The following is a 144,179-nucleotide window of genomic DNA, read 5'->3' as shown; positions in this document are numbered from 1 at the left end:
ATAACCCTGTTCCAGAAGCCTATTTGTTGGAGTTCTAGCGCGATACAAAAAGTCTGCGTAGTTTCGGCAAGCTCTTGCATAACGTATGAGTTGTGATATGAACACTCCATACGCAGGAACCGAAGGGATATTGCCACTGATGAAAGGAAAGTTGACAATTCTGAATGAAAAGTCATCACGTTTGTCGTAAAGTTTGGTCAATAGTTTTCCTTTATCATCGATTTATAAGTGTAGGTCAAGATATGAGGCTGACATCACAGTGTCTGTAGTATCCTTTATCTCAAGTTCTTTTGGGTAGATGCGATGTATCAAATCCACGAAATTAGGATTGTTTAAAGATAATACGTCATCTATATAGCGGAAACTGAGATTGAAGGATCTAGCCAAACGATATTCTTTCTTTCTGATCAGATCAGCTATAAGGTCAGCAAGTAAAGGAGCACAATTTGTTTCCATTGGAATGCCGACTGTATGTTGAAAAATACGTCCACCACACTGGACAAACATGTTGTCGATTAAAAATTCCAGCATTTTCCTCTGTATATTTGGAAGATGATTTGGAATTATTTCTTACAAAGTATGAGGAATCTCTACCAAGAACTATATATTTGTATCTGGGTGTACCATGTTTTTTGGAAAAAAACAACGATGTATAATATTTTTAAGTCGGGATTTTAACTGAGTATGGGGAACAGAAGTATACAGTGTTGAAAAATCCCTCAGGTTTTAATGCAATTATATTCAGATAATAGTCTTGAACTGATTGTCTCCAAAAGATCTTTCGAATATATGTCACTTACCAAATTGTTTTGTTGCTTTCCAGGCTTAACTTAGTAGGCAAAGTTGATGTAGAGCAAAACGCAAAATCCTATTTATGTTGATCTTTTTCACCTCTTAAAATCTGAAGTTCAAGGAATGGTAACTAATAATATTTTGATTTGAGACCCGAAGTGGTTAAACAATGACCTTAAAACAAAAACAAAAAATGATTATATTTTTTTCGACAAATTGATTCGTGATTGGTACATGAAAATTATGTTCGAGATAATCAAATGTTTTGCAAAGAATATATTAGCCCACTAAGTACACTAACGAGTTACTTTTCAACCAAAGTAAGCCAATGCAACATTTTGTTATTTGATATAATTGTGATATCAAAAACTTCTACATAAGTTAAAACAAAAAGAGCAATGAGTTATTCGACCTCACAAAAAGTCGGCCTCCATATCTTTAAATCAGTATTCCACCTGACTTTATAACAGGCTAATTAGAATCTTTATTTTGCAATTTGAATGAATTGAACTTGTCATTTCCCGGCATTACAATGCACGAATAGCTACAACATAAGCTGTCGCCACCTTTGCTAACTTTGAATGTTTCTACAGGTCCTCTTTTTTCAAATAATGGCGAGCCGAGTTTCTTTTTTAATGTTTTATAAAAATCTCTCTCGAAATTGTGGAACTCCAGTGCAAATCCTAGCCTAAAAAGAGCTTTCGTTTTCCGATCCAAAAGCCTTGCCGAATCCAAAATATCATAGTTTATAACGACCAACTTTCTGTTCCGATTAGGTATTGCTTCTGTCCACATTTGGCTCCATTTTAGCATGCACGTTTTTGAAATAATATAACCAATACTTGGAACGACGATAAATGATATTGTTTCTGAAATATTCCTTCTTATTTGTTCTTCATATACTCCTCCAACTCCAAAATCTCTACAAGGCAAACATACTCTGTATCCGGCTTCTTCAAGAAATAGAAGCAGAAAGTCTATTACCCATTTTCTCAAAGCCAAGTTTTCGTCGTCAAATGAAAGGTACACATCAAACTTCAATGAATTTCCGACAACAGATTGTACTGTTGTAAAGCCTATGCTTCTTTCAATTAGTATAATTTCAAATTTAAAATACCACATGGAAAACACAGTGAGTAACAGAATAAAAAGACCAATCAATACTACAATATACAATTTTATATTGCTTTTTTTACACAGTTCATTTTTTGGCTGTGTAGTTATGTTTTTCCCAGAGCATTGAATGATATTTTGATGACAATTCTGCAGTTTTAACCATTGACTTAACCACATCGATTCGCAAGAGCATTTAATATCAATGGTACCCAAACAAATATTACATGGGGATGTTCCTATAAGTGCTTTATCCAAATGTTTTAAGTTGTTATATCGCAGATCAATAATGACATCTTTTGATAGATATACTGAGGGATCAACATCTACTATCTTGTTATAGGATAAATCTATGAATCTCGTTCTTTCTAAATATGAATGATATGAAAAGTATTCTATGTCATTATGACTGAATTGTAGGTGAAGGTATTTTCCATTTGGTGTATACTTTGGTAGTTTTGTTAAAGACAGATTCGTGCAGTTAACAACAATTATCAATTTTGAAGGCTGGTCATAACACCAACAATTTCTTGGACATCTTTCACTTTCATTTATATTGCAAATCAACAAGTCATACATTTTACTGCTGTTAAAATCCGTTATGTAATATCTTGTAAATTTTGTGGTCCGAAACATTTCTTGCGATAAAGTCTGTCTTCAGTTTGAGGGAAACTTGCATACGCTTCCATAGCCTGTTTAAGAAAGGCATACCACAACAGACAATCACAAATCCATTGATTTCTTTTTAAATTGATTGCATAATAGTAAGTAATAGGTTGAATTAATTTAAAGTCTGACATACCGAGGGCTGACATATTCGGAAAATGTCTAAAACTATTATCCTGAAGATTTATATACCCTCCACCAACTTTGTACTTCGTTTCGAATCCTTTCCAGTTTCTGAGATTAGTTATTCTTTTATGTTTGTTGCCTTCATAGTCAGCTATCACGGTCCACGAAGAAGTTCTCTCAGAACGTCTATTATGTCGATCTCTTCAAGGAAGTTTTTCCTCAATAAAATGGTAAACAGCGCACCTCCTAAATCGCCAAACGTTCCAGATTCTATACGTACTATCTCATTATTTGAAAGATCTAACTTTGTTAGAAATTTTAAATTTTAAAACGTGGATGTCAAGATGAGACTAATTTTGTTGTATGACAAATAAAGTTCATTAAGAATGGGAAGGCATTTCTCATCGATATTTTGGATATTCGTTATACTATTTAACGACAGATCTATCACTACTATTTCCGGAAATAGACAAATGTTTGCAGGGAATTCCTGTAGGTATCCACTTCTATGCAAGATATGATAAAATTGCAGCTTTTGGGTAAAAGGCAACACGCTTGCAGTCCCGTCAGGTAAATTATATTCGAGAAATTATCGCCCATTTAAATGACTATTTTGATTAAAATCCCACAATGGTCTAAAACTATCTATGCAACAAACATCAGTTCTATTAGCTTTTGTTATCTGAATCGCTGGGATACAACACAATTTGCAGTACAACTGGTCATTAATGACATTATAATGGCGCCAGTAAAACCAAAGAACACCATTTACATGATACATGAAGAATATTGTAAATTGCTGGTTTCAATATGTAGGGTCCCGCTCATTGCAAATAATGACAGACGTTTATTCTGAAATGTAAGTAGGAATATATCAACTTACTTTGTAGTTCAAAAAATAAAAAAAAACACATCAAAACAAACTTCTATTTTTTTCTCCAGATATTACCTCAGCAGGCTGATAAAAGATGTCGTTACATGCTTCTTAATAAATATAGCATTATAACATAACATTTATTTCTACTAAAGTCATGTAAGTTTTAGAGAGCGAGTAAAAATATAACCCGAGACGTGCCTTAAGTATTCGGTTACTTTTATAATTTTTCCTTTGTTCCTATGCAAAACCACATGTTTTAAAGGAAATAAAATAAAAATAAATTATATCTGGAATTTTACTGCTTATTAAAAAAAATACAGATTTCAGACTGAAATAATTAATATTAGCAACCTAATTACTATGACAATTGATGCCATTACAATCTTACACGATTTTCAACTTAATTTATGACTGTTTAAAAATAAAAAAAATCTTCTGTACAGAATTCTCTGAAACTTCTGAAAATGATACTGTAAAACCTCATCAAGCCACAAAAAGTTAAATTCAACATATTTCTTTTTAATAGTAAACAATCAACACAATCATTTGAAGAATATTTCATTGTTAATGTTCTTAAAAAAAGTACGATTTTATAAGAAAGGAAAAGGAAATTTAGGACTGATCGATTACTTTTACCACTACCTTCGTGTGGCATCTGAATTTAAATAAAACTTCTAAGATGAAAATAATTACCAGCTGCATTATAATTTAGCCTATTATATCAATATCTTGTCTCTAATGGCTGTAATTCTTTTATTTCATTCTTCTTATGACGTACTTTATATAAATCGTAAACGTCATAAATGCACTTTGTGTCTGGCTGATTTATATGTTATTGTGAAATTTGACCAATCGATTTAAAAGTAACGGAAACCCCAATCAAAATCCCCTAACTCCTTTGACCTCTATTATTTCGGGACTTAAAAATTTTTATTACAGCGGTTGCTGTTGAATTTTTTCTGATAGTATTGACAACAACAACAATCTTTATTATCAAAAATATTTGGTATAGAGACACATACCATATATGCAATATAGTCTATATATAACTATTTACAAATATGCTATACATACTACAATATTGAAGAATTTAGTCAGGAGGACTCACTTTTATGTTTAAAATTTTAATTAATTTACAGAAGTTAAGCAGACTTCTTATTTTCTTTAGTGACATTATTTCTCTAAAACCTAAGATTCTGGTCGTTATAGAAACTGTAATAGACCGAGAACACTTTATTTATACACCTTACTCAATGTATAACATATCCAACCCTTTCAAGCAGTTTATATATACTTCATGCAACGGTAATCATGAAAACATATTCAAAATTCTATGAAGCCATAAATCTTGGTTACATTATACTTCAGAGAAGAGAAACATATGTAGATCTGTTTATTTCTTTGGCCTTTTCACCTGAATTCATGGAGTTAAAGCTTTATTTATTTAGAACGTCACCATGATATTCATGATTAAGAAGGTAATCAAACACTTGTATCGATATAAATCAGTTTTATGTCTTAAGTTGTCATATTCGTAACCGATTTAATCTTTCAGTTTGACTTTTCATTACCAGGTTTGGAAAAGTTGGGTAAGAAACGTTTTATTATGACTGACTTGAACGTCCGTTTCATTTTACAAATAGAAATTTGACAAACAACTTTTTTTCAATACATTTTTTAATAAAACTAAATAATTTAGTAGTCAGTAAAAATAAAAACGCTCTCTTCAGAGTGTCCTCGACGAAGTAGAAGAGTGACATTATTTTCCGTAACAATGTAGTTCTATACTACTAAAATACTACGGAAACACAATTTATCAGCCTTGGAATTATAAGAATAAAGTGAATTGGCAATAATGTAAATATAATTTTAAGTAAAGGTCCAGACTTTTATAAACAGCTAATTTGTATGTCATAGATGAAATAAAACTAGACAAACCCTAGCCTAACGAATAGGGACAAAGGTAATGAGCCCTGTACCTAACAAAACACGTTGAAATATCTGTTAAAAATAATATGGATATCTGATATTTTTTTTAAAGATAGGTGCAAATAATTTAACCAATTAGAAAATGAACTGAGTCTTTTTTTTTTTTAACTTTAATGCTATGTTGAACATGGTACAGTCAAGGAAGCGTCAACAATTGTACAATTCGATACATTAAAATCAAAGTACTAGGTCTGAACATGAAAACACATAACAACGACAATCTACACACATATTTGAAGTCAGGAACAGAATAAAACATATTTACATATAAAAAACTAAAGATAAGGAAAATGAGACATCACACAAAAAACCAAAGCACTAGCTACATAAACTGCCCTCTTAAAAAAAAACTAAACAAACAGAACAAACGGGAGAGATATCAGGTGCTCCGGAAGGTAAACATGTTCGGTTCTACCAGCGACATTCGTCTGACAAAAGTCTAGGTACAAAAAGTGTAGCTCTGTCAAGGCATAGAGATAAAGAGCTAACATACAATAAAAAACGGAGTTATTCACACTTGGGTGGAATTCATTTAATAAAATATCATGATGGAAAAATGTAAAAAATGTAGAAATCGATATCCATGAATAAAGGCTAGAAAAGAAAATGAACACACACAACTGAATATATGGAATTACCAAAATAACACGGAAATACATGAGCAACCCAGACTCCAATAAAAACTGGGGGCATGCACCTGATGCACATCTAGAGTAAGCGTCGTTTGCTTTTCTAGAACAAATGCAAAGTTGTTTATAAAATTTCACGTCCGGTGTAGATGTAAGGGGAAAGACAAACTATAATATATTGAACATTGAACATTCTCTCTTGGTAACGTCCATAAACAAAATTCTTTGTGTACTCAAGTGACGAATAAACAATATGATGAAAGTGAAACCTTTTAACGCTCCCGAAGAAACATTAATCCAAAAAGCCTTTGATAATTTTTGTCAGCTCTGATTTGATATATTATACTTATAACATTCAAATATGGTTAATTTTGTAATGATATATGGTTTCAATTGTCCTAAAGCATTATATTTGTCATGGTCTGATATGTCTATTGGCCGAAATGTCATGCATTCGTAAGGAATTATGGGTTGTCATGGTCCGAAATGTCCTTGGGTCGAATTGTCCGGCACCGGAAAACATTATGGTCTTATAAAGTGCGAAACGTCCTGTAAGATTTCTTTCATTTAAGTTTCGTGTCATTTTGTTTCGATTTGTATCGTTTAATTTAGTTTTTATTTTGTTTTAATTCATTTTTTTTCAATTGTTTTGTTTGGATTCTTTCTTTTATCGATTGTTTTTGTTTCGTTATCGTTTCGCAATTTTTCAAAGAACCCAAGAATTATGGGTAATTTTGATTTACGTAATTTTCGTAAAATATATAGACGTCATACAGCAGACTGTTATGCCCTATCATGGAAAAGCTATGATTCGATTTGTATTTAATCATCGAAACTAGCGAATATTTTCCGAGACTGGTTTGGTTCTCAATCGCATATCTACAAGTATACGAAAATGACGCTGACAAGATGCTGTTTTTTCAGCTACTGAAAATGAAGGTACACATCGGATATAGATGCTTTTTCTTGCCATTAGTATGCAGAACCAAGTAGATAATACAACCATTTACACTCCCTTTGGGAGCGTATGAAATGTTTCCTCTAATCATATGTCATCCTACACTATAATGAATCGCTACTAGTACATACGGTACAGTACATAAGGAGTATATATTTCAAAATCCTACATGTCTTCAGCATGTCATATCCTAGTATTTCATCAGTCCAGATTAACAAAGCATTTATAATCTTATTCCCGCAAATACTTATTCACCCTTGAAACAATAAATAATTTAAAAACAAACAAACCCCTAAAACAAAAACAAAGAACAGAAATTTAAAATAAAAACACATACTTTCAGGTAGAATAATTCAAAGTGAAAGTATTCTAGATTATTCTAAACTGAAAACTGATAAAACAGTGATGCAAAGGACCCTTCAATTCAGAACAAAACAAGAATTGATCGAGTTCATTGATTAAGAATTATACGAATAATGTACGATTAAAGACTTCTTGAAATACAAGAAAACGTTAGATTTATTGATATTTCTGTGATAGTGTACATGATAGGACACCCTTTGCATTTTGATGATGAAATCGTTGTATATTTAGAAGTTTTAGATAATAAAGAAAAGAAAGCAGTGAGTGAGAAAAGTCTAATAGAAAAGTTAAGCGACGAATAAAAACATAAACAATACATTTTAATGACAAACTGCAAATAAACAAAACGATCCCAAAATTACAACTAAAAAGAAAAAAAATCACTATTTTTTATGACATGAAATGTCTTAAGTAAAACAAAATGAGAAAACATTTTATCCATGCCATCTAAATGAGTTATGTCGAGCAAATGACAGCGGGCATATCCATGGAAACCGCTCTTGAACTTTGCATTGAGGGACGAGTTTTATCTTGACTTGACTAAAGAAATTTTTGTCCGCATTTTGCAATTCAACAATGTAACCATGACGATAAAGAGTCCTTATTCTAACTTCACTGAAGTTAGTGTTGTCAAAAATGTCAAAGTTGACTAAAACAATTTTCCCATTTCGATCAGACAAAATGGCATTACATATAACATCAAATTCAAGTCTGTCACTGTGGGATTTCAAATATCTTTCAGTAACAAAACTGTCGATTCCAACAAAACAAAACGTCACTGAAATGGTTGGAATGATTTTTAGAACAAATCTACAAAATATCACTTGTCAGTTTTTTTTTTTTTTTTGTTTTTTTTTGGTTAAAGAAGAAAGAAACCACTTTAATGCGAAGCTATTGGTGATTTGTTAAAATGGTCACTGTATTGGATGACGAATTTCAATGATTAGCATAATTATTATTCTCCGATCCCTGAAAAATTCTTAATGCCTTGGCAATGATATTCGCGTGCTGAGATCGGTTGAAATATTCATGTTTACAAATGTCATTCCTGAGACGTAAACTATGGACCGATTAGAATGAACAAATCCCCAAATTATTCCACAAATTTTAAACGCGACCGTCATAGTTAACTTAACCGACTTAAATGATGTCTATCACAGCTGCACAACATATGTGACGTCACTAGCACGTCGCCGAAAAAAAAGTCCCGAAAGAAAATTTTGCAGTGCTTGTAAAACTTACATATTTAGGTCAGGACTACTGAAAATAAATAACTAATACCTTACAATTCAGCAAAACAGCGATAAACAGATTATTAAATATTTTTTTACAACTCACGGGAGTTTCTCATGCTCATCTCCTTGTCTGGAATATTGTCTGGATGAAATGCGTGATAAGTAACCGATGGATGCATGACAAATGTTGTAAGAGTGCTGCCATTAAGCAGGCAGATATGTGTCAATGGTGTCATTCTATTCCTAGACCACAGAAACTAATTATGAAGCAGACAATAGAAACAGTACAAATGATCATTTATGTAGCAGAAAGTGATATAAAAAGGATCTGGCAAAACAATGTTCCTTCATTTGGAACAGATCAGCTATTAAATCTGCCTCAAAAGAGTAAAAGTATAGATTAACGAGTAGAGGAGCACAGTTTGTTCCATTGTAAATGTCGACTGTCTGTTGAACAACGTGTCCACCACATGTCGTCGACTAAAATTTTCAGCAATTGTAAACATCTTCTTTGGTTTATTTGGACGATGGTTTGGAATTATTTTACAAGATATGAGGAATCTTTACCAAGAACTACATATTTGTATCTAGCTGTACCGCCTTTTTTTTTAGTAACAAAGATGTATAGTGATTTCGAGTCGGGCTTTTTACTCAGTATTGGGAATATAAGTAGAAAGAGTTAAAACGTCATAGGTTTCACTGCTATTATATTCTGATAATAACCTGGAATTGAGGGTTTTCGAATTTTACAGGATCCACTTTGAATTTATACCACTACGGGAGAAACAAGTGTTGAATTAGGACAGGAGACCCTCTTTGAAAGCTGAGTATAGAAGTTTAAATTTATGAAAGAGGTTTGGTGGTACATTTTGCAGATCCAGCTTTGAGCATTGTTTGTATGGATTCTTGTGGAGTTTAGAAATCCAGTACATTAACAGGAAATCACAATTATCGTCTTTGGTAGAGAGACCAAAGCAAGATAGCACAGATTTATGGTTTTCCACTATCTCTTCTTTGGAGAGTGTAGTGGCAGTATAGGTCTTACTTTTTATTTTCTACGTCTATTTCTAACATTGGATGTTATACATTTTGTAGACAAAAACAATTCTATTTTGGGCTTTGTCTGCTGGTACGCCAACATATTTGTCATGTATGGTAAACAATGATTCTGCTACAATGGGGTCTTTGACAACTGATATAGCGTTGAAACTCATTGACTTAATTACAGCTTGCATACGTTTCAACTCTAAAGACCTCGCGGCCTTTACCCACTCTGACAGAGAATCAGTGTCTCCTTGTTCTCGTTCCATTTTTTGTGTAGGCCTCCACTGCATCCGTAAGAACAATAAAGTTATAATTCCAATTTATGGAGCGTGGTTCACGGTACCTGGGACCTTTAGAAAGGATCTTATGGATAGATTCGTTTACTATGGTGCTTAAATCTCCCGTAACGACGTGACCGGAAGGACCATATTTGAATGAAGAGTTTTGCAAAAACAGTCAGGTGGTTTAGCCTTGAAGCCCTTAATTTTGGGGTACTGTAATAGCCGTTTATAATTAATAATTTTGGATGCAACAGGTGAATTATATGAATATGAAATAATCGGTATTTATTTGTCCTTGAAATATGAAGGAATTTTAATGGTTACGTTTTTGTGATGGAAAATGATAGCCAAATTATTGCATTGATACATTTGTTGACAAACAGTAATGGAAGAAATGCTCGTTTTTTCTTCTTCTAGACCTTTTACACAAACTGGTTTAAAGAGTCTGTGGAAACCAATATCTAAAATGATGGCAACAATTCTGTATAATGATGAGGTAGGTTCAGAAACAGGAGTATGAAGACTTGTTTTGTAAAGGGAGTATAGTAGACTGAGAGGTATAGAATAAAGTATAGATCGAATGCGATGAAGACCAAAAGGTTTTTCCATGAAAGGAAGAAGATCATCTATGGGGACATCATGCATCTTAGGTGACGTATAATGACGATGGCCATGAATCCTTGGATTTTTGTCAAATAAATTCATCACATTTATATTATTGTTATATTGGCTTGAAAGGTTTCCTATACTTTTGATGTTGTCATTGCACCCGTAAGGTATTGCAGTACCTAGTCTGTGTATCCAGTATTCCTCACTTTCTCTACGATAGCTTTTTCGCAGGACAGGACTGTACGTTGGATAGTATTTTCTTTTTCGAGAACTTTTATAGAGAGGATTGAATCGTGTTGATTAAAATGTTGATAAACTGTCGGGAATTTAGTGGTATATTAATTCCCGAAGGATGACCGCATATTCGTTTGTAATCCGAATTTGTTTCTTATAAAAATGGAAACAAATGCTAAATATGGAGAGAGAGTTATTTAAACAGGCTTAACTTTTTGATAACGAACAGCTAACGGACATAACGAATAAAAAACGTGTATAAACTATCACCAAATGCTCTTTGAACGTTTTCGGCAATTCGTAGTCGTTCAAATATTTACCCTTTGACGTTCCCTTAACGTCAAACAAATTGCGTTTTGTCCCCAGTTCGTTTGTTGGCTTGTTATAATGTAAGAATCCCTCTAGTAAGAATTCTATCAAACAGATTATTTGGCTTATCTAAAGGTAGACGAGGTTGTAAAATATAAAATTATTAACCCAATCTAAAACTACAGACTGTTTTATAGATATTTAAAAGATAACAAGATAGTAATAAAATATCACCTGTAATGTTTCAAGATACCATAACGGCGATTTCTTAAATGTTCATTGTATAAATATAAAACGGATTGTACATACGTATCATTTTTAATGAACGATACATACGTTTGCTTTAAAAGGGAGGAAAAGCTTATTCGACATATTGTGAGTACTATAGTTGTGTATTAATGAAATAATCAAACACCAGTAAACAGATTCTTGAATGATTAGTTCCCACTGCGTTTTTTATGCATCGAAAACTTTGTGTGGAGCATTTCTCATAATCCACATAGATCTGATAATCTCCACATGGTTAGAGCTGTGTTAGTGAGATTTCTTTTCAATGTTTATTTACGGTGTTCAAAGGGTCTACCTCTCTAATTAACTAACAAATATTTTTCCTTTTTCTTTTCACCCTTGAAGAAACATATGTTATATTATCTTTTAAAACGTTTTAAATACTGACGAAATTGACACCCTTTACACAAGCGATGGATAATACAGTTGATTGTATGAAATTGTCAAGGCCTGCCTGAAAGTATTTGTTTGAGTCCTAAAAAGAAACGGAACTTCCGTCCGCAATCTAACACAATGTAAACTTAAAATTTACTTTGATCATGAAATTGGCAGTTGCTCTGGTGCGTCGTTCTTAAAACATTACCAACTGATTTCACAACAAAATAGCACTTTATACAATTATACAGATGCCCTATCATATGCACACCACAATATAGACATGGTTATACAAAATCTAGAACCTGACACTTTAGCACATATTGATTATCCAGAAAAGTTTCAGGTTTTGGTGTTATGGAAAAAATAAGCTTTCATTTGCTGGAAATACAATCAGTTGTGAAAATGAAGTAAAATTAATTAGGCATAATAACAACTTAATGTAATCAACAGAATAAAAACAATACTGAACAGATTGGGCAAGCGTACAATATACCATTCCTATATATTGTCAAACTTCAACTTTTGTCCACTCAGTTGGCACTTCTGTAACGAAACCAATACTAACATTTTGAGAAAAAAAATTGAAGAGCGGGCACTCAGATTTATTTTGAAGACTACCTAAGTAATTATAACAACTACTAGAAACATATAAAATGCCAACATTAAAATTCAGACGAATGGGATCTATGTCGGCCGAAGTATTCAAAATTATGCCTAAAAGAAGTCCATCGTACTTTGATGACTTAATAAACCTTAAAACACCATTTTGTTTCTTTCAGGTACCAGAATTAAACAGGGGTTTCATTAGTAACATTCGATTTTCCACCGGAAGTAACATTTAGCAATGATGCAGGTATCTGCAAACATGCTTTGGAACGAGCTGTCAAACTCAATCACTTTAGATCACAGACTATTTTCAATCACTTTAAAATTCTCATTATGCATGGAATGGCAGATCATTCAACTACACCGCATGCACATGCTCTCATTCTTTTATTAAAACTGTGTTTTGACGTTCCTGTTAGCTTTATATTACTTGCTTATAATGATATCTGATCAGCTATCATCAATACTAGTTGTTTAATATGCCAATAGCTAGATGCACCATTCTTTAGCCTTAGTTTATTTTTATTATTAGTTCATTTTTGAGTTTGCGTATATTTGTATTGAAGGGCAGATCATAGTGTGACATTGCAATATATGAACTGTCTTTTGAAGTGTTGATATTTTATCTGCATGCTTTGCTGTAGTTTGTATGTGTTTAATGTATGTCGTGTGTGTCTTATGTGTATTATTGTTATGTTATTTATGTCGAATTTAAAACCTCATTAGAGCTTGTATAGTAATGTTTTATATCTACCGACTTTAGATAATGCTTTTAAACTTTGATAACTAATTAGAGTTGCTGGTTCAATTTTTGCTAACTGCGTTCACCATTAGACTGAATATTTGTCTTTTTAGGTCTACTTAATAACTCTGAATAGCCAAGAACAAATGAAAAAAATAAATGGAAAAAATGAAGTAAAATAAAATGAAATAAAAAATAAAGAGAGGGACACAAAGGGTGTTAGTAAGCGCCATGTTGATAAAACCATACTTTAAACACCTGTGTCATGATACATGTCTACAAATTACCAATTAGATAAAAAGGTAATTGGGTAATATATATTTAGATTAACACATTCAAATCCATCATTACATTTTATAAAATGCACATTCCCAAAGATTATCAATTTGACCGGAAATATCTAAATATCATGCTTACATTTTACACCCGACTTTTTCTTTCTCTTGAGGATTTATTTCTGCTTGTCTATCATTTCCAAATTAGCCGAAAATAAACTGCAACTGACTCATATAAATTTGCTGCTTACCATTTTCCGTGTATCTATAATATTCTACAAACAAATGTTGACTACGTTATATCTATACCAATTTGTATCTGATTTATTTATTTGACACTTTCTACAGAAATGGTGCAGACCATCGAAATGTTTCTTTTTTTTCCTGATTACTTGCATGTTGTCCACACTTTTTGCAAATGGTAAATGGAGACCACTGAATCATTCGTATATATCAAGCAAAAATTTACTGTGCGATGAGTGCTGCTTTCGAAGCTTGTCGGAAGAGGAATCTTGCATTCACCCGAGATCTGCAGATTTTTTCAAGAAAGATGCAACGATCCATTGTTGTTTAACTTTCAAAAAGTTGAAAACCGTCTGGGAATATAATGAAACAGTAATCAAAGAGTCACTACACATAGAATATATATTGAACTCAGGACAGAATATTGTGATTTCATACGGTGCTTCGCATACGGACTTTTATTTCTTAAAACATACACATGGATACATGTCAGATTTCCCTGAAAATATATGCGAGTTTGAAACTCTTGTGGCAATGGATTTGTCATATAATGAAATAAAACTTTTAAGCAATATAAATTGTTTAAAAATGCTGGATATATTAAAATTAGAAAGAAACAAGATAAAACACTTAGCAAGAGAATTTTTAGAAGGGTTGCCTTCTTTACGAGTTTTAGATCTATCTTCGAATGAAATACGTCTTCTTGATCCAAATGCTTTTATACATACATTTCGGAGTCTTAATCAAGTTTACCTGAACAATAACAGGCTCACATCAATTGATATAAGAAATTTGATGGTTGGTTTCTATTTCTCTGAAATAACATTTTTTAATAACACGATATCTTCGATGACCAACAATTGTAATTGGAAAGGTTATGAAGAAGGTGATTTAATTGGTGGAGGATTTCTCAGTGTTGCCTCAAACAACTTCACACATTTTCCAAACATTTCAGATATAGGTCTGGTATCTGAGACTGGTTTACAAATAGGTTACTCATATGCGATTGATTTCCGTGATAATGCTTGGATTTGCGATTGTTATATATGGATAGATTACATGGAAAAAATAATAGCAGTTAAAGAATACTACCCAATTAATACTAATTTATATGAACTCCCATGTGCTAATCCACAGCAGTTAAGGAACTACACAATATTGAAAATTGTACAGAACAAATCTCTAGCAAAAGAGCTTATATGTAACATAAACAAATGCCCAAAGGAATGCGTCTGTATATACCAGCCCTCAGAAAACCAAACCATCGTTGATTGTTTTGATAAAGCCTTACACAAACTGCCTAAAATAATGCCTGATTTTCAGAACTTAAGGATTGATTTGAGTCACAACTTCCTTAAGGGGAATATAAAAAACTGTTCATATCTACGCCGAACACGATATCTGAACTTGTCAAACAACCACTTTATGTCTATAGATGCGGTCTTGTACAAGTCCACAGCATTGTGGATAGATTTACGTTCAAATAAAATTACAGATCTTTCTTCGGAAATCAGATCAGTTACCGCTTGTAAATTTATACTAGGAAAGATAGAGATCAAGTGTGAATGCCGGCACAACTGGTTACCGTCATGGTTAGCGAGAGAGAAACTTAATGACTGTTACTATAATGAAGTAATGTGTTCATTAGATAATAAGATTCTAAATGCATCTACAATATCACCGGATAACTTTTGTAAGATAACCGATGACCTTTTCCCACTGACTCTTACGGTTTGTTTGGGGATCGTATTTCTTATTTTTACCATGTATATCATTCATATCTACAGATACGAAATATATCTCTTGTGGCGCAAGGTGAAAGTTAGAAGTAGAAAAGTACGATTAATGACACACTATGATGCTTACATTTCATATGATGAAGAAAACTTTGAAGTTCGTCGTTGGATTATTTACATAATGTTGCCATATTTGGAAAGGCAAGGATACCATATTTTCCTTCCTTGTCGCGATCTTGAAATAGGAGGAATACAAAAAGAACAGATACTTTTAAACATCAGCAAAAGTAAAAACTTTATAGTTTTCGTAACAGAAAACTACGTCCAATCAGAAGAAGGAATGTTTGAGTGGAATTCAATATGGAATTCATTCAAGAAAAATGATGACCGAAACATTATCATTGTAAACTGCGATTTAATGACAACAGGATGTATTTCGTCGTCGCTATTTTCAGCTTTTGTACGGCTTGGTTGGTATATTGATTTCTGTAACTACGATCACTCTATTTTAGTTGATATTAAAAAAAGACTTGGTCAACAAAACACGGTAAGCTTGAAAACTGGTTTGAAAAATACCAAACAGCATTATTCACACATATTTACACATCAGGAATTATTTTTGGCGCCCAAAATTAAGACATAGTCGTAGAACCTTTATGCAGTTTTTATAGATTCACTGCTGAACGGGCAACGAAATAAAATGCATTGCATTGTCTTTTTCCTATTTACAATATTTATTAATATGCTACTTTAAAGGGCTACATTTCTCTTTAAAGTGTCCCTGGTTTAATCCGCCGCACACGTAAAGTACAAAATCTTACCTAATACATGTAGATATAAAATATAAAAGCACATTTTAGTTTACAATTTAACTTTATATTGTGAATATATTTTAATACATGTATACTGGTATACTTAACGTTTTCAAAGTAACAACCAAGAGAAATTTGCTGTATTTGTCAATAATAAAATCAAAGTACTGAAGCACTGTCAACTTTGAAACGAAGGCAAAGAAAGACAAAAAATCGTTTTCTATTCAGAGTTCTTTCTTACAACATAAATACGAAAACGTTTCCTTGAATATTTTCATGCATGAAATACGATATACTGCAAAACAAGATTATGTATTGAAATGGCGAGTACAGTAAAGACAAATGCAAAACCTGATTTACTGTAACATGCAAAACCTGTTTGGTCGAAAGTTTTACCTTCAAAGATTGTGGTGAATAAAATTTCATAAAATGACGATTATGCTCCTTCAACGCCTATTTTTAACTAGACTACTCGATTTTAACCATGTAGCCAAACTCACGATTAGATAATCTGATCAAATTTTTATATTTACTCCAGTGCTAAATTTGATTACATTATCGCCAACTCGAATCATCATATACCAAAGTTTTATGTTATTTTTATTAAGCAAAGTAATGAAACTGAATATCGGTTAACTTGCTGATTTTTTTTTCACCTCGAAATACTTGATCTTTTTTATTTATCATGACCTTGCTGATAAAGAAAAAAAAAGATTTTTCCTTGTGTGTATTTTATACACGTACTCGTTTATATTTTCAGAATAACATTTATAATACATTTTTGGCCCTGCATTGTTTATTATTGCAAGATTTATTGCCTTGTGATATCAAGATAAAAGTACAATTTTCAACAAATGATATATGAATAAAGCATTTTTTTCGGGTAGAGTTTTCGTTGCCTTAATCTAATGTCGTCGCTTTCGGATGTTTGTCTACTCTTTCCAAGTTGTATGCTGCGCTTGTAGCATGTTACTTAGTAGGAAATAATGGATTTTGCCCTAATTACAATGCTGGTCATTTTAATGAATTCGTGTGTTTATTTTACTTTTTAGTTTATTTTGAAGAAGTATGACTATTCTTTTAACGTGGATTTGATCACTTTTCTTGTCGGGACCTTTCAATGCTTATATAAAAGTTTGTTAACAATTATTGAAGACCTTTTGGTGATAACTGTATTGACTATGTTTATACATGTTATACGACGGTGCATTTGTTGAGTTTAATTCACCATGTATGTTCTTTTTTTCTCGTGTAGAGAATGTTTTGTGTATTATTAAAATATAGTGCATTGATATTTATTTGATTTGCTTTTTGTGTTTTTGTTATATATTGGTTTTTGTCAAAATTTATTAATCAGGAAAATGTTTTATCAACTACATGTATGCACATACTGTTGTGCGTGTTACATGTACATTCTTAGCGCAAAAATAAGAACAGGATCTATTTAAGCACATTCTTATTTCTTTGTTCCTTTTTTAAACTCTGGCATTTTACACATATTTTCCAGGAAAAATATATTTGATTCATTGAAATCTTACCAGAAATCATTAAATGTGTCATAATTTTACAGAGAAAAGCGCTATTTCTCTTTTGTGAACGTTAGTCGATCATACATATACTGAATAAACAAATTCTTTGTACCTGTTTGTCTGTCAGCATATAATATAATACAAATATAAATAGAATGGATATGCTAAGTATATCAAAGAAACAACTTCTCATCGGCATGAAAAGTGTCAGACCAAAGCCACCCATGGGGCTTAAATGAATGACAAGGAAATACTCATACCACAGGGCAGCTGGCTACAGCAAGCTCCAAAACATCAATATACACAGGTACAGCAAAATAGTTGGCCTTATATAATCCAGCAACATGCGTGTATACTAAAGTGAAATTGAAACAACAAATAAGGAAGCAATAAATTCTTGACTGGGGAAAGGCGCAAAAAATTGCGGCGAGGTAAAAGTTATTTTTTAGCGTGAGCTCAACCCTTCATATGCTATAAAATCGACTTACTAAGATAGTAGAAACAGTCAAGCAGATAAATGTAGTTTTCTAATAATGAATATAATGTCCTTACGTTGACTTTAAATTAAGCGATTATACATATTTGTTTTGCGTAGCTCAACTTCCAAAGGTTTTACAACTTCTTTGTCCATGATTCCTTAGGAATAGTTTGGCGGCATGACATTCGGTATCATGTCTATCATTGAGGAAATTCTAGGGATCGTCCATTAATGACGGACGTCATCAACAGTAGAAGAGTGTTTAAACGTCACAAAGTCGCGTTTGACCAATCAGGTTTTGTAGAAAACGATTCACTATCACACAACAGCCTACGTCAATTTTTCATATCAACAGTTTGTTTCTCTGATATTGCAAATTTCTACCCGTCTAAGTAGTAGATAAAACGACAAGATAATTGAATAAGGAAATATTTGGAAGACAAAAACTTTGATTAAAAAAACAAACAAACACTGACTTACTTATTTTGCAAAAGTAAATGTATATAATGAGACGAAAAGCAAAATATCAAATATGTTTATATAACTAATAATATCGGCAAAAATTCCAAAGCGTCAGTAGTGGGACAATTCAAATACTCAAAATAAAAAAAAAATATTGTATGAAAATAGGGAAAAAAACAGGAAGTAAGAACAATCTACATACAAACTATAATCCGAATAAGACTAAAACACTAGCAATATAAACTAACACAAAAAAAGTAGGAAGTGACATCAGGTACTCAGAAGAGTAAGCATGTCGGAACACTGATCCGATCTATAATCAAGTCAAGTCCAAAATTAATCTGGCTAAAAAGATATTACACCACCGGAAACGGAAACGGAAAGTTTAACAATAGAACTTTTGAGCTTTTACACGATACGTCCGTTCGATAAACGGACTAAAATATCGATCAGATCATAATAGAAATAATATACACATCATACTGATCTACCGACAAATGGTAATTGGCGAAAAATTCTTTTGCAATATGAACATATTTATTTCATTAACTTGAATGGTATATGAAATCTAAAATAAAACCTTCATACATAGTGTTAAAAACGTCAATATGTAAAGTCATCGGATGTTTGGATTTTTTTCTCATCGTTTGGTCTAACTTTTTTGACAATTTTTACGACAATGGTAGGAAACAAAAGATATGTATGCTTTGGTATTCTTACTTCAACGTTCATTTTAAGATATGCTATGTGAATAACTTTTGTCTACTACTGCAACTGCATTGACAGTTGCTTACGTGTTATTAATAACTTTTATTCAGCTATCCGGTAATTTAGTCGTTTCGATTCCAATTAACTTAGAATACATATTTGTTTTATACGATATTCTATTGAATCCATGGATAAAAGGAAATTTGATCTAGCCATAAGGATTTTCTACGTAGACGCATACATATTTATGCAATACTTTAAATATTCTATGTCAAAACGAAAATAATTATGGAAGTTGCAAGGCGGAGAAATTAATTGAAAATGTGCCTTAAACGTACTATAAAACTCGTGAGAACACCCTATGTCATAGATATCTTACTGAATTGATTCGTAGGTCATTCCGGGTCATCCCCTATACGTGTACACTATTCAATATATTTGAATTCAAGGCCTGTTTATAACAAATATAAGATATATAAATTACATGAGTGTGTGTTGCGGGAGATTCTAGCGGGAAAAAGAATGTAATCCAGGGACAAAGATCAGACGGGGAAAACAGACACCCAAAACAAACAACATAAAAAATATCTTCGAAATCAAATTTCTATTCTGGAGGCAAATATAAATACCAAACAGGAATTATAAATTCGCCAATGTTTCAATGCAGTCTGTTTAATTGTGCCATATTTTTCCATAATGGCCGGATTAAAAAAGGAGGAGGGTTTTCGTCTCGTCAAATACTTTTAACATCGCTGTATTTTTTTTTCGTTCGAGAGAAGTCAGAAATTTCTTGCTTTGTATGCCCTGTATTGTTTTTACTTTCAATTTTCCTTTATATTGCTTGAGTCTATAAGGGCAACTATTTCGCCGTACTTATGTATAATGTTGTTGTTGGGCCAGCTGCATAATACCTTGTGTGTGGTTTGTGGGTATTCAAGTCGTTCATTGAAGCCACATGGGTGACCTTAAGCTGACATTCATCCCGATATGATTGCTGTCTCTTTGACGTACTCATTATATCCATTTCGTTATATTTAATCCATAAAAGAGTGGAGAAGATTAAATTGGGAGCAATATTTTGCCAATGCTTCATATTATAGCTGTTATCGTAAATTGTTCTAAAGAAAGCATAATACTGACAAATGGTTGTCAACTCTGTCAATGCTGTCCTTCAAAATCATGGAACAAAACCATGAAATATAGATTGGTATTACAAAAAACGACATATATTTACCTTTATCACTGAACATCGTAAATTTGCCAATATGGAATTTCCAAAAGATCTTGAAAAGTTAAACAACTATTTACATTCACCGCAATTCAGACCAAATGTTTTCATATTTAATTAAAATGTAATGACAAAAAATATACAAAGTGAGAACATTTTAAAATCCCAATCTTTTAAACAGGTTCAAATAATGAATTCGAGACAAGCTTTCACCTTTAGTATTTAAGTCACAACGGAGTTCGAGTAACTTTACTCAAACTAGGTGTTTTGAGTTTGTTTTAAGAATACAGTAGATCAGAAGCACATTGATTATTCGTTTTTGATGTGTCATTATTTTCTTAAAGATATTTTTGAAATCCTAAAAAATTGAACCATTTTACGGACACTGCTGTTGATGTATATTTAAGTTTAAAAAACTATTTTGTGCACACTCATATTTCCGAAAAGATCATTTTCCATGTAACTACCCCCCCCCCCCGCCCAAACCGACGCTGTAGGATAACATCAACTACATACATTTATAATTAAACGGTTTTATGATAATTCTGTATGCTCTCAAGGTCCATGAATGTCCATTGAATTAAAAGAATAAAAAAAAACAATTTTTGTAAACTTGATCACATACTTCAAGTGTATATATAGATTATGTTTCATTGACACTTTTTTCACATTTTCCACATCGGCGATCCTCAATAACTAGCACATCTTTATTTTTTTAAGTACCATAATTAGACGTATTCGTTGTTTTAAACAATTTCCTAGAGGCTATTGTTATTTCACTTCCTAAATTGTGCAAGTGTAAGAATTTTCGTGTCTGGTTTTTGTCCCTGGATTGTGTTTTTTTTTCTATATTTCCGATAGTGTCTTGGTTCACTTGATTACTCTTGGACAAAACATCAACAGAAACACTTAAGACTTCATATGATTCACAAATCATTCAACACTAACGAAACAAAAAAGAAAAAAAAACACACAAAACGAACTCAATCAACCAATTAAAATTGAATGAACTGATATAATAGAGCAGTCCTTGCATTTTCGATTGACGACTTAAATTATTTGGAACATACTGAACGAATTGTAGACAATCAGAGTAATGATGGCTTTTCTACAAAAACACACGTGAGCAGACGTGACAAAAACACACGTGACAGAGCTTGCCGAAACTACGCAGACTTTGTGTATAGCGCTAGAACTCTAACAAATAGGCTTCTGGAACAGGGTTATGTTGCTACAAGATTGAAGTCATCACTACAGAAGTTTTATGGTCGTTATCATGAACTCGTGGATCGTTATGGTGTATCCATCTGCACCATGAAAACTGATTTATTCAACGGGTCATAGTTTTCCTTCCCTCGTTTGTCTACCCCGGACTTGACTTTTTATGAGCAACTCGGCGGGTGTTTCTAGAAAAGCAGAGGACGCTTACCCTATCGGCGCACCTGGTCCATGCTCCCAGTTTTTAGTGGAGTCCAAGTTGCTCATATACTTTTGTTACTTTGTATGTATGATTTTAGTTACTTTATGTTCTTTGTTGTGTATGTCTGATTTCCATGTCTGGTCTTTGTCCCTGGATTACATTCTTTTGATTACCGCTATAACCTTGGTTCCCTTGATTACTCTTTGGAGACAATCACTTAATGTGTTGAAGCATTGAAGGTTTGTCATTTTTACGGACATATGATCTTGGAATGAAATAACTGTCCTTGACACCGATGCTTTTACATATACACCTAGAAGTCTCTATAATGTTTCTCTTAACAACAACAAATTTACATCAATTGATGTAAGGAATTTGATGGTTGGCTATTATTTTTTTCAAATAATATTTTCTGATAACTGTGTATGTGCGATTACAAATAAATGCGATTGGGGTGGTTTTCAAGAAGTGGATTTAACAGGTGGAGGATTTCTTGATATTGCATCAAACAACTTTACTCATTTTCCAAACATATCTGAACTAGGATTCAAATCAGAGTCAAATTGAAAAATAAGTTACTCATTCGCGATTGATTTCAGAAACAACGATTGGGTTTGTGATTGATTTGTATGGCAGGATTATTTGAAAAAAAAGGTGTATGAGGAACGAGATGCCTTCCCTAAGCATGCTACATTGGCTAACATAAAATGTGCTAATCCACCGAAATTTAAAAACAATAATATAATGGATATGATATTTGACAAGACTAAAGCTAAAGAGCTTAAATATTCTCTCAATCAATGTGCCAAGCATTGTCGTTGCATTTACCAACCTTCTGAAAATCGAACATTTGTTCATTGTTCCAATAAAGAATTGAATAATATACCCCATATAATGCCTGATTTTCCGAACTTAGAAATAGATTTGAGTCATAACTTATTCAATGTAAAAATGGAAAACTTTTCATTTCTGTACCTGACAAAAAAACTAAACTTCTCCTGGAACAATTTTGAATTCATAGACACAGTCTTGTATAACTCTTTTGCACTGCAGATTGATTTAAGGAACAATGATATGTACGATCTTTCGTCAGAAATAAGATCAGTCAATCAGATGTGAATGTAGCTATAGCTGGATTACATATTGGTTAGAAAGAGAGAAACTTAATAACTGTTCCAATAATTCAGTAATTTGTGTTTTAGATAATAAAAATCAAAATGCATTCAATGTGTCAAATGATGACTTTTGTAAGATAATTAATGACCTTTAGCCGGTCACCAGTGCAGTTTGTTTGGGACTTATTTCTCTCATTGTCATCATGTATATAACGCACACATACAGATACAAAATATATCTGATGTGGCGACAGATGAAAACTGCAAGTAAAAATGTACGAATTATGACAGAATATGACGCTTACATCTCATTTGATGAAGAATATATAGAAGTTCTTCGTTGGATTGTTTACATTATTTTGCCATTTTTAGAAAGGCAAGGATACCAAATTACCGACAGACAGCATTTTCACATATATCAACAAATCATGAGATATTTTTGGCGCCTAAAATTAAGGCGTCGTTAATTTTTATGCAGAATTTGTTTAATAAATTAAGAATTGTTTTTTTTTTTTTCAATATAACAGTTATTTCATAAACATTGCTAAACGGGCAACGATCAAAAATAAAATGCGTCTCATTGAATCCAAGATGATTAAACATGTTATTTATACAAACTAACAATTGATACATCATACAAAATAAAGACATTTGTTTTAGTTCATAGTTTGTAAATAATTAATTTTTGTATGGATCTTTCGTGATATATATTTAAACAAAACAAAACAAAACAAGTAAACAAAACTTCCGGTGTTCAAGGTTACAATATACAGAATTTAATGTTATTTGTCAATCAAAATCAAAGTACTGAAGTACTGGTAATTGATAATTATTATCTTTCAATGACATTTGTTGGTCAAACTACTTGATTTCAACTATGAAGATTTGCGTGATAAATATAAATATTTATTTATGTAAATCCACTGTTAAATATGATTGTTGTATCCCCTATCTTAACCATAATATAAACTGAGAGATGTCTCGAATTTTGTCGTCGTTCAGCAAAGTAAAACTGAATGTAGATAAACTCTGACAACAAGTACACCTGTCTATCATTATGCATGTTATATCTATTGTGTATATGAACAAAATTTTATAGTTTACTTCCAAAAACCTTTCCACATACCTGAATCATATTCACAATATAATTGTGATATAATATAATAATTATAATACTTGTTGTATTGCATCTATGCTATTTTTATGAGAATAGAATATTAAAATATTACAAAAAAAAATACAGTGTGTTCCCACCTCCCTACAAAATATATATGTGATATCGAATGTTATTTTATTTTTAAATGACCGTCGAAATACCCTGTCATTTTTTTTTACCATGCCCTTGTTGCAAAACAAAAGTCGACATATTTTTGTATATATTTCATACATATACAAGTTCTTACTTTTAAAATACATTGATATCAACTTTATATTCCTTTTGCCTTTTTCGTTTTGTTTTTGTTTTGTTGTCGACATTATTAATCTGAAGAATGTTTTATCAACTTTGTACTCATTGCTGTGTGTGTAACATACCATTTTGAGAGCTAAAACAAGTACTATTTTGTACATATTCTCTATAGAACACTTCCACGTATTATAATGTATTTTTCAAACTCTGCTCTGTTACAAATGCAAAAGTCAATAAATTTTCAAAGGTATTTATATTTAATAAATTGTAACTTAAGGAGGCAATTATATTTTCCATATCTGGTCTTTGTCCCTGGATTATATTCTTTTGATTACCGTTTTAACCTTGGTTCCCTTGATTACTCTTTAAATTGAAAGCGTTGACTCAAATATACATGCAGTCTTAAGATTTTGTGCATTGAAAGCTTTGGTGACACAACTGATGACAGTGCAAACGATTTTGGGCTAGGTCGAGCTGAAAGGACGATTACTGGTAAAATTTTCGACACAGACAAAATTATGTAAAAACAAATATTTAAAATCAGCTTATACTACAAATAAAAAAAAATCAGTAAAAATACGTGATGAAGATGTTCCAAACAGAAAATGATATTTATTGCATGTTGAGGTATTGCTGTGTACACATTTTGAAGAAATCGGCATGCCAAATGTCCAACGCATTTGTCTGGTCATTCTATTTGGTGATATCTTTAACTCCGGTTTAGCCAAATAAACATTGAATTAACGATCTATAAAATAACTTAGATCTACAACTGAATATGAAATGTGTTGTAGTCAAAACTTTGTATCCATTCTTCAGTAAGGATTTACATAAAAATAGTATTGTAATCTGAATGAATATAATCAGACAGGCTTGTGTCAATACGAATCGTATGACAATAGTATGCACTAGTCCCCATATGGAGGATGAACTGTCTACAATCAATCAACCAATTTGCAGTGTAGTGTATTCATGATTAGGAAGTAATTATAGTTTTTGAATGGCCATTTTACTTTATTCATCAAAGAGTTCCATTATTGCCTGTTGTATTCAAAACGGTCATTGCTGCTGCAAAAAAGAAAAAAATAACTAAACAAAGAAAGAAAAGAATTAAAAAATAATGAAAATATAAAAAAAAAAAATCGAACAAAATAAAAATAAAAGGAAATAAGAATACCTAAATCGACTTATAACTATCACAAAGAACGCATTTTTGGAAAAAAAGAGAGAACAAAAAGAGGCATGGATTATCGAAATAAGGAAAGAGAAGGTTCAAAACGTCCGATTGCAACACAATTTCCGAGAATATAATCCGAGAAACAGATACTACTATAAATAACGTATTTCCGAACACAACGACAAAACGACGTACGGTTTTGCGTCTGCTCAAAGAGTAATCAAGGGAACCAAGGTTATAGCGGTAATCAAAAAAATGTAATCCAGGGACAAAGACCAGATATGGAAAACAGACATACACAACAAAGAACATTAAGTAACTAAAATCATACATACAAAGTAACAAATATATAACAATATAAGTCATCTATTGAAAATACACATCATAGGAAACATTTATAACATATAAAAGCTGTTTCTTATTCAACTTTGTTACGGATACATGTATTTAAATTGAGCAATGTTCGTATTTTTGGTAATTTGGTTAAAAAAAGTAAAAAACGGCACCGTTTATAAGGAAAGTTTAAACATATCCTAACTTACAATATATAGTGGGTTCTTGGAACAATGACATGTCCTCCAGAACCAAAGTAATGCCTTAAAAAGCACCGTACCAACCCCTAATGTAGGTTTTACGATTTCAACGCCAGAGTCACGGTTTTTCCAACCATGGTTTAAGTTAATGTACGGTCATGTCATGAGAAAAGATGTGGGTTATGTGAGTAAATTACTCTAAAAAGAATGATTTTGTCTCATAATACACATAACGATATTAGCATTTGGTGCTTAAATGATCACCAAAGGTACTAGTTCACCGATTTCTCAATCATTCGTGAAAACAAAATGTATACATAGCAAAATATGTATCCTTTGTTCTATTTCTCTTCAAGGCGGTCTGTCATAAACCTTACACACTCCTATAGTTACTAGAGTAGTGGAATTCTCAGATTTCCCTTAATTGCTCTCATGTTTTCACCATATGCAGTCAGAGTTAGGCACGGGAAAAGTTTCAATTCAACATCACGAAGTCGTTTGTTATTACCGTATGTCCATCGTGAGATCAGCAGAGAACGTTTTGCTTGTCTATACATCCTAGTATATTATCTAAGAAAATTAGAAATTCGCCTATGTCTTCGGATTATAATCATTTCAAAATATTGATGACATTGTACTGACGAATGTTAAAACCCTGACAACCATCTCGATGGAAAATTAAACTGCAAACATTGGTTGTTATAAGCAGCGTTGTGTACTTTCTTTGGCAGTTTATTCATCCAATAAAATTAATATTTATTGGCTAGTATCAAAAGGAAAGAATACACGATATTAAAGTTGTGAGTTAGAACTTTATGATGTATTTGTATGACTCTTCATAAGGTAAATTTACAGCTTTTTTTATGGGTTTTCAAACAAGCAACAATACGGATATAAAACAAATTTTCAAACATTTTATGTGCTTATTGACAGTACCACATGTTTTATGATTTTTTGTCACACTTGATAATAATATCTTCTTCTTTGGGTTTTTTGTCACACTTGAGAATAATATTATCCTGTATGGACAGATATCATGTCTAGAAAAGACAAAAAATCAAATAGAAAACATATTGAAAGATCAAAATAATATCATTGCTATAATAAATTACAAGAACAAAAAAAAAACGTATATCATTAGCAGGCTGTGGTTTATTGTTTAATCTGGTGTAAAAAGTCAGGGACTGAAGAATTGTTGCTTATTAGTTCAAAACCAACAAAACCGATTGTACAATCCGAAAAGTACAATCCATGAATAAAAACAAACAGGTGACCATGTGGTGACCAGTAGAAATTTAATTGTTCGTTTTTTGAAATTTAGACGATGTATCTCTTTGCAATAATACCACATATCTCATGTCTCAAAGACTTAATATATGAGTTTGTAGATTTAATATTATAAACAATGTTTCTTTTGTTTCTCATATTCTCAGGATACGGTTTGTATGCTTATTAATATATATGTACCTGCTACATTTGTACCTACAGAAGTTAACCCAATATTATTTATAATTACAAAGCTGACATTACAAGCATTTCCTGCAAAACATTAAAACGTGGAATGTGTCCAAAGAAAACACACTCAAACTATGACAACACGGCCTTCAGAGGAATATTAGTCCAAAGGGAAAGATGGAGGAAAAACGATCATTACTTCCACTACCGTTTGTCGACAAAGGTATAGATGCAATTAATTTGGCTAAAATCCTCATAACAAAAATGTAACCACCATATTACGAGGACAAATAAATACCGATTATTTCATATTCCTATACTTCACCTACTGCATCCAAAATTTTCAATTATAAAAGACTGTTGCAGAATCTCGACTTGAAAACTTTAAGACAAAACCACCTGACTATTCCTGTTCTCTCTATTCAAATAATGTCCTTGTGGTAGCGTCGTTAAGGGTTATTTAAGCATCATCGAAAACGAATCTCTGCGTAAGGTCCTTTCTTAAGGTCCCAAGTACCGTGAATGACGCTTCATAAATTGGAATTATTTCTATAAAGTTCTTATGGATACCGTGGAGGACTACGCAAGAAAATAGATAAAAGGAAAACATGAAGATATTGATTCTCTTCAAAGTGGGTAAAGGCTGTGACGACTTTAATTAAAAATGAATGAAAGTTTTAAGTAGGTCAATGAGTATCAATACTTCACCATTTTTATAAAGTCACCGATGTAGAAAAAAACATTGCTTACTATACATGACAAATATGTTGTCGCACCAGTAGACAAACCCCAAAATAACATAGCTTTAGAAAATATTAGCAGTGATAAGACCTATACTATCCTACCACTATATTCTCCAATGACGAAACAATGGAAAACTATAAATCTGTGCTATCCTACTTAGAAAGATCTGCAGGGGACCCTTAATACAAGACTATTATCATGATATAATAGCATTAAAACCTATGAATTTTCAACACTATAAACTTCTATTCCCGATATTCCATTCTTTTAAATATAAAGTAGAAAATGTTTTCAAACATCATATTTGTCAAGTGTGGTGGACGCGTTTTTTAACAAAAGGTCGCATTAATATGAGAAAATATTATGCTCCTCTACTTGCTGACCTATTCCTTCACTCTTATGACGCTGACTTCACTGCTGATCTAATTCCGAAAGAAAGAATAACGTTTAGCTAGATTCTTTAATCTCAGTTTCTGCTGTATAGATGACGTATCATCTTAAAACAATCCTTGTTTCGGGGATTTGATACATCTAACCCAAAGAACTTGAGATAAGGATACTAGGCACTGTGAAGTCAGCCTCAAGTATTGACCTACACTTAGATGTCGATGGTAAAAGAAAATTATTGACCAAACTTTATGACAAACGACTTTCATTCTGAACTGTCAAATATCTTTTCATCTGTAGCAACACCGCTTCAGCACCTGTGTATGAAGTATTTATATCACAGCTAATACGTTATGCCAGAGGTTGCCGGAACTAGGCAGACATTTTGTTTTGTATCCCGCTAGACTTCCTTCAAATAGGCATCTGGAACAGGGTTATGTTTCTACAAGACTGAAGTCATCACTACAAAAGTGTCATGGTAGTCATCATGAACTCGCGCGTGGATCGTTACGGTGTATCCATCTGCACCATAAAAAACTGAATTGTTCAACTTTTTTTTCCTTTCTTCTTTCGCTTTCGTCTACCCAGGACTTAACTTTTTATGAGCAACTCGGCGGATGTTTCGTCAACAGCAGAGGACGCTTACCCTACCAAAGCACCTTGTCCATGCTTCCAGTTTTTAGTGGAGTCCGAGTTGCTCATTTTCTTTTGTTACTTTGTATATATTATTTTAGTTACTTTATGTTCTTTGTTGTAGTTTTCTGTTTTCTATGTCTAGTCTTTGTCCCTGGATTACATTCTTTTGTTTTCCGCTAGAATCTTGGTTCCCTTGATTACTCTTCAAAAAATACAAACAAAACACAGAATACAGCGACTGCCATCGAAGCAAAGGGAAAATATACTTTTAAAACAAGATTTGAACTTTGTGGGAAGACACGTCAAGTTCAAGTTGATGATAATAAGATAAAAAAATGCAGGAACTAACATTTATTATGAAAATCCATCATCGATCATGTCAGAATATTTAAACATATCTGCTAAAACCTATAATACAGCATTTTATTAAGGTGATTCCAAATAAGCCCTGTATTTTTTTCTGGACTAAAATAAACTTTTTTCCATTTTAATGTCTCTATAAAGATATCCGCAATCTATTTATGGCTATCTAAAATTAAAAAATATATTAAAAGGTAAAAAACAGGAAACACATTTTTCATGATAAGCTAGGATTACACTATATAAGATAAGATAAGTTGAGTCAATATTTACATAACAGCGAAATCGTCGATCACAAGACTGAATCAGGTAATAAATGAGTGAATGATTCAATGAATTGATGAGTAGTTCTTCATACTTGCTTTGAAAAGGTTTTTTTATGCAAGTCAGTGTTTAAGAAGTCTTATTTGTCTTCATATATTCACCCAGTACCTAAGTGTTAACCACGGTAATGTTTACTTGTTTGTAGTTTTTTCTTTATGTTTCATTTCTATTGTTATTGTTTCATCTTTATCCTTGGCCCATTCTTGAACTTTTCCACTTGCAAAACAAGCAAACACAATTAATCCGCATGCGGAGAATGCAGCACAGACATAGAAAACTTTCCGCCATTCTTCTTGCGTATCCTGAGATGCAAATACAAAGAGAAATAAAAAACATTTTGACAATATTTAAGAATACTTATTGTTAAATCAAGATTACATAGTTTAAATACTGTATTGAAAATGTGTTTATATTATCATTTCGTACGGAAATCAGTCATTTCATTTGATTTGTATTGACACTTACGTTTGGAGTCAATGCCCCTGCTACGATAGGTGCTATCATTCCTGGTAGAGTTCCGCACGTGTTAGTAATCCCATACATTAATCCCGCGTATCTACAACCGAAGTAGAGTTTAAGGTATAGTTTTGATAACAAATTGCAACATTTTTTTTCATATGTTAAGCGCCATTACTGAAACACTTGCATTAAGATAAAAGTTTTAAAATGTTGAAATCATGGAAAGACATAACTATAGAATAAACGATCATGTGCAGCTACCTTATATCAGAAATGTCCGCGTTGGAATAAGACGTTATTCTGATGAGGTATATTCCTTGATTTCATAGCGGAAGGTACACTAGAAGCTAGAGAAATGTGACCAATGATCATTTATTTGATACACCATTTCCCATTTCATAACATGCTCCTTCTGACCTAAAAAGTTACTTGAATCAAATTCGTAAATAAGAAGTGCATAATAAGAATAAGTAAAACATTCTGTGAAATTTACACTAAAGTGCATTTAGTGGTTTAGGCAGAGTAACGGAAATGAGATGAATAACCCTTTGTGTAGAAGTAAAGAAGTACGAACTAAAATATGACCATAAAAATTAAATAAATTATAACACTGAAATAAAATAAAGAAACAGACACATGCTTACTTTGGTGCAAAATCAACGTGATTGACGGCTTGACCTGATCTAGTAAAACCCATTGACATTACTGTGATGGTTAAAAGAACTACAGCTATCGATCGGTTTTCACAAGTAACAAAACCAGCGGCAACGATAAACACTCCGGCCCCAATAAAACCTGGTGTAATACACAATGAATAACAAAATAAAATAGGTGCAAAAACAAAATACGGTAATGAAATTTTCTTATTTTTAGCATTTCATGACCAAGGTTAAATTTGACAAAGAAAATAAAATACTATATCAGTCGTATAATACTTTTTTCTCTTTTGCAGCATAGGTTTTCATAAATACAAAGATTTAAATACCACACTATATTAGCTGCATCAGTAGTAGCACTGTGTCAGTGATCAAGGCTGTGAATTGTATCGAGTGCATTGTGCTCACTTGTTGCAATAAAACAATCGATGTCACTTCTCCGAATAGTCCCTGGAGTTTAACTCTTTATGTTATCATTAAATGAAGCGTGCTGTCATTACATTTTTTCCTTTCAATTAAACATTAGCAAGTGTTCCTTCTTTATTGTAATGTGATGAATGTGACGAATGTGATCTTTAGATTTGTATTCATACAATTCTTATTATTATCTATCTTCTAATATACATCAAAACCGTTTTTTGCCTAATTACTCTTTTCTTTCGTGTTGTTTGATTTCGTGCGTTTTTTTTCTTGTTTTGTTTTGTTTTGTTTTTTGTTTTTTGTTTTTGTTTTACTTTGTTGTTTGTTAGATTGGTAATTAATATGATCAGTAGTTAGATATCAATTATAAATATTTACTGAATGACTGAAACATTTTTCTAGTCGCTGTTGTTGATAAATGTTTTCTGCTACGTAGGAAATCAGCAAGATGGGCAACTCCAAAAGACATTATGGCCTGGCATAAGTATGGAACGGATGTTAAGACGCCATTCTGTAAAAGTAAAGATATTTCTGTAAGACACTAAAAATACTATGTACTATAAACGCATATTTCTATAGCAATCTAATTGTACCTTCTTTATGTCATGTATGCATCCTTACAATATTCATGATGAATCAGTTATTTCTCTTTTATTATAATAAATCTGGTTTCACGATTGTCAGCGCTTATTCATAAGTATTATGTAGTAACATAGTGAACAGTTTTTTTTGTGATATGTGTGTTACACAAATGAGTTAAATAAAAGTGCTAACAAACGTTAATTTTTTCTCATACTAAAAAAATGAACAAATAAAGTGCTCGCAAAAAAAATGACATTTACTATAAATTCAAGATTTGTTCACATTTGTTTATTAATTTATTTTTATATGTTCTCATAGCGTTTCTTAATGATTCTTATATCTTTTCTTTAGTTTTCCACAATAAATACCAATTGATTAAAACGAAAGACACATATCTGATGGATATTCATTCACTTTTTAATTATTCATAAGACTTATACACAAATCTTTTACTTACACTTTTTATATCGAATTTTAAAACACCTTTCATAAATGCAGGTAAGCTGGTCAGTAATGTATAATTTGACCAGTTGTAACAAAAATGGGCTGTCGCACATGAAAGTAAGGCAGGCGATTTCGCAAATTCTAACCAAGGAACGTTGTCCACCTGTCAGCAAGGGAAAAGAAGGCTAAAGTGGTTCATATAAGAAAAAAAGAACGTTGATAATTGCGTATAGTATGTAAAATCTATACGTAAAACAGTTGTTCTAGATCTAAACTTAAAACTGCAAATTATACAAGGAAAAGTATATATAACAGATCAAAATAGGAGGAAAGGCTCCTTGTTGCACAAATACTCTTACGTTGTCAGTGGTTTTTGACATACATCAAATCAAGCTGTATATGAATTGATCGGTGATACTAGTCTGAAGAAATTGAGGTTATAAGAATTAAACTTGATTTACGCAGTTGTATATACTTTTTTGGATGTGTCGTATTCGATAACACTGTTAATATACTCTTTCTCAGCATCGGTAATCCAAGGATGTTCTGCAGGCGTATCTCGAGTAAGCAGAAACCAAAAAATAACCCAAACAGCTGCTAGTCCACCTAAAACATAATTAAGAGTATCTTGAATTTAATTCAAGATACTAAATTTCAATATAATTAACAAAAAAGTCTCTTTTTATTGACTTCTGTTCATCGACTTGAGCGTAAAATATTGCTACAAATTATCAAATGAACTTTCCGTTTATTATTTTAAAGTTTAAAAGTTTATGCATCATGTTTATTGATTAAAATGATGTAACAATCTGTACCAAACAAGACATTTATTATTATTATAATGTGATTCAAAGTCACGTACTATTTTAATAGATCTACAAATGCCTTTCTCCTTTGTATTTAACGAAATTTTATTCAATCGTGAGCATAACATCGATGATTGTTTCATCTGCTGTGTTGATATATGATTTTAAAGAAAATTCTCACTGTTTATCATTCTTGCTAAAATGAATACACTCGAACTATTCAAGTATACTTTTGTGGACTTCCAAACGTTTTGTCCAATATGTACTTCCCACTTTCATCTTAAACTTCGATGATGAGTAATGCACCTGTTATATAAAAAATTGAGCCCCAACCATTATCAAAACCATATTGACACAGAAAACCAGACGCCGTAAATGTCGAAACATTTCCAAATGTGGTGCCTGTAAAGAGAAGAAAATCTGCAGGAGAAGCATTTAAAAAAAGTTGTAAAATCAAAGGGGAATGTTTGGTTTATATCAGATTGGCCTCATAAAATAAATCCGTATGGATATTGCATAATATTTAGTAAAGTTTGTGCTCACTCTGCCTGTTTTGCAGTTCATGTACGCATAACACAGAAACCTTAGTGTAAAATATAGACCAAATTGTGTAAATTTCTAGAAAAGCAGAGGACACTTACCCTACCGGTGTACCTAGTCCTTGCTCCCAGTTTTTCGTGGAATCCGAGTTGCTCATTTGCTTTTATTACTTTGTATCTATTATTTCAGTTAATAAAATTTCTTTGTTGTATGTCTGCTTTCCATATCTGGTCATTACTTTCATCTTTATGCTTCACCGTTGCATCGTTGGTTAAGAAACTACTTTATGCCAAACTTTTTATATAGTGCCGTAAATACATTTTGAATGTTATAGTGCATTATGGTAGTAAACAAACAGAATGCTGGCCAATATGTGTCTTTTTTACATTGAAATAGATTTTAAAAAATTTAAAAGATTAAAAAAAAAAACTAATACCCATAAATGTTAATGTCACCAGTTTACTTCTTTCTAGAGGTGGTGCCCAACGCCCCCACATAGACTGTAGACATGGAAACGTCACTCCCTTAAAGAAGAAAATAAACATAGCAAATAACCTTTCGCAACTTTATCTGCCCGCCGAACTTACGCTGATCACCCACTGGCCTTTAATGATTCTTTATTTATCTTTAAATATTGGTAAATGATTTTGTTTGAAACTTTAGCCTAGCAACCCCCCTCCCAAAAAAAAAAATAATAATAATTATAGACGTATATGCCAGGCAATGCAGACAAGACATGTCATTGTGTAGTGTTTTAGGTGTCATGAGAAAGGAAAACCATTAAACATGCTGTTGCTCTTGACCTCAAATTATTTGATATTCGTTACTAATAAAATATCTAGTAAAAAGAGGCTTATAAGCCAGTAACATGAACTGGGGAAAACGAATTGCCATATATCTTTGAAAGATCAAAATACCAAAAACTTACAGTTTGGCTTTTTTTACCGAACATTTAATTTCAGGTCAAGTGCTATGCAATTTCAAAAAGTCGATTATTTATATCACTGTAAGGAAGGCAAAATAGACAAAGTTGTGTGCCCTTTAACATTCCACGCCGTGAAAAAGAACATGTTATTTAATGGTTATACAAAATATAAGTACTTCTACTCTTGTAGAACAATTCCTCGTATCTTTGAAAATATAGATAAAACTTTTTCCTGACGAATCACGTTAACAAAAATATTCGTTTTTGATTCGTATTTTCTATTAGATTTATTTATAAGATGACACGAGAACGTAGATTATCTCCGATATTTTTTGTTATGGACATCAATTATGTTAGGTGAAGAAAACACATAGCATCAATTGATTTAAAGTCGACATATATACTGTAGGATTGTTCTAATACATTTTGTTAGCAAAGTAAGGACAGACCGTGATGATATAGGATACGCAAAAGTATAGCTATGAGATCCATATATACTTACAGTTGCTAAGCCCAATAAAACACGCAGAACATATACTAATATGACATTAGTTCGAGCACATACAGGTAATAAAAGCGTGACGATTGATGATATCACAACGCAAACACCCCACACCCTTCTACCACCAAACTTATCAGCCAGCCATCCTCCTAGTATCTGGGTGATAATATACCCATAGAAAAACGATGCTAGAATTGATGATTGTGTGTTTTTGTCCCATTCAAATTCTGAATTCTGAAAAAAAAAAACGAAAATAGGTCGGCTGAAATATTCAAAGCATATTTTTTGTATACTAATTCATTTATCGTAAAGTAATTCCTACTCATTATTATTGATTATGATCTCACTAACCACTTCTAACGTGTCCATTACTTTACATGTGAAAAAGGTAATTTTCAAAGTTTTAGTGTGAATTATCAGGACAAATGAAATCTTAAACTCGTATACCATTGCGAAGCTTGGAAAGAATGGCTTTCAAAATCGTTTTGCTAATGGTACGATGATCGTAGATTTTTTCTACTCGAAAAAATAATATTTAAAATCCATACTTTGACCTTTTCTGATAACTGACAACAAGGAGGCAAATACTTACACATGTTAACAATATTCATTCACTTAAGTTGTAGATTACAAAACTATTTTAACGGTACATATTCTCACCTTTTTTTACTTCTACTGACCAGCATACACACAAAGTATGCGCCCCGTGCTGGTCCGGGTGTTAAAAGAATAGGACAATAGAACAGCCAAATATAATTGACTTTGATTTAAAGTGAATCCAATGTTGAATTCACAGTACCTTTTCAGGTTAATTAAACAAAAATCGGGTAGTTGACATTAAATTGACCTTAAAATTTTAACGTTGAATTAACGTTAAATGTTTTCAACAATAAACGCATGGTGGACGTGTTTTTCAACAAACAGTCGGCATTCCAATGGGAACAAATTGTGCTCCTTTACTTGCTGACCTATTCCTTCACTCTTATGAGCCTGACTTTATAGCTGATCTGATCAGAAAGAAAGACTATCGTTTGGCTAGATCCTTCAATCTCAGTTTCCGCTATATAGATGACGTATTATCTTTTAAAAAAATCCTAATTTCGGGGATTTGATACATCGCATCTACCCAAAAGAACTTAAGATAAAGGATACTACAGACACTGTGATGTCAGCCTCATATCTTGATGCGATAATCAAAAGAATGTAATCCAGGGACAAAGACCAGACGTGAAAAACAGATATACACAACAAAGAACATAAAGTAACTAAAATCATACATACAAAGTAACAAAAGCACATGAGCAACTCGGACTCCACTAAAAACTGGGAGCACGGACCAGGTGAACCGGTAGGGTAAGCGTTCTCTGCTTTTCTAGAAACACCCACCGAGTTGCTCATAAAAAGGCAAGTCCTGGGTAGACAAACGAGGAAAGCAAAACTATGACCCGTTGAATTTTCATGGTGCAGATGGATACACCATAACGATCCATGAGTTCATGATGACGACCATAAAACTTCTGTAGACATGACTTCAATCTTGTAGCAACATAACCCTGTTCCAGAAGCCTATTTGTTAGAGTTCAAGCACGATACAAAAAGTCTGCGTAGTTTCGGCAAGCTCTGGCATAAGGTATGAGTCGTGATATGGACACTCCATACGCAGGTGCTGAAGGGATGTTGCTACAGATGAAAGGAAAGTTGACATTTCTGAATGAAAAGTCATCACGTTTGTCGTAAAGTTTGGTCCTTTACCATCGATTTTTAATACTAGGTCATGATAAACGTTTCAACCAGTTGCAGTTTTCTGAGAAAAAATGTTATGTATGTCTTGTTTAATATAACTGTAATATACAAATAGTATATGCATACAAAGTCATTATTGCCTTCAGTTATCACTGTGTCCTATCACTTGACTTTTTAAAGTATTACAACTGACTTGCATAACTATAAGAAGGAACATCGACATCGTTTTAAGATAGGTTGAGCCTAATTATACATTAAGTAATTTATGCCATAAGCAGTGTGATATTGATACCATTAAATCTTAAATGGGCAAGAAGGATTTTAAAAGTGACTTACAAGTTGCTACAATGATATCCCTATAGTTACTATTTATGTTTGTCGCAACTTTTTAATATATGAAATGTACGATCTGAACAAGGAAATAGAAATTTAAAAACTTTTTATTTTAAAATGGAATCACAGAACACTACTTTGACGCAACCAATCATGATGCAACTATCTTTATAATTTACTGTAATCTTGGTACATTGAAAGTGATGTTACGTTTTGCCTTACTAAATCACAACCTTTTTACCTGGTGTACTCTTAAGTAGGTTTAAGTGCATCATTATCATAAATGTCGAAACGTATACATATTTATAAATTTTATATATCGTACTGATTTCCAATTGTTTAAGTATCCAACAAACCTAAGATTAAGGAAACCAAACGGTTATTAAGAACAGGCTTGAGTCAATTGAGCAAACTGAATGAAGTTGATTTGTCAAACGTTTGTTTTTTTTTGTTCTTCAGGGTATACATGTACTATCATATATCAAAAAAGAGTTCGGCTAACCGATGTTTTTTCTTGCTATGAAAAAAAATTTTAATTTAGGGTGGCTCAAAATACATATGTAATAACGACAAACGTGGAGTAAATTTAATAGTATTATTTTATGTACAATACACTTGTCTTAAAATAACTGTTTAGTTCTGTATAATATTATTACCTCGTTGAATGCCATAACATCTTCAGCTGATTCTTCACATGTACTATTGACTGTTGACCCACCAGTAAGTGACATGTTTGGCATTTTCACCATACAAACTATAGCTACACTCAAATTTACTCGCACTGCATACATAACGGCAACGCCTATGAACGCTATGTAACCAAGAATCCATCGCTGCGAGCAGCAGCATGGTACATCTGTAAATCGAAACTGTAATTAGGGTTTGTCTACTATTCTTTTTTCAAGTCTAATAGTATTACTCTTAATTTCTTTTTATTTACGTCATCGCATTCTATACAGAAAATATAGAGCAAATAGAGAAGAAAATGCTTGTATTGTCATAATAGAAAAAAGGCATGAAAATAATTTCAAGGAAATGCTAACAAAGTTTGAAAGATATGCAGAAGATTAATATATTTTTGAACACAATCACTTTGATTTTTTTCTTGTACTCATTAAGTCTACATTCGTTTAATAGTATAAAATAAAGTTTTCACACGTACATCCCGACTAATATACGACTCGTAACTGTGTTGTACATAATAACAAACATAGAACCGTTTGAATGATCTGAAATTGAATTACGTTGATTTAATTTTGGCTTTACAGACACAGATGTATAACAGTAATTCCAAGGAAACAATCGTTTTTGACTAATATAAATTGATAGACCAACATAATTTGTAAAACATTTGCCACAAGTATAGCAAAATATCAATGGTAACTGATACCATCCAACCAACCCTATGGAAAATATAAATTCAAACACGTACACATAAAATAAACGTCTTCAACTGTTATTACGTTAAGTATACAAATTTCATTCTGTGAAAAATACACATTAAACTGTTAATATTATAGATATTAGAATAAAAATGCCTAATTCATAATCTATATAGAGGTCTTACCTTTAGGTTGTTCCATAAATAATATTTCTTAAATTTCAAGGTATTAAATTCTTAGTATATATCAATCACAATTACAAACTTCCGCAGGCAAATTAGTACTATTAAAGTGTAGTTAATATGCTTAAAGGTTTTGATGTGCACCACATAGAAGTTTTACAACTTCATTTATCGCTATAATTAGAAAAAAGCAACAAGAAGTACAAGTTGTAATCGAATAAATGTTGCTACTTTGTATTTTGAATACCTATTGATAAGTAATTTTTTTTTTAAGTTCATCACGTAGTAGCCCATAGTAATAATGTTAAAGTGCTTGAAACTATATAAAAAAAATGTGTTTTTTTTTGTTAACATTGAAGATGAATATTGCGAACCAACATGAGAAGCCTCATCAATTGTGAGGAATCAATGATTTGGGTAAGCCAGATAATGTCTGCTATGATGAATTTTCTCATTTATGAAATGAGGTGAATACTCCAGTTACATTTAATGGCATATTGTCTCCTTTCAATTGCAGAAGAATTCGACCTACTCTACTCGATTTGACCTTTAACAGGCAGCCTAACTGATGCCTGGCGAAAAACTGAAATAAAAGTTCGCAGCGTCATTGTTAATCATTAGATATCCATTTCAGATTCTCCCAAAGTCAAATTCGGTGATGCATACATATACACATATAAACGACAACATATTTGTTACTTTAATACATAATAAACTGAACCGTTCCGGAAAGTTTTCATATGTTGCATACTTCATAATGCATTTTCCCCTACAAAATGTATGAGGATTAATTGTGATTTTTCTGATACATTTCGGACGAAAGGAATAATATATTGAGAAGTGTGTATTGTATACAAGCGTTTCAGTCCATAATCTGTTAAAATAGTGAAAATATTAAGACAATGTATGTATATTTGTGCATTCTAGATTTTGACTTGGGGAAATTCCTTAAGGTTTTAGAGTATCCATAAAAGATGCCGTAAATATTCAAATCTGGGGTTGTGTTTATATTATGACATGTTTCATTGTCATGCTAAACAAATTTCAAAGAGTAATCAAGGGAACCAAGGTTATAGCGGTAATCAAAAGAATGTAATCCAGGGACAAAGACCAGACATGTAAAACAGACATACACAACAAAGAACATAAAGTAACTAAAATCATACATACAGAGTAATAAAAGCAAATGAGCAACTCGGACTCCACTTAAAATTGGGAGCATGGACCAGGTGCACCGGTAGGGTAAGCGTCCTCTGCTTTTCTAGAAACACCCGCCGAGTTGCTCATAAAAAGTCAAGTCCGGAATAGACAAACGAGGAAAGGAAAACTATGACCCGTTGAATAAATCAGTTTTCATGGTGCAGATGGATACACCATAACGATCCAAATGCATCCTTTCTTTACTGAAATTTAACAACATTTCAAAAGGATAGCAAATAAAACTAACTGATATTCGACTTCCATATAATGTAATTTTCCTTTACGAAAAATTGCATATATTACTTTTTAATGCAGTTGTTCCGAATACAAAAAACTTGCTTATTGTGAACATAATTTTAAGATACGTATACTATCTCCATTATAAAGTGTTTTCATACATTGATGTAACGTAAATGGTTGAAAAATTCAGGCTTTTAATGAAATAAAGCTTTGTATATATATTTGCAATTGACATTAAGTGCAATATTTAAATAATTCTTGGCGTTGTGATTGCAGATCAGATCAGATTCAGTAGTTATACAGCATATACTTTAACAAGAAATTTATAGACAGCAGAAGCTAGCATCAGGTGTCATTTGTCATCATTCCATAATTACGTTTAATGTAACTTTATGTACCAGTATCGTATTGCATATCCCTGAGCGGATGTACGTCAAAACATAGAGAGTGCAATAAAAATAGTGCGTTTTCTTTTTTCCTCTTTACAAACTAATGTTTTGTCAAAATATATGAACAATGAATTATAAAATAGAGAAACTTCACAATATAAGATGACAAACTTTTTGTTTAGAAAATTTAACATTACAACATTAAAAAGTAGAGAAAATGGCCATTTATAGTTCAAGACTACTTTTCTGTCCGATCTTAGTGGACTCACCCTACTTTTTAGCGGGAAATATTTTTTTAAATGTCCTTAGAAATGCCACATAAGAGAATGTTTTTTCCTAATCAATGTACATTTTTTTAAATCCTAAAAGTATGCACTTCGCTATCGAAGTCTATAGGAATATCAATTTGATAATGAGACCTAGTAAACCAGTTTTTTTTCAAGTAAAGTTTGGTATTTAGCAAGTGGTTTTGACCACCTAAAAAAGTAGCACTCCACTGTAGGTAAGACTTTTAAGATGGATTTGCCAACTAATTAATTTAGTGTAGCTGTTTTTGTTTTTTTTTACATTTATGGTAAATTTTAACCAAATTTGGAAATGCATTTTGTTTTCACGATTATATAGGATATCAATCCAATAAAATTATGACTATATTATTTATGAAGAGCATATCAATGTTCAAGTAACCTGAAGAATGTAATAAACCTGCATAAAGGATAGTTTCAATACATTTTATTAGGTGATTAGGACTTGAAAGAGTAATCAAGGGAACCAGGATTCTAGCGGAAATCAAAAGAATGTAATCCAGGGACAAAAACAAAATCACAACAAAGAACATAAAAGTACTCAAATAATACATACAATGTAACAAAAGTAAATGAACAACTCGGACTCCACTAAAAACATGAAGCTGTACCAGGTGCACCCACTAAAAATTGGGAGCATGGACCAGGTGCACCGGTAGGGTAAGAGTCCTCTGCTTTTCTAGAAATACCCACCGAGTTGCTCATAAAAAGGTCAAGTCCGGGGTAGCCGAAAAAGGAAAGGATAACCTTAGTTTTCATGGTGCAGATGGATACACTTTAACGATCCACGTGTTCATGATGACGACCACAAAACTTCTGTAGTGATGACTTCAATTTTGTAGCTACATAACCCTGTTCCAGAAGCCTAATTTTAAGAAATCTAGCGAGATACAAAAAGTCTGCGTAGTTTCGGCAAGCTCTGGCATAACGTATGAGTTGTGATATGAAAACTCCATACGCAGGTGCTGAAGGGATGTTGCTACAGATTAAAGGAAAGTTGACAATTCTGAATGAAAAGTCATCACGTTTGTCATAAAGTATAGTCAATAGTATTCCTTACCATCGATTTCTATGTGTAGGCCAAGATATGAGGTTGACTTCACAGTGTCTGTATTATCCCTTATCTCAAGTTTTTTGGTGGTAAATAACACCATATTTGTCATGTTTAGTAGACAATGTTTTTGCTACATCGGGGTCTTTGAAAACTGATGTAGCCTTGACACTCATTGACTTACTTAAAATTTGCATTTGTTTCATAATTAAAGACCACACGGCCTTTACCCACTATGACAGAGATTCAATGTCTTCCTGTCTTCGTTTTATCAATTTTATTGCGTAGTCCTTCACGCCATCCATAAAAACTTTAAAGCTATAATTCCAAACAAAAAAAAAAAAAGATTCGTTTTCGATGATGCTTAAATCTCCCTTAACAACGTGGCCGGAAGGACCATATTTGAATGGATAGTTTTTGCAAGAACAGTTAGGTGGTTTAGCCTTGAAGTCCTCAATCTCGGGTCTTATAATTGAAAACTTTGGATGCAATAGGTGAAGTATAGAAATATTAAATAGTCGGTATTGATTTGTCCTTGAAACTTTGTTGGTTACGTTTTTGTGATGGAGGATGTTAGCCAAATTAATTGCATCTATACCTTTGTCGACAAACGGTAGTAGAAGAAATGATAGTTTTTCTTCATCTTGACCTTTTACACAAACTTGTTTAAAGAGTCTGTGAATACCAATATCCAAAATGATGGTAACAAGTATGTATAATGACATAGATTCAGAAACAGGAGTGTCAAGACTTGTTTTGTAAAGGGAGTGTAGAAGAGTGAGAGGTATATAATAGAGTTTAGTTCGAATGTGATGAAGTCCAAGAGGTTTTTGTATGAAAGGAAGAAGACCATCTATGGAGACATCATGTATTTTAGGTGACGTATAGTGGCGATGGCCATGACTCTTTTTCCGTGTTGGATTTTTGCCAAATAAATTCATCAAATTTATGCTATTGTTATATTGGCTTGAAAGGTTTCCTATACTTTTGTTGCTGTTATTGCACCCGTAAGGTATTGTAGTACCTAGTCTGCGTATCCAGTATTCCTCTCTTTCTCTACGATAGATTTTACTAAGGACGGGATTGTTTGTTGGATGGTATTTTTTTTTTCGACAGTACGAACTTTCATAGAGAAGGTTGAATGATCTTCTTGATAAGAATTATGATAAACTGCAGGGATTTGTTGGCATCAATTCCCGAACGATGACCGTAGATTCGTTTGTTTAATCGTTCTTGTGTTTCACAGACATATACTAGACCGCATAAGTTGTATTCCCAATCCATATGTTAAGTTAGTCGATTTGCAACTTAAGTCACCGTCACTTCTTGTGTGAAAGGTTTTGTTCGTTAGGGTACTAGTCAAGAAAGAGTCTGTTGTTACCATACATTGCACTTATATTAAAAAAAATGAATATTTTTCATTTATTGCTTTTCTTTCAAATAAATAGCTAAAATGAGCTTCCCTATAGCTGTGATTTATTTAAACACAGCAATGTCACAAAAGTCATTAGCCATTTTAGTGGACTATTTTAATGGTTCAAATGGGCATATTCTGATGGGACAAGAAAAATAATGGTGTTTTTTAATACAAAAAAACTTAACTTTCTCAAAAGTATCTAAAGCAGGAAAATCTGTTTATGATATTTATTCTTGCTTTATATCTATTCGATTTTGAGAATCATTGTCCTGTCAAACTGAAGCCAATTTTTATATGGCTGGGCTAGCAAAATGGCTTAAAATTTGTATTTTTTGCATATGAAAAGCTATATATATATATTTTTAAAATATGATAGAAGTATCTTTTTTCATGTTTTATCATAATTGAGATGACCGTATCTATAGTTTAGAACAGTTGGTTGAACCAGTTCATAAGCTTTACTTCAAACAAGAGGCTTCCTTGTGTATAGACAAAAAAAGGAGGCTCGCATAATAATAGTTGCATATAGAACTCAAAAGAAAGGATTAAATAATGATTTTGATAATGTCAACTTTCCTTTCATCTGTGGCAACATCCCTTCAGCACCTGCGTATGGAGTTTTCATACGTTATACAAGAGCTTGCCGAAACTACGCAGACTTTTTGTATCACGCTAGAACTCTAACAAATAGGCTTCTGGAGCAGGGTTATGTTACTACAAGAATTAAGTCGTCACTAAAGAAGTTTTATGATCGTCATCATGGACTCGTGGATCGTTATGGTGTATTCATCTGCACCATGAAAACTGATTTATTCAACGGGTCATAGTTTTCCTTCGTTTGTGTACCCCGGACTTGCCTTTTTATGAGCAACTCGGTGGGAGTTTCTAGAAAAGCAGGCAGAGGACGCTTACCCTTCCGGTGCACATGATCCCAGTTTTTAGTGGAGTCCGAGTTGCTCATTTGGTTTTCTTACTTTGTATGTATGATTTTAGTTACTTTATGTTCTATGTTGTGTATGTCTGTTTTCCATGTCTGGTCTATGTCCCTAGATTACATTCTTTTGATTACCGCTTTAACCTTGGTTCCCTGGATTACTCTTTGAACTTATAGCATAGCTAATGCATCTGCCATGTCAGAAGTGATCTTTTCTGGCAAACATTGAGATATTTGTCTTATGTTCTTATGTGTAGAATAGGGTACCTATATAAAAAATTGAATAGAAAAACACGTTTGTAACAGGGCAGTGATTTTCTGGATTTTCAGTATAAAAATGAATACTGTAGTAGAAAAGCAAATCCTTTTATGAATGTATTGAAATGTTGATTAGTAATAGATACCAGTATCGTATTGCATATCCCTGATCGAGTGTATGTCAAAACATGGAGGGTACAAAAGTATAGTGCGTTTTATTTTTTCCTCTTTACAAACTAATGTTTTGCCAACAGATATGAGCAATGACTTATAAGATAAAGAAAACATCACACTATAAGATGACAAAGATTTTGTCTAGAAAATTTAACATTGCAACATAAAAATGTTTCACTGAAAAGGTTGGTTTGATTACTGCAAAACGAAAGTGAAAGTAGAGAAAATGGCCATTTATAGTTCAAGACTACTTTTTTGTCCGATCATCGTGAACTCACGCTACTTCTTTGAGGGGGGGGGGGTTTAATTTTTCACTTGTCATTCCATTTGAAATGCTACATTAGTGAAAGTTTTATTGAATTAATTTAAATTTACATATTTTTTAATCCTAAAAATATGCACTGCACTATAGACTCAGTGGGAATAACATTGCGATACTGATTATTTTACTTTTTTTTTAAAATCTCTATCATTCAGTCGGTGAAAGTAAAATGTAATAGTCTTCAAACATTTAGTTTAACTGTGATATATTATACATACATACAAGTATATTGTGAGTAGGTCTAAAAAATATGCACACTAAACAAATGAGAAAAGAAATTGAAATTTTTGTCATAATGATTACCTCGCGGCCTTCCTATCCGAAGAAATGGTTTCTTATCCTTTTCATGTTCGTCTCGTATCATTTTGATAAATAAACTGTTGATCTATCTAAAAGGTGAACAGCTCGAATACTTAATATTCATGTCACAAACTGCAACTGCATCCATAGCTTTTAAAGAGGATGATGTCGTGTTCAAAACGATTATATATATGAACTTAATCTATGAAATTTTAGATTTTGAAAATATAATTTTATTCTGACTAAAATTGAAAAAAAAGCATCTCGTGTGGAAATACGAAAACTTTGTCATAAGTGTGACTCGACTAAGACCTTTTACGCATCCAGGACGAAAGAATAGCAAATCAGCTACATTTTTTCATTTTAGACAAAGCGTATATTTCCTCCGACTTATTATTTCGTCCCCTCTCAGTGAATCAACATCGAAAACAATTTTTCCCCTTTGAGTTGTATGCCCAAGTTTAAAAAACGGTATCAAATTTAAGTTCTCTGAATGTTTTTAACAAAAAAGAAGCGGGTCAATCTCGAAAAAAATCATTTCAAATAGCACGATGATATTGGTACCAGTATCGTATTGCATATCCCTGAGCAGGTGTACGTCAAAACATGGATGCTATAAAAATATAGTGCATTTTCTTTTTGCCTCTCTACAAACTAATATTTTGTCAAAAGATATGAACAATGACTTATAAAATAAACATCACACTGTAAGATGAAGAACTTTTTTAAAAGAAAATCTAACATAATATCATAAAAATGTTCCACTGAAAAGGTTGGTTTGGTAAGTGCAAAACGAAAGTGAAAGTAGGGAAAATGGCTATTTATAGTTCGAGACTACTTTTCTGTCCGATCTTCGTGGACTCACCCTATTTTCTTTGCGGGAAATTATTTTTTCACATGTCCTTAGAAATGCTACATAAGTGAAAGTTTTATTGAATCAATTTACATATTTTTTTAAAAATCCTAAAAATATGCACTTCACTATAGAAGTCTATGGGAAAATTAATACGATACTGAGACCTATTAACAGCTTCTCTCGAACACAAAATGCAATTATCTCCCTTTCTTCCGTGTTTTAAGTTTATTAAATGGGAAAATATGTAAATTTAAAATGATGGTGATCAAGCTTTCCATGATGACAAACGCATTGAAATAAAATATATGAAATACATAGCGTCTCTTTCTTTTAATATATGCAATATATGCATCTTCTGTGAAAAGTGAAATGCAGAGAATAGATATAAAATACCCACAATTCTTTCAACTCTTGGAAACGGTGTTTAGTAGTGTTAGATCAAGCTTAGTTAAGGATATCAACGGCTTCGGTGTAGACAACGGAGAACATACCGTTACAACAACTGAAAGGAAACTCTAGGAATTCATAGCGAAAGTCAGTAACATGTATTGACCTATCGCAGATTTCATTTTTATACACTTGCTGTGTTAGTTTTAGTTCATATTGAGTCTGATCCAGTTTTTTTTTTTAATTTACCAACGCGCTCCTTAGAGAAAAGAGAAGTAGGTCAGTATAGACATACAATACATTGGAAGAAATTATACTTAATACCCTCATACCATTCAATCGGTGGATTTCTTTAAGAACATATCGATTAAGAAAAAATTAGGAGGAATAAGGATAATCAAAGCAAATTATGTGCAATTAAGGAATTCCCCAGTCCTATTGTAAATAAAGGTGAAGACATGAATGAGGACAATTGTTTTCTTTTAAATGGCACGTTGACATTTACACGTGCACAGAAATAAAAAAGTCAGTATATTGTGTTGAATAAATACCTATATTCATGCGAACCGTGTCTAATCCCTAACGTAAGATTTACTGTTTCAATAACGTAGTCACGTTTTTCTAACGCCGGTTTTTGTTATTTTACGGTCATTTCCTAAGAAAAGAATTGTGAGGTAGGTAATTACTCTGAAATGAATGAACATTTTACTTAATCAAAATACGACATTATGAGCATTCGTTGCTAAAATGAACAGCTTTCCAGCGCTTGTCTGTCTCCAAATAAATAAACACACAGTCACATTTCTTCATCGCTCGTAAAAAACAAAAGTGAAAGCTTAGCAAACCTTGTCTTATTTTTGCTCTTTCGTCTGAAGACGATCAGCCGGGAATCTTAAATGCGTATACGTCACTCCTATACCTTTTGAAGAAATCCAAGATTCACAAAAAATGCGCTCATGTTTTCAAAATAACCGAGTTTGTATGTAACGCCAGGTTTCTCAGTACTGTTGATTAAGTTTAAAAAATGAGTTTTTTAAAATTTATTTGATCGAGAAAAAAATAGTACTTTTGATCATTTTAATTTCAAATAATTGATAAATCCATCACAGACATTGCATATAAGGCATGTATTGTCGTTATTTGTTTGATCATTACTGTAAACGGTTATATTATATTTTATATATCGAATGAATATGAACACCTTGAAAGTTGATATCACTGAAGTAGCGTTTAACCCTTTCAGTTACACGGAATGTTTGCGAAATATTTTGGTCAGTGCCAAGCCTGTTTTTTTTCAAAATGTATACAAGAAAGTTTTAACGGTGATCATTCTCGATCATAAAAAGATAATAATAACCTACTCCAAAATCCCACTTCTACCTTCTATTGGTAAGGGCAACAGGCCGTTCTGGCTCACGAACTAAACATAATAGTAAAGAGTTGCGTATTAAGATCTTATGTGCGCAATCACTACAGTAGCACAAGCACAAACGTGCTGCGCTCTACTCAGGACGGTACCAACAGGTGTCGATCGGCATCGGATTCATACATATTGAAATAAATAGATGTTAAGAAAAATGTATTCAATGTCTTTAGATGGTTTGGAATATCCGATGATGTATTTTTAGGTTTATCATGGCATTCCACTTTGCCTTCCCAAGCTATATTGCGGACCGGCAACTTACTGAAGAGCAATTATTTGCACTTCTTACCTGCAATACATATTAAAAAGCAACTGGATGCCAGTTTCGGTTACAAATTTATAGTCTATATGAAGTGCGTCTTAATAATCTAATCTGTGCTGTATGATTTGTCTGTGTGTATGTGTAGTGTACCGTTATTAAAACAAGTTTTATTAACAAATTGCAGCAAACTAAATTTACGCAACAAAAAACAAAGAAACAATTGCCGACTGCATGTAGGCTTTTTGCCAAGCTAATATCCGTTTTCGTCTTTCGTAAACTTAAGCTGAAAATGCTGATTTACTAATCAGGACTTTGTACTGTATAAACGCAATAGATGCGGGACTCTAAGTTAAAAATACAGTCACCGGTCAAAAAGTATCGATTATGGTATCGATGTTAGGACAGTAAAAAGTATATATTGGAATCACATGTATAATTGTTTCTATATTTAAACTATTCTACTTAATTCATACAATTCATACCGTAGTATGCAGACAACAACAAAAACAAAAACAAAATAAAACAAAACATACAAACACACGGAGAGAAATAGGTTATCAGATTGCAATTTGGAACGGATAAGTTTGTACACACCAAACTCGGTGAAATAATATATCATACGGGTATATGAAGATCAACGTTCGAAAAATTAGATAAACAATGATCACTGTTATGTTTAATTGAAACTCTATGTATACATTTCCCATTTTTGGTTCAATCGGTAACAAACCACTAAACTTTCTGTAATTTAAAACCCTTTCAGTAATCACTACATTAATGAAATTGTCTGAATTATGGAGAAATTTGTAGACTCTGATTGTTGTACCCATTCCCAGATAACAGACATTCCGTACTTAATCCATTCATATCACAAAACGGCTTCTCCGTAAAATGTGAATTGTTCAATTCCGATGACATTTCAAATCCGGATCACAATATTAACATTGTCAAATCGACCGTGATTGTGTTACCAAGACGATTGTTGATAGTTTTGACGAAAACACAGATCTACCGCCTTATTCTGTGTCAAAATTCTTTTGAAGGTTATCGTTCCACTAATAATTGTTTATTTTCAAATTCTTGAGAAATAACATTTTTGTCGACATAGAAAATAAAAAATACAATTATCAGTATTTAGTCAACAATCGGCAGCTAGCAACTAAACCCGCGGAACTTATTAGTAATAATAAAATTATTTTTAATTATGTATATCAACCTTAAGTTCTGATATCTGAAGGCAGTGATGCAGTTTACTTCTAAATTGATTTAATAGCTATCTAAAGTAAACACTCGAAATCGGGAGCGATTTGACACAGTTTAATTGCAAATTCAAGAAAACGTCATTTCCTTGAATATTCTTAAAAGATCGTGTCAATAGGGTTTCAAATTTTCTAAGAATAGCGGAAATCTTCATTAAGAATTCCATGAGGTTGGTAAAGTGGTTGTTTAAAAAACGATCAGACATGTCATTTGATAAGATATGTAATTTCTTTCCTGAGTTGTCAGACAAAAGGAACAATTTATATTATATTGGTTTAACAGGTAGGATATATGCCAAACTGAATTCTTTCGGTTTTGAAGGAAAGCAATCATTAAAGTTTGAAGATGATTAATATATTTGGAACAATATTAGTGGGATGAGAATAAAGATATTTTTATATCACAAAAAAATGTTACCAAAGAAGTTACATTGGTGTTATTTGCACTTGTTGTGTTGTTTTGTTTCTTGTGTTTCTTCTTACTAACATGTAGTTATGAGTTGTTAGTCTCTTTCTCAATATATATACTTGATATCATAAACGCAAAAAAGGGAACCAAGGTTATAGCGGTAATCAAAAGAATGTAATCCAGGGACAAAGACCAGACGTGGAAAACAGACATACACAACAAAGAACATAAAGTAACTAAAATCATACATACAAAGTAACAAAAGTAAATGAGCAACTCGGACTCCACTAAAAACTGGGAGCATGGACCAGGTGCACCGGTAGGGTAAGCGTCCTCTGCTTTTCTAGAAACACCCGCCGAGTTGCTCATAAAAAGTCAAGTCCAGGGTAGACAAACAAGGAAAGGAAAACTATGACCCGTTGAATAAATCAGTTTTCATGGTGTTGATGGATACACCATAACGATCAACGAGTTCATGATGACGACCATAAAACTTGTGTAGTGATGACTTCAATCTTGTAGCAACATAACCCTGTTCCAGGGGCCTATTTGTTAGAGTTCTAGCGCGATACAAAAAGTCTGCGTAGTTTCGGCAAGCTCTGGCATAACGTATGAGTTGTGATATGAACACTCCATACGCAGGAGCCGAAGGGATGTTGCCACAGATGAAAGGAAAGTTGACAATTCTGAATGAAAAGTCATCACGTTTGTCGTAAAGTTTGGTCAATAGTTTTCCTTAACTATCGATTTCTAAGTGTAGGTCAAGATATGAGGCTGACTTCACAGTGTCTGTAGTATCCTTTATCTCAAGTTCTTTTGGGTAGATGCGATGTATCAAATCCCCGAAATGCTTAAAGATAACACGTCATCTATATAGCGGAAACTGAGATTGAAGGATCTAGCTAAACAATATTCTTTCTTTCTGATCAGATCAGCTATAAAGTCAGCCTCATAAGAGTGAAGAAATAGGTCAGCTAGTAAAGGGGCACAATTTGTTCCCATTGGAATGCCGACCGTTTGTTGAAAAACACGTCCACCACACTGGACAAATATGTTGTCGATTAAAAATTCCAGCATTTTGTAAACATCTTCCTCTGTATATTTGGAAGATGATTTTGAATTATTTCTTACAAAGTATGAGGAATCTCTACCAAGAACTATATACTTGTATCTAGGTGTACCATCTTTTTTGGAAAAACAACGATGTATAATGTTTTAAGTCGAGATTTTAACTGAGTATGGGGAATAGAAGTATACAGTGTTGAAAAATCATAGGTTTTAATGCTATTATATTCAGATAATAGTCTTGAACTGATTGTCTCCAAAAGATCTTTCGAATTTTTCAGGATCCACATTGAAGTAATACCACTACGGGAGTAACAAGTGTTGTGGTAGGACTGTAGACCCTCTTTGACAGTTGTGAGTATAGAAGTTAAAAGTTTTGAAAGAGGTTTGTTGGTACATTTTGCAGATCCAGCTATGAAACGTTGTTTGTATGGATTCTTGTGAAGTTTAGGAATCCAATACATAGACGGTAAATCACAATCATCGTCCTTGGTAGAGAGATCAAAAGAGGATAGTACAGATTTATGGTTTTCCACAATTTCTTCTTTGGAAAGAGTGCTAGCAGTGTAGGTCTTATCACTGCTATTATTTTCTACGTCTACCTCTGATAATAAACATTGGATATAAAACGTTTTGCAGACAAAAACAATTTTGTTTTGGGCTTTGTCTGCTGGTACGACAACATACTTCTCATGTATAGTAGACAATGCTTTTGCTACATCGGGGTCTTTGAAAACTGATGTAGTCTTGGCACTCATTGACCTACTTAAAACTTTCATTCGTTTCAATATTAAAGACCTCACGGCCTTCAACCACTCTGACAGAGAATCAATGTCTTCTTGTTCTAGTTTTATCCATTTTCTTGCATAGTCCTCGAATAGAACTTTAAAGCTATAATTCCAATTTATGGAGCGTGGTTCACGGTACTTGGGACCTTTAGAAAGAATATTACGCAGATATTCGTTTTTGATAATGGTTAAATCTCTCGTAACGACGTGACCAGAAGGACCATATTTGAATGGAAAAACACATTTGCATGTCGGATATGGTCTTTCAGATAGTTGTGAGGGAGTAGGAGTAAACTGTGAAGATAAATGGAGAAATATACCTCTCGTTGTTGATGAGAAATCAAGGAAATAAATCTTACAGTGTTTCTTGAAAATTAAACAGTATAATTTGTTCCGGTTGTAGAAAATGGAATAATTAAAGGTAAGATATTTATTATTAGAAATTCTGATATGCATCATGAGGTCGGCCATAGCTGTAACGTTTATGTGTTGGACACTCTTCATAATGCACCTAAAAATGTGTTAAAATATGATTTTCAAGTCTACGCTCCAAAAAATGCATAGAAATATCAATTTATTTTCTATTTATGCAAAATTATTTATCAATTTAATTCAACACCAAACATTTTCATTAAAAAAATACGTAAAGGTTTTTAAACATTACGTCTTTCATAAAAATCCAGCTTTATACACATATATTGACTGCAATATGCATCGTGTGGGTTTTACAAACATGATTCAGTAGTAACATTAGCATGGTTACTAAGCATACACTAAGAAAATATTTATAAATAGCAATAGCTTGCTTCAGATGTCATTGCATATATATAATTACATTTTTTAACATTCGATAATAATGTTTATGTAGCTATACATTTCTAAATCTATCATTAAATCGATTTCGGCTGGCGATAGTAAAATATAATGTACGTGGCGTTTAGATCTATAGAACATACACAAAAAAAGAAAGTTAAAATTGTATTCATAATCATTACCTCGCGGTCTTCGTACCCGAAGAAATGGTTTCTTATCCTTTTCATGTTCTTCTCGTGTCATTTTGCTTAATATCTAATATATTTTAACCTATCTGATAATGTAACCTAAAACTTGATATTCATACTGTATTCATACATCTTTATAGAGCATGAAGTCATGCTCATAACAGTTATCTATATGAACTCAACTATGACATTTGACAGGCACTAAAAATCTTATCTTATTCTTACTGAAATTAGAATAAAAATCTTTAGTGTAAATGCGGTGATCAAGCTTCCTTCAATGATGACAAAAATCCCTTTTTTCAGTGTTTTCGAACCATCGAACGACACGCACCTATTGACTATAATACGTCTTTTAAACGATAAGCGGATAAATACATTGTAATACAAAATACGTCGAATACGAAGCTTAATAGAAGTAAAATTAAGGTTTCCGTACAAAAGAGTTACATCGTTTTTATTGTCGATCGTTGTTTTTTCCGTTTTGCAAGCGGTGCTTTATGAAAAACAAGAAAAGCAATTACATAGAAGTTTTATCAAATTGAGATTATTATATTCAAATCGTATGAATATTATACAATATGGCACACTGTTATACCTTGTGTCATTGCTCTCCATATACTGAAAATTGTTCTAGTTCCCAATTTCCTTTCCTGACTTTGGAAACAAGCTTCTTTACTGATTTTAGCACTAAAATGTCCTGTCTGCTTGCCTCGATATGTACTTTTTGTCATATTGAAATACTTAATTCGCAAAATGCATTGTCTGCGAAAAGTGAAAAAATGTCTAGCACTCTAGGTAGAGAGAACAAAAGGAAGAAGGTCAGCAAAGACATACAATATGGAATTATACACAATACGCTAATAGATATCTTTGATTTACCTTCCATTTAAAAAATATTGATTTTAAAACAAGTAATAAGGATGAACGAAGCAAATCGTGATTTTTTTTAGTCATTACAGAACAGAACTTACTACAGTCCTACAATCCAAATCGTGTAATACCATTTATTCCGATAGAGTTACATATACATGTATCCTGATTGAAACATTTGTCAAATCTATTTAAAATAAAACAAAACATCGATGAAGAAAAAGAGCATTTGAATCTAAAATAACATATAAATAAATATAAATAAATTTAAATATAGAAAGGTCTGAAAAATTCCCAACGATGTTAGAACTGTCAAATTTGCGATGCAAATTTTGGTCGTTCCCTCCGCGGAACTCGAACTCGTACCGCTGTGACATTTATAGCAACAGCGCCTGCACAAAGTCCAGCGCCCTAGACCACTCGGCCAGCTAGGTTATATAAAAATATAGGTTTTGCTAGCCCGGTCATTCCTCCTCGTAAGATTAATCTAGGGCTGTATATATTATTGGATTAAGGGTGCAACCATTTGATCTTTATAGGGTGCTAAGGTCAACTTTGAAATAAGACTGGACGATGATGAATGGTTAATATAATCAGGATGAACAAATTGATTAAGACCAATAAAAACAGGGTTCAGTTGGTAGAAAATAAATGAGTTTCTGGTTTGAAAAAAATCAATGACAAACTAGAGTATAATATAAGAAGTCGGGTAAAAAATTACACACAAAAATCCAGGACACAAAATTTGATCATTCGTTGCAGATAGTGCATGCACTATCGGTAAATGTTTGGCCATTACTGTACAAGTTAAACTTGGAAATGGAAATTTGATTGTTCATATCACCATGGTAGCGTATAAACATACCAAAAATGAAAGTAAAATTAGTAAACTGAAACAGTACATGAGCGAAATTAAAAATGGTAAAAACTCAATGTGTAAATATACGCCACTTAAGACACGGAGGCAGTGATTTGGAGTTAAAAAGCAGTTTACTTGATTTATTTAATAAGTGTCTAAAGATAGGTATATCGAGGAAACATATTTCATTACACACTCGAAACCAGGAACACTTTGCCACAGTTACATTACAGACACAAGATGAAGTCGTTTCCGTGCAACAACTCTTAAAAGATCGTTTTATCAGAAATGAACTGGGTTTTAAATTCCTAAGAATTGCAGAAATGTATGTTGAAATATGTGTGGACGCCGTTGAGCTCCCGGAGAAGTACTATGAGGTCGGTAAAGAAATCGTTAAAGAGAAGACCAGACAGGCGGGAATTATGCAAGGAGATGACGAATGGGAGGAGCATTTGATAAGATATGTAATATCCTTCCCGAATAGTCAGATAAAAGGAACGATTTACATTGGTGTAACAGGTAGGATAAATGCCAAAATGATTTTATTTTTAGTTTTTGAAAGATTTTTTTAAATTTAAATAGTTATTGTTTGACGAGTTAATATATTTTACATCACAAAAAATTGTTACCTAAATAATTGCATTGATGTCATGTACATAGTTTGTATTTTTTTTTGTATTTACAAGGGTTATGTGCTTTGCTTTTTTGTGTCTTTTTTATTTATTTAATCATGAATTGTCTGTATAATGCTAAGTCAATTGCTCTGCAAAAATGCAAATGTGGATATTCTTTCAGATGATTTTAAGGTGGTAGGGATAAACTGTGAAAATGAAAATAAAATTAGACGTCATGGTATCGATGAGGCAATCCAGAAAATCAATCCTACTGTGTTTTCTGAAAATTACACAGTAGACTTCTTTCCGGTGGTTGAAAATGGAATAGATAAAAATAATATATTCATTACTCTGTGAATACTATATCGTATTTGCTTGTATTTATTTAACATTCTTTTATTGATTTTTCATCTACAAAAAAATGCATCGAGTCTATGAAGTTTTCAACACAAATCATGTCATCAGTCAACAAATATTTCTTTAATTTAAAGTAAACAATAAAACAAATGATATTGTGATTGTTGCAGAGCAATGTACTGTGTAAAAAGTCGAAATGTTTGCGATGATCTTGTATTTTCTTGCAATGGTAAAAGTGTAGATATTATAGATGGATTACTTATCTTGGCGTAATCCTTTCATCAGTAAAAACAAAAAAAAAAAAAAAAAAAAAAGACTTGTGAGTCAGGCTAGAAAAGCTACATGTGTGTTTAGTATTTAAAATAAAGAGTAGAAAACTTGATTTGCATATTGATGTACAGATACAACTTTTTGACACAATGGTTTTACCACGTGGCTCTGACCATGTGGGTTTGTATGGTTGTGTACAATATGCACTGTGATTTTTTTCCTATTCTAAATGGATAGTTTGTATAGAGAAAATATTAGATGACGGTGGTTAATCAGAGCATTGGTTATCGCAGAATGCGCCAAAAAAATGTTAATTTATCTAATCTAGTCAAACAGCGCTATTGTGATTAATTTAAACAAACTTGGGTTACAATTAAGTCACAATTTTGAAAATTATATTTATGTCTGCCTATTAATGCCATGAAAAAATACACGACGGCTTCGATTTTTGTAGGCTAAAAAGAATAGTCCGAATCAAAATGTCATTTATTATATGTACAAAGGGAGTTAACTCACAAAACTTTTTTGGAAAATTTAGGTAACTCCCTAAAAACTGCCAGCCTGCAAAAAAGGTGGTGTACCAAAAAAGGCCAAACAGGCATACATGTAACATATAACAAAATAGGAACATATATAGTGATACTTTATACTAATAAAAGCACTAATTACATATAAAAACTGTATATGTGTGGCATGAAGGGGTTGGTGGTGGGTAAATCGGTTTTCACCAAAACGAATCTAGAATTGTTGATGGTAAAATTTTCCATGATGATGCTAAGTAACACGCGAACAAATAGTTGTATCTGATTGGCTGATACTAGTAGTGAGAGGACTAGTTTAATTTTAGCAATATTCACAATAAGCATAACTGTAACACCAAAATTCTTACACCCAGTTGAACCTCAACATGCAAACTAATTAATATTCATAGCCGACATAAATTAATTTAGGCCCCTAAATTTTGGTTTGGTGTACTACCATATGATTTACGAAAAGTATTTTGTAATTTTGGATTTTTAAGTCATATATTATCTTTAGAGCAGGGTCTGTTTTTTGGGGTGTTGATCATGATGGCATCTGTGATTTCTGCAATTTATGTGACATTGGTGATGAGTTTCATTACTTTTCAAATTGTAATTATTTTGTGAGGGGAAAAAAAAGGGTTTATATTAATCCAAATAATATAAAGTTTTCGAATCATTTTTGTTCAGATGATTATAACACAATAGTCAAAATTTTGTGAGATTATTATTGTCATTTATAAATTAGATTTGCCTTCCTCTGTATTATTGAAAAGTAACTTTACATTTCATTGTAATTATAATTATATCATTCATCCTTTAATTGTTGTATATATGACTGTATATATGTTGTTTTTAATATTCACATACCTCTGACAGAGTCTTGAGAAATAGAAGTTTCAAGTTTTGTACTATAAAGAATCGATTAAAAAATATATGAGAAGTACTGTAATTCTATTCAAGTTTATATAAGTACACTCATTATGATAAAACCAGTACATAATACAATACAATTGTGCGTTGAAATTGAAGATGTCTTCTTTCGAACGACAGACTGACGTGCTTTGCTGTTATTATTTTATCGATTCTTTTCAATTAACTGTCTTTATTTATTTTCCTTTGAAAACATAAAAAAGTAAAATAGAGATTAAGCATTATATCTCGACTATGAAAATCTTGGGTAAGTAGCTACGTCATACATCCTATTCCCGTGGCCTGGGCATCAATAGCATCCTGTAAATCATGCATGTATCACAACTCTACAACTAGGTTTCACATAACGACTTCCGAAAGACGGTCTATGTACTATTGACTCAAACGCACGTAAGTACTGACAATTATCACAATGGATTATGCGAATTCCGAATCTCATACGTATCAGGCAGAAACTGCAAAAAAATTGACAAGTTAATCAATTTAGTCGAAAAATGTATCATTTTGTTTTGTTCAGTAAATATGTCCAACTTGATTGTATTTTAGCGTATAATACTAAATGAGTGTGCTGTGTTTGTCTTGTTTTGCTGTATACTCCATTGATTTTCAAGCAACATTTATTGATTTTATTCTGTTCGATCTTTCACGAATAGGTTAAGAATTAAAACAAATATTGAAAGAGATTTAGTTTTTCGATCAATATCATATATGTATTAAACAATCATTCCTCTGGCAATGATACCAATAGTTCAGATTAGTAGTTGGTATTCAAACGGGTATAAAGTGTTCCCCATTTTTAAAAAAAAATATTTTAAAGTCAGTACCATCGATTATATTGCAGATTTTAGAAAAGAAAGAAAGGCATTGGGTTCAGGACTTTTCTATTACTACGCATACAATAGCTTTTTTTGTCATTGCAAATGTTTCGTAAATCATAAAAAAGTACCAAGCATATCGAGTATTAAAGCATCCACATTTTTACATTGTACCATGTTAGGTTTAATTTCGAACCATGCAATATACAATCGTCTAAAAGGCGCTTAAATTGTGTGCGGCTCTGTTCAAAATTATGTAAAAGAGCTTATTTTATCAGTTTTATTGTTTTGGTCTTGTTTCAGATAATTATAAAGTGATAGAGATACCAGTCAAGGGCAAAAAGAAATTAGAACGACACTACAGTGACCGACAAGGAAACATTTATATACAAATAGATGGGGGTGTTCCTACCCTATCTCCAAAGGCTGCTCAGGATTGGGTGTTACAGGTATCATAACAAATGTCCAATAACTTTTTGGTGTCTCTATAAGAGTTAATATGTGTATGAAGTTTGGGACTGTATCATATTATATGTACATTGATGCTGTTTTACTTTTCCCTTAAAGATGTACGTAAGAACTATATGGATCATGAATCTCCTCCAGTCTAAAGACATCAACGTTATGTATTCGTCTTTTAAATTAACAAGCCCCAGGTAACAAAATTTCTATCCCTAAAATATCGACATTCTAAGAAATGATTTTCAGAGATTAACTTTTAAAATAATAGAAACTTTAACAGTAATTTAATATTTACATTATTAAACAAGACAAACAGACTAGTACTGTACCATTTTCATATATTCACTCTTTAGTTTTAATGGCAGTCTGTAAATATCAAGTCATAATTAGTTTCACCGTTGTAAACAGTGCTTTCATTTCTATCTAATTCCAGAATTCGTCATGCTGTGTCATGTGATAGTGATGCGGGAGGAGGATTCTTAAGAACCTACTATTGAATTCATTCCCAGAACAAAATGCATGGTTTTTGAGCATATATAACAAGATATTAAATAAACCAACAAATTGCTATTACTAACTAATTTCGTTCTAACAAAAATATTTTGTAATCCGTATAATTAGTAACCTAATTCAAAATGGATGGTCACTTTGATAACTGTCTTCATTACAAATGTTTTCTAGGTATTTAATAAATATTTAAGTTGTTCATGGTTTGATTTTCAGTGGGTTTAACTCTTTTATGTAAATAAAAGACTTAAAATATTTTAAAAATACATGTTTAGCTTATTCACATTTGCGGTGTCTTTCCACGTGTCAGATGCTAGAGGTTAGAGTAGCACCCAAAGTCAGAAATTAGCTAGCACTACTGGAGATCCAAATATTAAAAAGGGAAAGTGATTCCGATCAAGAAGCTGTATATAACCATAGACAGCAAAACACAAAGTAAATGTTTCAAAGTAATTTTTAACAATGCAATTTACTCATGCATGGTGTCAGTCTCTGGTCTCTGGTTTGATATCATAGCTACATAATGTATTTGTACGACAGACTGGTAGTGGCATGACTACTTCCACATCTCTCGTTTCAAGTTGACATCTCACAGGTCCAACTTATTCACTGCAGAAATTAGAAATGTAAACTTGGATATAAGAAATGTAAAGTTGGAAGTATGAAAAGACAGCTTTGGAAGTCAGAAATGATGACTTGAAACTGAGAAATGTCAACTTAGAAATAAGAAATGGCAACTTGGAACTGAGAAATATCAACAGGATCTGAGAACTGTTGAGGTACAATTAACTGCGAAATGTCTCGCATCAATCGGGAAATGCAGTGAACAAAGTCATGACACTACTGGTCTTTCGTATATTTGTAATAGTCATCCTATTTGACTATTTGGCCCAAGAAATTTAAATATATTAATAACTCAACTTCGTAATTCTCCATCCTTTTATAAATTGTGATATGTATACCGTCAATATTATACAAAGCCCGTCGTGTCATTGTGGTCATACGTACGAGACTGCTCACCATTACTTTTTTTTGTATGCCCTCTTTATTACAGTGTAAGAACCAAACTAATGAGCGACCTACAGTGGGTTCATGAATTTTGCAATATAGACTTACATCTACTTGTTGATCTTGCAGAAAATCTATCAGAAAAACAATATCAAGTTGTGTTGGACTGTGTATATTCGTTCGTTAAATGCACTAAAAGATTCCTTATTGCTTGTGCTGAATTAGTACCCATCACATTTCACCACATCACCTAATGTTATAATTTTACTGTCTCGTCTTCACTTTGTAAAACGTAATTAACACTAGTAAATTTGTATGCCTATACTTAATTATTATAACTATTATTATTATTATTATTATTTCAGGAGAAGACTCCATAAGTATGTTATTTTTACTTGTTTCCATTTTGTTTATTACGAATAAAATATGTTTAAACTAAAAATGGATTACAGTGACCAGAATCCAGGGTTCCGGGTCCAGGGGGATCGGAACCCCCTTTAAAGATTTACAAATATTGAACAGATATGAGTAAATGAATGTCCCTTCATACAGTTTTAAAAGATAATATAGATTTGGTTTAGAGATTATATACGTAAGTTAGTAGGCCTAAGTGAATATCTGAACTATATCAGAAACTACGATACAGAGAAAAAGGGTAACATAACTTCAAAAGATCTTTTTTTCTTAAGATAGCAAAAATATTACTTTGATATAGTTACGTAAGGAGCGTGCGTACAGACCACATTTATATATTACATTATATGAATAGGCTTACTAAGTATACACACAAATAATAAAAGCACACCAGAACAAGCATATCACTTAGAAATCATACAAGCACATAAAGACATCGCACGTATACTTAAATTCCATGTATACTATTAAGCGAAAAAAAAAGCCGGCAAAACAAGGATATAAAATTAAAAAAAAGTAAAAAGGATAATATAAATAATAGCGAGCACCGCGAAGCGGGGTGAGCTCTACGGTTATTACGTGTACTTTCTAAATTTCCCTCAAAGTTCCTCAATATACTAACGGGAAAAAAAGCCATGTCCTGGAAGTAACAAAAAATGACTGTCCTTACGGAGAAAATTCATCATTTCTTTCAATCAAATAAATAAACAAATATAGGTTAAAATTATGTTTCAGTAAAAATAGATTAATCATTTCTGATAGTTTTAAGGTCTTTAACTTTTTTTTACTTATTTAAAGAAATGAATATGATGTAAACTTCGGGAAACAAGTGGATGTACGTACGTGTATCTCCGCTGTTCCACTGTTGCTATTGTCAACAACCTAACCCGCCTTGGAAAAACATATAACTACGATTGTATTATTCAAATCGAAGCATAGATTTTCTAAGATAGGAAAGGCAATCATTTTCTTGTTTGAAAGAGTAATCAAGGGAACCAAGCTGTCATTTGCGTCTGAATTTTGTTAACGTCACATGATATGTGTAAAATATTCCCACCATTCGTGGAGAACTGTAATATTTTGCGGTATCTGTACAAATTGATCTGACCGGCTAAAACTGGAAAGGATTTTACTAGAGAAGCGTTTAATAAAAATTGTGAAGTATGGCGAAGTGCTACATAGCTATCGACCATTTAAAAAACGAAGGGAAAATGGGGTAGAGTTTGAATTTTTTTTGGAAAAATTATTTCAGTCACTCGTTTCAAGCAGTTAAAAATTAGCTCCTCGCTCACTCATTGAAAAAAATTCCCGTTATTTACAAAGACAGATTTTCAAACAAAAATATTGATTACGCTTGCCTTATTTAAATAGAAATATTGCACTTGCACCCACACCCTTTTTCATTTTTAGGAATGTTTTTATTATTTTGACGAATCTCGCAAAGACAGTACACGTGTGGTAAAGCTCTCGGTGTTCGCTTATTTAGGCAATGCCTACTCAATATTAATTAAGCTCTTGTCAAGTTTTTCTTTTTTAAAAATCCCGTAGATTTTCCGTAAACGTATTGTGCTTTTGAGATGTTTAGGGGCGGATCCACTTTGAAAGGAGAGGGATGCTAAGATATTATTTACCATTTTGTTAGTTTTACACATGAAAATGGCAAATATTCCAATAAAAAGACGGGAGCTAACCCCTTGCACCCCATGAATATCAATGAAACTCGTAGTCAAGAAAAACGCGGGAACAATGTTAAGTTATGTCCCCTGAATCGCAACCGGAAGTGGTTGTACTTCCTATGTAAAAATGGCAGCGTTCTGTTGGTCCACATTTATTTTTGCGTTTTTAATGTTTTTGATGCAGGCTCTTGGTGAATGGAACACAGAAGACTACCTTAAACGTGAACACACACTAGTGAGGCCTTACCAAGGTTATGTAATTGTTCCAAATGTACTCCTATTTTAAAAATATTAAAAGAACTAACAAAGAGAAAAGTTTCGTCTGCAAACCGGTTTTTCTGATTCTTCAAGGCTCCATCACTTAAAACAATTATTTTTTAAAATACAACTGACTTTTCTTTTCTTGAATCTGTCTGTCTTTGTGATTTTCAAGTTTTCACATCCGATGAATCTGAGACTGAGAGGCCAAAAATGCATTTGAGTAGTGTCTGATGACTAATGGAACTTGGAAGGCAACATGTCAGATGCTTACAGTGCACTGTTGGGGCTCACGACCTCATTACATATATATGTGGTAGGGGTTCTGAACTGAGGACTAAGAAGCTGTAGGATTGTTGTAGCTGCATTGGTATACTTTGACAGAACTACATCATGTACATATACAAGTTTAGTACATGTATGACTTAATGTCGATATAAAGATTAGAAAGTAGCATTGTCAAGTTAAATTATTTGAATACTTGTGTATGCATTTCTGGTCTTGGACAAAGGGTTGAAATACATACAGGAAGTGAATTTATGGGGAAATTCTTGCTAAATGCAAGTTAAAATACAAATTGTCAGTAAAAATTATTACTGCTTGCTAATATTTGCTTGTGAAATTCTATACAGGTATGAATCATAAGTTCAGTTCAGAAATAATCCAAGAAACTTAGATTTAGGGAGTGTAAATCATTAGTACTTGCTAAATTTAGCTAGTGGAAAAATTTCTTAAATTCATTCCCAGACTTAAATGTTTAGTCAAAGAAACTAAACCCATCAGGTCTATAAAGATTTCATGTATCAAAGACCAAGGGAAATGCAAGTGGGTCTTGGGTGAATGGTGCAGAATCGTGCATTCTTGGCATTTCCTTGCACTATTTTCAATGCGAATGATTACTGATTTTTTTTCTTTGAACTTGAAAATTCAACCACTGGATGAATAAGTTTGAACTGTGATTTATTTACTTTAAAAGAAAATTCAATATTGCTGCATGTTACATTGTATGTCTTGTTGCATCGTTCATATTGTATATTAAAAAATTATGAAATTAAAACTTGTTGACTTAAAGTTCCTGTACAACTACTGAAAAACCGACAAGTGCTGTATTTTACATTGACAATTATTTTAATAAAAATTTACATTTCATACCTAGGATCTGAAACTAGAGTGGTAGGCAAAGAGCAATTTAGCATGCAGTTTGCTAGACACATCACCAACCCTCAAATTTGTCAAATTGTTTTAATACACATATAATATATAGCACTTGAAGGATATTCGTAACATTAAGAATTGAGTTACTTTAAAGGTTATGAATAGGTTTGAAAATATTGATTGTCTTTAGTCCCTTTAGAATATGTTGGTAGTGTGTGAATCACAACTTTGGCTGAATCATTGCTTCTAACATGTATAATGTGACAACTTTGTAACTTTGTTATAATATAACATGTACAATTTCCTGACTGCAAAATTAACTATTGACATGTACAAGTCATGATTTCATACTTAAATTTTTGAAATTAAAAAAAAATGAAGTTTTTACATTTTACAGGTTGGCTAGCTAATTTTATTTTTGTTTTCTTTGTAATGCTTAAGTCAAAAGAAAGTTGCTAGTAATAGAAAGGTTGACACTTAACAGAAGAGCCATAATTCACATCAGTGATGCAAGTGCTCCTTAAATATGTGTGCAGGAATTATTTGGATGCCTCAGGGGCTGCTCTGCCTTCCAAAATTCTGTTGCCAGAAAAATGCCAGCTGCCATTTTTTGTCATCAGTTTTCAGAAAGTAGAGCCAAAGGGTGCCAAAAAAATTACACTTTTTAAAAAAAAAGAGACGATATAAGTCCACTGATGAATTATCTTTGTCAATTCATCAAAATAACCTCTCCATTTATGTATGACATACATGTACCCAAGATTCACTGCATGTATAAAGTAGGTTTTTTGCTCTAGTCTGTCAATTTCATATTCATAAAATAAAGAGGTACTACTCCAGAAACAGGTATTTTACTTCTATCAAAGACTTTATATTACTATTCTCAAATAATCAATGATTTTAAAACATGTTCACCTTTGTCCTTTATGGGCTAATTTATCTAATACAATATAATTTATTTTTTTTAATTTTTAACGAACTTGATTCTTTTTCTCAAATGATAAAATTTCTATCGAACTACATTTTGTACCATGGACCATTAACTGTGTCATTGTTTAATTATCTTGATATGTGAATAGCATTTCTTTAATTAGATTTTGGGAATCCCCATTCTATTTGTTTACCAATTTTCCGCCCAAAAAGTCAAATGGCAGAAGTGTAAACAAATGTCATCCATTTTCTTTTACCAATTCTTTTATTTCGAAGTATTAGACACTTCCTAATGGGAAAATCATTGTTAATTTGATTTAATTTATTCTGTTATTAGGTAAGTCTGTTTCTGAATGTATACATGGTTAAACAGAGCTGTGAAACTAGTGTGTAGCCACGTGCTCATGGCCTTAATTATGTTTACCTTTGACCAGATGATGAGAGTTTTGATTGGCTCAATAATATATTTACATTTGATTGACACCTCCCATGAGGATATTGTCAGTCACGGTCACCTGGTCTAATTACCTTTAATTGCCTTCAGTCGTACATTGGTCATAGTCAATTAACTCTGACCAGGTGTCAACACAAAATTAGAGAGAATATCTGTTGCTGATAAACTTTCTGTCAATTTTAATATACAAAACCTAGGTGCCAAGAAAATCGCCAACTGGCAATTTTTGTCTCCAGATAAAATAAAAAATTGCAAATTGCGACATTGGTGAAGCCCAGCGCGACCCCTGTACCTACATTTTGTACATGTGCATATAGATATGGAAAAGGCATCTGCAAAACAAAAAGAAAAAAAATTTAAAAAGAATAACTACTTTGACTTTGTTGTTTAGGATGATTACTTATACCATATATATTTGTTTTTTAGGAGGTGGTTCAAATATTCCTTTGTGGGATTTTGTTGGAAGTACCTTGGTCACCAATAACTATGTTAGACTCACTTCAGACCATCAAAGTCGACAGGGAGGAATATGGAATACACAGGTACTGATACATCTTATCATGGATTTTATGGTGTTAAACTTGGTGTACAGTGTATAATGTGTAATTTTATGAAGATAATGATCTTGACTGCTATTTTTCAAGAATATTAAATGATAAAAATATATAGATGTGATAGATGGGATAGTCATTTGTGTAGCAGCTGTTAGTTCAAAACTAGTAGATTCATTTTGTATGAAGTTAAATTGTAACTTAGATTATATTGCAACAAGTAGTCATAGAATAAAATGAGAAATAATCTGGATACATGTAGCAGATAAACTACTCAATCTTAGTTTCTCTTTTTGGTAATGAAGTGAAAAAATGTTCATACTCAATGATTTTTCAACTCTAATTTTGGACTGAATTTTGATCCCATTCATGAAGAAAAATACATGTATGCCCCAAATTACCCAAAATATCAGCAGTGATTTTCCCTATTCTGGCTTGAAACCAATGTATTCAAAATTGGTTTCGAGATTACCAGACTGGATGTCATATTTTGAACTTTTCTTCTATTTAGGCAACTAAGAAAAACCAATATTTTTTACAGGACCAAAGGCATTTTTACCAGACATGTCTGTTGTTCCAGTGGTATTTTGTTTTTACTTGTTTGAAACATTGTCTCATGATTTATACATGTTTTAAAATAGGATTTATGCGATGCTCAACATCTTTTCTATCCACTCTTCTGGACCCCTGCAGGCCTGGGTGTCAAAAGAATAGGCCTGCAGCAGGGCTAAGCTTGTCGTAAAAGGCGACTAAATAGTTCTCAGAACCTTAGCAGGGGGCTAGGGCGCTCTGCCCACAGAGCAACTGGGTTGTATGCCCCAGGTGGTGAAATGGGGTACCCCTGGCGTGTTACATGCTGGGGTTGTCAGGCTATAATATGGAAAACCTGACCGCAAACCATAGTGGTGCACCGTGTATGGAACGATGCCACGTTCCTCACACGTTAAAAAACCCTACTGTGGTATTTTCCCGGAGTAGGAACTATAGGACTCCGCCACAGGAGGCTAAATTGCCCGACCCTACCGACCTCTCCCCATTTCCAGTGGCAATCAAAATTTGTTGACCCCATTATCCTTGTGTCCCATCCCATTTTTCTTTTCATCATCATTTTATGTTCATCTCATCATCCACTTCTTGTTCATCGCCTGAATATAGCTGAAATATTGCTGCTCAGGCATTAAACTCCAACAATCTGTCAATCCTCAGGGATTTGAAATTTTTCAATTGAATTTATATTCAAAATACTGTAAAAATGCTTGCCCTCATGTGCAGAATATTATTAGTTACATAGTGATTTAGTGGCTGTGTACGGAATTTACCCTGGTCATTTTATTTCATACCCAGTGAGGTGCAGCCAAGCCAGGTATGGAATCTACTGACCAAGGAAAATTCTCTACACGGCCACTAAATCACTATGTAACAAATTTACCCAATCAATGATTTTGTTTTTGTTTTTGTTTTGTTTTTGTTTTGTTTTGTTTTTTAAGAAAAAAATAGTTTATACCCGATATTTAACTTAACTGGGTCAAGCTCTTCAAAATTGTCTTCCTGGCCGGTTTCCCTCAAATAAGACTTAAGTAATCGTGTGGCCTTATGATTACTTTTAATAATTTCCTTTGAATTCACCGTCATTTTCTTTTTTTATATATCATCTGATGTAAGCGATGCAAAATGTTTAGTCACCATTTTGGTGGTAGTAAACTAGAAAACAATAACTGACTGGGTATTGCTAAAATAGTGACCGTGTATCGGAAATACACCATCTTCACGTGATCAAAATACAGAGCGCCAATTAGTTGATTTCAACTGATAATTATCAGAGGTGGGGTAAAAATTATTTCCCAAAACAAATTTACAGGCCTTTTCCTATTGCATGAGCCTTTGGCTCCTTCTTCAAAATGGAAGGAAAAATCACTGTCAGCTGAAAAAGTTGTGTGATATACACAGGTGAAAAAATAGAAATGAAGTGAGTTAAATTCAAACCAATGATCGGCATATAATTGTGCAACCATTGTGATGTCATTTCAATGTTCTTAAGCCAAAGAACATTCATCTTCATTATATTTATAAATATTACCATTATTTGAACAATTCTTATGTAATTACAACAGACTTGATATTTTCGGGCCATAATCATGGTCTAATCCCCTACATCATTGTCAAAGAGATTCATTGTAACATTTTGGAATGGGAAATGTAGGCATGCAAGCTTGTACAAAAAATGAAGAAACTTCAGTTTCAAAAGAAAATTATTATTATTTTCAAATTTGTCCAAGAGATTGATGGCAGTAACCCGTTGAACTAATGAACAGAGGCATTAGAGGGGTCTAAGGAGTCCACAATTCTGCATATATTGTATATTTACTGTCTTCTTGTAAATTTCAGCCTTGTCATGTGAAAAACTGGGAACTGCATGTCCACTTTAAGGTGCATGGATCAGGGAAAACATTATTCGGTGATGGGTTTGCTATTTGGTATACAAGAGATAGGAACCAACTTGGTAAATACTTAATTTTTTATGTGATAACATTATTAAACGTGTCCAAAGAAATAACTTCCTGGAGGTTACTTGACATTTTGTACTGTCACTATTTTTTCCAGGTTACGTTAAAGTATTGTATGGAAAATACAAAAAAAGTAGTGTTGCTAGTTAGACTCCAAATCTAAAATGTAGACATTCTGTGTATCCCTCCTTATAACTTTTTTATGATCAATACCTCTGTCATTTTGAATTGGAATCATTTTGCAATGAAATATGTTGTCCTGCTTTTGTTTCGCCTACACTTTATAAAGTCTAATTTTAAAATGAACAAAGCTGTCCCTAAAAACAGTTGAAACTAATGAAAGGGGGAATTGGCACAAAATCAGATTTGTTTAAGTTTCTATAAAGGCTTAATTGGATTGTTTAATTCATCAAATATCTTAAGCAACAAAATTTTGTCCTGTAACAACCATAATTAATTTAAGCACATGGCCTTATTGACCTATTATTACTGCCAACAAAATACAATTAGCCAACATTACACTTTCCAAGTCTTAATATTTAATGTAACATATGTCTGTATTGAATAGTTTCATAATTTGAATTTTCCTTTTGGTAATTTTTACTGATATGATCTTCTTAGGTCCAGTGTTTGGAAACAGAGATTTCTTTGTTGGGTTAGCTGTGTTTTTAGATACCTACAGTAACCATAATGGTCCACACAATGTAAGTATGCTCAAAAGAGATAAAGTTGTTTTAATTAGCAGTTTTTAGAAATAATGGTCTAAGAAGGTACAAGGCCATGATAAAAAAATTCTTAAATTCTCATCCAACTTTTCCAAAAAAATAGTAAAGGGGGTGTGCACATTTTATTTTATTATTAAATTTTCCTACTGTGTAACTCATGGTGATTAACTAGCATTGTTGTTATCATCTTCTATGTGTTCTTGGTGATCGATTTTACCAGCACAAAGGTATCGAAAAAGCTCTTTCAAAGTATATGTGTATCTACTGCTACACCCTTACCAGTTTTTAAATGTGTTAATTCTGCCACACTTTTCATTACAGGAGATATTGGCTACATAGGTCAAAACTTTTATTATTCAAACCATGAAAACCTATTTTATCAAGACAACTTATAATTAAGTACACATATTTGGTTTGTTAAAGCATGTGGCCAATACATGTATGTCCAGACTGAAAAAAAATAACAAACCTTCAAATTTTGAGAGAAATTATTCCTAGTTGTATACAGGGATTTTGGCATGTTAATGATGTAACAGCCTATAAATTTACATTTTTGTCCAGGTTTAGTCATCTTTCTTACACATGATTGTTTAGAGATCAAAGAAGCTTATCTCATTTCAATGTTTGCCATATATTTCAATGGTTTAATAATTCAAGGAATTGTGTCCAACTTACAAGTGATTTGGTTGAGCAGTTCTTTTGTTATTTATCCTGAAACTGATGATTTCCGGTACAAAAAATAACGTTGTTTTAAGATTGATTGTGTGTCATCTAGTTTGCAATTTCAGCTATTTCTTTCATAGCATGAACATCCCTATGTGTCAGCAATGGTGAACAATGGGTCATTACATTATGACCATGACAGAGATGGTACCCATACTATGTTATCAGGGTGTGAAGCTAAATTTAGAAACAAAGACCATGACACTTTTGTTGCAATTAGATATCAAGATAATGTTCTTAAGGTAAGGCTATATGTTATAGCTATCAAACTAAGCAATTTCATCTTCCATAAATAAATTTTGAATCATGAAATGTGTGCATTTTGACATACATAATTTGATTTTAGGCTATGCCTATGATGGATGGAGTTCATTCTTTTGTTTATGATGCGGAATCTTATTCTGTGAGGAGAATGTGTGAAACTTTCTACAGGGAAAGTTTAATACATTTCTACACAGCCAATTATTTCCAAATTATTATTAAATAAATAAATAAATATAAAATCCTATCTGTCGACATATTGCCACTTCAGTCTAAAAATTTTGGCCTTCATAGTTCTGATCTTGCATTCTACATAAATAGGATGTTGCTGGAGCTCCGTCCATATTACTGTATATCACTGTTCTTTATCAGCATATTATTCATTAAATCAAAACTGAAGGTGATTTGAAAATTATTTTGATTTTTAAAAATTAGGATGTAAAAAATTGAAAATGTTCTTTATACGACCATAAAACGTCATGGCAGTGTTGACAGTGGCAATAGGGGGCAAAAACAAAATACTTTTATGGTTTCCAAAGAATAACTTCAGAAAAAGCGTTTGGATCTTTATAAAAATGTATCACTAGGTTCCATACCACAGAAGTTAGGTGTGAAATGATTTGGGAGGAGAGGTATGACCGTGTGGGTTTGGGAATACTGTAAATGTATTAAATTTCACTATTTTTGTGGAGTACTTAAAAGTGTGGAAAATAGTACCCACGAAATTGAGTTTTAACACTTTATCATGCTAGTCATTTTTTGAAACTACAAATATATTAACTTGACAGAATCTGCAAAAAATTAATGCATTTACAGTGGAAGTTATTTTTTTTCTAGTCTCCACACAATAATTAAAGTAAAAACTGTATGTACATTGTATCTTAAAGTAACAAACTACAATATTCCGTACCAATATTTCAAAAAAAAAATATTCAAAGTTATATTGATCAAACTGATGAGCAAGACATATTGTTTCTTACCTGACCCAAGCTTTGTGTTTATACTGGAATTTGGCATCCCCTTGGAGCTTTTGTTGTCATTATGCGTTGTACTATATGTAACTCAGTTTAACGCATTACATGACATTCATTGCACATACAGGTCACCTCTGAGTCCACATTTCATTTCTGCCTTAACTTCTTTGTGACTTAGAATTATCTGGCCAAGCAAGCTCTTCCTACAAGATACTTGTCGAGAAGTGTGCTCCTTTCAATTAATCTTCTGCATGAGTGCCGGAAGGTACTGGTATTTACAAGCTTCTCAGAAGTTTGTCAATTCCTTGACAGCACGTCTCACAACCTGCTACTCCCAACATGCAAATGTGACCTATACCATAATTATGGTCAATTTTCTATGCTGTAAATGAAGATTCTACTGTCTGGTCCACTGACATTGCTGAAGGGCAAATTAGAAAATCTCCCACATCCATCCGGACAGACGACCGAGTCAGCCATGTTATTGTTGGTGTTATGAACTGCAGTGTTTTATTTCTGATACATAAAGTAACAGGCAATATTTTTAGAGAAGGGATGATACTTTATTTGTATTGAAATTATGCAATTTCAGAGTATTTCATTTAATTCTAAAATAATTAATAAAATATTAAGTATACTTTCACTTAATTGGCAAAAATTACTGACGTGTGTTAATACACCTTGGTAAACTGGAAGTTTGGAACTTTTGGAACTTCCACCTTGGAAGTTTTTATTATGGGTTGGATACCTTAAGGGGTGATTTTTCAGGTAGTTCCAATAGTTTGTAAATGCTTTAGTAATTATCTGATTTTTCGTAAACATTCAATTTATCACTGTCATCTTTCATATTCTACAGTTGTAGTAGGCCATAGAATAGCCATGAAAACTAAGAGTTGTTTAATCAATTTTGTAATTTTTCTATACTGTATACATTTCTTTAAATCTTTCTTCTTAAAAAGATGTATTTGAAAATGATGAATCATTTTGTGATTTTATTTCTTGACAGGTATCTCTTGATATGGATGGTAAGAATGCTTGGAAGGAATGTTTCAGTGTTGCTGGTGTCAAACTGCCTCTAGGTTACTTCTTTGGTGCTTCAGCAGCCACTGGCGAGTTAGCTGGTATGTAACCTGGTTTCATGGAAGTCTCTGTTGTTTTTTTTGTCCTATGATGAACAGTATTTTAAGCAGTGTAGGCTATTATAATTTAGCAAAACTATTTGAATGTTGATTCTTGATTTATCAATACAGGAAACTATTTTTTAAATTCAAAATATTTCCTTCAGCACTCAAACTATATTCCACTTGCTGCAATCATTCAACAGTTTTAAGGGACCTTATCATGGCTGTTCATGGCTGTTTGCATTCTATAGTTTTCATTTTGTTGTCTTCACATTTTCTGAGTGGAAAGTCAAGAAAAGATTTTCAAAATGCTGATATGAATTTTTTTTCACTTATTAGTTATTATTTGAAAATATGCAAGTTAATGATTTGCAAAACACGTTTCCTTAATGTGTGAGTGGAGTTCCTTAAAAGCTACTTGATATTGAACTAAATTTTTTGTAGTTACAGTGGATTTATGTTAATCACATAACCTATTTGTCAGAAAAAAAATATGCAATGAACAGAAATTATCATTGCAAGGAAAAATATCTAATATTTGCAATGTTTAACTAGGACATATTATTTTATCATGTCTACTTAGATTCTTGCATGGTGTCTAGTCAAAAATAAAAAGAAAAAATTGTTATAAAAGCAAAGTTCTGTAAAAAATTGAGGTATTCCACAAACAATATATTGTTGTTTTACCCATTAAGGTACATTTTTGAGTAAATTTTGAAAAATATTTATACAATCAAGAGGATTTTTTTTTAATTTTGGTCTTATGTTATGCAAACTAGAGGAATTTTTTACCTGGATAACATGAGATGGGAAATGTTTTTGTTCTTTGAGTTTCTTTGCAATTAACAGGTATGTGATTAAGTGGAATCCACTGTACGTTCATTAAGAAGGTGTGTATTTATCAACTTTGGTTTCAATGAGTAAATGACTTCCGTGACTTGAATATGCAAATACATAAATGTGATGAGGTAAATTATTCCATTTTAGATAACCATGACATTATATCAATGAAGCTGTACCAATTGGATACCAATGCTCCTGCAGTAAGTTGCTGTAAATTATTAAATAATGAAGAAGAAGAAGAGAAAAATTAGTGTTTCTTTAAAAACTCAGTGATACTCTGCTGTTACTGTTGGTACATGTTCTTCGTGCTTTGATAGACATCATCATAAATAAGGGCAACAAAAATATTACCAAACGCTAATGGGATCAGTTATCAAAGTCGTCCAAAATAGATATTACACCATTGAGGCAGATGATGCTATAATGGTCCTGACTTGGTACAGGCATTTCAAACCAAATGGTGAATGAAATCTAGGTTTTACAGTGCCCCAAACCTCTTTCTTCTGTTGCAGTGTAAATGTACTGGTGGTAATTAAATTGCATTTGCATGTTAAATATTGATTACTCTTGTATCATTGTGGTAGATAAGTTATGAAATGTACATTTGTATTTCATTAAAATACATTTTGAAATTTGTTATGCAAATGTTTTTTCTTTTTTTTTTAATGTCCAGGTTTTGGGTTTGGACTACAGTCTTGAAAATATTGCTTGTCATTTTCTGGTATAATAATCTTGCAAACTAAGTTTTTTTTTAATTGTTAGTGTCATTAGGACTATGTTCGAATTACATTGAGCCAAACATATAATTCTGATATAATGGATCAAAATTTTATTTCACTCTTACGTTTGTCATATGATTTGTTTTATTAACTATATTTGTATTTTTGTGAGTATTGAAATAAAAGGCAAGATATGGTAAATTGACCTTGATTTACTACTTACTGAAGCTATGACTGCATTAAGTTACTTGTCCAATTCAATGCAACAATTGATACTGTCATAATAATCTTTCAAATAAATATCTTCATATATGTACTTGAATCAGACACAAACATTTTACAATATATGGTTGGTTTGAAAATAATAATTTTAATGAATTTTTTAACAAATCTCAGAATTTTTTTTTTTTTTATTCTAAATTGAATATTAAAATGATTGTAAATTCTATAAGGGTGATAAAATGCTATTATTTTTTAACACAAACACAGCAATTAATTTTAATTAAGTTGTTTTGATATTTTGGATTTACTGTCTTGTTGCTCCCCCTTTTTTAATCACCAGCTTTTTAAATTGAACTTGTGAAGTTTTATAGAACATTTCCTTGAAATTCCATAGATACTGTTGGACAGAAGCACTTATTTTTGAAATTATTTTGAATTTTTAGAAGTATGAAGCAAGTGAATATACAGGATTACCTTCAGCTGAAGTAATGGAAGCACCAAGAGGTTAGTTGCTATGTTTCCATTCAAATAATCATCTGGATTTTTCAAGTCTTATTTTTGACAACATGATATGTCCTTAAAAGTAAAAAAAGAATGAAATACATTATTAATTGTCTATAAAAAGTTTAGTATAAGGTGTAAATGTATATTTTTACAACATGTAAGGTTTGCTGGAGGTGAAATATATGCGCAATTCATCACACCTTTAACATATATTTCTGAGAAGCAAGAAATTAACTTTGAATGGCCTTATGTTAATTACTATTCTAATTGTATTTTTTCTGTTTGATTAGAACATGTAGAAGATGATGAGAAGAGAGGTGGGGGACTGTCAGGATGGAAACTTTTAGCTGTTATCATATTAGCAATAATTGGATTAGGTGTCTGCGCTATTGTTGGATTTATCATTTTTAACAAAAATCAAGATTATTCTAGAAAACGATTTTATTGATGTGTTGTTATTATATGTACTGTTAGGTCTCTTGTTTTTCTGTTGGTTGATCTTCTCAGGCAAAATAAAGCTATTTGAGTCTTTTCCTTGAAATCAAATGTTACTCAGTGCTTACTCTCATTTAATGAAGTTAATATCTTTCTTAAATCTTGCTATTTTTAATACCCCTCTGCCAAATAGCTGGATGTTCTACAACCCAACTTCTTACTTGAAACCACTGAATGATATTTTATTAAAACTTCACAAATTCTTTTCATATAATGCCATTGTTCACCTTCAATTATATCAAGTCACAATTCATGGTCTTAGTGATAAACATCTTTCCATCTACAACTTCACTTAAACCTCTGAATACAATTCATCGAAACTTTCACTTAATCTTTATCACCACTTGTAATTTTTTTTTCATATGCAGGACTTCTGAGTTTTTTATATGGTGTCTAGGTAGGGGAGAGTGGATTTATACTTCATTATATAACGTGAAAAGTTTAAGTGGTTATTTCCTTAAGATTGGTTGCTGATATATCTGTTATGGGTTTGTTTTTTGCAAATGATTAAATATTCACTATTATTTGATTCACTGTTAAAACCAACTTTTCAAAGCATTTTTTCCACCCTTTTTTGGTACTCTGAGTCCAGATAAGGGTTTCCTTTGTTTCATCACAAGAGTAAAATAAGTTACATCGATAAAAAAAAAACAAGTAAGGTATTAAATACTTTCAATTAATAACTCTTTGTTTCTATTGACTTTGGTCATAAATATTCAGGTGATGACCAGCTTTGTTGTGTAACATATTTTTTAAAGGGAAATATATTTATAGACATCTTTGGTGTTCCATCTATCAGCTTTGTGAAGCATTTATAGTGTTGTGTATATTTTATGGAAGTATTGCTCTTTCCATCAGTGAGTTTATTAGTTATCAGTAATTGTTGTATCATGGTTAAGTGTGATAAAAGACCTAGTAGGGTATCTTTATGGGATGTGAAGTTTTACATGTATGTATTTTTGTTCATGGCAATCTTCAATTACTAAGTTTTGTTTTGTCGTCTCCATGTAGTCTGTTGTATACTTTGTATTATAAAATTTTATGTATGGATGATTTAATCCTGTACGCTAAACAGTTCAACAGTTCCTTTTTTAATTCAATTTCTGTTCTTTATTAACATAATGATAAAATTGATTTTTAATTTGTATTTTGTTTTTTTTACAATTAAAATATTTGATTTTTCAATAGTTCACACTGCATATTTTTTTTTTGCCTCAGTCCACTGCAGTGATACTAAAAGGTCATAACAGACAGCATTGTTAGGTTCAGGTTTGATACCTCCTATATTGATATTGAAATGGTCATTATATTGTGTATATTAGTTGTGACATGAAATTAAATTAACGTGATACATTTTTTTCTATCCTGCTATCATTAGAACCAACAGTTTATTGATTTAAGGGAGACAACTCCTGGTTGTTTTTTTAAGATGGGGTAATGTTATGTAGTATGAACACTTCAAAATTTTATTTAAACATCTTAACTAAGGAGCAGATCTAGTATATATGTTATTAAAACTGTAGTGTGTAATAGCTGAACTCATTAGACAGCTATAAAGCTTTTTCTCATCATTATCTATTAAATAAATTGCACATTGCAGTTGTTTAGTATTATTTAAATTTTACACCTTTCCAAGTTATTGTAGATGTACATTTTTGTTGAGTTATCATTATTGATCATAATTGCAATATGGAGTGGATGGGTAGTTTCATAATTTGTATAACAAATTATTGATATTGTATAGAGGTTAACTGCTTTGCAGTTTGAATGGCTTTTATTTTTGTGTATTATACTGTTTTGCATTGGGGAAAATGTGTTAATTTGTATTTGCATCCTCCATGTAGTTAGTTTATGTTTTTAGAATTTAGAAATTGAAAATCATGCTAGAACTGTTATTCAAGAAAGGTGACTATAGATATGTATATGTATATGCTTATGCTTAATTCAACTTTTTGGCATGTTCAGGAATAACAAGATATTTGAATGTTCAAACCTTTCCCAAAGTTACACACTTGTTCATCTAGGTTTTAGATAAAAGACTTGTTTTCATAGATGTTGTAATATTATTGTCAGCCAAAGTTCATTATGGACAAAATGAATGTTTTTCATGTTTACATTTTTACTACTACACAAATCAACTTTTTTTGCAATACTTAATGAAATAGGACTTAATAGAGTGGCTATTAAGCTGTTGAATAATTATACAGCTATTTTAATAAGACACTTTTACAGGTTCTTCATGGCAAGTCGATAATTTTTAATATTTTAGTTTATGACATTCAAATTAGATATATATGTGAAATATTGTCATAGACATCATAATAGAACACATTGAAGAAAAAAAGATTTTCATTGGTGCTGGTAATGTTGTGAAGTAATAAGTAGTGTCATATCTTAGCCTGGTACAACTGATTTTACTGATGTAAACTTTATAAAGAATGATTTGTTCCCATAATATGGTATATATGTGTGTGAATGGTCTCATATTTCAAGTTTTTATCAAGAGGTTACAGCAGTGTAAAAATATATATTTCAAAAGTCATGTTTAATTTGTGTAAAAGATTGTTTCTTTCTCAAAATCTTCATCAATAGGTAACAACTACTTATGAAAGGAAACATTAAACTGTGTAGTACTATTTCACTATTAAATCATGCAGAATAGCTTGCTTTGACAGAGAATGTTCTTTTTATTTTATGGTAACTATTTTCTAATAAATTAACATTTTCAATTTAAGGTTATAAGTTAAATATACCAGTACTTGTAATATTGTATATATATATTAAAAGGTAATAAAAAGGCACCTCCCCTTGTCAAGCTATTATTTTTTTCATCAATTTTATCTAAGTTTCAATACAAGGGTGTATTTAATAAAAGTATGAGTGAAAGATAAATGTTAATACCAATAACACCACATTTGAATAACAATAGAGATTGAAGTTTAATGTTGACCTAAGATATAGCTGTATGATTAATACTGGACCATACAATTGCTGTTTAACTGTATTGTTGCATAAATCAGACCTGTATGATTGTTTAAGTGATATTATGAATTCCATTTATTAAATGATTTGTACAAATAAAGGTTGTATTTATTTATGTCACTAGCCTTAGTAATTTTAAGTTAATACTTCTTTTTTAGGCTGGTCTAGTAGTTGTTGACTCGGTCTGTTCATCTGTTATGTCTGTCTGCTTGTCCGTCCATTCAAAAGTATTAACCAATATTATTCAAACTTTATACAGTGAATATACTTATTATATACATATTGAAGATGAGCACCTTTTATTATGGAAAAAAATGATTAATTTTGTATGGTAATTTTTAGTGTCTACTTTGTGTAATCTTGTACTAAAAAAGAATGAAAACAATATTATTCAAATTCTTTGCTGTGTTTACAAACATATTGAAGATGTGCACCTCCTATTAAGGGAAATTTTATTAAAATTTTTGCTTACATTTTTAGTATGTTGAACTTCAATAGTCATTTGTCAGTAGTAAATGCTATCATTTGAACATTACTTTTGGAAGTTTGTAACTTAACCTTGCTTAGTGTTTATATACATATTCAAGATATGTGTTGGCAAATATATATGGGGGTGAAAGAGTAATCAAGGGAACCAATGTTATAAAGAATGTAATCCAGGGACAAAGACCACACATGGAAAACAGACATACACAACAGAGAACATAAAGTAACTAAAATCATACATACAAAGTAACAAAAGTAAATGAGCAACTCGGACTCCAATAAAAACTTTGTGACACAGGTCCGGACATGTATTGGTCTTCTTTCTTTTATTCACATTAAAACAAAAATAGTTACGTTTGATATTTGCTGATAATAACATTCAGTTATTCAAGTTTTACTTCTCTTTGTGAAGGTTTCAAAGAACTATTTTATGTTGTTTACACACGATTGAACTAAAATGTTTATTATAAGCAGAAAGATAAAAACAAATAAAACATTATTACTGATACTACATAATGTAATATCTATGTGTTAAGAGAATACTTGACTGCATTTACTTTGCCCATTATCAGATTTTTTATTCTTTTTAGCTCACCTGCTTAAAAGACCATGTGAGCTTTTGCCATCACTTGGCGTCCGTTGTTTGTTGTCATTGTCGTCCGTCATTAACCTTTCTTAAAAATCTTCTCTAAAACAATTGAACAGAATTTAATAAAACTTGGTAGCAATCATCCTTGGCAATTCTACTCCCAAAATTGTATCTATTATCGTCCCTCGCCAAAAATATGGCCACTGTTACTAAAAATAGAACATAGGCGTATCACCTATTTTTTCATATCTCAAAAACCATAACAGATAGAAGAAATCTGAGACGTATTTTTTTCTTTGGCTCAAAGAGATCTATCTTCCCTGAAAATTTCAAGATAATCAATTTACCTATTTTGGAGTTGTTGCCCTTTTTTGCTAATTTTACATTTTTTATTTGACAGTTTTTATTCAGAAAACGAAAGCCAACTGATGATTAATGTGAATTGATAATATGTTCAATTTTTCAATATCTAGTATTGGTACATATTTCAGAAAAATCTATTGACCCTTCTCGGAGTTATGTCCCTTGAAAGTGTCATATTTGACGGTTCTTTTTATCAGTTTTTGTATACTTAGAAAACAAAAGCAGATTGATGATTTGTGTAATCTGGGGAAAAATCAGTATTATAAGATCTATTTTTGGTACAAATTTAAGAAAAATCTATTGACCCTTCTTGGAGTTATGGTTCTTGAAAGTGTCATTTTTGACGTTTTTATCAGACTTTACCTATTATTTAGAAAATGAAAGCAGATTGATTAATGTAAATTGATAACATGTACATTATTTCAATATCTATTTTTGGTGAAAATTATAGAAGAATCTGTTGATACCTCCTTGAATTATAGCCCCAAAAAGTGTAATTTTGACCATTTCCCGTTTTTACCTGTTGCTAACAAAACAATAGCAGGTTGATGATCATTGTACATTTAAAAATATTTTTATGTAAAAGTAAGTAAAGATCTATGATTGTTGCAAATTTGGGAAAAATCTATTGATTGCATTTTTTTTTCTTTTGCACTTTTAGCATGTTATTCAGTTAATTTAAGTAGAATGATGATATATGTTTATGAGAAATATCTGTGCAAATTTGGTAAAAAAATGTTTGATCCTTTTCTGGTTTGCATTTATTCAACCTTTTAAAGCTATTTAACAAGGTGAGCAATTCAAGCTCTTGGGAGCCACTTGTTAAAATAAATATGCTGCACAAAAATGTTGGTCGAAGTAATTCTGCCTCTACTGGGATTAAATTTGAGTTGACACAAAGTGCTATAAGCTGTCACCTTTAAAGGCTTATTTTCAAACGAAACAAAAGCATACTTTATTAATAAATTAAACTTCTATAAAATCATAACAAAAGTAGCAAAATTAATACATAAATATAATTAAAATCTGTTTCCCCATCCTGGGACTACAAGTCCCTGTCCCATCATTTATTGACTAAGTGTATAATTTTGTTGATAAAGATTTGTGATATTTCAAGATATACAACCAAAAAGGATGGTCAATAAATACACGACTTTACCCAGTTATATACTTCGTGCCAAGCAGTAAACATAGATAGCGGTAATCAACACTTAATTCTTCATAATTCTACATAATCGTGTCCTCTGAGTCTCCTTTCAAGATCTTCATCTGTCAGAGGAAGTCGTATCCCAGGTACACTCTTCCATTTCTTGCAGTAACTAGATTTCCCTTTGGTGTCGGTTATAGTGAAATTTTCTACTTTCAGTACAGGAAACTGGGCTTCCCTGTGTATTATGATATGACCCAGTCCGTTTCCACATTCACATTTGACCTTTCCTGCATTTACAGTAATAAATTGGTCAATACGCTTTGGATTGGACTTGACGACTTTTATATTGTCTTTAACATCATCATTCACAATTGCATGGTGGGCATCTTGGATTTTTCTGATATCACTTGTCATGCAAATGAATTTCCGACACTTTTCACATTTCATTTCAAGATCTTGGTACCCATCAGGCATCTGTCCCGCTAACTTTTCCTGTTCTCGCCTTCTTTTTTCTGCCATCTGAATTTGTTCAATTTCACGTAGGAATTTTTCTCTATTTTGTTTTATATCGGCTTTGAGTTGTTCAATTGCGTCGTTCATAATACTCTCTCTTATTTCATTTTTCTCTTCCTTATCAGCTGTACCTCTTTTCTCACCAGCTATTATTATAAATTTACTGTCATCTGCTCTGCCTCGTCCTATCAAAACAAAGAGAAATGAAGACAGATAAGCAAGGTACATACAATGCTACTTTAATATGCCTCCCCACAGTCAGGAGATATCATTAGTGCGTATTTGTGTCGTTATATTACGTTCTAGTTTGATTTTAAGGAATCGTCATCGTTCTGTTAGCGTGGATGAAATTACGTTTTTTTTTGTCGGGGCCGTTCAGAGCTTACTTAAGGGTGTGTTTACACTTGTTGAAGACATTTGGTGATTTTTTGTATTTTGTATTTATACACGGTAGTGAATTGTTTCACCACATCCGATTTTTTTTATATCAGCAGCATTAGAACTAAATACTTTGGAAATTATTTCTTTACAAACTTGCCTCTTGATTGAATCATAGCAGTTTCATTTGTCACGTGATCATATCTGATGACAAGATTACATGTTGGAATGTCTAAACCTTCTTCAGCGACTGACGTAGCCATGATAACTTTGTGCTCACCCTCTTTGAATAAAGTGATAAGCTCGTTCTGATCTTTTCTTGTCATACCTGAAGTTCATTACCAAAATAGAATGAATGAGAATTTCATAAAAATGAAAACCAAGGACCTTAACTTTTCCACAGTTATCTGATCTAACTGATTAATTATCACTCTCATTAGAAATACACTGATATATACAACTGAAGAATTTGAAATGACGAACAGACGGGCGCACAATTTCTCTAACAATAGTCCCCTTTTAACAGTTATGAACCACTTCTGATTTGAATATCTTAACTTTTTTGTAAGCAAAAGTATATAAAACGATGAATAGCAAGGTTCTCATATGAGTTCAAAATAGAACAAGGAAATCTTTAGAGTTTGTGTAAGTGCCAATTCTGCCACAAATTTAGACCCGACACATTAATGAATTTCATTATGTACAACCCAAAAGGTAAATTAGACACGTAACTAATTACATTTGTAGTTAGTCAGAAACTTAAACAAACTTAAGGATTTCCATTGGACGTTATGGTTAAGAAAGAGCAGACGAACATAATGGGCATCTCAACTCGAAAACGATATTTTACAGAAGAATACTTAAAAAGAGATCGTACTATACTGTTTACCTCCTTGTGTCCCAGCTGCCTTGGTACCCACAAATTTTGTTGGTTTTAAACTGTTAAGCCCGTTTGTCTCTTTCATGAAATTGACAAGAGCTTCAGCCAGTGCCCTTGTTTCGACAAATACAATAATTCTGGATTCGCTGTTTTCTCTGCATTGCTTGAAGATTACATCCTTCAATACTTTGAGTTTTGGGTTTGCACAATTTTCGTCATCAGTACAGTCCAGTAGAAGTGATTTTGCAACTGAAGAAAATAAGTGGTATTAAATATTTGAGAGTAAGGATTCTATCACTGAATTTTCCAAATACGAATAGAAAAAAAAATACATTGTCAATAGACTATAATAAAAAAAAATGAGTATAAAAAATAAGAAGCTAACTAGAAAACCGAATTGCTCACCACAATTTTCTTTATTCTATAATTACAGTCATGTATACATCTTTAAAATTGAACAAAGCAAGTACAAGCACTTTTATAAGGAATCATGAAAATTATATTTTGAAATAGTTAACATAGTCATTTTTTTATATGAACATAAACATTTTGATAGATCTAAGAGTTGATATAAATGATCTTATACATGCTATACTCTTATTTATTTTATCTCACAATCTAGAATTCAGGGATACTTTTATCTCCGAAAAGAATTTTTATTTTTAATTTAATCTTCGAGACTTTTTATCGAATACAAACGAACAAAATTTGCAAACACACAACATTTGAATAATCATTGCATTACCTTCAACTGAGAAACTATAAAAAAAAAACAACACATGGACAAACAATATTTAAATAAGGATGGCGGGAAAGCAGGAAAGGATTTTTAAAATCCCTGAAACTAAAAGTATTCGAATTCAGAAGTTAGTTGTCCAGGTTAAAAAGTACGGCATACATAACGATAAATCGACAGTAGGAAGTGTAAGTCCTGGAAATACTGACACCAAATACACTTATTGGTATGCAAATTGTGCTGTAAGTACTAGAAAATATACGACAAGAAAACAAATGTCTTATTTATAAACACTTTTTAAGAACTAGAACAACAGTAAGCCTCACTTAAGGACTATTCGTTTCCAACCCCAGTAAACAATACGGACAAATTATAAACACAGTCGTTAACAGGAAGTTAATGTTTCTCGACATCCAATGATGAACTATGACTAGACAAAATATTAAGTTGCTATGATAAGAAGTTGCAAAGAAAACTGTTACGATTTTTTTTTAAAATATCAAAACCAAATGGTTAAATATAAACAAAGTGAAAGTTGATATCACTCAAGCCCACGTTATGACATACCATGATACCTATAGTTAGCAACAAAAAGATCAAGAGGCTGCGATCAATAGTTGCAGAAAATATTTTATTGTACGCGTGACCAAATTATATGAACAAGTGATAGGTAGTTGCCGAGAAATAAACATTTTGTACTCAGGGAGCCACCATTTGATTTCTAGGGGGTGGGGCTAATATCAAATATTGAGTCCTGAATTTTATTCAGTACAAATTCTGACTTGACGTTTCATTTCTTAGTCCAGTCTGCCATGAATTTTTCAAACCAAATCCTGACTTTTTTCTACAACCTGCCCTTTTCCATGGAATTGTTCTTCCTGGAACTTTTTTTAACCATCGTCCTGCCAATTTTGATCCCAGAACCCCATAAAAGATAAAATTGTCCCTCGAGTCTGAAATCGAATCCCAATATATCGCATACTTATGAAAAGGTTTCTGCGAGAAATGAAACCAGCAGTAAAGAGCTAATTTAATGTGTTTTTCCATATGCAGATACTAACGTTCATAGAATTCGATCATCTTTCTGTCAGTAGCATCTTGGTTAACAACACTAAGGTCCAATGCCTTGTTCTCTAGGTAGTCCATTGCGTCTTTAACCCTAGCATCTTCATATATAATTAATGCTTGGTTATACACCTATATAAAATTAAATAAGACAGTTATGAACTCATAGTTTTAACATTTCATTAACTGTCACCACTAAACTATAGTTCGAATTCTCAACTCAATGAAGAAAGTATTGTAAATAATTATAATTTAAAAAAACACTAATGTAACTGTATGAACTTGCGAAAAAGTCAAAATACTTTTGGATCGGATACCATGCTTACTTCAAGGTAGTTCCTACATGTCGTAAAAAAACGTGTCGCTTCGTGGTTTCGAATTGCCGCTATATCTCGTCTAAGTTTGCTAATCCACTGTGTGTAAACAACAGATCCCTTTTCTGTCGGCGCTTTTAGAGATTTCTCTTCTAGGCAATCGGCAACTTGAAAAATAAAATACATTGTACATGAAAGCAATACTACATTTTTTCCTCACGCAATTGCTTCATTTTCATTAAATATATTACTTTTCTCAGGTAATAAATACATTTTTAAATCAGATATAATCAACTGTGCCTTTATTAATCTCCAAATGTATCATACGAAAATCCTCAGCAAAAATTATAGTATTTTGAAAGGCCAAACTTCTTGTATACTTTGAAAGAAACACATGTCAAAGTAGCTGTTTGATATTTGATAGTACCAAATTATAAGGAAACAAATTATCAATTAAAACCTAAAGAAACCACGATCCTCGCATTGTTTGCGTTATAAAAAAATATCCAATAAAAGGTAATATAACCTTAAGAATGAATCGTGTTTTGATACCTGGTAATGGTTTCAATTTCAATTCAATTTAATTATTTAATACCTACAAACTGAATCCTTCATTTCTTTTTCTGTGCATTCCATCACAAGAGATATTGTTTCACCAAAGAATTTTTCCTCTCTCGGTGGAGTACGTATAATATCTAAATTGAGAATGAATTATAAAAATGTTTTAAGAACAAATAATATTTACTTGTTAACAAAATGAGATTTGAAACTGTAGTCAAATGATTATAAACCAATGTTAACAACTACACAAGAGAAAAAAAGACACAAACAACAAAAAACCTGAGATAACCAAAATAACACAAACAAAGATATGCAAATGAGCAACCAGCTAGACTTCTAGAAACATTAACCGAGGATTTCATAAAATGTCACGTAGAGTGTAGACGAAAGAGGGAAGGAAAATTATGACACGGTGAACAATTCGGTTCTCATGGTGCATATGTATACACCATATCGATCCACAATTTCATAATGACCAAACGACCTTTTTAGTGATGACTGAAATCTTGTAGCAGCACAAGTTCAACTGTAAGGAGTCTAGATGATCTGAAAAGTTTCGGTAAGTATGAGTTGTGATAATGAAAACTCCATACGCAAGTGCTGAAGGTATGTTGTCACTAATGAAAGGAAATATGGCGATACTGAAACAGAATTCATCGAGTTGGTCATGAGTTTTACAAAGATTAATCAACACCCCGTGCAGGTCCGGGTGTTAAAAGAATAGGCCTGCAGCAGCGCTAAGCTTGTCGTATAAGGCGACTAAATAGTGCTCAGAACCCTAGCCGGGGGCTAGGCGCTCTGCCTACAGAGCAACTGGGATGTGTGCCCCAGGTGGTGGAATGGGGTACCCCTGGCGTGTTAAATGCTGGGGTTGTCAGGCTATAATACGGAAAACCTGACCGCAAACCATAGTGATGCACCGTGCTGGGAAAGATGCCACGTTCCTCGCACGTTAAAGAACCCTGCTGTGGTATTCGATAGGAGTAGGAACCTTTGCGCTCCGCCACAGGAGGCTAAATTGCCCGACCTTACCCATCCCCCCTTTTTCCAGTGGCAATCAAAGTTTGTCGACCCTATTATCCTTGTGACCCATCCTTTCTTCTTTTCATTTCATGTTCATTTTATCATCCATTTCATGTTCATTGTCTGAATATAGCTGAAATATTGCTGCTCGGACGTTAAACCCCAACAAACAAACAAACAAACAAAGATTAATCAACAATATCATTTTTAAACATAGCACTCGTGAAATATATTCTTTAGTGGGCACGTATGGCAAAGTTATGGTCAAACAGTGCATGCATCTAATTACAATGTAATGTAACTAATAATTTTTTGGAAGATGTTACCAAATAATACTAGTATCATAACGACACTGGTATAAGTTACAGCACCTTTATCAGGAATAACAACGTTTTCTGCCAGTTCAGCTTTGTTTTTCTCAACTGTAACAAGTTTTTCCGCATCAAGGTGTGCCATAGTAATCTTAATATGTTCTTTAGCCCCGGTCAACGAATTAGACTTTCGAACACCTAGTGATGCTGTAAGCCCGATAACCTTGAGAAAAAATACATGTCATAAATGTGTACATAGATGAAAAATAAAACGTAAGTTTTATCCTATTGAAACGTGCCCTTGCATAATACAGGAAAACTTATTTTGTAAACGTTCGATTTTATTTTTCGTGTAGTCAATCATACATGTAGTTGTTAATTAAAGGAATATGTTGTCATGTTGTTCTATTTACACAAAAGAATTTATTTTTTAGTGTAGCGGAAATGGCCGAGTTGTTCCGATTGGTAGTTAAGCAGACGGTACCATTAGTGCTCCAATTAAAAGAAGAGGATCAAAGGAGTAATAATCCTTACCTTGAAATATAAGACCTTATTTCATAGTGATTATACTGAAAACTACATTACTTTGCTCAAAATTTGCCAATCAATGACAAGACCTTTGTTTTACTTGTAACAAAACTTTAAACTATAGTAAAATTTGCAGGCATAGTTATTAAATGCACATTGTGGAGTAAAATTTCTTTCTATCTCGAAATGAAAAAAGAAACCGTTTTCGCTCAATTGTTGAAAGTGATTTTCAAAAAAAAAAAAAAAAAAAAAAACTCACTTTATTTACTTTTTTTTTTTTTTTTGGGGGGGGGGGGTTACCAATATTTTTTTTCAAACCGAGGTGGATATACTCGCTTGTTATTAATAGTGACTCGCCTCTAGAATTCATCTTGAAAAAAATAATTAGACAAAAACATTTTGATGACTCACTTCCATCTTATTTGCTCTTTCATAACATAGCCTTTTATAGCAGATACAAGTAGGATGGTGTTATTAAAGGATGGTTTATCGTAGTAAGGTTTATGAAGACCTTTAAAATCTTAACACTTTAAGTTTGCCCTTACAACTTCAACATGAATAATATTGAATATGTTTTTTTTTAATATACATGTAGCTTGTTGAACACAACTACAAAATAGCCCAATATCGAATAGTAATATTGCAAATTACTGATTTACAGGGGTTAATGAACGTACTTGTGGAAGCTGACTTTTATCAAAATTAACGTCAAACTTCCGTTCCATGTAGTATTGCATTATTCTGTTGTAAGAATGGTTAGAAATTGCATGGTGACATTCGTCAAAAATCAGAAGAGAAAAGTCCTCGATGGCAACGTCTTTTGTTCTCAAAGCAGTAACAAGAAGTTCAGCTGTTATAACAAAGATATTTCGCCTGTAACGAAAGTTGACAGCAATGTATGATTTTTACAAAAACAAAAACAAAACAAAACAAAACAAAACAAAACAAAACAAAAAAAAAATAAGTATCAAAAATCAATTTTATTTCCGAACCATATCTATTAACGCTAGATCTGCGTTCTTGTAATGGGGAATAATATTAATAATTTATTATATTTTTTTACATTCAAAGTAACAAGATGGGTAAAGGCATACAAAGTATATGTTAGCATGTTATACTAATAATAAAAGATGCTTTTAATAAGCAACTCGGCGAGTGTGTGTAGAATATATAAAACATAGCTTTATAGACAGTAGTTAAAAGGCTAAATGCATAATAAACTTAAGAAATATGTACAATCCCAAACAGTTTCGCTTAATATTCACTTTACCTTTTTAACCATGATGACAATGGTGTGCTGTCTTCTCGATTTATTTCTCCAGTCAATAGTTTAGCAGGAAAATGCAGATACTCTTTACATCGTTTATGCTGTTGCTCAGCCAAAGCTTGTTGTTCCACCAGTATAACAACTTTAGAAATCGAACATTTCGCCATATTTGTTGTAAAATGGCGCTTAAAAAAGAAAGAAAAGTCCTAAAAGTCCATATTATTCCCTTGACTTATATGTATCTTTAAGACAAGTACTAAAATCAAAGAAAATCAGGATTAGAACGTTGGTAAGAAAAGATGGGCACAACGACAAGAAAAACAGACACACGCAACAATGGACGTGCAATTACATAAAAACATGCACATTAAGGGAAAGTAATTCCAACCAAAACAAACAAAAATTCACTCTTACATATTTGTAACACCACAATAAAAATCTTATCTCGAAACTGAGAGAAAAACACATCTGGCAAACTGGTTCTAAGATATTGTACATATATACTATATGGATATACATTATTGCTTTTTAAAAATCAATCCAAAGCTTAACGTGTATTTCCGGATTTTAGCAATCAGACTACAACAGAAGGTATATCTACCGATTGCAGTTTTGATAGTCATGTGTACCTGTATGACATCAATGATAACATGGGTTTTACCAGAGCCAGTAGGAGCAACAATAACACATCTTTTTCCATCATTAGCATCAGCAGATAATTCCTTTTGATATTTTCTTAAATTCAATGGTTTCTTGTCCATTTGGTCATCTTCAGAATCTGAGCTAACATCATCGAAAGCTATGTGAACAATTAAAACTGCATGAATGATCTCGAATATGTAGTCATGAAAAATATATAAAGTATTTATCGTAAACTGTTGATGAGTTATGTTACTATTTATTTTCAAATGCAAGCACGCACGTTAGAACACCTCATTTCTACAAAACATCAAACAACTATAAAACACTCTTTTTGGCCTTACCAAATGTACCTGTGTACATATAAATGCAATGTAGAAAGTCTACTTATAAACCATGATAACAGATTTTCTTTTCGGTTTTTTATTATTTACTGGATGATTTATATAAATACATGATTTGCTTTTTATAATCCCATGTATACTTACGAGTCTCTACTATATTGTTTGTTATTTCCTCGGGCTTCTTGCTGGTCTTGATGGCAAGTTTTTTCTTTATATCCTCAAATTTTTCTGTTTTAGATAGCTTCTTTTCGTTTCCAGAATAAGAAGAGGCGATGTTGTTATCAATTGTTCCGGTATTGTCAAGTTTTGGGATTGTCTGGTTTTGTTTTTTCTCGTCACTACTTGAGAGTAACTGTTGCCTTATGAACTCGTGACGTTCTTCTTTGTTTTCTTGTTTCGAGTCGTTTGGAACACTCAGATTATTGTACGAGCGCCGTGGTTTCTCAGTAACTGCGAACATAAGTAAGCCTCCTTGTTATTGGATTGCTAATTGTTAATAATATGAATCTATTATTATTTTATTCACCCGTATATAGAAACATTTTATTTTCGAGATTTGAGAAATTGTATACCAGTAATTCAAATAATGAATTCTTGATATTGTTATTTTTTCAATATTTGTTTATAACATATCTAGTGAACAAACTCCTTTCAAAGAGTAATCAAGGAAACCAAGATTCTAGCGGAAATCCAAAAGAATGTAATCCAGAGACAAACACCAGACATGGAAAAAAATAAACAAAATGATACATACAAAGTAACAAAAGTAAATGAGCAACTCGGACTCCACTAGAACTGGGAGCATAGACCAGGTGCATCGGTAGGGTAAGCGTCCTCTGCTTTTCTAAAAACACCCACGGAGTTCCTCAGACAAATGTATTTAATATTCAAATAAGTATTATTCAGTACATTTATAATTTTTTTTAATTTAGCCTTAAATTAATGTACTTATATATTAAACAATATACCAATTCTAAAGTAACCTTCACCAAAAGATATCGTTCTTTATTGTTGTTGTTGTAAATGTATTTATTTAATGTATCAAGTTAGAAGAATATGCATATATTGGAAACTCGCCCCGTGCAGGTCAGGGTGTTAAAAGAATAGGCCTGCAGCAGCGCTAAGCTTGTGGTAAAAGGCGACTAAATAGTGCTCAGAACCCTAGCCGGGAGCTAGGGCGCTCTGCCTACAGAGCAACTGGGATATGTGGCCCAGGTGGTGGAATGGGGTACCCCTGGTGTGTTACATGCTGGGGTTGTCAGGCTATAATACGGAAAACCTGACCGCAAACCATAGTGGTGCACCGTGTTGGGAAAGATGCCACGTTCCTCGCACGTTGAACCCTACTGTGGTATTCTTCCGGAGTAGGAACCATAGGGCTCCGCCACAGGAGGCTAAATTGCCCTACCCTACCCACCTCTCCCTATTTTCAGTGGCAAGCAAAATTTCTTGACCCCATTATCCTTGTGTCCCATCCCTTTTTTATTTCATCATCATTTCATGTTCATTTTATCATCCATTTCATGTTCATCGTCTAAATATAGGTGAAATATTGCTGCTCGGACGTTAAACCCCAACAATCAATCAATCATATTGGAAATTCATAAGCAATCGCTTTGCAAAAAAAACTATTATTAATTCACTTTTTTAGATTTCCATACTTGTTTTACTTTTGAAACCCTTACACGACAGCATCCAAATAAAACTAAGATTCGGAATTTAATTGTCAGATTTTGCATTGATTCATAGAAAGTAATAAAGCAATTACATAAATGTGGCTAACGGCTGTCATACGTAAAACTTTTTCAGATCATTTGTGTTTTGTGGTTTGACAGCCTGTTTGCATAAAAAGATGTATTAATCTTAAATAACTTTTGTAACGATGAAAAATGAAGGAGAAAGAATAAAGGGCTATTGAGTTAATGTACATGAGTATGGAGTAAATGAACACGAGAATGGAATTTATGTACATGAGTATGGAGTAATTGTACATGAGATATATATGGTAACAACCACAACCAAAAGATGCTGTTATTGTTGTTTATAACCTTATCTTTTACTTCATCATGTAAAATTGAAAAAAATCAATTATATTCATATTTTTTTTTATTTTACATAATTCAATATGAAACATTTTTTTTATTTTGCTCAAAGGAAGACGAATACTCAGCTCTATACGATCCAGGGCCAAAGAAGATTGATTGATTGATTGTTATGTTTTAATGCCGTTTCGGCGACTAGGGCCATATCACGGCAAGAACATTGAATGAAGTGGAAATATTAAAAGCAAGATCAAAGTCTCTTCATAAAAAAATGAAATTTAAACAAACAGCTATTTACATATAAAAAGGTACATAAAAGGTGAATTTAAGACATAAAATACATATAGAAACATAACCGATAAAACATTTAAAATATTGAAAAATCAAGGAAGGTATCCAATTTAGATTTTATTAAATAAACCGATGTCTCGCAAGAATTTGATAATGTTTTTAGATGAAACGGTCTTGAACAAATCAAACATATTGGCGCAGTCAAAATAATTTTGCCCGGTGTTGGCAAAATCCACACAATCTAGAAGAATATGTTTGATAGAGAAAGGGCAATCACATGGGATACACTCAGGTCGAGAAACACCAACAAGCAAATAGCCATGTGTAAATCTAGAATGTCCAATGCGGCATCTAGTCATCACCACTTGGTCTTTGCGATTGCCCAACCCGGATTGATGAACGCCTAGATCGGGTTTTATGGAATTGAGTTTGTTGTGTTCAAGACCGTCCCATCGGTCCTGCCACATCTTTAAAATATATTTCCTTATTAAAGGTTTAAAATCGGTGTATGGCAAACTAACGTCCTTTATTATTTCATTTAATGCCTTCTTGGCAACCCTGTCTACAACTGAATTCCCCTGAATACCAACATGACTGGGTACCCAGAGAAAAACAATCTCTATATCAAATTCCCGAAGTCGATGAATAAAATATAAAATTTGTAAGATAAGAATGTATTTCAGTTTATGATTCTTAATTGCCAAAAGACAGCTCAAAGAGTCAGAACAAATAATAACCTGTGACAGATTAGATTGAGTAATCAATTTAAGTGCTAACAAGATGGCTCGAGCTTCAGCTGTGAATATGGAAGCGCTCGATGGCAACCCTTCAGTTACAGTTCTGTCACCATGGACAGCAGCACATGCAACGCTATCGCCATCTTGTGAGCCATCTGTATACACCGTCGAAAAATCTGGATAATTTGCTTTAACTTCAGAAAATTTTTGTTGTAAAAATAAAGGATTGGTATCGGACTTTCTATATTCACGCAGATCAAAAATGAAAGAAGGGTGTGGAAGCTCCCATGGAGGGCATTTCGAAGTAACAACAGGTGTCACTGCATTGGCCTCCAAAGGGAGGGGGGTTTTGCTTTCATGTTTTCGATAAATGGGATTAATGACACAGTCGTAGACAGGGCTATCTGGGTAGGCCATAAGTTTACTTACATATTGAAGACCTAATTTCAAACGTCTGTCTCCAAGGGATGGTTCATTTGCCTCGGCATAAAGGCTCTCAATAGGAGAGGTTCTGAAGGCACCAAGGCAAAGTCGCAACCCCTGGTGGTGAACAGCGTCTAAAATTTTAAGGTAAGATTTTTTGGCGGAACCATAAACAATAGATCCATAATCAAGTTTAGACCTAACCAAAGATCTATATAAATTTAATAAAATTGAGGTATCAGCACCCCAGTCGGTACTGGACACCATTTTTAAAATATCTAGTGCCTTAAGACACCTAGATTTAAGTAATTTGATATGGGGAAGAAAAGAAAGTTTACTATCAAAAAGTAATCCAAGGAATTTTGTTTCTTCTACTATTTTGATTTTATTACCATAAAGAAAGAGATCTGGGTCCGGATGCAGCTTTCGCTTTCGACAAAAGTGCATACCAACAGTTTTAGATGTAGAAAACTTAAACCCATTCTCCAAAGCCCATTTCTCAATTCTTTTGAGGCAAAGTTGTAACTGCCTTTCAATATTACTCATATTTTGTCCCCTGTAGCAGATCAAAAAGTCGTCTACATACAAGGAACCGTCAATATTGTCCTTCAAAACTTGGGCTAAACTATTAATTTTAATACTGAAGAGAGTGACAGAAAGAATACTTCCCTGAGGAACTCCCATTTCCTGTTCCTTCTCCTCAGAAAAAGTCGAATTTACCCTCACATTAAAATGACGATCTGACAAAAAATTAGACAAGAACAGAGGAAGTCTTCCTTTCAACCCCATATCAAATATATCTTTTAAAATACCATATTTCCACGTCGTGTCATAGGCTTTTTCTAAATCGAAAAAGACCGACACAATATGTTCATTTTTAGCAAATGCATTTCTGATGAGCGTTTCAAACCGGACTAAATGGTCAAGAGTACTTCTGCCTTGCCTAAAACCACACTGAATATTAGTGAGTAAGTTGTGTTTCTCAAGGAACCACACAAGGCGATCATTGACCATTCGTTCCATTGTCTTGCAGACGCAGCTTGTCAATGCAATCGGGCGATAATTTGAAGGATCCGTATGATCTTTTCCTGGTTTTGAAATAGGGACAACTGAAGCCGTTTTCCAGATGGACGGAACGTTACCAGAAGTCCATATCTCGTTCATTAAAGCAAAAAGTGTATGTAGAGATGGATCAGGAAGATGTTTCAAAAGTTGATAGTGAATATTATCTAGCCCACTAGCTGTATCATGGGCTTTAGCCAGTGACGATTTTAGTTCCTCTATAGAAAATTGAGAGTTGTAGAATTCAGCATTATTTGACTTGAAGTTTAATTTTGTCTTTTCTGCAGATGATTTAATTTTTTGAAAATCCGGTTTGTAGTTAGTTGAGGATGAATGTTTAGCGAACGTTTCGGCTAGCTTATTGGCGATATCTTTTTCGGTGGTTAGAGTGGTATTACCAACTTTAAGGTGTTTCACTGAAGAATTCGAATTTTTTCCTTTTACTTTTCTAATAAAATTCCATACTTTATTGAGGGGAGTGTGAGATTTAATACTAGAAACAAAATTTTTCCAAGAGGTTCGTCTGGCTTGTTTACATGTAAGTCGAGCTTTTGCTCGAAATATTCGGAAGTTTGACAGATTTGCTGGTGTAGGATTTTTGTCAAACCGGCGATGGGCCTTGTTGCGTTCTTCGATCGCTTTGTCGCACTCATCAGTAAACCATGGTTTACTAGACCTTTTTGGACTTGTCGAGGTTTTAGGTATTGTTTTATTAGCAATTGATGTCAGTCTTTCATTAAATAATAAAATGGGATCTTCAACATCCTTCATCGTTTCTAATCGTAATTCTTCAAGACAGTGGGCTTCAAATGAAGCCCAATCTGCTTTCTCAAGTTTAAAACGAGGTTGACGTTCTTCCGTTTTGGAGGATAAATGCTCCAAAAGAATTGGAAAATGATCACTCCCGCACAAGTCATCATGAACTCGCCATGTAAACTCTGAAAGTACGAGAGGATCACAAATGCTTAAATCAATAGAAGAATACGATCCATTGCCTGAATGAAGGAATGTTGAAGATCCGTCATTAAATATGCACAAATCTTCTTGCTGAAGGAGCTCCTCAACTTTTTTACCTTTATCATTCGTATGATTACTTCCCCATAAAGGATTATGAGCATTAAAGTCACCCAAAATAATAAATGGTTTTGGCAACTGTTCAACCAAATCAACTAATTTATTTCTGCACAAAATTGAATTTGGGGGAATGTAAATGGAACAAACAGTTATGGTTTTATCAAGGGATAACCGAACGGCCACTGCTTGTAGATCGGTAGTTAAAGGAACTGAACTATGTATTACTCTGTCCCTAATAAAAATGGTAGATCCACCAGCAGCTCGTTCATTTGCCTCAGCAAATGTACTATACATTGTATATCCTTTTACGGAAATTTGATCCGTTTCTTTTAAATGAGTCTCCTGGAGACATAATGCAACTGGTAAAATAGACTGAACAAGAAGAGTAAATTCCAAAATAGCCTTTAAACCTCGACAATTCCATTGCAGTAATTTGGCCATTTTTATGGGTGACGAATGGGGGATATTTTCTCTGACCTGGATCCGCGACCACGACTCGATGACCTTCTAGTACGAGTGCCACCATTAAGGTCAATTCGAATTGACTGAGCGCGCTGCTCCTTGTATTTTTTCATGGCAACAGGATCTGTTTGGTCAATCTGATCAAGGTCGGGACCCAGCCAGATTTCACCTGGACAAAGTCCATGATCTGTTGCTTCCATGTCAGACTCGGATTCCGAGTGCGACACCACAGGCGACACAATCTGTCGCCTAGACTTAGATTTCTCCAAGTCCTCCACACGGAAATTCCCCAACTTTTACGGGGGTTGGACATTCTTCTGTTGAGATTTGGAAGACGATGACTGTTGTGATGATGGAGATGATTTTGTAGATGATCCGGAATTTTGGGATGACTGAGTCTGGGAACATTGGTGAGATTTCTTAGCTCTGGCCTTTTTAATTTCCTCTAAACATTTTTTGGATGGTTTCATTATTTTGGTGGATACCTCAGTGGGCAGTTTGGCAAGACCATTGATATCCTCTTTCCAACTCATGATCGTCTGCACCTCAACAGTCGAAGACAGACAAGCACGCTTTGCAACACTAGCATAAGATGTTTTGCCAGATGCAAGAAAATTGTTGGAAAGGGACCACTTCTGGCGAGCTTCACTATATGAAATTTTGTTTTCAGTTTTTATCTTTAAAATATCTTTTTCTTTCTTATAAAGAGGGCAATCTTTAGATGATGACATGTGAGCTTCCTCACAGTTTCTGCATTTCAGATCTTTTTTGCAGTCGATTCCCTCGTGTCCTTCTTCAGAGCATCGGAAACAAAAGTTTTCCTCTACACAGGCCCTTTCCATGCCCAAACTTCTGGCATTTAAAACACCGAAGTGAGTTAGGAATATACAGACTGACAGCTGTCCTGTATGGACCAATGTAGACATGAGATAGCACTGAAGTGGAACTAAATGTTAACAGGATTGTTCTCATTGGTGTGGTTGCATCTGCACGTCGAGAAGTAAACCTTTTCACTGACTTAACGTCTTGTGATTTCAGTTCCTCACAGATCTCTTCATCAGTCAAGGCGTCGAGGTCTCGACCTCGGTATTTAAGGACACCCTATGACTGATTTAGTGAGCAGATGAAACCACATCAAGGTCACCAATCCTGGTTAATTTTAACAAATTTGATGATTGGCCAGGTCTGAGGCATTCAATTAAAAATCCTGATCTTATTTTCTTTGTATCTTTAACATCACCAGCTACACCCTTGATAGTTTTCTGTATTAAAAAAGGAGAAAGGTCATTAACATTTTTGTCTTTATCTTTTGCAGAAATTACAATAAATCTTGGCCAGTTTTTATCACTTTCGTCAGAAGAATTGCAGACATCACTTTTTCGTTTTTTTGAATAAGAAACATTGGACTCCCCGTTGTTTTTGTCGCCATGTTAAGTTTTTATAAGTTTCATCGTCTCTGTTCCCCACCCGCCACCGAGTGCCAACACAGGCGATGCTAGGACTCTACGGATTTCCAGCAGATAGCATCAGGGATTCCAGAGACGACATACTCGAACAGAGCGTATCTATCAATGGCGCATAGACAGCGTACTACTCGATTGACCCATGAGCCACCGCCTTCTTCATTTGCCATTTGTAAGCTTTTGAAAATCTTAGAAACATTGGATTAAACAAAATGCCATCAGTAAAGCAGGTGGACAAATGAAGGGCATGGCGTGACCAGCCGATTGATCGAACCGGGTCCATCCGATCTCCCGTTTAGATGACATAAGAGCCGAGTGGCATATACAGCCGTATCCTCGATCATCCAGCCATCGATGACACGGGGGTTACGTCACGACTGGAGTCTAGAGACGACCTTCATCCACTAGGACCTCCTCGCCCCCCAATAACTCACGGGTTGCAACTCACGGCAAACAAGTAGGTGAACCCACTTTTTATTTTAAACACCGGGCCCACGGTCGATGTTCCGATCGCTTTAGTCTGGCCTCTAACCTTTGACCTTTCCATCATGGGTAACCCTACCAGGAGAAAAAACTCCAGCTGGCATAGCTCTTAGGATCACTGAGGCACGCAAGCCCCCCTACCACGACAAGAATAGCGATCCACAGGGGGGGGAGCGAGGAACATGGCATCTTTCCCAACACGGTGCACCACTATGGTTTGCGGTCAAGTTTTCCGTATTATAGCCTGACAACCCCAGCATGTAACACGCCAGGGGTACACATCCCAGTTGCTCTGTGGGCAAAGCGTTCTAGCCCCCGGCTAGGGTTCTGAGCACTATTTAGTCGCCTTTTACGACAAGCTCAGCGCTGCTGCAGGCCTATTCTTTGAACACCCGGACCTGCACGGGGCGATAACGATAAAATGTTTGTTTGTTTGTTTGTTTGTTTGTTTGTTGGGGTTTAACGTCCGAGCAGCAATATTTCACTATATTCAGACAATGAACATGAAATGGATGGTAAAATGAACATGAAATGAAAAAAAAGGATGGGTCACAAGGATAATAGGGTAGACAAATTTTGATTGCCACTGGAAAAGGGGGGATGGGTAAGGTCGGGCAATTTAGTCTCCTGTGGCGGAGCGCAAAGGTTCCTACTCCTATCGAATACCACAGCAGGGTTCTTTAACGTGTGGGGAACGTGGCATCTTTCCCAACACGGTGCACCACTATGGTTTGCGGTCAGGTTTTCCGTATTATAGCCTGACAACCCCAGCATGTAACACGCCAGGGGTACACATCCCAGTTGCTCTGTGGGCAAAGCGTTCTAGCCCCCGGCTAGGGTTCTGAGCACTATTTAGTCGCCTTTTACGACAAGCTCAGCGCTGCTGCAGGCCTATTCTTTGAACACCCGGACCTGCACGGGGCGATAACGATAAAATGTTTGTTTGTTTGTTTGGGTTTAACGTCCGAGCAGCAATATTTCACTATATTCAGACAATGAACATGAAATGGATGGTAAAATGAACATGAAATGAAAAAAAGGATGGGTCACAAGGATAATAGGGTAGACAAATTTTGATTGCCACTGGAAAAGGGGGGATGGGTAAGGTCGGGCAATTTAGCCTCCTGTGGCGGAGCGCAAAGGTTCCTACTCCTATCGAATACCACAGCAGGGTTCTTTAACGTGTGGGGAACGTGGCATCTTTCCCAACACGGTGCACCACTATGGTTTGCGGTCAGGTTTTCCGTATTATAGTCTGACAACCCCAGCATGTAACACGCCAGGGGTACCCCATTCCACCACCTGGGGCACACATCTCAGTTGCTCTGTGAGCAGAGCGCCTAGCCCCTGGCTAGGGTTCTGAGCACTATTTAGTCGCCTTATACAAGCTTAGCGCTGCTGCAGGCCTATTCTTTTAACACCCGGACCTGCACGCGGCTAACGATAAAAAGAAATGAGAAAGTGATATGAGAATTAATATTTTTCTTGACATTAAATCTGTTGATAATTTTTAAAATTACGTTTCACATTCATTTATAACTATCACCGATACATGTGCGTTCTAGGTCACATTAAAGTTAATAGCGAAACAATTAAAATATAATAAAAAAAACAAATTACAAGTATACAAATTTACCAGAAGCATATGCTTCTTTCACATCATGATTCTGTCCTGTACATGCCATGACCTCTGCATACTCATCGACTGCAAAATTACCAGTCTTCTGAAGCTCTGATAAAAAATATTGATACTTTCCATATAATTTATGATTCAATAAGAGAAGGCTTTCTCTTCAAGGAAACTTCAGATAAAAAACTGTGAAATGTGAATACTTAAGAGGCACTCCAGATAAGAATCATGCAAAATGTGATTCAGGGGTAAAAGCCTACATATTTTTATTTTTGATATTTTGTTTGAAACAGAAATTAACATTCAGTTTTTCATATATTTTGTTTGTTTGTTGGGGTTTAACGTCCGAGCAGCAATATTTCAGCTATATTCAGACGATGAACATGAAATGGATGATAAAATGAACATGAAATGAAAAAAAGGATGGGACACAAGGATAATAGGGTCGACAAATTTTGATTGCCACTGGAAAAAGGGGGGATGGGTAAGGTCGGGCAATTTAGCCTCCTGTGGCGGAGCGCAAAGGTTCCTACTCCTATCGAATACCACAGCAGGGTTCTTTAACGTGCGAGGAACGTGGCATCTTTCCCAACACGGCGCACCACTATGGTTTGCGGTCAGGTTTTCCGTATTATAGCCTGACAACCCCAGCATGTAACACGCCAGGGGTACCCCATTCCACCACCTGGGGCACACATCCCAGTTGCTCTGTGGGCACAGCGCGTAGCCCCCGGCTAGGTTTCTGAGCAATATTTAGTCGCCTTATACGACAAGCTTAGCGCTGCTGCAGGCCTATTCTTTTAACACCCGGACCTGCACGGGGCCAGTTTTTCATATAACCCGTTTTTTTAGGATATAAAAATTATATTGTTTGTTTGTTTGTTGGGGTTTAACGTCCGAGCAGCAATATTTCAGCTATATGCAGACAATGAACATTAAATGGATGATAAAATGAACATGAAATGAAAAAAAAGGATAGGTCTCAAGGATAATAGGGTCGACAAATTTTGATTGCCACTGGAAAAAGGGGGATGGGTAAGGTCGGGCAATGTAGCCTCCTGTGGCGGAGCGCAAAGGTTCCTACTCCTATCGAATACCACAGCAGGGTTCTTTAACGTGCGAGGAACGTGGCATCTTTCCCAATACGGTGCACCGCTATGGTTTGCGGTCAGGTTTTCCGTATTGTAGCCTGACAATCCCAGCATGTAACACGCCAGGGGTACCCCATTCCACCACCTGGGGCACACATCCCAGTTGCTCTGTAGGCAGAGCGCCTAGCCCCTGGCTAGGTTTCTGAGCACTATTTAGTCGCCTTTTACGACAAGCTTAGCGCTGCTGCAGGCCTATTCTTTTAACACCCGGACCTGCACGGGGCTATAAAAATTATATAGAATGCACTGTAGATTTCAAAATTAAGGGAGATAACTCTGTAAATGACACTCAAATGCAATAGAATCTATTGGATGTTCAATGTTGATTATCTCCTAAGAGCATTCAGATTTAAATGAATAATTACACATTTCATAGTATAGACCCATAAAACAAATTAATTAAAAAAAATAAAAATATGTAGCTTTTTGGGGGGTGTACCACATTTTCCAGATTTTGCATGATTCTTACAAAGGAAGCTAATTAAGACAAATGAAAAGGAAAAAAAAAACATAGAACAAAACAGCAACAACAGAAGACGCAAACAAATTAAATACAGATATCGGAAAAGCAAATCACGGAAATTCTTGAAAATACCACTTCTAGGCTTATACTATAGATAAACAAAAACTGAAAAAAAAAACAAATAAAAAACCTCCTGGTTGTTTCACTTTATCGCTGGTCGAGCTTTTTTCCTGTAAAACTTTAATAAGCAAATATACAAAACGAATTTATAATTAATAAACTCCTTGAATAACATATCTACTAAGGTGAAGATAGCTTGCATTTGTATGCAAAGTGAAAACGTAAATGTTTCATTAGTAACCCACAAAACATTTTTGTTTTGACATTCGTTATCGTAAGGTTTTAGTCGGTTATCACATGGTCAGTACTACCAGACACTTTATAGTGTAACAGAGGAAACGTTTTACCTTTTCTTATTATAAAGGTTGTCCCTGTTATTTAAATTGAAGATATAAATAGTAAGGAATAAGAAAACAAGATTCTTTCTTGACATGAGATCAACAAACTGTTATGGATACCTTTTTTATAGGGTTTATTTAAACCAGATGTTGGCACAGTTGAAAAAAAAACACAACAGCCTTTAAATGCTTACCTTTGAATATGTCTGGATCAATTTCAGAAACCAATTGATGATAGTTATTTTTCATGAGAATGGTCATGAACTTTGGATACCAATGATTTGGTTGAAGTTTATGAAGGCATTGAAGAAGTTTGACAGCAGCACGCCTTTCTCCTTTATTTTGTTCTATTTGTTCAATTGTTTGACGATCTAAGGCGCTGATCAAAGATTCTTCGGATAACAAGCCCAAGAGTTCCCCTGGTTGGATCTTTTCTGACAGTCTCCCTTCATACAAATTAATCATACCCTCCCATCGTGCACTGTTGTCAGAAACTTCGTAGTTTCCTTCCAACACATCATTTAGCCAATCGAAATCTATGATATAAAAATGAATTGAACATGAAACATTTGCTTTGTTTAATGGTATCTCGAATTTCAGTTTTGATGAATTAATTATGAGAGGCAATTATAATCACCTGAATCAACCAAAGCTTGCTTAAAAGCCTGCCACTTTCCTGGGGTGCTGATTTGGTCCACTTTTTCAAGCAGTTTTTCCATTCCCATCTGCTCACCTTGATTTTCTGCAATATCTCTTATATGTCTTTTTTCTTCTACATGATAAAAATAATAGTATGGTATTACTTTTGATGTGGAAGGTTAAAATGACACCAGTAACATACACTATTTTTCTTACTATAAAAAAGTAGGGGAAAGTTGAAATCAAAAATGAATCATGTGGGTAAGGTCGAGAGAAAACATGCACGGTTTCTTCTAACGGATAATCATGTCTTCCATACTTACTCTTCTACATATGTACATTAATCAAAATGTTTATCTTACCATCAGATTATGCACTAGGGCATCACGCCTATGGTTTAATGGACAAAACTGTACAGGAAATGATTTAGTATAATCTTTAACATGACGCGTATTTTTTATTATTACATCCTAAATCCTCAGGTTAACAGTCTACTATATACAATAAAGGTCTACATAAAAACTATTTAGAACTTTAGAAAAGATACCAACCCATCGAAAGTAGTGTGCCTATATTACCGAGAATATCGTCTGCTGTAACATTTTGCAATATGAGATATTTAAATAAGTCCATAATGAGTTTCTGCCATTGGACATCAGGTGAAACTTCGGCGCGTTCTTCTGAAATAGATAGGTTAAAACGGTCCTTATAACTACAAAAAATAATAGACTTGTTTGTCACCTTTTAAACATTCGAACTTCAATTTGTTTTTGCCTACCATATAGATCTGTGAATGAAATGGTTCCTGGCTTGTTAAATCAAAGAAAATAAATGAGCCAGCTCACAATACCCCACGCTCCCATATATGCAATCAGACCAAGGAAATATCAACATCTCTGTGCAAAAAGGTGTCCCTCTGGACCAATCTCTGCAACATCACTAAGAATTTCCAGACGACAAGCCTAAATAATTTATTAACTAAGTCCACCTCCTAAAACTGTGGTCCCCTTTGCTCAATTTCTCTGGAAATCAAATTAATCATATCCACGTTTGATTTTATTGCTACTAACCATTCACCAAAGTTTGGAGGAAATTGGTCAAAGGTTGGATGAAGAAGTTGTGAAGAACACACGGACGAACGGACGGACTGACGGGTCGAGTACATAATACCCCGCAACTTTGTTGCGTGGAGTGTGAAAACGAAAATATCATATTTCTATCATCGATTAGAACATTAATTTGAATTCCCTCACTTCTATTAAAGTGGACAGATAAATGCAATAAATACATAACAGTAAATCAAATTCTAACAAGTGATGTATAAAACTTGTGTCACTAGCTGTTTAGATATAAGTAGAGACCTGCAAATTTATAAAGCATAGCAAAATATATGTTATTGTTTGTTTGTTTGTTGGGGTTTAATGTCCGAGCAGCAATATTTCAGCTATATTCAGACGATGAACATGAAATTGATGAGAAAATGAACATGAAATGATGATGAAATAAAAAAGGGATGGGACACAAGGATAATAGGGTCAAGAAATTTTGCTTGCCACTGGAAATAGGGAGAGGTGGGTAGGGTCGGGCAATTTAGCCTCCTGTGGCGGAGCCCTATGGTTCCTACTCCGGGAGAATACCACAGTAGGGTTCTTTAACGTGCGAGGAACGTGGCACCTTTCCCAACACGATGCACCACTGTGGTTTCCGGTCAGGTTTTCCGTATTATAGCCTGACAATCCCAGCATGTAACACGCCAGGGGTACTTCATTCCACCACCTGAGGCACACATCCCAGTTGCTCTGTTCATTAAATCCAATTCTAACTCAAAATGGCGGTGTTAAACGACCGGAATTTATGATGCCGTATTGGCTTTGGTTTGATCCATATTGACTCTCTTTTTTCATGTTGGTCCCGTATTGATGCCCGGTTTGAATTCATATCAATTGGCACATTTTAACGTATTTTGGGTAGTTTATTAATAAGAAATGTTATAGTAATAAAATTGCATGTCATGTGTAATATAATTTAATGTAAATGAGCAACTCCGACTCCACAAAAAACCTGGGAGGATGGACCAGATATTCAGTATATGTTCAGAGCATTTTGGCCGTATCAGTAAATTTTTAACTTACTAGTGATACTAGTGTTTTAAACTTAGTGTTGACATGTATGAGGAAAGTGATAATAACATGTACATTAACAGATGTGGAACTTACCTCAGTGGTCAATACAATTAACGTTTTTAAGAAGATTAATAATGATATAAACAAAAATGCTTCAATGGGTCTGGGATCCATATTTTCAGTTATTCTAAATGCTTCTATCGGAAATGTGACAATTTACAATTTATACTTCGGATAATTGACCATCAGTAACACTTCAGTCCGGTACTTTAAAGCCCCGTGCAGGTCCGGGTGTTAAAAGAATAGGCCTGCATCAGCGCTAAGCTTGTCGTAAAAGGCGACTACATAGTGCTCAGAAACCTAGCCGGGGGCTAGGCGCTCTGCCCACAGAGCAACTGGGATGTTTGCCCCTGGTGGTGGAATGGGGTATCCCTGGCGTGTTACATGCTGGGGTTGTCAGGCTATAATACGGAAAACCTGACCGCAAACCATAGTGGTGCGCCGTGTTGGGAAAGATGCCACGTTCCTCGCACGTTAAAGAACCCTGCTGTGGTATTCGATAGGAATAGGAACCTTTGCGCTCCGCCACAGGAGGCTAAATTGCCCGACCTTACCCATCCCCCTTTTTCCAGTGGCAATCAAAATTTGTCGACCCTATTATCCTTGTGACCCATCCTTTTTTTTCATTTCATGTTCATTTTATCATCCATTTCATGTTCATTGTCTGAATATAGCTGAAATATTGCTGCTCGGACGTTAAACCCCAACAAATTTCTATGCATTTCTATTTTTAAAAACCCATTATAAGTGATATGATAAATAAGTTTTTATATGTCATTTCCTTATCCTTCTGGTATCTGCCCTTGATCCATATCAGCCCTCGATTACATCTCCTCGGGTTAATTCAGGGGCGATATGGAAAATTCCTTATGTAATAAATATTTCTTTGTAAATGAATCGAGGCCTGTCTATAATTTATAGCAATGCAAGTCTCATGTACAAGTACAGCATAATTACCCGTTCAGCATATTTACCGTTATCTAATTCATCAGACATAAGACAGTCCTCCATTCGAGAAGCTACTGTTTCTAAGTTTTCATCTCTAAGACATTGAATTAGCGTTGTCTCCCATTCCGATTTTTCGCTGATTGCTAATCTTTCAACAAGAATGACTAAGGCAGCTTTCTCCTTTCTATTTAGACATTCTGTTTCAATATCCTGGACATCTAAATCAGTGATGATTTCTTTGTCCCTAAGTGATCTAGAGATTTTCAATGACTCAACATTGACGTCATTAAACGCTTGGACCAAATTGCGTATTCTATCAGTACAAAATGGTCCATACTCTTTCTTAAGAATTTTAGACAAATGGATGAAGTCTGTAAAATAAAAGTATAAAAGGTATAAAGGTTTTACTGTTTACAGTTGATATCTTTAGTGACGTTCAATTTTCATTTCGATTATTATTTGTAATCATTAAGCATGATCAATATTACAAAGTAAACTCGTTAACTCGAAATTATTTGTATAAGTATCGGTGTTTTAGATGTGTTTAGGCGTTAATCCTTTCTCCATTTTTTGTCCCCAAAACAGTTTTACCAGTAGCAAAAAGGAAAAATTCGTTTACCAATTATTGGACAGTCACGAGGAAGCAGTGTTCATCAAGTAAAACGCTGATATCCCATTTTATTTCTGTGTGATTATTTAAAATGTTTGATGTAGTAGTTTTTGAATGTCGAACCATTTTAACATAGGGCGAAATAATTATCGTACTTTTCACAATTTACACTGAGAGAAATTAAGTCCTTTCACAGAATAATAGGAAAGTCGGGCAATTTAGCCTCCTGTGGCGGAGCGCAAAGGTTCCTACTCCGGGAGAATACCACAGCAGGGTTCTTTAACGTGCGAGGAACGTGGCATCTAGAGTTCTGAGCACTATTCAGTCGCCTTATACGACAAGCTTAGCGCTGCTGCAGGCCTATTCTGTTAACACCCGGACCTGCACGGGGCTATATATATATATGTGTGTGTGTGTGGGTTTTGAACCGCACATGCGTTTGTTTATTTAACTTAAATTATGGCATTTTAATATTTTGACAATGTCTATCTTCGGAACTAAGTTTGGGGCGAAAGTAAAAAATATTTTATGCCAAAGGCACACGTTGTCGTCGGTTCCCTTAAAGTCGCGACAATTCATGTTATTATATTGAACGGTCGAAAAATCATCCTTGGTTTTTGAGATAAAATTGTCTTTTATGTCGACAAAATACCCAAATTATCACGACTTTTCGAGATAATTTTTCGCGACATTTATTTATCACGATGACAGAAATAGACTTCCATATTAATCAAAATGCTAGTTATAAGCTCTATACTCTAGCGGGTTTAAAAAAAATCGAAAGCGAAAGTGAACTTAAGTTTTTAATAATACTCAGAGTGTCACACATTGTATAAAAACCTCACTTGAGTCAACGCTTTCAATTAAAAGAGTAATCAAGGGAACCAAGGTTATAACGGTAATCAAAAGAATGTAATCCAGGGACAAAGACCCGACATGGAAAACAGACATACACAACAAAGAATAGCCCCGTGCAGGTCCGGGTGTTAAAAGAATAGGCCTGCAGCAGCGCTAAGCTTGTCGTAAAAGGCGACTAAATAGTGCTCAGAACTTTAGCTGGGGCTAGGGCGCTCTGCCCACAGAGCATCTGGGATGTGTGCCCCCGGTGGTGGAATGGGGTACCCCTGGTGTGTTACATGCTGGAGTTGTCAGGCTATAATACGGAAAACCTGACCGCCACAGGAGGCTAAATTGCCCACCGACCCTACCCACCTCTCCCTATTTCCAGTGGCAATCAAAATTTGTCGACCCCATTGTCCTTGTGTCCCATCCCTTTTTCATTTCATCATCATTTCGTGTTCATTTAATCATCAATTTCATATTCATTTAATCATCAATTTCATGTTCATCGTGTGAATATAGCTGAAATATTGCTGCTCGGACGTTAAACCCAAACAAACAAATAAACAACAAAGAACATACAGTAACTAAAATCATACATACAAAGTAACAAAAGCAAATGAGCAACTCGGACTCCACTAAAAACTGGGAGCATGGACCAGGTGCACCGGTGCCCCGTGCAGGTCCGGGTGTTAAAAGAATAGGCCTGCAGCAGCGCTAAGCCTGTCGTATAAGGCGACTAAATAGTGCTCAGAACCCTAGCCGGGGGCTAGGCGCTCTGCGCACAGAGCAAATGGGATGTGTGCCCCAGGTGGTAGAATGGGGTACCCCTGGTGTGTTACATGCTGGGGTTGTCAGGCTATAATACGAAAAACCTGACCGCAAACCATAGTGGTGCACCGTGTTGGGAAAGATGCCACGTTCCTTGCACGTTAAAGAACCCTGCTGTGGTATTCGATAGGAGTAGGAACCTTTGGGCTCCGCCACAGGAGGCTAAATTGCCCGACCTTACCCATCCCCCCTTTTTCCAGTGGCAATCAAAATTTGTCGACCCTATTATCCTTGTGACCTATCCTTTTTTTTTATCATTTCATGTTCATTGTCTGAATATAGCTGAAATATTGCTGCTCGGACGTTAAACCCCAACAAACAAACAAACAAACAGGTGCACCGGTAGTGTAAGCGTCCTCTGCTTTTCTAGAAACACCCGCCGAGTTGCTCATAAAAAGTCAAGTCCGGGGTAGACAAACCAGGAAAGGAAAACTATGACCCGTTGAATAAATCAGTTTTCATGGTGCAGATGGATACACCATAACGATCCACGAGTGAGTTCATGATGACGACCATAGAACTTCTGTAGTGATGACTTCAATCTTGTAGCAACCTAACCCTGTTCCAGAAGCCTATTTGTTAGAGTTCTAGTGCGATACAAAAAGTCTGCGTAGTTTCGGTAAGCTCTGGTATAACATATGAGTTGTGATATGAACACTCCATACGCAGGTGCTGAAGGGATGTTGCCACAGATGAAAGGAAAGTTGACCATTCTGAATGAAAAGTGATCACATTTGTCGTAAAGTTTGGTCAATAGTTTTCCTTTACCATCGATTTCTAAGTGTAGGTCAAGATAAGAGGCTGACTTCACAGTGTCTGTAGTATCCGTTATCTCAAGTTCTTTTGGGTAGGTGCGATGTATCAAATCCCCGAAATTAGGATTGTTTAAAGATAATACGTCATCTACATAGCGGAAACGAAGATTGAAGGATCTAGCCAAACGATATTCTTTATTTCTGATCAGATTAGCTACAAAGTCAGCCTCATAAGAGTGAAGGAATAGGTCAGCAAGTAAAGGGGCGCAATTTGTTCCCATTGGAATGCCGACTGTTTGTTGAAAAACACGTCCACCACACTGGACAAATATGTTGTCGATTAAAAATTCCAGCATTTTGTATACATCTTCCTCTGTATATTTGGAAGATGATTTTGAATTATTTCTTACAAAGTATGAGGAATCTCTACCAAGAACTATATATTTGTATCTAGGTGTACTATCTTTTTTGGAAAAAAAACAACGATGTATAATGTTTTCAAGTCGGGATTTTAACTGAGTATGGGGAATAGAAGTATACAGTGTTGAAAAATCATAGGTTTTAATGCTATTATATTCAGATAATAGTCTTGAACTAATTGTTTCCAAAAGATCTTTCGAATTTTTCAGGATCCACATTGAAGTAATACCACTACGGGAGTAACAAGTGTTGTGGTAGGACTGCATACCCTCTTTGACAGTTGTGAGTATAGAAGATAAAAGTTTTGAAAGAGGTTTGGTGGTACATTTTGCAGATCCAGCTAGGAAACGTTGTTTGTATGGATTCTTGGTGAGTTTAGAAATCCAGTACATAGATGGTAATCCCCGTGCAGGTCCGGGTGTTACGTAGCAGTGATAAGACCTTTTACTGCTACCACACTCTCCAAAGAAGAGATTGTGGAACACCATAAATCTGTGCTATCCTCTTTTGGTCTCTCTACCAAGGACGATGATTGTGATTTACCATCTGTTTGTTTGTTTGTTGGGGTTTAACGTCCGAGCAGCAATATTTCAGCTATATTCAGACGATGAACATGACAACCCCAGCATGTAACACGCCAGGGGTACCCCCATTCCACCACCTGGGGCACACATCCCAGTTGCTCTGTGGGCAAAGCGGCCTAGCCCCCGGCTAGGGTTCTGAGCACTATTTTGTCGCTTTTTACGACAAGCTTAGCGCTGCTGCAGGCCTATTCTTTTAACACCCGGACCTGCACTGTGCTTTTCTACGTTTACCTCTGTTCATCGTCTGAATATAGCTGAAATATTGCTGCTCGGACGTTAAACCCCAACAAACAAACAAACAAACTGATAATAAACATTGGATGTAAAACGTTTTGCAGACAAAAACTTGGGCTTTGTCTGCTGGTACGACAACATATTTGTCATGTATAGTAGACAACGTTTTTGCTACATCGGGGTCTTTAAAAACTGATGTAGCCTTTGCACTTATTGACCTCCTTAAAACTTTCATTCGTTTCAAAATTGAAGACCTCAAGGCCTTTAACCACTCTGACAGAGAATCAATGTTCTCGTTTTATCCATTTTCTTGCATAGTCCTCGACGGCATCCATAAGAACTTTTAAGTTATAATTCCAATTTATGGAGCGTGGTTCACGGTACTTGGATCTTTAGAAATGATATTACGCAGAGATTCGTTTTCGATGATGGTTAAATCTCCCGTAACGACGTGACCAGAAGGACCATATTTGAATGGAGAGGTTTTGCAGGAACAGTTAGGTGGTTTAGCCTTGAAGTTCTCTATCTCGAGGTTCTGCAATAGCCTTTTATAACTGGTTTAAAGAGTGTGTGGAAACCAATATCCAAAATGATGGCAACAAGTCTGTATAATAATGAGGTGGGGTCAGAAACAGGAGTGTCAAGACCTGTTTTGTAAATGGAGTGTAGTAGAGTGAGAGGTATAGAATGAAGTTTGGTTCTAATGTGATGAAGTCCAAGAGGTTTTTGTATGAAAGGAAGGAGACCATCTATTGAGACATCATGTAACTTAGGTGACATATAGTGGCGAGATGGCCATTACTCCTTTCCCGTCTTGGAGGTTTGTCAAATAAATTTTATGCATTTATGCTATTGTTATATGGGCTTGAAAGGTTTCCTATACTTTTGATGTTGTCATTGCATCCATAAGGTATTGCAGTACCTAATCTGCGTATCCAGTACTCCTCTCTTTCCCTACGACCCCGTGCAGGTCCGGGTGTTAAACGAATAGGCCTGCAGCAGCGCTAAGCTTGTCGTATAAGGCGACTAAATAGTGCTCAGAAACCTAGCCGGGGGCTAGGCGCTCTGCCCACAGAGCAACTGGGATGTGTGCCCCAGGTGGTGGAATGGGGTACCCCTGGTGTGTTACATGCTGGGGTTGTCAGGCTATAATACGGAAAACCTGACCGCAAACCATAGTGGTGCACCGTGTTGGGAAAGATGCCAAGTTCCTCGCACGTTAAAGAACCCTGCTGTGGTATTCGATAGGAGTAGGAACCTTTGCGCTCCGCCACAGGAGGATAAATTGCCCGACCTTACCCATCCCCCTTTTTCCAGTGGCAATCAAAATTTGTCGACCCTATTATCCTTGTGACCCATCCTTTTTTTTTTCATTTCATGTTCATTGTCTGAATATAGCTGAAATATTGCTGCTCGGACGTTAAACCCCAACAAACAAACAAACAAACTTTCCCTACGATAGTTTTTACTTAGAACGGGACTGTTCGTAGGATGGTAAATTTTTTTCTAAAATACGAACTTTCATGGAGAGGATTGAATGATCTTGTTGATTAAAGTGTTGATAAACTGTCGGAAATTTGGTGCTGTTAATTCCCGAACGATGACCGCACATTCTTTTGTTTAATCGTTCTTGCGTTTCTCCGACATGTACTAAACCACATAAGTTGCATTCTAATCCATAAATTAAGTTTGTTGATTTGCAACTTAAGTCATCATGACTTCTTGTATGGAAGGTTTTGTTTGTAAGGGAACTGAAGAAGTAAGGGTCGGTTATAAGAATGTTGCATGTTTTGCAATTTTTAATACCACATTTTGATATGGTACAATGTGGTTCGTCATCGTTGTAGTCAAATATATCCTTTAAAGTGATGGAACATGGTTTGATAATTTTGAAATAGTCAAAAGTTTTGTACTGGAATAGATGGTCTGCAGACTGAACGTGTGGTATTTTTCAAAATATTTATAACCGTAGGTAAATAAAGAAAGAGAAAGTAAAATAGAATTTCATAAAATGTTAATACGGGTTATATAATACATTAACTAATAAGGAAAATTAAAAAAAAAATTGTATTTCACGGCCATTGCGTAACCAAAACACAACGTGTAAACGCGAGGTTTTTTTTCAGAAGTCGCCATATGAAAGAACTAGGATGAAATATCGAAAAAAGGACCGAAAATGAATAAATTATTCTTAAAGAAGTATGGGTTTAAAATTGTATATTGAATCTATAGAATAAAGCCACATTAGATTTATTGTTTTACAGGAAAAGATGTTTCTTACATGTTTTGAAAAGTTGATTAACGACGACGGGTGCTGAGTGGTGGTATAAACTCACATGGACATTCGAATTTAGAAAATACAAGTAGCTTTCTTAAAATCGGCAACTGAATAATCGGACGACATTTAGGAAAAATGAACATACCTAAATCTTCTAATACTTGTGAGAGTATATCGATGCCATTATCTGGACTATTATTTCTTATGAGTTCTACAACTCTTCTGATCTGCGTGTCGTTGCTTTCAGTACTTTTCCTTATGTCCGCAACGGAATCTAGGGAAGAAAAAAAAGCTGGATCAATAATGAACATTTGTATTTTTTTTCAAAAGAAGTGCCGTGATTCAGATAAAAAAAAGCATGCAGATAGCATTAAATCGCAATATTTTAATTTTTGTGAAATTCTGAATAATACAGAGTCATCGAACAACATTGTTCTTATCTTAAAACCTAACTTGGTGTTTTACCCGAACAAATACTTCATTTATTTTTTATTTGAGAAGATATGCAAATATATAGTGCAAGCAATGTAAAAATACAAATACTAACCTTGTCCAATGATGTTTTTAATCCTTCTTGATGATATTAACTCCCTTGGTTTTACTGCCTTTGCTACGAGTGGAAATAAATAATCAAGTAACTTGTACCCATTTACAACTTCCTCCATTGTATATCTGAAAAGTCAAGATTGAAGAACTGCATTTATATTTACATATTCGTAAATTTTCAGTTGGTTTTCGATAAGTTTGGCTATTTTTAACTACATTGGTAAATTACGTTCTATTTTTATAATATGCATTTGTACGTCATATGAAATTTACAATAATGTAAATAGACACGTATTGATTTTAACAAAAACAACAGAAGAAACAAATACCTAAATGTGGGGCCCTGTGCAGGAAACATGAAACATGAAATTGATGATAAAATGAACATGAAATGATGATGATATGAAAGAGGGATGGGACACAAGGACAATGGGGTCGACAAATTTTGATTGCCACTGGAAGTAGGGAGAGGTGGGTATGGTCAGGCAATTTAGCCTATTGTGGCGGAGCCCTATGGTTCCTACTCGGGAGAATACCCCAGTAGGGTTCTTTAACGTGCGAGGAACGTGGCATCTTTCCCAACACGGTGCACCACTATGGTTTGCAGTCAGGTTTTCCGTATTATAGCCTGACAACCCCAGCATGTAACACGCCAGGGGTACCCATTCTATCAACCATTTCATGTTCATTGTCTGAATATAGCTGAAATATTGCTGCTCGGACGTTAAACCCCAACAAACAAACAAACAAACGGTACCCCATTCCACCACCTGGGGCACACATCCCAGTTGCTCTGTGGGCAGAGCGCCCTACCCCCCTCCCCCCCCCCCCGGCTAGGGTTCCGAGCACTATTTAGTCGCCTTTTCCGACAAGCTTAGCGCTACTGCAGGCCTATTCTTTTAACACCCGGACCTGCACGGGGCTTCGTGAACTACATGTGTAGAAGGAAACTACAACGGACAAGATAAATCAGGCATTTATAGAGAAACAAAAGGCTTCAGGGAGCCTATAGAGCACTCATCTAGGTACTTGATAATACACACTAGGCCAACTTTCCTGTGATTTATCTAATAGAAAATATTCACAAGTTATAATCCATGGGCTGGGAGGGTCCACCGTGCAACCCTTCCTCTTATCAACTTCACGACAATTTTTCAGTACCTACATATCTCGCCCCGTGCAGGTCCGGGTGTCAAAAGAATAGGCCTGCAACAGCGCTAAGCTTGTCGTAAAAGGCGACTAAATAGTGCTCAGAAACCTAGCCGGGGGCTAGGTGCTCTGCCCACAGAGCAACTGGGATGTGTGCCCCAGGTAGTGGAATGGGGTACCCCTGGCGTGTTACATGCTGGGGTTGTCAGGCTATAATACGGAAAACCTGACCGCAAACCATAGTGGTTCACCGTGTTGGGAAAGATGCCACGTTCCTCGCACGTTAAAGAACCCTGCTGTGGTATTCGATAAGAGTAGGAACCTTTGTGCTCCGCGACAGGAGGCTAAATTGCCCGACGTTACCCATCCCCCCTTTTTTCCAGTGGCAATCAAAATTTGTCGACCCTATTATCCTTGTGACCCATCCTTTTTTTTTTCATTTCATGTTCATTTTATCATCCATTTCATGTTCATTGTCTGAATATAGCTGAAATATTGCTACTCGGACGTTAAACCCTAACACACAAACAAACAAACAAACAGTAAATAAACCCATAAGGATATACTATACTAGAGCCAAGTGATATTGTGGATACTGACAATACTCCTTGTTGAAAGACAAAGGGATGATCTACTTGTAAGCAAAATATAAAGAATCTGCAGAATTAATTATACGAAAGATCCAAACCAATTTCATTCCTTCGATAAAAGTAGTCTTTTGGAACAATTCAATAAACTAAGGTTAAAGAACCTAAAAGATCTATGTAAGAAATATGGCTAATCAAACGGCTTCAAACTTACAAGTACACTTTATTGACGAGGCCCCGGACCTGGCCCTTCAAAACGCCAAACTAGCAAACTGTATCTCCGTTCCACAAACGGACATCATGGTAATAGGTTATTGTGTCTCATATCAACTGTCAACTATTGTTACCTGATGGAGACAAGCTAGGGTAGTAGTAAAAATATCAAGAACTACTGTTTCAATCTTTTAAAGCACAATGATCAGTCAAACAATCTCTTTATTTCTCAACATTTTCGATACATGATGCAACCCTTTGAATGACTCTTAAAACATCTATGTTTTTACAGGCCATTCTCATATATCAACATTGTAGGTTGTACTTCTGATATGAACACAACAGAATAGTTTATTACAAATCTCAGACACATAGCAGTGCTACAGGAGACATACATATGAAATATGTACAATAAACGATAATAATTAACATATTTACATACATGTAACTAAGCACAGCTTTTACAATAATAATACTAATACAACAAAGTAGAAACTACAAAACCTTTAGTCTACGAAGAAATAAACAACATAAACTTGAAATGAGGCTAGCATTACAAAACAGCAAGCTATTCATTTGGAAAATAGAGGGGTAACATGTAAATATCTTTGGATATACTTCAACCAGATAAATGATATTAAACATGATATGAAGAGTACAAACCGAGATCAAGTACGTTGGATATAATTTACCGTTTGATATTCAGTTTGATATTGAAAAGTTTGAATGTCGAATATCGAACATCGAATATCGAACGTACCTGATCTCGGTAGAGTACAATGCCTTCTTGTTCCATCTGCCAGTCTCAACTAGCAACTTAAAGTAAGAACACATAAAACAAACTAATGTTGTACGATTGGTCTTTTTTTAAAGTCATCTGATGTGTTTCCATTTCGAAATTTTGTTTAACTTAGGAGTACATAAACAATGCATGTATATTGCCGGAAAATATCAAATTTATTTGCTGAGGTAACGAGGGTTCCCCAAGCTAATCTGACTCTTTCGGAGCGAATACAAATAAATGTATTGATATTTTCGGCAATGTTCGTGTATTGTTTTTATCCTGCAGCCACATTTTCTAAATAAAACATGCGAACTTTATCCAAAATAGTCTATTTTTCAGCAATCGTTTGAATAAATCTTTGCGTGATTCGACACCCTTTATTTGTATAGTAGAAAGTTAAGTTGCAGGATAAAATCTACCTCTTGATGATTATTCCATTTGTGAGTACATTGTTTGATAAAATTGATTAAGATATGCTAAGATTTTAAAACGGCATCTAAATGTGAAACACATAACTGACTAGACCATAGGTAATTATAACCACATTCGATAACATTTTTTCAATAAAATTTTGAGATAGAATCAACGACAATTTTTATTCACGTTTGTGTCAGAATCATAGCACGATATAAATTATTACATAGCAATTTCCCTATCATATGTTTTATCAGTCAGAGTCATGTTATCAGCCCCAAGAGCCGTCATGCTTGAGGGGTAATAACATGAACGAGGTCTGTTTGTTTGTTTGTTGGGGTTTTACGTCCGAGCAGCAATATTTCAGCTATTCAGACGATGAACATGAAATGGATGATAAAATGAACATGAAATGATGATGAAATAAAAAAAAGGGATGGGACACAAGGACAATGGGGTCGACAAATTTTGATTACCACTGGAAATAGGGAGAGGTGGGTAGGGTCGGGCAATTTAGCCTCCTGTGGCGGAGCCCTATGGTTCCTACTCCGGGAGAATACCACAGTAGGGTTCTTTAACGTGTGAGGAACGTGGCATCTTTCCCAACACGGTGCACCACCAAGGTTTGCGGTCAGGTTTTCCGTATTATAGCCTGACAACCCCAGCATGTAACACGCCAGGAGTACCCCATTCCACCACCTGGGGCACACATCCCAGTTGCTCTGTGGGCAGAGCGCCCTAGCCCCTGGCTAGGGTTCTGAGCACTATTTAGTCGCCTTTTACGACAAGCGTAGCGCTGCTGCAGGCCTATTCTTTTTCACACCCGGACCTGCACGGGGCGAACGAGGTCTGAGGAAGCATAATGATGTGGTAAACACTTCGTAATAATCTGTTTATCATATACTCAAATCTTTTGAAATAAACTGATTCTGACAAAAAAAAGTTACAGACACCTGATTTTCGTTATACCATCAATTTATCTTCTGTACTGTTTTGACTAGTGATTTTACCAACTTTTCCCGGTGGTAATTGTGTTCTGACTAATTAGTGACTGAGACAGATTTTTGGATGATGGTATTAACTTTGAATAATCCTTGTGGCCATTGAAAGACTTTACAGAGTCATTTTCTAAAAGAAAAAAAAATTCTTGTAAATTTTGAGGCTAAAGAAAAATATAAGTTGCGAACACAGATCATTAACACTATCAGTTGACAAGACATTAGCAATTGTTCTCCATTATTGAAGTGGTATTCAGTCCTTTCTTCTCTACTCTAACTTGTAGCTCCCCATGCAGGTCCGGGTGTTTAAAAGAATAGGCCTACAGTAAAAGTCGTAAAAGGCGACTAAATAGTGCTCAGAAACCTAGCCGGGGGTTAGGCGCTCTGCCCACAGAGCAACTGGGATGTGTGCCCCAGGTGGTGGAAAGGGGTATCCCTGGCATGTTACATGCTGGGGTTGTCAGGCTATAATACGGAAAACCTGACCGCAAAACATAGTGGTGCACCGTGTTGGGAAAGATGCCACGTTCCTCGCACGTTAAAGAACCCTGTTGTGGTATTCAATAGTAGTAGGAACCTTTGCGCTCCGCCACAGGCACAGGAGGCTAAATTGCCCGACCTTACCCATCCCCCTTTTTCTAGTGGCAATCAAAATTTGTCGACCCTGTTGTCCTTGTGACCCATCCTTTTTTTTATCATTTCATGTTCATTTTATCATCCATTTCATGTTCATTGTCTGAATATAGCTGGAATATTGCTGCTCGGACGTTAAACCCCAACAAACAAACAAACAAAACTAACTTGTAGCAGTCTGTCTGAGATGAAAGGTTAAATCGAGACCTCAACTAAGTTGTAATCAAATTTTTGTTTACTAAACACCCTCCCACGTCTACATGTGTTCAGTGTCAGATTTAACATTAATTTTGAACGTTTTTGGCAACTCTTCTATGAAAATGTACAATTGTACACAAAGAGTAATCAAGGGAACCAAGGTTATAGAATCCAGGGACAAAGACCAGACAGGGAAAACAGACATACACAACAAAGAACATAAAGTAACTAAAATCATACATACAAAGTAACAAAAGCAAATAAGCAACTCGGACTCCACTAAAAACTAGGAGCATGGACCAGGTGCACAGGTAGGGTAAGAGTCCTCTGCTTTTCTAGAAACACCCGCCGAAAGTATACTTTCAACCATTTTCCACTATTTGTTTAACTAGGTTTTATGATAGATACGTGTAACGAATAATTTTTAAAACGACTTTACATAGAGGCGAAATTTGCGTTTTGCTTTGGAAAATGGTCATTGACGTCTTAGACGGAAACATCTTAAGTGTAATATTAGTCGTAAGTTATGATGTCATAATAGAGTTAAGTATTGTGACGTCACAGCTTACGACTAATTTTACACTTAAGTTTTTTTTTTTGTGAAAAGGACCGCTGTTATATTTTGGATAAATGGAGAAAAGTTGCCCTAACAGAAAATTATGATTATCAATATCTCAGTAATGAAATTGACAAACTATAAAACATTTTGTTTTTACACCTCGGCACACGAAGTGGTGAGGTATTTTGTGATACCCTTCGAAAAGTTTTTTATCCTTCCCCCATGCATCGAGTTCCAGATGACATCTTTAGAATTTTTCAATGGATCTCGTTCTACCTTTGTATTGTTACTAGGTATCATAAAATACATTTCAAATTGGAATGTCAGTTTGATCGTATTTTTACGATTTTTACAAAATTACGGCTATTTGGATTTGATTTAACCCCTGAGTATTTTTTTGATGAATCAGAGTGACCTTTTCTCTTTTTTCAAAGCCGCGAGGATAGTAAAAGGTCTTCCAATATTTTACGAAATATGGCTATTTATACAAAGAGACAGGCTGGGAAAAATTGTCTGACAGGCAAAATAAGAGAAAATTATAAATGTTTTAAAATATACAAACCGGCAATGCTCCACTCTATCTCCGTGAACTTAACCCTTCTCTGTCTCCGAGTACAGCAGTCTATCCGCTACGTAATGGATCTGGTATTTTATTACCCTTCTGTGGATTGGCATTAAGTGTAAGTTTTTTTGTAAGAATCAGGTAAAATGCGAAAAATCAGAATCATGCGTGTGAAAAACCTACCGACCTGACAATATGATTTCACTCAAGGATGAATTATCCGTTTATTTTAAAAGACAAATATTTGATCCCTGTATCACTGGATTTGTTCACATTTTTTTTTTCAGTAGAATGTTAGAAAATATGAGATTTTGACAGAGTTGTTCCATTTTCAGTGCATTTCAATGAAGTAACTCAACTTACCAAAATGATATAGAAAATCTTGTCCCTTTTCTTTGATTCTGATGGTGCAAATAGATAATTTACACTTTCGACATGGTGGGTTTGTTCATACCATGCTTAACCCACTGCCTGTTTCTTACAGAGACTGACCCTTTACTAGTGAAATATTTATACTATCTACTACAAGAGAATGAAACAACTAAGTTAAAAATATACGAAATGTAAATAAAATATAAAAGCGTGCAATCCGAACCGAAGACTCCTTGCATAAAATAGACATTTCTCGGTCCTCGCAAATTAAACGTTTGTTTGATCCATCTCCGATGTTCAGCGTCTTTCCAATAGACTTTATATTGTAATTGATCCTGCATGTAGTTGCAATGCCTTTTTTTTTATAATATCTTCATATTTATTAAACGATCAAAATATTTCTTATCTAATATTAAAAATGTGAAACTAGTGTCGCACAGAAACATTGCATCCATCAGCCCACTTTATGTTTCTCTTCAGTTTTATTCATAATTTAATGTATTTAAGAAACTTGTTATTTTTTCTGTTTTCATTGTCCCGCTAAACCTAATTCAAAACTGTCTCTGTTAATAGTTATAATGATTTAATGCATGCCGTTAATATTGTATGTTAATTATTGATTTGGAGAAACTTCAAAAGTGGAAAAAACTTGTGAAGTTAACTGATAAAATTGTAAACTATTTTTTTCTCGATGAATTAGAATTTTCTTTCTTGGACGATAAATTAGATCGTAGGTGATGCTATTAGCAACAAGAGTGTGAATGACGCTTTTATTGTCCTTTTACTTTATTACACTTGAAGCGTACAATGAATTTGAAAGGTCAATGAAAAGCACGATACCTCCTTCTTAAGGCTTCTCACAAGATATGTAACTTCGTTTATAACACCACAATCATGAATAGGTTCATAATAAATGTCTTCCAGTTTATTAGACCTACATTATACATGTATTTGGAAAAGGTATCCATTGATACTACAGTGGGTTCTTGTCTTACACTGCATCTAAAAACCCAGTGTTTCTATATAAAAAGAAGAAAAAAAATGGTTTAGATCACTTGGACCAGTAGTTCATGAACTTAATACTTATTTCAAATATCTATTAAATTTCTATAACGACTACATTTGTAATGCAGTTTATTCGGGAAAGTAATAAAAAGCTCGTGTCATTTACTTGTTTACGTTCTTAATATTTTTAGATCGTATTTGTCAGATGAACCTCGCAGTTCTATTAGGTAAACGAACCACTCACCTCTTAGTACATGTCTCTTTCCTCAAACCTCCCTGTCCATATCTCGTTCCTCACACCTTCTTGTTCATATCACGTTCCTCTCACCTCCGGATCCATGCTTCGTTCCTCTCACCTCCTTGTCCTTATCTCGTTCCTCGCACCTCTTTGTCTATGCTCCCTCCTCACACCTCCTTGTATATGCCTCGTTCCTCTCGCCTCCTTGTCCATGTCTCCTTCCTCTCGCATCCTTGTCCATGCCTCCTTCCTCTCACCTCTTTGTCCATGTCTCCCTCTCACCTCCATGTCCACGTCATATCCCTCTCACTTCCTTGTCCATTGTTTCTTCCTTTCACGTCTTTGTCCATGTCTCATTCCTCACACCTTGTTCTCGTTCCTCATTAATATTCAACATCGCCCCATGCAAACACTAATTATACATGTTACGAACAACTTTATTACTCACATGTTACGAACAACTTTATTACTCACATGTTACGAACAACTTTATTACTCATATCATTTAATAAAACTGTTTACATTCATCAGTAAAAAATATGATTATCATCAATGTATACCATATTGATACCAATTCACCGTCTCTCTTGTTCCATACGTCACCAAAAAGTAAGTTTACCATATAAAGGTACTGTGATCTGAAGATACGTAGGATGTCATAGATTTGTTATTCAAAACAGGACTAATAGGATGAAAAATCGGATATGTATGGATTAGTTTGGCTAGCAACGGTTTAAATAAATCAAATTCATGAGCATTGTTGCTAGTTTCCAAAGATAGTTGCAGTGAACAATGAAAGGTTCAAGTATGAAACAAGAAAAAGTTAAAAGTGCTGTGTTTGCTCTTACTATTTTACGTGTACAATACTAATGTAATAATTCGTTACCAAGTTTATCATCACCATACTTTATCATAGCATTAAATGTTTTTGAAATGATAAAAGCAGTGTGTTTAGAATCATGATAATTACAAAATATGAGATGATAAAAACTGATAGTTTTTATTTTTATCCACACTGTCGATGCGTTTAGACAAAAATTATTCTCAAGCTTATTTCATATGATGTGTGAGAAGCCAAACTTAACGGACATATCATATTGTGATTTCGACTTTTAGTCCGATTGTTTTGTTCAGGGTACCATGCATACTTTTTTTTATTTAAATTCATATATAAATTATAATAAAAAGCAAAATTATGCAATGGTATTTATATCATTCATTACAAATCATACAGCAGTTTTTAAATATTTTTTTTTCTTTATCAGTTTGTCAATCAGTTGTGACAAAACAGATCTTCAAATTTTTCATATCTTTTTAAATTTTAGATTACTTTTAGTCAAATGTTTAACATTTTACATAGAAAAGTCAGTGTTTGACCCCTTTTTTTTGTTCTTTTGCTATAAAAATGCTTAATCAATTCATATTATCACTTACTGTTTATATACATGTAATGAAAATGAACTTTTGACAGTAAATATGATTTGAAGATATACATGTACACAAACTGTGCTTGATCTTATGTTTTAGTTAATCTCCCAATACCATGTGAATACAATACTTGTAATGTGATTCTTTTGTATACGACTTATAAAACAACTGTCATTCCATCAATTGGCTATTGGAGTGATATCGTGTAGGCGAAACGTGTATGACTGATTAAGCCTTATACATGTACATGTATTAAATGATAATTTCCTCAGTATCACGGTTGCGGGCAAATAGAAATTTCAAAATGAATTCAGAAAACATCACACAAAAGCCTGTTACATGGGCCCAGTCAATCGTAGTTACGGGCATTCCGTTGGTAACTATAACTGTAAATGTGCCTTCAATTATTATGATAATTTGGATATTGGTGAGAAAAGAAGACTTCAAAAATGTTCATCTACTAAGTAGTGGAATAACTGATATGTTGGTTGGAGTGACAGCCTATTTAATGTCAGAGACATACGTTCAAAGAACCAGAACATTTCAATATTTCGATTGCGCCATAAGATTTTATCTATTTAGCATTACGTTTGTAGCGTCGATGCTTCATGTTCTAGGAATATGTTTACAGAGAATAAGTATTGTACTGATGAAACAGACCGAACAACAGCATCAAACATCACGTAAGTTCGTAGAATGGATTGTCATTACGTTTTCATGGACAATATCATTTGTTGTAAATCTCATTCCGTTTAGTTTGTGGGTGCGGGAAGTAGATATTGAGTACTGTTCATTTGATACCGTGCATTATGGACACGAGAAACAACTTAACATGTACCTTGGTTCATTGTATGCAATATTAATATTTATGGTTCTGATGTCAATGTGTATTTTATTAAGACTGGTACATACCAGAGTACGTAAAGATACTGTCGGAAGCGGAGGGGATGTTGCAATGAAAATGATTTGTATAACTGTTTGTATCATGGCTACGTTATTTGTTATAACGACTTCACCTTTAGCTACAGTTCTATTGCTTCATGAGTCTTACAAGAATAAGCGAGCAATTAGAGCTCTTGTTGTCTTAATTTCACTGTTGAATTCTGCCATTAATCCTTTTGTTTATTTGTTTCGCATCAAGGAGCACAGAAATATACTGAAGAAAATAGTGTGCTGTTCTGCCCTAAGTGTTTGTTGTAGACCGGCCTCCATAAATATATTTATAGTAAGTGACATACAAACCCAAACATCACATGTATGAGTATCTTTATGTCTGGCAGCCTATCACAAAAAAAACAAAACAAAACAAAAAAAACCGAAAAATAAGTATATATGTACATATTAAAAAAACAACCATATCAGTAAATGGTTGTTAGTGGTATTAACTGTTCAGTATATTGTCAATTTTGCGAACAACATTTAATCTATTGATTCATCCTGCATCCAAGTCACAAAATGTAGAACAAAACATTAATGTCTATTTCTTATCTCAAGTTTTTATACTATTGGTAAATAAATTGAAACTACCAAATAATTCGTTTGTTATTGTAGCCGTAAAGGGAGATTTGTTTTCTGTTTAATACACATGTTCTATCAAAAGAACCCCGTGCAGGTCCGGGTGTCAAAAGAATAGGCCTGCAGCAGCGCTAAGCTTGTCGTCAAAGGCGAGTAAATAGTGCTCAGAAACCTAGCCGGGGTCTAGGCGCTCTGCCCACAGAGCAACTGGGGTGTGTGCCCCAGGTGGTGGAATGGGGTTGTCAGGCTATAATACGGAAAACCCACCTGACCGCAAGCCATAGTGGTGCACCGTGTTGGGAAAGATGTCACGTTCCTCACGCAATAAAGAACCCTGCTGCGGTATTCGATAGGAGTAGGAACCTTTGCGCTTCGCCACAGGAGGCTAAATTGCCCGACCCTGCCCATCCCGCCCTTTTATCTTGTGGCAATTGAATTTGTCGACCCATTTTGTCCTAGTGTTCCATCCCTTTTTTCATTTCATGTTCATCGCCTGAATATAGCTGAAATATTGCTGCTCGGGCGTAAAACCCCAACAATCAATCAATCAATCTATCAAAATAATACAGAACACTATGAATCAGTCAACTATGGGTATGAAATAATTTAATGCCATAAAAATGTTCATATGTGTATTCATTTATAATGTTGGAAATCGATATGGTCTTTTCCACACTTCAAGAATTGATACTGGAATTCGAATAAAAAATAACAAATTCATCCCTGCTCTTGTCATTACGGGCGAGTTGTTTTAAAAGACATTTCAAACTCAATTATACTTTCAATGATTTATACATTGAAAAGAAAATATAAACATTTAAAAAATAAGAGAAGGGTTGCGCAACCCACCCACCCTTTTTCTTTTTTTTTTTTTTACAAAATATTCACTTTATGAACTTGAACTTTAAATGGTTTGGTCAAAATCCATTGTTTGATGTTGATTGCAGTTCATGAATGATTTTTTTTTTAAATGAAACCGTCTGTGACCTTAGCCTTTGATCATTTTAGATGTATAGTGCAATTTTAGACGAGAGAAAAAGTTAGTATATGAAATAAAAACATCAATGCGTTATTTCACAAACTTTTTCAGAATATTCTATTTAGAGTTTATTGGTAGTTTGCTAAAACATTTTCAACGGAACATTTTTTAAAATATTTTGATTTTTTTTTCAAAATGTTTTGATAACGTTTTTGAAACATTTTTCCGTTTAAGTTTGAAAAAAGTTTTCAGAACTGATTATTGAAATGTTTTTGAAATGTTTAAATAACATGTCACTGTAATGATTTTGGATCTATTTTTTAAACATTATTGGATATGTTATAAAAATGTTTCTTATATGTTACGAAAAAAATATTTTCTGATAATGTTTCCATTACTTTCCTTTGAAACAGGTTAAAAACATTTCCAGATATGGTTTTAATACGGTTTTCTGAAATGTTCAATGAATAAATTTGTAGAATTGTAAGAAAAACATTTTAATATATTATTTTTTAAAAACGTTTTAAAACAATTTTAGAAAATGTTTCTAAACTATTTTAAATTACATATTTAAAAAACTATTTTCTCATAAATATCAATTATAGAATAAAAAATAAATAGGCCATGAAATTAAAATTTTGATAATCTAGCACTATATGACAATAGAGGCTATATATAATTACATCATTATTTAATTTTTTTTTTAAATGACCGAACAAGGATACATGTATTATACACATGCATTATACATGCACATGTAATACTAGTCTTCTTAATTTGTCAAGCATATTTGATTTACAATTAATTCATCCCAGTTTACTGTTCCTTGTCTTTTAATTTAACCAACATCGACCATATATAGATGATGACATCGCCATAGAAATAATAAGATAATAGTGTAAATGGTGTGCCACAGGTAGCTATTGAAATAGGTTAGAGGAAATCTTTATCAGTGAGCGTATTAATTATCCTACACACGCGTGCAAGGAGCACACACTATTTTGGAGACGATTTAAAGAACTAGATCTGTCCAACAAGATGTAAGTACAATTCTTTGTAATGAGATAGTTAAAGTACTTTGAATAAATACTAGTCTGTGTAGTAACCTTATTTTATAAACATAGCTGGTCAATTAGCCATTTTACAATTTCTCAATCACTAAACAACATCACGCTGTGAAGACAAACACTCAAGTGATTTCTGAATATGTTTTAATTTTGCTTTTGTAATGTCCCGAAAATTTGTACTGCTACAGGCTAAAAACCACTAATTCCACTTCCCATAGGCTTCTATGCTAATTTCACAATATTCAATGGCTTCTCTGGACTTTACCTTAACTTTAACCTGCAGATGACTATATATCAGCATGATTCTACATATGTCAGCTCACAATCCTCAGAATGGCATGTGGGGTTAGCAGACTTGCAGTGCAGTACTGGTCACCGGAAGTGAAGGGTCTATAAATAGCATGGGAAATCCCAGTGTTTTCACAAGATAGGGGTATATTTAAAAATCATTATGGAGATTAGGCTTCACATCACAAGAAGCAAAATGCACCTATAAAATGTACAGAAATGTTTTTCCTTTCAGAAACTGTTTAAATTTTTAAAATAAGATGAGAACTTTTTTCACAGCACTATGAGGAACAGGGGTAATTTCTGCGTAGGACTATTTTTGCGTACGTTCCAAATGCTCATTGGTTGAATTGGTGGTCTGTAACCTACAGAAAGTTGACGTGTTTCTCCGTTTCCGGTTTTGTATAATATTGATTCAATTGCATGTCCGGAATGACAAAGTTAACATGTCAAAAATTATATCAAACAATAAGGTGTTGACCCACACGGAGTACGTTTTTAACTTTTGATTATTTTCTTATGATAGATAAGTGTATCAGTGAATAAATTGATATGTTTATTTTGCTGAACTTTGTATAAATAGTTGTAATTTGAGCGTCATAACGAACGTCTTCGGTTCTCAATAGTATACATGTATCAATGTTGTTTACCTGTTTGTTGAACAACTTATTAAATAGCTACACTATTAAAGTCATTCTATGAACTGATCTTTGTTTTTATTTTCTCAGAAGATTGGCGAGATTGCATGCTTACATTGTGAGAAAAAAACTCATTTTAGTTAGGTCACCTATTAATGGGCACTACGTCATCAGTACCCCGTGCAGGTCCAGGTGTTAAAAGAATAGGCCTGCAGCAGCGCTAAGCTTGTCGTAAAAGGCGAATAAATAGTGCTCAGAACCCTAGCCGGGGGCTAGGGAGCTCTGCCCACAGAGCAACTGGGATGTGTGCCCCAGATGGTTGAGCCCCGTGCAGGTCCGGGTGTTAAAAGAATAGGCCTGCAGCAGCGTTAAGCTTGTCGTATAAGGCGACTAAATAGTGCTCAGAAACCTAGCCGGGGGCTAGGTGCTCTGCCCACAGAGCAACTGGGATGTGTGCCCCAGGTGGTGGAATGGGGTACCCCTGGCGTGTTACATGCTGGGGTTGTCAGGCTATAATACGGAAAACCTGACCGCAAACCATAGTGGTGCACCGTGTTGGGAAAGATGCCACGTTCCTCACACGTTAAAGAACCCTGCTGTGGTATTCGATAGGAGTAGGAACCTTTGCACTCCGCCACAGGAGGCTAAATTGCCCGACCTTACCCATCCCCCCTTTTTTCCAGTGGCAATCAAAATTTGTCGACCCTATTGTCCTTGTGTCCCATCCTTTTTTTTTCATTTCATGTTCATTTTTTCATCCATTTCATGTTCATCGTCTGAATATAGCTGAAATATTGCTGCTCGGACGTTAAACCCCAACAAACAAACAAACAGATGGTTGAATGGGGTACCCCTGGCGTGTTACATGCTGGGGTTGTCAGGCTATAATACGGAAAACCTGACCGCAAACCATAGTTGTGCACCGTGTTGGGAAAGATGCCACGTTCCTCGCACGTTAAAGAACCCTACTGTGGTATTTGATAGGAGTAGGAACCATAGGGCTCCGCCACAGGAGGCCAAATTGCCCGACCCTACCCACCTCTCCCTATTTCCAGTGGCAATCAAAATTGGTCGACCCCATTGTCCTTGTGTCCCATCCCTTTATCATTTCATCATTTCGTGTTCATTTTATCTTCAATTTCATGTTCATCGTCTGAATATAGCTGAAATATTGCTGCTCGGACGTTAAACCCCAACAAACAAACAAACAAACTCGATAGGGATATGACTTTCTGTATGGAGGGCACGAGAGACATACTTGATAAGTGAAAATAAAGAAAATAAATAATTCAATATATTTTTATCGATATTTCATATTTTCAGGGTCCATATATTACTTCCAGTGAATGTTATAATTGATTAACTTTGATATGGCTAAAAACTTTTAATAAGGTTTATTTCTTATCAAATAAACCAACTTAATTGAAGGAAATACACATATTAATCATAAATTCGGATCTGTTTCACGTGGCTCGTCATATTAGAGAAAGTAACTCCGTTTTCTCTTGCAAATTACCAGGAGGAACTTTTTATGCATCCTTTGTAAACCAAAGGTGCACAGATTTGCCCAGCAATTTAATAAAAAATGTGGTCTCTGACATCCTGTCAAATATCATCAATAGGCGTTTCAACTGTGGTCGTATTATTTCATCAAATTTGTTAGCTAGTTTCATGCCTTGTTATTGAATCTTAAATTAATGTGACAGTACGAAAAGAGTTATTATTGTACGTAAAGAATGAAAATTCAAAAACAGCTCACATAGTACCTTGGTGTGGTTAAATATATATATATATATACAACGTCTCAGAATTTGACGACTCTATTTTCTACACTGCTCCATCGGATCAAATTGATACAGGGAAGATATATAAACGTATAGTGAGGTCTGAAAAATTCCCAACGATGTTAGAACTATCAAATTTGAGATGCAAATTTTTGGTCGTTCCCTCCGCGGGACAAAAGCTCGTACTGCTGTGACATCTATGGCAACACCGCCTGCACGAAGTCCAGCGCCCTAGACCACTCGGCCAGCTAGGCTATATATATATCATTTATTATTTCAAAATGAGAATCTTGTATAGATACAAGGCCGAGGTGCTAATAGAAGCATACAAGTCTATGAATAGAAATTAGTAACTGGGTACGGTACAATTAATAAATATGGCAATAATATGCCAAGTAGCTAACACTTTTCTTTAAATAGATATATCACTTGAACAAATACATTATTTCCATATGTTTCATAATTATTGAAGATTAAATAGCGTTAAATTTCATCACTAAGCTCTTCAAATTTTAAAGCATTTCGATTTCAATATATATATTGATTCGATTACCATATCCATTCATAAATCGTATATTTTTATAAATGGTAAATATATCTTAGGTTGAGTAACATATAATATATGACATTTTTAAAGAATTTGACTCAAATTAATGTGTTACAGCCACTATATGGTAGATATATTGAAAAAAATAGCATTTTAGTCATAAATTTTAGACCTGCATAGAAATTAAAACTCTGGGCACTCATACATATGCTGGAATATGACATCTTTGAAGAATTCTGACAGAAATATGTGTTACAGTCACCCACATGATAGTGAAATTGAAAACATAAGCATTTTAGTCAATAGTTTTAGACCAGACCAATTATGAAAAATAAAACTGCTCGCACTCACATTTTGCAGAATTTTTAGAATTTTTACTTAAATCCAGGTTTCGCAGTCACTAATATGAAACTAACATTTTCAATTTCTATATTTTCTACATATTAGACCGTGTAGGTAAATTGGTACTCCAGCAATGCTAGAGGTTGTCTGGCAAGCTATTTTCTGACTTGGTGCCATCCTAACGTTTGGGTATGGAGGAACGGAATTTCAACCTCTTACGTTGTAGGAGTAGGTACATTGGAAATGTTCACACTCGTATTCGTAGCTAAAAGAGTGGCATTTTGAAGAATTTCGACCGAACTATTTAGGTATCAGTCACCCTTTTAATGCTAAAATTGTCAATTTCAACATTTTTTTGGAATGATTTGTGACCCTTGTGTTGTTATAAGTAGCTTTCACTCAAAAAGTACTGTGTCAAACTTAAACTTCGCGAGAATTACCAAACTTCTGAAAGTTATCGGTTACCTCTTTTACACTTATATTAGAACAGAAACATAGACCTTTAATTTTATAATTTAATAATTTAATTCAATTAATATCACAGGTGTATGACAGAATGTAAAACAATATATATATATGTAAACAATAATAATTTTTGAACTATGTGTGACTGAACCGTGATAGACGAAAATTGGAACATGAACAATGATCGAGTGACTGTGGGATGATGATCACGACGAGCTTAATATATATACACTGTAATTGGAAATTCAATGTAAATTTTGAAATCAAGAGTTTTTTTCCTAATCGGATATGCTAATTTACATTAGTCACACAGTTCCGTTTATTAATCGCGGACTTCCTGTTCTAAATTACGTCACACGGAATAGAAAATTTAGTGTCAGGAACTGTCCAGGGGTATGACAATTTAGAACAGCTTTTCGTATTTTCTTTGTCACGACCCAAGACAGTTTCTGTCAGGATCTGTCAGGGAATAGGGCGAAATGTGTCCTGACCCAGGACAGCCTCTTTCAGGATTTCTGTTCAACGACAGCAGATAGAAGGATTTAAGGGAGGTTAAGTGATCGCAACTGTACTACGAAAAACATGTAGTTTTTAGTTAACTACGTAACAAAACTTATAAAAATCCAAAATACTGAATGGAATTCCCTATATTGAAAAAAAAAGAAATGTATTTCAGTTGACCTTAAAGCAGTAACTTTAGATTAAATGCATGTTCGGAAAACTCAAGACAGTAGTATTTGGTTATTATGCTGCTGGTGAGAGGATACTACTTGAATGATATACTTACCATACTGGAAGTAGTAAAAAGAATTTGTATTTACAAATAATTCTAATCATGGGATTATTCATGCTTATAGCCGTTTTTGATTGGTCGAGAACGTCCTTGCCAGAAAGTTCATACATGCATGAACTTCGACAGATCGTTCATACATGCATCAACGCCAGTGAACTTGAAACCAATATGGCGGCCGTGTAGTTCAAAAGAGTGTGGCAACGAACTGAACGGCATAATATAGCCGTAAGAATAGTTTATTACATGCACATTGATTTTTTGATTAAGTTTGTTTACAGAGAGTAATTTTCAGCTCGGGGAAAGAAACTTATAACTGAGTCTGACTGAACACTTGAAAACACCTTGTTGTAATTTTCCTTCTTACTTATATTTACTTAATCATATTCCTGTTGAATTGTTTAAATCTCGTATTTTTCAATGCCAACTAGCCGACTTCACTGTCGTTGTGCAGCCGATTATGTGTAAATATTCGTCCGCGCTCCCATACGTGTGCAAAGGAATGTGTGTGTGTGTGTGTGTGTGTGTGTGTGTGTGTGTTGAAGCGTAAACATAAACACAGTGTATCAGTATAACCGACTGAGGCTCTCAGAAGGTAACTTTGACTCTCGGATAGAATTATAAGGATTGAACAGCTATTTTCGGTCGTTCATGCATGTATGAAAGGACCTCTCCACTCCCAATAATTGCATGAACGATTGTTTGTTTGTTTGTTTGTTGGGGTTTAACGTCCGAGCAGCAATATTTCAGCTATATTCAGACAATGAACATGAAATGGATGATAAAATGAACATGAAATGATAAAAAAAAAGGATGGACGACCGACCGAAAATAGCTGTTCAATCTTATAGTAAAAGGGGGTCATCTAGTGTGTATTTGGCTCATGAACCATTTTTGATAAGATTCATGTAATAATGGGCAAAGCATATACGGTTTCAACTAAAAATCCACTAATATTAATCAAAACTTGTACAACAACGACTTGAACTTCCAGTTTGTTTATATTGTAAAGACTTGTAAGAATGAACATTTAGCTGTATCCGTAAATAAATGTAACTGATTACATCCGAAACGCTTTATTCAGTTTACATTTAGCTGATATGATTTCATAAAACGTGTCATATCAAGTGTTGGTAAGGATGTACTCATCATATTACTAGTATACCAAAAACAAAACACATAAATCAATGGCAGCACGAATTAGAACAAGAGGATCTCAGGAGCATGAATAGTTCACCTGGTTTAGTTTTTGCCTTTCAAGGGCATTAACTCTGACGAGGACTTGTCCGACAATTTTGACTCAAGAATACTTTGTTGGAAAATCATTAGGATAATTCCATTCATTGGAAGTTTATATTTAATGCAGTTTTCAAGATATTGGCTGAAAACGGCTAAAACATCATTTTCAAGGGCAATTACTCTTACAAGGAGTCGTCCAACAACCTTGATGACAGCAGACTTTTGTAGGCCTTATAAGGATCATTCCAGCAACTGAAAGTTTCGTTCTATCTATCATAGTTTTCAAGATATTGACTAAAAACTGTAAAAAAGTCATTTTTCACCTTACAAGAACAATTATTCTAACTAGGAGTCGTCCCACAACTTTGACTCCATGCAAACCTTTGTAGGCCTTATAATAAGGATCATTTCGACAATGGAAAGAATTTGGCTTAACCTGACGGTTTGAGCGATAAATGCGAAAAATTTCTATCTAACCCCATTGTTCTATTTTTAGTAACAGCGGCCAAGTTTTTCGACGGATGAAAAATCCCCACATCATGTATATACAAAATATCCTCGGGAACATTCATTCCAAGTTTGGTTTCAATTGGTCAAGTAATTTCAGAGGAGATTTTTGAAAAATTGTTAACGAACACCAAGTGACGGCAATAGCTCATTTGGCCTTCGGCAGTGTGAGCAAAAAGTGGACACTTCATTTGCTTGTCCTAATATAGCAGTGACATAAGTAAAACGGATGCGCTTTGCGTTACTGTTAAACGGCAGGTATTGTTTTAACTTGTTTTGATTCAATTACTTCATCCATTCCGTTTTGTATTTGTCAAACTTGACTTTCAATGTCAACTCCTTAAATATGATATGTTTGTTTGCTTGTTTTGTGTCTATTGGTATGCTTTTCCTGTTTTTCAGTTACAGAAAAAAAATATTCATCTTGGTTTATTGAGATCATCTAAATCATTAGGTATGAGCTTCTTTTGTAATCCTTATTCCCTGCAAAAGAGAGAGATCATGTGTATTTCTTATAAAAAAATAAATTAAAAATGATAAGCATTACTTAATCAAATCTGTTACCTTTATTAACTCGTTCCAAACCCCCGGAAGAGGGTAAAAGTCTACAATAAACAAAAACAAAATTACAAATATAATATGCAAAAAATCATAATATTCAAAACTAACAGAAATTGTTCAATATTATGAACCCAATTTTGAAAATATGTGCAGTGTAAATGTTTCGAACTTTCTGTCAATTTGGCTTTCCATACATGCAGGACATGAAGTAATGTTATAAATTCTAAAAAAATAACTTGTTTCAAAATAAATGCCCTGGTCAGATTCAATGCAAAATATCGACCTAAGTACTCATAAACCTAATCACAATATTCATACAACTATCATGACGATGAAAAATGGTTTTAACATCTATAATGCACAACTGTTGGAAAATACACACTTCAAAATGATTGTAAAGTGTTGACAACAAACGTCTATATTCATTCAGAAGATAGTTGTTCATTTTGACACATACCTTAAAAGTACAAAGTTTGGTGAGGAATTAACGTAAAGTTTGAATGTAAACATAGGCAAAACTAGTGACCGCATTAATATCTAGGAGGTTCTTTTGTAAGATAATACGCACACTGATAAAGATTTGCTCTGACATATTTCAATAGCAACATGTGGCACATCATTTACACTATTATATATATCGTGTATTCATCTGTTCTCGATAGTCATGAGTTCTCTATAGACACGCGCATAAGCAATATGACATAAAACGCGAAATTGCATTTGTGGTCAATTCACAAAGAATTAACCAACTGAACACTCTCTTGGTTCTATCGGGCTTTGATTTCGCTATGCTCCGTATAAAGGTATGTATAATATCAATATACCAATAAACTTGAGTACCCCTTTATTTTACCTTTCTCGCCCCGTGCAGGTCCGGGTGTTAAAAGAATAGGCCTGCAGCAGCGCTAAGCTTGTCGTATAAGGCGACTAAATAGTGCTGAGAAACCTAGCCGGGGGCTAGGCGCTCTGCCCACAGAGCAACTGGGATGTGTGCCCCAGGTGGTGGAATGGGGTACCCCTGGCGTGTTACATGCTGGGGTTGTCAGGCTATAATACGGAAAACCTGACCGCAAACCATAGTGGTGCACCGTGTTGGGAAAGATGCCACGTTCCTCGCATGTTAAAGAACCCTGCTGTGGTATTCGATAGGAATAGGAACCTTTGGGCTCCGCCACAGGAGGCTAAATTGCCCGACCTTACCAATCCCCCTTTTTCCAGTGGCAATCAAAATTTGTCGACCCTATTGTCCTTGTGTCCCATCCTTTTTTTTTTCATTTCATGTTCATTGTCTAAATATAGCTGAAATATTGCTGCTCGGACGTTAAACCCCAACAAACAAACAAACAAACAAATTTTACCTGTCTCTTTAACCCCAAAAGGTCATATTTTAAGCGCCCACCTCTCCCAACACACATTTTGAATGTAAACAAATTTTATTGAAAGTGGTAGGTCATATATTCAGCGGTCATGCGCAGTCAGGATATAGGTATGGCTATGTCAGTAAAAAATGGTGCGCAGCACTGGTCATATCTTAATAGTTCATACCAGAAAACATTAAAAACATGACGTTATCAATGTTTTAAGAGATATAGAAGAGCAATAATATGAAAAGCCTATTAATTTTTGGGCGAATTATTTCTTGTAGCACATAATGAGACAGAATAAACATGTATTGACAACGAAAAAAAAAAACCCTTTTATATTACAAAATAGAGGGTGTGGATAAAAGAAAAAAAGGTCTTGAATGTAAATTGACTAATATATGCGTATGTTTTGTTTCTTTTTTTCAATAGACTTGCCTATTTCTCAAGGTGTTTTAATTGGGGCTACAACATCGTTGAGTATTTTTTCATGATATAATTTGCATAATCAATTTAATCTTTGTGGCGACCAACTGACGAGAGAAGGATTTTCAGGACTGGAGAGATCGCATGCGAATGAGCGATTTGGTCATCTTCAGCCTATAACATTTGAAGTTTTCTACCACTTAAGGATTCCCCCCCAGGTGCTCGTACATTTTTGTATCGTAAGTACAGTAGTCAGGTGAGTTTAAAAATACAGAAAAAAACTGTATATGTCAAATACAATTTTGTGAAGGATGCAAGTTTAAAGGACAAATTTGCAACCTGAATATGATGCACATGAATAGTCAGCTATATTGATTTATATATTGTTGAGCTGTTATTGACGTATATTTTGGAGGGGAAACGGTAAATTCATCTCTTTCAGAAAATGTCCCTCCAGAATATTGAGATGTTGATGACATAAGAGAGCAGACATATGTAACAATAAGTAGACAATATACAGTTGAATTATATATAATATATATTCTACATCGAAATGTCTCTTCGATTACTACTGGTGTTTCTTTGAACGTATTATTTTGTTTATGTAATTTGCTGTGTGTGTCTGTTTCCCTTGTCTCGTCTTTGTCCCTGGATTGCGTTCATTTGATTTCCGCTAGAATCTGGTTTCCCTTGATTACTTTTTCAAATAAGCAAACTTGCTACATTTCTTATATATATTTTTTTGTATTTTGGGCGAATTCATCCTTATAATGATATTACCCGAATATATTCCTAAAACCAAGACAAACTACCTAACTAAATCACTCAGAAGATGTGAAAGGGTATGAAGAATACATAAAATATAGATAATTGCAAATTTGATAAAAATCAGAATCTCTAAAAAGCTCCATTAATGGACAGGTGGAACCCTAGATTATATATTTTAACACAAGTTTGACAACTCAAATCTAGAATTTAATGAACTATATATGTTAAATTCGGAGAGAGGTAGACTGAATTGAAGGAAAAAAAAAACAGCTTAGTATTTTTAAAACTAACAGAAACCTCAGCAAGTATGCTCATGAAACGGACATGATAACTGAGTAAATGAACAGAAAAATTGCAACACAAAAGGCAAAATATATAAGCCACATTCCTACAGACCTGGAGAACTTAGTAAAAACATCAACCACATTTTTCAATAAATTCGTTCAAAATATATCTAAATAAATAAGGTCACTGGCAAGTGTAAAGTCAAATTGGACTCATTTTGATGTAGCATCAGATGCGCAAGTACAAAGAAAAATGCACTCCCATCCTAATGGTATTGATACAGAATTATTAATGATTGAAATCTAAGATCAATCAAGCCTTTCGTAAAATATAAATTTTGACCGTCAACATGCTTCCTTTCCAAACACATCAAAAACTCTGCATTCGGGTATCACGACTACGCCCATTATTATGGAACAGATCTAATCATGTACAACTGTAAACTTAAGAAGCCAAGTTAATTTGAAGGTCTCATAAAGCAAAACACTGACTTTTTCATTCCGCTCGATTCTTGGTCCCCTTGATTTTTCTTCAAAAGTTACTTGAGATTGTTCAGAATTTACTATTTTCAAGTAAAGTGTAATTAATGATCCTTAGTTAAGTCTTATTTATTAAGTATGATTTACCAGTGTAGCCAGTGTTCTTGTAAACATTCCCGTTAAAACCTTCAATATTAAGGTATATAATTTCTATCAGACCCTCTCCACTTTATTCAGTTATGTTGGTTCCTAAAAATGATATGTTTGTTTGTATAAACTGTACGGCCTTATTGATTATTTTTTTAGATATATTGACGGCCATACTGCAAGAAGTTCTTTATGGTGTAGGTAACAACTCTTTTGTGTAGTTTTATATTTGCAACGTTCTGGTCTCATTTCCTGTCCAAAATGACTGATGGACCGCCTTCAACGTATTGTACCGAACTTCTAGTGTCTGTCTATCCTCATTATTTTAAAGGGTATACCTTTCATTATTTCCATTTATTATTTATTTATTATTCTCACTTTTCAGAGTTTTGATTTGTGCGGGAGGTTTAGCCGGCTATAAAACCACCTTTCCTTTTGAAATGCGTGTACCGAGTCAGGACCATATCCAACTTTCTTGTTTTTTTCCCTGATATTGGAAAAATTCTGATATTCCCGTATATTGTTATACGGACCTTCTTTTTGACTACTGCCTAGAATTTATCAGTTCGGTAATTTTGTTTTTGCCCTTCATTTAATTAAAGTCATGTTTTAATAACATGACACGGGGTTGTGTGTAAATGGGGACAAGAACTTACAACCGAAAACATATTTGATTCGTTAGGAGTCATTGAACTTAGTGTAGATCCGACAGAACAAAAAAAAAAGGATATCAACTGAGCTACAGTCCAGGTCAAATTAATTACCCCTCTGAAAAGATTTTTGTGATTTCACCAACAACGAATCCTTTAAAACACCAAAAAAATCCTCACTGAATCGAGCGCTGAATCCGGAAAGGGAAGACAAATTTATCAGAATTATTGATCAGGGAGTGCTTAGAAGAATTCGTTGGTTTGAAATAATTATTTTTCTATGTTAATAGTTAAAATATTTCTTTTCTCACATATCGAATCAAATTTTTCATTTACGTATGCACGCATTTAAAATCAATCATAAAACCAGAATATGTTTCTCCTATTCAATCCCAATATGACCATAGTGGTGTAGAATATTGTGGAACAATATCCAAGACATCCGTATGCTTGATTTTCAAAATCAACATATAAGGTCTCAAATCTTTCAAGCCCCTTGCCACACATTCAATACTCGTAAAGGTGATTATATGCAAGATATACGGAGATCAAGTTGTCTCCTTTTTCCGTTTTTCCTTTTTCAATATTCGAATATAAAATTGGAAATTATTATAGGGAACATCTCAAAGGTGTTATTCACAAATAAAATAGTTTTTAAGTTTTAACAAAATCATTAAACATTCTTTAAGGAAATATTGTCACGGGGGTGTCAACATTCATTTCCTTTTTCAACGTTAATTTCCATATTCGTCATTTTAGGTTGCACAGAGTGGGGAATAGTCGGAATCGACTCGAGAGGGGTCAACGGTCTCTCAAAAGATCATTTTCTCCTTTGTTTATGTAGTTATTGGGCTGGTTGAGTCAACCATGCACCACCCCACTCATCAACACACGATGGTTTTCAGGTACATTCGTATGTCCCATTTACGAATCAATTTGTCACAATGGTATCAAGTTGTGGTCACACTTACGAATTTTGAGTTAAATTTAAAACACATGCCCCTACCCCATAAAAACGCTTTTAATGACATATTTTTAACTTCTTGGATATTTATGTTTCAGTATCACATTTTCTGTTTTTAAAGCTATTTTGAAGATTTGTTGCCATTTGACAATTTTTTCCAATTTTCATTAATGGTAGGATGCATTCCATTTTACAATTTATCCACGATAAATCGTCTCAAATTCTGAATCATTCGATAAATAATTTCAATTAAGTTCATGATGAAACCAAAAGAAATAATTTTTAATATTTAAAAAGCAAAAAACATAGAAATATTTCCCTTACTCGTATAAAACAGCTCTCAGTATGAAAGTAATCTGCTCATTTATATATACGGCATACCAACCCTGTCTAACTCAAGTTTAGGTAATTTAGAAAGAAAAACTATGTCTCTATCATATATTTTCCGACACTTCGTTGTTTGTGGTAGAGTTATGAATGCTATATAATCGAAAAGTTCGGTATCAAGAATTTCAGATTTTCTTATGTTTCGCTTTCAAAATACCATATTTAACAACCTTTTGTATGATACAGTTCATTTATTAAGTATTTGGCCCCGTGCAGGTCCGGGTGTTAAAAGAATAGGCCTGCAGCAGCGCTAAGCTTGTCGTATAAGGCGACTAAATAGTGCTGAGAAACCTAGCCGGGGGCTAGCGCTCTGCCCACAGAGCAACTGGGATGTGTGCCCCAGGTGGTGGAATGGGGTACCCCTGGCGTGTTACATGCTGGGGTTGTCAGGCTATAATACGGAAAACCTGACCGCAAACCATAGTGGTGCACCGTGTTGGGAAAGATGCCACGTTCCTCGCACGTTAAAGAACCCTGTTGTGGTATTCGATAGGAGTAGGAACCTTTGCGCTCCGCCACAGGAGGCTAAATTGCCCGACCTTACCCATCCCCCCTTTTTCCAGTGGCAATCAAAATTTGTCGACCCTGTTGTCCTTGTGACCCATCCTTTTTTTTTATCATTTCATGTTCATTTTATCATCCATTTCATGTTCATTGTCTGAATATAGCTGAAATATTGCTGCTCGGACGTTAAACCCCAACAAACAAACAAATATTAAGTATTGTATCTATCAAACGATCCAAGGCAAAAAAATATTCTACATCCATTTAGATAAAAATTGGTACTGCTACATCCACAAAAAGTATACATATATATAGCAAACTTTCAGCATATAAACACTGTAAAAAAAGGGAATTATGATTAAGGAATCGATTTACTAAACATTTCCGCTCATTAAAATGGCCAAAAGGTTGATTTTTGCTTCCATTCAGGATCGTCTTTTGAAAAAATGTAGCAGATATATTAAGCACTTACGTTAGACAAAAATTTTGAAACAAACATATTTTCATTTAAATACTGAATTGTCATTGTGTACTCTTTTTTGTGTGCTTTAAACGATAATTTTCGTTCATATTGGGGCACAATTTAGCGATGTAGTATAACCCTTTCTTCGCTAAACTTGGCCCCATGCAGGTCCGGGTGTTAAAAGAATAGGCCTGCAGCAGCGCTAAGCTTGTCGTAAAAGGCAACTAAATAGTGCTCAGAACCCTAGCCGGGGGCTAGGGCGCTCTGCCCACAAAGCAACTGGGATGTGTGCCCCAGGTGGTGGAATGGGGTACCCCTGGCGTGTTACATGCTGGGGTTGTTAAGCTATAATACGGAAAACCTGACCGCAAACCATAGTGGTGCACCGTGTTGGGAAAGATGCCACATTCCTCGTACGATAAAGAACCCTATTGTGGTATTCTCCCGGAGTAGGAACCATAGGGCTCCGCCACAGGAGGCTAAATTGCCCGATCCTACCCACCTCTCCCTATTTCCAGTGGCAATCAAAATTTGTCGACCCCATTTTCCTTGTGTCCACACCTTTTTCATTTCATCATCATTTTATGTTCATTTTATCATCAATTCCATGTTCATCATCTGAATATAGCTGAAATATTGCTGCTCGGACGTTAAACACCAACAAACAAACAAACAAAACAAATCTTCGCTAAACTTGTCTTGAATTAGTTTAAATATTCATAAAGAGTAATCAAAGGAACTAAGATTCTAGCAGAAATCAAAAGAAAGTAATCCAGGAACAAAGACCAGACATGGCAAACAGACACACACAACAAAGAACAAAAGAGAACCAAAATAATCCATACAAAGTAACAAAAGTAAATGAGCAACTAGGACTCAACTAAAAACTGGGAGCAAACCAGGTGCACCGGTAGGATGAGCGTCCTTTGCTTTTCTAGAAACACCCGCCCAGTTGCTAAAACAAGTCAAGTCCAGGGTAGACGAAAGTGGAAAGAAAAACTATGACAGTTTGAACAAATCAGTTTAGATGCTGCAGATGGATACACCGTGACGATCCACGAGTTCATGACGACAATCATAAAATTTCTGTAGCAACATAACCCTGTTCCAAAAGCCCAACTGTAAAAGTCTAGCGCGATTCAAAAAGTTTGCGTAGTAACGGCAGGCTCTCGCATAACCTACAAGTTGTATTATGAAAAATCCATACGCTGAAGGAATATTGCCACAGGTGATATGTAATCTGTTGATACGGAATGAAAAGTCATCGTGTTTGGCGTATTGTTAAAATTAGAATGCCCAATATGTCTTTTTTACAGGGTTATATTACAAAATGCTGCGTTTTTGTCATATTTGAATAATTGTTTGTTTGTAGGGGTGATAATTTTCACATTAGTAATGCCTGGGCTCATTAGGAAGCTAAAAACGTTATGAATACAATGCTTCATACGAAAAGTTTGCCTGAAAGTTTTACAAGGAATTGACATTTAGTATGCGGACTTTCCTCTCGACTGTTATCTAGATTTGATAATTTTGTTATTGTCTTTCACTGACAACATCTAATGAGTTATTAGAAATATGAAATATTAAAAAAACACTTTTTTATACTATGAAAAATCAAAACACGAAAACATAAGTGTCAAAATTAAGCAGATATGTACAACAAAAATATGTTCAATATGATAGTAATCCATGTGCTGGGAGGGTCCAGCGTGTACCAAAATATGATTTTCGAATACATTTATACCTCTCATTACCAAATCAATTTGTCGCCAAAGAATATTTTCGAATTCTTTTTCAATATAAGCCTATATTTATACCCATATGAAACAAAAAGCCAATATTGTTGTAATTCAATTGTTCGAGTGTCTAAGTCTTACTTAGACATCGCGTATTAAGAAACTAAATATATAAAGGTGACATCATGTAGCGCAATATGTCATCCGACCAATCTTACGGTAACACTTAGGGGTTTGGAGTAAAATGAATATACCCTTACATCACAGAAAAAATCGCTTATATTGACATTTTTTCACTAACAAACGCCAAGAGTATTTATGTTTCAGGACCTAATAGCTCATTTGGTATTTTAATGTTTAGTATCATCACGTTCAATACTTCTGTGGTTTTTTTTTCGATTTTCTCATAAAACGTCGCATAGATTCGACTCTACAGGTTATTGATCAACAAAAATGTTTCAAATGTGGTATCATTCGATAGATAATAATTTTTTCACATAATTAAACCACGAAAACTTAATTTTCTTGAAAGAATCATGAATAAAAACCAGTTTAAAATATTACCCATACCCCTAGAAAACTGTTCTCACTATCAAAATAATTATCATTCAAAGCATCACGACACTGTAAAACTCATATTTTAGCATTTATAATTAGGATAATGATGTATCAAACATATCTGATTAAATCAGATTGTTTATAGCATAGACAAACTAGACATAATTCATGCGAACCCCTCGTGCATTTATGATGAAGATATATATAACATTTCGTACAGAACAGGCGCTAAAATATCCGCTTTCTGGTCAAAACGATTATAAAATATCCAAAAAGGAATGTTGAGGATTTCAATATGTTAGGCATTTTGTCTATGATTGGTGATTTGTTTTCTAATGTCATTGTTTTGACATGATTGTTTGTGCTAACTGTTATATTGATAGTTTCTAAGGTATTAGGCATCACATTTGATATATGATGGACATGCCTATGTCACAAAGGTTAAGAATATTACGGCTAGAACTATGATTTGTCATGGGAAAGTATATTTTGTTCTTTAGACAATTAAAGAAGAAAATCTTAAGGGAATAACTCTTACAATGTTATGTTACTGTTTAAAGAGGCAATATAATGTATTTTGAACTTCTAAAATTTAGTCATAAGACAGAATGGAATAAAAATATTATGAACTCTGAAATTCCTGAAAATAAAAGAACGTTATTCAATTATTTCAACTAAAATACTAATCTTATTGTTGATAAAACAATTTGATTAAAGACAACGCAAAGTTTCTCTATCAACAACTTACATGTGCTTCTTCGATTGACTGAATGAGGAAATAGTTATAAAGTCCTTAAAACCCATAGTTTATGAGTTAAGTTAACTATGATTTTTGAAATGGTGTGGGGAATAGGTGTGTCAATCATTCATCGTAGTTGCTTCTTTGAAACCTTACATGCTATCAAAATAATGATAGCAAACACTGTGATATTTGAAACTTTCACCTACATGGGTTTGAATAAGTGTAATTATTCATTACTTTGTCTTATTAGAAAGCTTAGATGCTATTTTAAAGTATTTTAATACACAAAAACCTTGTTTGAACTACTGTAATTAGAGAAAAAAAGACAATAAAGTGTGATATAGAAGAAAATCTGAAATTCTGAAAATTTCTGTTTTTTACGATTCTATAATATCTGCAACCCCAAAAGGATTATATAAGCGCTTGAATTGATATCGCTCAAATAAAACGTCTCAAATATGGTATCATTCAATAGATAATTTAATTTTTTACAGAAATAAACCACGAAAGGCTAGTTTTTTAGAAACATTTTTTTTAAAATGTTAAATATATTACACTTATCCCTAGAAAATTGGTCTCAGAAATAAACAGAATTCTCATTCACAGCATACCGACACTGTAAAACTCACATTTTAGACATTCCTAATTAAGATAATGATGTATCCAACACATCTGGTCACTTCAGGCGCTTAGATTTTCTTTTGGGGATGACAATTGCTAAAAAGGGAATTTTCATAATTTCAGAAATTCTTCTATATAACCCGTTATTGTCATTTTTTCAATTTACCGTAGTCAATCATAGATGATCACAGTTATACAATCATATCACAGATGGATCACTGTCATAATGCAGATGGATAACAGCCATATTACAGATGAATGGTTTAGCATTATTTCACAGACATTTGTACATGTCAATTGAACAAATCTCTAAAGTATTACTGTCAAGAAATAACCCTTTACCATTATTTATATGACAATCTTTACATTTAGATTACTGAGTATATGGGTATTACTGACATTTTAACTGTCAATTTACTCATTACATATTCCAGAAAGACTTAACTGTTCCATTTCCGGTGGTGGCAAAAGCAGTGGTATTTTGATGTTTCGGTGGGTATGGATGGAAAGTCACCAAACACTTGCATTCACCGCATGGAGAGGTTTTGTGCCTGCTCCCACCGAACACACAACACATTGAAAACAGTCAACTGTTTGTCCTGAATGGACTTCTGTGGTTCACTGTAGCCACATAAAATGCACAAAACCGTATCAGAGATGTCATCGTTATTCTTCTCCATACTTGGTAACCGTATGGAGTAGTCTTCTAGTTGTCATCACGTCACGTTTATAAAATGACGTGATACGTCCATAACTGTGAGAACATTAATCAGCCAAAGCTTTTCAGCATGCTACCTCACAAAATGAGTCGAATTTAGCTCAGCGCTCTGCATTGAAATTAGTTCTAGTCTCCTAAAAAGCGGAATGATATAATTTTTTTTGTGGGTAGAATTTCTTCAAGCCACTTAGCCCTTAGGTAAGACCGGACCATTTCAATTGAATTTACCTCACTATGGCAAGGATGCAGTCGTAAAATATCATTGCCGTGAACTGATGCAAGGTCACTAGTTACATATTGTTAGGAAGCTTGCTTTGATTCGACAAATTAATTACTTCAGCCTTTTCATTACCTTGTCATACCGAATAAAACTCCATTACATCCATGATGAGATATCTGACTTTGAAGTGTTCTTGACTCGAAGTCTAAGTCACTGTGATTCAAAGCATTATCCATTACAACCGCACAGTGAAGACATAATCTTGGAATGAAGGTATCTTTGAACTATTCGGTACAGTGCTCTTTTCCCATCTCGTCATAATAATCAGAGCTATTGGCTTTCGACTCAAAATAACATATCACAACCAGAAATGGGGCCATCTTGAATCAACATCTAAGATTATCAATCTTGAATCCTTTCCTAAACGATTGCTACCTTAACAGGGTGACTCAAAGACTGAGATGGATGAACTGGGATTGTCCTACATGTACCTTTGACCACATGTTTAATGTTAAACCAAGTATTATTTTTATATATGGTGATCTCGTTACCTGAACTTAAACGAATCTCGGTTCGGTGCATTCTTGAAGAATCTAAAAAAAACTAAAAATAAGAGAAAAAAATCATTGTTTGTTTGTTTGTTGGGGTTTAACGTCCGAGCAGCAATATTTCAGCTATATTCAGACGATGAACATGAAATTGATGACAAAATGAACATGAAATGATCAAATGAAAAAGGGATGGGACACAAGGACAATGGGGTCGACAAATTTTGATTGCCACTGGAAATAGGGAGAGGTGGGTAGGGTCGGGCAATTTAGCCTATTGTGGCGCAGCCCTATGGTTCCTATTCCGGGAGAATACCACAGTATGGTTCTTTAACGTGCGAAGAACGTGTCATCTTTCCCAACACGGTGCACCACTGTGGTTTGCGGTCAGGTTTTCCGTATAATAGCCTGACAACCCCAGCATGTAACACGCCAGGGGTACCCCATTCCACCACCTGGGGCACACATCCCAGTTGCTCTGTGGGCAGAGCGCCCTAGCCCCCGGCTAGAATTCTGAGCACTATTTAGTCGCCTTTTACGACAAGCTTAGCGCTGCTGCAGGCTTATTCTTTTAGCACCCGGACCGGCACGGGGCGTTTTGCATATGACAATGTTGTAAAATGGCGTTGGTATACTTGTTTTTTGTTGAAAATGTCTGACATTGAATTTGTTAAATCTCTAATAATATTCCATCATTTCAGAAATATTCACACTATGTTATAGATTTACATAATCTAAAAGGGACGTGTGTTAATCAAAAAAGATATTTTAATTAAAGACGTTGTAGCACCTTTAACACACGGTTAATTATAATTGGTTGAGTTGTCTTTCTTTGACTGCTTCAGTAGCTATGATTATGCATGTTTTTAAAGACATTAATACATTTTATTTGAAATCGTTTTTTTTTATTATACGAATATTTTACATATCATATTTGAATATAATACAACACGTCATATCAATAGTTTAACAATAG

General features: G+C 34.0%; 7 protein-coding genes across 8 annotated transcripts; 4 read left to right on the top strand and 3 right to left on the bottom strand.

The window, feature by feature from the left end:
* Nucleotides 1–1,263: 1,263 nt before the first annotated feature.
* Nucleotides 1,264–10,058, bottom strand: LOC148622202 (protein toll-like). The gene is made up of 3 exons (XM_088573851.1): nt 9,975–10,058; nt 3,030–3,229; nt 1,264–2,560 (listed from the first exon to the last, which is right to left on the bottom strand). The coding sequence occupies exons 1-3, from the start codon at nt 10,056–10,058 to the stop codon at nt 1,264–1,266; spliced, it is 1,581 nt and encodes a 526-aa protein (XP_088429977.1).
* A 1,395-nt stretch (nt 10,059–11,453) lies between these two features.
* LOC148622201 (protein toll-like) lies at nt 11,454–17,599 on the top strand. Its single transcript, XM_088571845.1, has 3 exons — nt 11,454–11,600; nt 12,671–12,744; nt 13,863–17,599. The coding sequence occupies exons 2-3, from the start codon at nt 12,736–12,738 to the stop codon at nt 16,134–16,136; spliced, it is 2,283 nt and encodes a 760-aa protein (XP_088427971.1). The 5' UTR covers nt 11,454–11,600; nt 12,671–12,735; the 3' UTR covers nt 16,137–17,599.
* A 4,909-nt stretch (nt 17,600–22,508) lies between these two features.
* On the top strand, nt 22,509–24,150 carry LOC148622200 (uncharacterized). Its single transcript, XM_088574111.1, has 4 exons — nt 22,509–22,687; nt 22,730–22,742; nt 22,896–23,075; nt 23,401–24,150. Exons 1-4 carry the CDS (start codon nt 22,509–22,511, stop codon nt 23,710–23,712), a joined length of 684 nt encoding a protein of 227 aa, XP_088430237.1. The 3' UTR covers nt 23,713–24,150.
* A 5,778-nt stretch (nt 24,151–29,928) lies between these two features.
* LOC148622199 (sialin-like) lies at nt 29,929–38,530 on the bottom strand. Its single transcript, XM_088571844.1, has 10 exons — nt 38,336–38,530; nt 35,604–35,837; nt 34,613–34,700; nt 33,943–34,038; nt 33,306–33,436; nt 32,844–32,993; nt 32,183–32,315; nt 31,373–31,523; nt 30,735–30,825; nt 29,929–30,571 (listed from the first exon to the last, which is right to left on the bottom strand). The coding sequence occupies exons 1-10, from the start codon at nt 38,468–38,470 to the stop codon at nt 30,401–30,403; spliced, it is 1,380 nt and encodes a 459-aa protein (XP_088427970.1). The 5' UTR covers nt 38,471–38,530; the 3' UTR covers nt 29,929–30,400.
* Nucleotides 38,531–55,039: 16,509 nt separating this feature from the next.
* LOC148622198 (uncharacterized) lies at nt 55,040–59,657 on the top strand. Its single transcript, XM_088571843.1, has 3 exons — nt 55,040–55,531; nt 58,826–58,971; nt 59,418–59,657. Exons 1-3 carry the CDS (start codon nt 55,072–55,074, stop codon nt 59,439–59,441), a joined length of 630 nt encoding a protein of 209 aa, XP_088427969.1. The 5' UTR covers nt 55,040–55,071; the 3' UTR covers nt 59,442–59,657.
* Nucleotides 59,658–62,698: 3,041 nt separating this feature from the next.
* LOC148622197 (vesicular integral-membrane protein VIP36-like) lies at nt 62,699–78,110 on the top strand. Its single transcript, XM_088571841.1, has 9 exons — nt 62,699–62,840; nt 65,813–65,928; nt 68,323–68,437; nt 69,063–69,145; nt 69,970–70,131; nt 72,131–72,245; nt 73,233–73,288; nt 74,473–74,533; nt 74,824–78,110. Exons 1-9 carry the CDS (start codon nt 62,717–62,719, stop codon nt 74,979–74,981), a joined length of 990 nt encoding a protein of 329 aa, XP_088427967.1. The 5' UTR covers nt 62,699–62,716; the 3' UTR covers nt 74,982–78,110.
* A 2,278-nt stretch (nt 78,111–80,388) lies between these two features.
* On the bottom strand, nt 80,389–111,940 carry LOC148622196 (ATP-dependent RNA helicase DHX58-like). 2 transcript variants are annotated; one of them, XM_088571839.1, is made up of 18 exons: nt 111,766–111,940; nt 111,364–111,492; nt 104,693–105,037; nt 102,087–102,215; nt 101,534–101,668; nt 101,091–101,432; nt 98,831–98,926; nt 89,302–89,607; nt 88,804–88,973; nt 88,178–88,359; nt 87,585–87,780; nt 86,440–86,602; nt 85,084–85,179; nt 84,497–84,651; nt 84,167–84,302; nt 82,379–82,618; nt 81,650–81,817; nt 80,389–81,296 (listed from the first exon to the last, which is right to left on the bottom strand). In XM_088571839.1, exons 1-18 carry the CDS (start codon nt 111,881–111,883, stop codon nt 80,668–80,670), a joined length of 3,735 nt encoding a protein of 1,244 aa, XP_088427965.1. In that variant the 5' UTR covers nt 111,884–111,940; the 3' UTR covers nt 80,389–80,667. The 2 variants fall into 2 exon arrangements, with proteins under 2 accessions (XP_088427965.1, XP_088427966.1); XM_088571840.1 differs by lacking the exon at nt 101,091–101,432 and having other exon boundaries at nt 80,519–81,296; nt 111,766–111,939.
* Nucleotides 111,941–144,179: the final 32,239 nt, after the last annotated feature.

This window comes from Perna viridis, chromosome 3 (genome assembly GCF_037379345.1).
Source record: "Perna viridis isolate PV_CMFRI_1.1 ecotype Kerala chromosome 3, ASM3737934v1, whole genome shotgun sequence".
Lineage (NCBI taxonomy): Eukaryota > Metazoa > Mollusca > Bivalvia > Mytilida > Mytilidae > Perna > Perna viridis.
Note: the sequence above shows the minus strand (reverse complement) of the source record. Positions and strands in the feature narration are given on the sequence as shown.

Excerpts from the sequence above, each read along its gene's own strand:
- LOC148622202 (XM_088573851.1), bottom strand. The coding sequence starts at position 10,058 with ATGGAACGAGAACAAGGAGACACTGATTCTCTGTCAGAGTGGGTAAAG. Across the intron at positions 3,230-9,974 it reads AGTTGAAACGTATGCAAGCT|CTGCAATTTTATCATATCTT; the intron begins GTAATTAAGTCA and ends TTTACCCAAAAG. Across the intron at positions 2,561-3,029 it reads AGTCTCATCTTGACATCCAC|ACAGACTTTATCGCAAGAAA; the intron begins GTTTTAAAATTT and ends CTCAAACTGAAG.
- LOC148622200 (XM_088574111.1), top strand. The coding sequence starts at position 22,509 with ATGGTTGGCTATTATTTTTTTCAAATAATATTTTCTGATAACTGTGTA. Across the intron at positions 23,076-23,400 it reads TGAGTCATAACTTATTCAAT|CCGGTCACCAGTGCAGTTTG; the intron begins GTAAAAATGGAA and ends AATGACCTTTAG.
- LOC148622199 (XM_088571844.1), bottom strand. The coding sequence starts at position 38,470 with ATGTATGCAGTGCGAGTAAATTTGAGTGTAGCTATAGTTTGTATGGTG. Across the intron at positions 34,701-35,603 it reads TTTTATTGGGCTTAGCAACT|GGAGTGACGTTTCCATGTCT; the intron begins GTAAGTATATAT and ends TTCTTCTTTAAG. Across the intron at positions 30,572-30,734 it reads CAGGGGCATTGACTCCAAAC|GATACGCAAGAAGAATGGCG; the intron begins GTAAGTGTCAAT and ends TTTGCATCTCAG.
- LOC148622198 (XM_088571843.1), top strand. The coding sequence starts at position 55,072 with ATGGTAAAAACTCAATGTGTAAATATACGCCACTTAAGACACGGAGGC. Across the intron at positions 55,532-58,825 it reads GATTTACATTGGTGTAACAG|ATAATTATAAAGTGATAGAG; the intron begins GTAGGATAAATG and ends GTCTTGTTTCAG. Across the intron at positions 58,972-59,417 it reads CTCAGGATTGGGTGTTACAG|AATTCGTCATGCTGTGTCAT; the intron begins GTATCATAACAA and ends ATCTAATTCCAG.
- LOC148622197 (XM_088571841.1), top strand. The coding sequence starts at position 62,717 with ATGGCAGCGTTCTGTTGGTCCACATTTATTTTTGCGTTTTTAATGTTT. Across the intron at positions 70,132-72,130 it reads ATCAAGATAATGTTCTTAAG|GTATCTCTTGATATGGATGG; the intron begins GTAAGGCTATAT and ends ATTTCTTGACAG. Across the intron at positions 73,289-74,472 it reads TGGATACCAATGCTCCTGCA|AAGTATGAAGCAAGTGAATA; the intron begins GTAAGTTGCTGT and ends TTGAATTTTTAG.
- LOC148622196 (XM_088571839.1), bottom strand. The coding sequence starts at position 111,883 with ATGGAGGAAGTTGTAAATGGGTACAAGTTACTTGATTATTTATTTCCA. Across the intron at positions 87,781-88,177 it reads TTGTCATCATGGTTAAAAAG|GCGAAATATCTTTGTTATAA; the intron begins GTAAAGTGAATA and ends CTTTCGTTACAG. Across the intron at positions 81,818-82,378 it reads GGCAGCTGGGACACAAGGAG|GTATGACAAGAAAAGATCAG; the intron begins GTAAACAGTATA and ends AATGAACTTCAG.